General features: G+C 57.1%; 2 protein-coding genes across 11 annotated transcripts; both read right to left on the reverse strand.

Moving 5' to 3' along the window:
- Positions 1–1,509: 1,509 nt before the first annotated feature.
- On the reverse strand, positions 1,510–73,430 carry FMNL1 (formin like 1). 10 transcript variants are annotated; one of them, XM_073325667.1, is made up of 28 exons: positions 72,925–73,430; positions 51,041–51,124; positions 46,199–46,282; positions 44,011–44,084; positions 39,132–39,215; positions 37,192–37,332; positions 34,392–34,517; positions 33,842–33,950; positions 30,861–30,937; positions 30,285–30,378; positions 24,883–24,957; positions 23,296–23,406; positions 22,718–22,867; positions 22,057–22,158; positions 21,358–21,586; positions 20,523–20,825; positions 19,587–19,711; positions 18,918–19,120; positions 16,305–16,539; positions 15,357–15,425; positions 14,055–14,135; positions 8,509–8,638; positions 6,999–7,162; positions 6,297–6,398; positions 5,765–5,854; positions 5,238–5,361; positions 4,292–4,324; positions 1,510–3,558 (listed from the first exon to the last, which is right to left on the reverse strand). In XM_073325667.1, exons 1-28 carry the CDS (start codon positions 73,075–73,077, stop codon positions 3,455–3,457), a joined length of 3,456 nt encoding a protein of 1,151 aa, XP_073181768.1. In that variant the 5' UTR covers positions 73,078–73,430; the 3' UTR covers positions 1,510–3,454. The 10 variants fall into 10 exon arrangements, with proteins under 10 accessions (XP_073181768.1, XP_073181767.1, XP_073181775.1 ...); XM_073325666.1 differs by having other exon boundaries at positions 46,169–46,282; XM_073325670.1 differs by having other exon boundaries at positions 3,470–3,558; positions 4,227–4,324; positions 46,169–46,282.
- An 18,288-nt stretch (positions 73,431–91,718) lies between these two features.
- LOC140903986 (myosin light chain kinase, smooth muscle-like) lies at positions 91,719–119,656 on the reverse strand. Its single transcript, XM_073326064.1, has 11 exons — positions 119,548–119,656; positions 113,512–113,746; positions 110,904–111,000; positions 109,597–109,800; positions 108,677–108,894; positions 107,164–107,287; positions 106,933–107,085; positions 102,690–102,810; positions 102,279–102,375; positions 96,355–96,495; positions 91,719–95,840 (listed from the first exon to the last, which is right to left on the reverse strand). Exons 2-11 carry the CDS (start codon positions 113,525–113,527, stop codon positions 95,581–95,583), a joined length of 1,431 nt encoding a protein of 476 aa, XP_073182165.1. The 5' UTR covers positions 113,528–113,746; positions 119,548–119,656; the 3' UTR covers positions 91,719–95,580.
- Between the last annotated feature and the right edge of the window lie 20,453 nt (positions 119,657–140,109).

A 140,109-nucleotide genomic window follows, 5' to 3' on the forward strand; every position in this document is an offset into this window, starting at 1 on the left:
TAGAAGGAGATTAGTCTGTAAAAGGAAACTTACTGGAACTGGTGACGTTTTTGTCTGTATTCAGTTTTATTAGACATAGACTTGCGGGTTTTATTTTATTTTGCTTGGTAATTCACTTAAATCCTACTTTCTGTATTTGATAAAATCACTTTTTACTTACTAATTAACCCAGAGTATGTATTAATACTTGGGGGGGGGGGGAAACAGCTGTGCATATCTCTCTATCAGTTTTATAGAGGGTGAACAATTTATGAGTTTACCCTGTATAAACTGGGTAAAAAAGATTTATTTAGGGTTTGGACCTCATTGGGAGTTGGGCATCTGAGTGTTAAAGGCAGGAACACTTCTGTAAGCTGCTTTCAGTTAAGCCTGCAGCTGTTAGGGGACGTGGTTCAGACCTGGGTCTGGGTTTGCAGCAGGCTAGCAGCTCTGGCTCAAACCAGGCAGGGTGCTGGAGTCCTCAGGTGGCAGCTCCCAGGGGGTTTCTGTGATCCAACCCATCACACCCAGCATTTGCAGAATTCCAAGTGTCAAGCTGCATGAGCTAAGTGACCAGTTTCAGGACATACAGAACTTTGATGGGAGCAAACCCAATGGTGCGTGTCTGGTACTCTGGGTTCTGCTGTTGGCATCTGCATGGCTGCAGTGTTTGTAATATAGAACAGCAGGGGTGGAGCATAACTGCACAGCAGTGGAAGGTTATAATCACACCGAAGATGTGAAATTGGCACTGGCCTATAACGTGGCTGAATTGAAGAGAAGAGAACCAATGCACTAAGGATCAGGAGAGGAGCTGCCCTCGGGGTGAGGGCCCTATTGTTTGGGACACTTACAAATAGATTGGGCCAGCAGCGCACTGGACTGGCAGGAGCCCTGGTGTTGAATGCTGGCTCGGCTGGTGACCTGAGGCATGTCATGTCTCCCCTCCTTGCTTTTGGTTGTTTGGGGCAAGAATGCTCTGTGGAGATGTGGTGCCCAGCACCCCCTAAGCCCCTAGAGCAGCTGAGGAGGATGAACTGCTCCCAACATGCCAGCAGCTCCCCTCCAGCATGAAGGCCTCAGCTTCCAGTGGTAACTGCAGGACTCGTGTCCCCCAGGTAATGCTCAGCAGAGGCCAAGGAATGCTCTCAGCTCTGAGTGAGTGATGCTCTCCCTGAGCTACCCCAGACCTTTGCCTTAATCTCCATGCTCTGGAGTGTATCTTCTCCCTGCTGCTGTTTCACTCCCTGGAGAGACAAGGTGGGTGAGGCAGGATCATCTCTGCTGGACCAGCTGCGGGGGGTGACGAGATGTGTGAGTGTACACAGAGCTCTTGGCTGTAAGCTCAACTGCATCTCCCCCCCTTCCCCCCCAACCAGTTGGTCCACTGACTAGATGCTATTGCCTCTCTCTGCCCCCCCACCCCCACCCCACGGGACCAACCTCATGACCCCAGCCCTGCCTGCACCAAGGGAAGGCAGCGACATTTCACATGCTGGCTGAGGAGGCCTCACGGGAGCAGCCGGGAACTGTAGCCGTAGTGGGTTTATTACCAGATTAAACCAGGCCTCACAGCCAGGATATAAAAATAATGTATACAAAGGAGCAGTTCCTGTTTCTTAAAGGCATCATATAAGTTACACATTCATTTCCCCACCCCCCACCCCGCCTGCATTGTGATGAGCGTCTGGGAGTGAGACCAAGCAGCTGGCATTTTGCCTCTTAATTACAGCAGGAAGCAATCACAGCTCTGGCTTGCAAACATGGCTAGTCCTGCTCGAAAAGCCTGGCCTAGCAAGAGGATCCATGGCAGCTGCACGCCCTGAGTAGGGCCGAGAGAAGGGGGGCGAGCACCGTGGAACTCAGGGCTCGATCTCAGTGGGCTCCTCTACTCCAGCAAGCAGGGGGGGGCTGCATCATTCCACCAGCGCCTGGGGCTGAGGCATGAGTCCGGGGGCTAAAGGGGAGGGGATGGGGAGCCGCAGCCCACAGCCCTCGCTGCAGCTGGGAGCGTAGACACACGCTGTGCCTGTGGTTGCTGCAGCTGGCCAGAGCCACATCCCTGCTCTGCAGCCAGGAGGGCACAGCTGCATTACTGCAGCCCCCTGGCAATGGGGGCACCCGTGCAGCCTGGTGTGTGCTTAGGGCTTCGACAGACATCCCGGCCAGCCTTGCAGCCCAGAGCCAGCTGTTCTGATTGTCACTCATCTGCCTGTGAAAGGCTTAGCTGTACAATTAGAGGCTCCAGCCCTGCCCAGGGCTTAGGGGGCACTAGGTCTGAGCTGTGGCCCCAGCCCAGCCCGGGGGCGGGGGGGGGGGGTGCAGATGGCATGGGGAAAGGGTGACACCTTGTGGTGACATGAGGAATAGTGCTGCTTTACCCCTGTTGATTGTCATTGTTTGGAGCCTCCCTGGGGATGAGAGAGGGGCTGCTCCCATCCTGAGCCCAGGGAGGAACAGCGGCATCCCCTCCCTCCCCCATGCAGTGCAGCATAACAAGAAAGCCAAGGAAGACATTTAAAAGCCACCCTAAAATACTGTTCCCACGTTAGGTGACCAGAGAAGGGTGTGACTACTCGGGACACTTTTTCCAGGGGCCAGGAGGGAGTATAGGTGCCTATGTAAGACAAAGCCCCTCAGCTCAGGATGGCTGGTCACCCTATTCCCACCTGCCAGCCAAGAGGGTTGGTGCAACAGCCCCTCTCAGCCTAGCACTGCTCTGTAGGTCCCCCTTGCAGCCAGGCCGGGGCCAGGGAGGCGAGAGCCTGGGCGCTCTGTTCTCACTACAACAGAGATCAGGGCAAGGCAGTGCCAAGGCCGAGCGGGAGGCTGGGGTCAGGGTCAGCCCTAAAGCAGCACGAGAAGGCCAGTCAGGGCAGGGGAGGGGCAATCACAGTACAAGATGCAGCCCATGGACTGCAATCCCAAGCCAGACAGCATCTGCCAGACATTGGCAGGCAGGAAGGCAGGGCTAGAACAGACTGCGGGCAGACCGCACTCTTGGTGCACTGGGGGGCCCCCCATCAGTGGCTGTGGTCCAGCCCAGCATGTGGTGTTGCGTGAGGGAGAAGAGGGATAGGAATCGCTACTGGGGCCCTAACCCCCCTCTGGTCTCTCATGTGGAGCTCAAGCAGCTGCCACACACGTAACATTCCCCCTCCGCCCCGAGCCAATGACTTGGCCACTGGCTTTGCTGCCCAGGCAGCAGGGACATGGCCAGCGTGGGAGAGCCCTGTGCCAGACGTGCAGGGCTGGTTTGGGGGGAAGGGTGTGCATGGCACCAGCTGGCACTCGGAGCAGTTAAGCGGCTTGAAGCTGCGAGCAGGGATTCTCCCATCGGTGAGAGTCCTTGGTTCAGGCCTTGGTCCATGGTGGCCCAGTCCCTGTGGGTCACATCCACCTCCTCTCCCCGGGCGGGGCGGGGCGGTGCTGCAGGCTGGCCTCCTCCAGTCAGGGCATCACTGTAGGCGGGCGGTCACAGCGAGATGTCAGGGGTCACCTGGAGGGTCTGGCCCATGGGTCGTTTCTTGCCGCTGCACCGGCCGGTGTCGCCGCGTCTGTACGGCTGGTTCCGCAGACCTGTGCCCAGAGAAAACGGAGCCTGGTTGGAGCCTGACCAGCAAGGGGGAAACCAAGCAGCCCTTTGCACCTGCCCTGAGGCGATGAGAGCAACTCCCCTCACTGGTGCCCTTCACCCCCCGCAGATGCCACGTGCCACCCTGTGCTGGCTGCGGGGTGGGGTGGGAGGGGCCTTTCCCATCCAACCGGCGCTGAAGGGAAGTGGAACGCCAGGAGCCAGGGACAGGCTTCATGTTGCAACGCTCGCCAGACAGGCCAGCAGGAGAGGGCCAGCACCTCGCCGGGCCTCCCCGTTCTGTGCTGGCACCAAGGGAGGCCCGCCGCCTCCTGCACCAATTGCTGAGCCACCTGCCGTTTGTCTAGGCCTCTGCCACCCCCATATGGACCGGGCCCAACCCCCCTGAGCGTGAGCGCAAACAAAATCACGGCCCAAAGCAGACGCACGTGAGCCCCCGGCCTACCGCCTCCCTGGCTGTCGTGCTGCGCAGGGGACGGAGGCAGCCGAAAAGCGGCCTCCCGCCGGACACGCACCCAGCTCAGAGGGAAGAGGTGGAATTCCCGGCAGGTGCCTGCACAGGAATCTGCTCCCCCAGCCCAGCTCCTCCAACGCAGTCAGTAGCCCAGGCCTGGGCACCCCTCCAGAACCCGGCTCCCCAGGCAGGGGTTACCTAGAGCTACAGGGGACTCTCCTCATTGAAGCTGGCCTCGCAAAAGAGCCGGGACGAGCGCTTGCCTGTCCGGGCTGTGAAAGGAACCGTCTTCAGAGCTGAGCAGAGCGATCCGCCGAGAGGCAGCAGAAGGGGGGGAGAGAGAGAGAGCAGGAGAGAGCCGCAGAAGGAGGTGAGGCCAAGGATGTATGAGAGACAGACCGAGGTGCACGGGGAGAGCTCAGCCCTGCACAGCGGCCAGGAGTGCTCTAGAGGAATGTCGAGCCCCTGCGGGGTGGATGCCTTGAGCCTGCCCCCTCTCAGCTGCTGGGGAGGTCAGTTCAGCCCGAGGCCAGGGGACGGCTCGACTGTTGGCACAGCCCAGGGAGATTTGGAGGGCTAGAGATCCAGGGGCATTACGGAAAGGCAGCAGGGAGCCCCCAGGCTGAGCTGCAGCTGCCAGGCAGAGATGCTCTGTCCCGGCCCTGGCAGCTCTTTGCACACCCTAGTGCCTTACTGGCTCACAGCACCGACCCACTGCACGGCTGGGGACACCAAACCCCGGAGAGGTGCAGCTCGCCCCAAGCACGACAGTGCCAGAGCTGAGAACAGACCCCGGAAGCTCCCTGCTCCACCTATTGAACACACTCCTCTGGGCTGCGCAGCCCACTGGCCCACCCCTCCCCGAGCCCCAGGGGACGGGAGAGCTGCCAGCCAGGCCAGGGGATGGCAGGCGATGGTGCCTTGGGAAGCAAGGCCAGAGCACAGCCCTGTGATTGGCAGCAATGGTGTGTACCACATGGCAAGGCATGGGAAAGGGAGCAAGGGTTAGTGGTCATGTGACATGCAGAGCCCAAAGAAAACTCATCACAGAGCAATGGGCTCTTTCTGGTGCCACCTGGCCAGGACCCCGCTCTGCACCAGCTGCCCTGGCTTTGGCCCCCTGGCTAACGTATGGTGCGTTAGTTCCCATGGGCGTCAGTCTGAGCGTTCAGGAAGACCCTGCTGGTCTCTGGGTCTGTGCCCCCTTACCTGAAATGATGTCCTCAATGGCACCATCTCCTCCCTCGTAAATGAGGGGCTCCTTCACCATCTGCTTCTTCTTCAGCTCAGCAATCATGTCCATCTGCTGGCGCTTGGCCTTGTGGACAGGAGACTGTGGTAGCAACCGTGGAAAGGAGAGAAGTTAGTGCCCTCAGCCATCTGGCCCCTCACACACAGTGTCTCCTTCTTCGGTAGGAGGAGACCCCAAAGTGCTTTACAAACCAGATACAAGAAACACTTCACCCACCACAGAACTGCAGCCACCTCTGGGGTAGAGCAGGGCAGCTGTGTACCAGCAAACAGCAATGCTACACTCTGGGTTATGAGGAAGTGAAGAAGACTCCAACGGCCAGGGGAGGTTTGAGGGAGGCAGAATGTCGGAGCTGGCAAGAATCTGGCTCCGACACGCCACCTCTTGGGAAAGGCTCCTGAATGAGCACATGGGACAGGCGCTTGGTGTCACGGCTGTGGGACGAAGCGGGGCCCAGCTCTGGGAGCTACAGCTTGGCTCGTACCTTTGGCTCCGGCTTCCTGGGGGAATTGGACTCCACTTCTTTGGCAGCTGCTTCCTCTTTCCTCCATAGCTCGATGTCCTGCTCCACTTTCTTGGGAGGAGAACGGTGCGGGCTCTGGTTACACAGGTTGGGGCTCTACACCCACCGCCCGGGAAGCAGACCCACCCTGCCCCCTGGCTGCGAGGGATCGCAGCAGATGAGCTTGCAAAGCCTGGCTGGAATTGGCCCTGCAGGCAGGGCCCAAGGCCAGTCTTTGGGCAGACCCTGCTCGAGCCCCGCAGGGTTACACGGCACATGGCCTCTGAGTGCCACGGAGCTCTGTGCCCATCCCTCATGGATCCCAGATCCAGTCTGCCCAGCCAATACGCCCGGGGCCAGGGGGCCCCACAGGGTCCTTGCTGGCGTAGGTCAGTCCCAGCCAAGGCAGATTCTGAGGGCTGCTGCCATTCTCTTGCCATGGCACGACCAGAGCGTCACCCCACAGGCCGCAGGGCAGCGTGGCCTCTCCCCCCAGCTCCTGGGGCCCCTTTACCTTATAGGCCTTGACGAAGCGCACGAATATAGGGAAGAACATGGTGGGGGGGCTGGTCTTGGGGTTCTCCCCGAAGTACTCCACAGCTGACTCATAGGCCTCCTGCCGGCAGGGGGGACCCATTAGCGCAGCCACCCCCAGGTAGATTCCCTGCCGGGGTCCTGGAGACCCCGCTCCCAGGCTGGCGTCAGCTGGCTGGGGCCGAGGAGCCTTGCTCTGCCTGGGGGCGCCCCGCTGCGGTGGATGGCATTACGCAGGGCCGGCAGCACGTTCGCTCCCCCCACGGCTCCCCTTCCCAACAGCGCTGCCATTGGAAGCCTGCTCCAGAGGCAGAGCCCCCCAGCAACCCCACCTGGGCCCTCCCCCTGCACCACCAGCAGGCACCGGCCTTCCAACCAGGTCCCCTTCCAGGCCAAGAGCACCCCCAGCTCAGCCCCCGCACCAGAGCATCAGCCCGCTGCGCACCCCCCTAGGCCGTCTCAGTCCAGCCTCCTCGCCAGAGCATCAGCCCCAACCCTGGCCTGGGGTGACCCACCCCCTTAGGCAGTCTCAGCTCAGCCCCCCCAGTCTGGGGTGACCCACCTACCTGGGCAGTCTTGGCACAGCCCCCACTCCAGAGCATCAGCCCCACCCTGGTCTGGGGTGACCCGCCCCCCTAGGCTGTCTCGGCTCAGCCCCCCGAGTCTGGGGTGACCCACCTACCTGGGCAGTTTTGCTGTCAGTCTGCAGCTTCTCCATCACCTCTGTGTTGGCCTTGAGGAAGTCCTTGAGCACCTGGCTGTCGTCCTGCCGCATGAACTCCTTGCGGGTCAGCTCCATGCCCCGCTGCAGGGCCCTCATGTCCTGCAACACGCTGTCCAGGGACACTGGGCGGGCAGAGGAGAACGCAGCGTCAGTGGGGAGTGGCAGGGCTGCAGAGCCGGGCCGTCCTGTGCTCCTGGCCTGGCTCCTCTGACAGGCTTCACACAGCCCTGCCGGGACTGCGCCCTCCAGCTCCACGCCCCAGGGCTCGGGCCTGGCCCTGCCTGCGGGCACCCTGAGCTCCAGCCATGCTCGCTGTGACGATGTGACGCAGCAGGGAGGGGGGAGTGTTGACCTGGGAATGTGCCCTGGGGGTGGGAGACCTGAGAGCCTGTCACCTGAGCGGGGCGGGGGGGGGGGGATGGGGTGGGGGGAGGAGGTAACACCTCTGCCCAGGAATGTGAAGACAGGCTGCAGAGGGGAACCTGCTGGGGGGGGGGGGTTAGTTTTCAGTTTGGGGCTGGGTGGAGGAACACAGGGAACCCCAGGGCTGGGGTCTAAGCTCCCTGCTCCCCCAGAAGGACTTGACTGAGGGGTCCTGCTTGTACCCACAAGCTCTGTTTTGGACTGTGTTCCTGTTGTCCAATAAACCTTCTGTTTTACTGGCTGGCTGAGAGTCTCAGTGCACAGCTACAGACTACGGACCGAATGGCTCGGCAGCAGTTCTGCGGAAAAGGACCTAGGGGTGACAGTGGACGAGAAGCTGGATATGAGTCAGCAGTGTGCCCTTGTTGCCAAGAAGGCCAATGGCATTTTGGGATGTATAAGTAGGGGCATAGCGAGCAGATCGAGGGACGTGATCGTCCCCCTGTATTCGACACTGGTGAGGCCTCATCTGGAGTACTGTGTCCAGTTTTGGGCCTCACACTACAAGAAGGATGTGGATAAATTGGAGAGAGTCCAGCGAAGGGCAACAAAAATGATTAGGGGTCTGGAACACATGACTTATGAGGAGAGGCTGAGGGAGCTGGGATTGTTTAGCCTGCAGAAGAGAAGAATGAGGGGGGATTTGATAGCTGCTTTCAACTACCTGAGAGGTGGTTCCAGAGAGGATGGTTCTAGACTATTCTCAGTGGTGGAAGAGGACAGGACAAGGAGTAATGGTCTCAAGTTGCAGTGGGGGAGGTTTAGGTTGGATATTAGGAAAAACTTTTTCACTAGGAGGGTGGTGAAACACTGGAATGCGTTACCTAGGGAGGTGGTAGAATCTCCTTCCTTAGAGGTTTTTAAGGTCAGGCTTGACAAAGCCCTGGCTGGGATGATTTAATTGGAGATTGGTCCTGCTTTGAGCAGGGGGTTGGACTAGATGACCTCCTGAGATCCCTTCCAACCCTGATATTCTATGATTCTATGAATCCCAGGAAGAGGGGTGCAGGGCCTGAACTCCCCCACACTCCGTGACATTCGCTACCTGAGCCCGCCTTGTCCAGGAAGTGCAGCTCGGTGTGGAAGCCCGTCAGCTCCGGGTACTTCTCCATGATCACCCGCACAATGTAGTGCAGCAGAGTCTGCTTCCGGTCCGTTGACTTCATCTCCAGCAGCTGGGGGACGGCAGAGTCAGGTTGGGGCCATGCCCAGGTGTCCACCCCCAGAACCTGCACCCAGCCGCCAGCCTCCGCCCCCTGCCCCATACCCAGCCGCCAACTTCCGCCCCCTGCTGCCCCCATGTGCCCATACCCAGCCTCTGCCCCCTGCCCCATACCCAGCCACCGCCCCACCAGCACCCATACCCAGCGGTCACCATCGTCCCCCCTGCTATTCCCCCCCAGTGCCCATACCCAGCCACCACTGCCCTCCCCCTGCCATTCCCCCCAGCACACCTAACCAGCTGCCACTGTCTGCCCCCGCCACCCCCCAACACCCATACCTAGCCACCGCCATCCCCCCAGCACCCCTATCCAGCCACCACTGTCCTCCCCCTGCCATTCCCCCCCAGCACCCTCCTCCCCCTGCCATCTCCCTCCCCTCCCTGTCCCCAGCCACTTCTTCTCAGGGTAGATGCAGCTCTATATTCCACATAGGCGCGCGCACCAGCCAGAGCGTTTTCCTGGCAGCACCCAGAGGAGGTGGCGCTCACGCCGTGTGGCCACAGCCCCTCGCTTCCTTGCCACCCCGACCCTCCTTCGGTTCTTTCGTCCCCCTGTGGCTGGAGTCAGAGCTCTGGGTGGCTCTGAACCTCACAACTCCTCCTCCTCTGACGTGGCTGGTCCGGGAGCCCATCGCTAGCTAGTGCCTTTCATGCTAGCGTCAGCGTCAGTCGGTTGGCTGGGTTAAGTGTTCCCCGGCGATGCCCTCGCCAGGGTTCAAACACCGTCCGTTGGGGTGGGGGGGAAGACCCCCATCAACGCCCTCACAGGGTGCTTGCTCCGCTTAGGCGAGGCCCCCGTCCGAGAGCAGCCTTCGATTTGTAACGCGTTCACAAAACACACTCGGGTGGCTGGAGACCTCTGCCTAAAGCAGCACCGTGTCCAGAAGGCCACGAGGCCTGTTTCAGCACCGAGGCCTAGGGTCAGAGGGCACCCTCGGCCTCAGCGAGTGGTACCAGCCCATACTTTGGGACCAGGGCCTCTCCGGACTTGTAAGACAAATCGAGACCACTCCAGGTCTCGTGGACACTCATCTTCCTCCTCCAAGAAGAGCACGGCTACTGCTGGCATTCAGGATGGAGCAGGTGCTTCCAGTCACTGCCCGGTACCACACAGGGGCGAGCGAGACCCCATACCATCGACTTCGGTTCTGGCCCCGGCGCGTCTATTGAATCCGGTACCGATGTGGGTGACGGTTTCCATGCCAGCAGTGGATCAGGCGGCAGCGGATCTCCCCTGCCTTTCCCTCCTGAGCTCTTCCTTAGTCCAGGGTTTCGCTGGGGCTATGGAAGCCACAGCCTCGCTGTCCGGATGGCCTGCTGAAGCTCTGGGTCTGTCAGCACCGCACCCCGATGTGCCTTTGCCGCAGACTGTGCAAGTGAGGCTGGTGCTGGGCTTGGCACAAGGACCTCCTCGGCACCACTGGACGTCACGCCGGCAACGTTACCATGGCGGCACTCCCCAGCCTCGCCGACTTCAGTCACAATGGCCCGAGCTCTGCACTCCTGCAAGGATTCTAGGGGTTCCTTGGGGGTGCGCACCGGCGGTGCAAAGGCGCCACTACGGGTCACTACCCACAATGCCCCTTTGGGCAATCTTTCCCCCATGAAACAGCAGGACTACCCCAGACAGGGGCACAGGTCCCAGAGGCAGCAGCATCGGGTTCTGGGGTCGGCCAGGCGAGATGCCCTCCCCCAGCCTCCTTCGCCCAGCACAGGGGTCCAGTCTTGACTTTCATTCCCTGTCCCCTCCGTTCAGGGACAGGCTTGATTACCACCCACAGCTGGGTCCTAAGCACAGTCAGATCGGGCTATGCTCTCCAGTGCCTCTCCCCTACTCCTCTCCACCCTGGCTCCCTGTCCCGCGGGCTGCAGGCACCCCACCGGATGAGTGACAGCTGCTTCCTCAGCAGGTCCTCTCTCTACTAGCTTTGGGAGTGGTGGAGAAGGTTCCTCCAGAGCACTGGGGCCAAGGTTTCTATTCCTGGCACTTTCTGGTTCCCAATGCTCCGGACCTTCGGGACACTCATTTCCATGTGATGATTCTCCCGAGCCACAGAAGATTTCTCCGATTTGTCGTGGCAAATGGCCATTTGCAGTGTACAGTCTTTCCTTTCGGTCTGTGTTCTGCCCCTCCCCGGGTTTTTACCAAACTCCTGGTCTCAGGAAGAAGGGAATCTGTGTCTTCCCGCCCCTGGAATAACGGTTACTAAGGGGCAGGCCCAGAGAAGTTCTCTCTCATGTGCACATTACGCTGTGCTGACTTGACCGTCTGGGTCTCACCCCAACGCCTGGAAGTCAACATTGGGCCCCACTCAGAAAATGGAGTTCACTGCAGTCCTAATAGACTCTATGATTTAAGGGTGTTTTTGTCAACTGATGGTTTTCAGACGATTCTCTGCCTTTGTCTCGCTCTGCACTTCAACCTTCCACAACAGTTCGGAGGTGCCGAAGGCTCTTGGGCCACATGCCCGCATGCCCACAGGTGAGTCCATTTGCCGGGCTGCATGTTCGCCCTCTTAGAATCATAGAATATCAGGGTTGGAAGGGACCCCAGAAGGTCATCTAGTCCAACCCCCTGCTCTTCAAATATGGCTCAGGACCATTGACCGTCCAACCCTTCCCGCCCCTGGACAGGTTGGTCTGCCTCCCTCGCTGATCCTGGGGGATGCTCCAGGGGAACGTCAGGGTATTCCCTTCATCCGGCCCTTACCAATCTGGACTGTGGTCACCATCACCTTCCTGATGGACTGGGGACCACATCTGGTGTTTAGGGTCTGTGGTCGGAGCAGGAAGCGTCACTGTATATCTATGTGCCATCTACAATGCCTGTCACGCTTCTCTAGAGCGCATCGGGGCTCAGTGGCTTGCATGATCGCTGACAAGAGCGCCGCGATGTGTTATGTGAACAGGGAAAGGGGTGCCACGCAGTGGCAGTTCTACGCTGGGTTCTGCTTGCCCAGAGTCCAGAACCGTCTCGTGACCAGCTCAGCAGGAACTTTTCCCTGAGTCACGAGTGGTCCTGGGAGTCCAGTGTCCTGCGCGTCACTGTCACAGCTTGGGGCACCCCAATGATCGCCCTGCTTACCACATGGGACAACCATCCGTTCTTCTCCCTTCCACCTCAGCTGGCAAGCGGCTCTCCTGTATGCTTCTCCTGCGCTCCCGACCATCCCACAGGCCATCCCTTGTTCGGGCCTTACAGTTAGTTCATTGAAGGTGCATCCGGTGGCAATCTCAGTGTTTCATCTGCCAGTTCATGGAAGATTGGTGTTTTCCAGTATCGTGGTAGCAAGACTCTTAAAAGAAATCCTTCCTCTCACTGGTGCTGGAACCGGTTCCCTTGTGGGACCGTCACCTGGTCTTGGCAGCGCTGATACAACCCCCGTTTGAGGCTCTGGCAACTTCCCCCTTTTCTCTCGTGTCAAAAACCTGCGTTCCTGGTTGTGATGACATCTGCGTGGAGTCTGGGAGCTGCAGGCTTTGAAAGCAGAGCCTCCTTACTTGTAATTCTCTAGAGTGATGTTGAGGCCACCCCAAAATTTGCGTCTAAGGTGGTCTCTCAATTTCATCTGAACTAGGCGGTGTATTTACTGTGTTCTTTCCTAAGCCACATTCTTTCGTGGAGGAGCAGCGTCTCCACACATTAGATGTCAGACAACGTCTTGCCTTCTACCTGGACAGGGCTAAAACCTTTCCATGCTTTGCCTTCTCTCTGTGTCATAGGCAGACCGTGCGAAGGGACAGGCAGGCTCCATACAGTGGATAACTTCCTGCGTCAAAGCGGTGTAAGAAACAGCTTTGGCTAGGGGCGCTGGGACAATGTGCAAAGTGGGGGGCGCTGAGAGCCACTGATCCAAACTGCAAACCCTGCATGTGATGGAAACCACCTCAAGCCCAGGGGCATGGCAGCCCCCCCAGTTCCAGCACCTCTGGCTTCGGCTACACCCCCTCGAGGTCATTGTCCCCCTACACCCCTCGAGGGGTGCGAGCTCATTAGACAAAAGCACGTCAAAGCTTCCCTCTGTGGTTTACAGCCCATTAGGCCATTACCGTGGCACCCAGAGCAGATGCAGGCCTTGGTAAGGTGGCCCTGTAATCCCTGTGCAGGCAGATGCCGAGCTCGCCTCCCAGGTCCTGCTTGTGAATCACCACGTGGAATACATGGCTGCATCTCGGAGAAGAAGAAACAGTCACTCCCTGTATCTGTGGGTCGTCCAGGTGGGATGCAAACGTCTCTTCTACGACCCCCACTCTGGCCCCTCTGCACTGGAGCCGTATCTCAGGGGTGTTCGGTGTGAAGGAACAGAAAGGGATCGGGGTGCCCCATACAGCCAGGGATGGGGTTGGCCACGAGGTGGAAGCGCTGCCCCTATGGGTGCTGCTAGGGAAAACTCCCAGCCCTGGTGCACTGGGCGTTCACGTGCCAAAGTGAAATATATGGCTGATCGCATTTGGAAGAACCACAGTTACAGGGAGTAACCGTTTCCTGCCCTGCCACTGCCCCGTCCCGTGCCACCCCCACAGGGCCCACCCCCTGCCAACTCCCACCCTCATCCACACCCAGCCGCCACCGCCTGCCCCCTGCCAACCCCCCAGGGCCCACACCCAGCCACCGCCCGCCCCCTGCCAACCCCCCAGAGCCCACACCCAGCCACCACCACCCACCCCCTGCCAACCCCCCAGGGCCCACACCCAGCCACCGCCCGCCCCCTGCCAACCCCCCAGAGCACACACCCAGCCACCGCCCGCCCCCTGCCAACCCCCCAGAGCCCACACCCAGCCACCACCACCCACCCCCTGCCAACCTCCACCTGCATCCACATGCAGCCACCACTGTCCACCCTGCCAACCCCCCAGATCCCACATCCAGCCAATACCACACACCCCCTGCCACCCCCCAACACCCACACCCAGTCACCACTGCCCACCCCCTGCCAACCTCCCAGGGCCCACACCCAGCTGCCACTGCCCACCCCCTGCAAACCTCCTGCTCCCTTCAGTTCCCAGCTGTCACTGTCCACCTCCTGCTAGTGCCCCCGGTGCCCACACCCAGCCATCATCACCCCTCCCTGGCATGATCAGAGGAGACAGTGAGAGGACACTGTTTATGCCCTGGCAGTGAAAGCAGACTTTGCAGACCCTCTGATCTAGTGCTGGATTTCCTCACTGGGGGGCAGACCTGGCTGACAGAGTCAGGAGCCCCCAGATGCCAGCTCCTCACTCCCCCAGCATGAGACCCACAGAGTGAAACCTGCTGCTTGACCCTCCTCCCCCTTGTCCAGTCAAAGCAGGTGCTGCCTGGGGACTACTGGGGCTCCTGTCCCCAGAAATCTGTGGGCTGAGGGGGGCCCTCCTCCCCAACAACCTACCGCGTCGAGGCTCTGCAGCCGGAAGCCGTAGGCCGCTCCACGCTTGCTGCTGTTCATATAGTTCCCGAAGGCCAGGACGATCTGCAGAGAGATGGCTGCTAACGATCACCAGGCCGGGCCCTGCCAGGCGGGGCCCTGCCGGGCTGCAGAGACATGGCTGCTAACGATCACCAGGCCGGGCCCTGCCGGGCGGGGCCCTGCCGGGCTGCAGAGAGATGGCTGCTAACGATCACCAGGCCGGGCCCTGCCAGGCGGGGCCCTGCCGGGCTGCAGAGAGATGGCTGCTAACGATCACCAGGCCGGGCCCTGCCGGGCTGCAGAGAGATGGCTGCTAACGATCACCAGGCCAGGCCCTGCCGGGCGGGGCCCTGCCGGGCTGCAGAGAGATGGCTGCTAACGAACACCAGGCCGGGCCCTGCCGGGCAGGGCCCTGCCGGGCTGCAAAGAGATGGCTGCTAACGATCACCAGGCCGGGCCCTGCCGGGCGGGGCCCTGCCGGGCTGCAGAGAGATGGCTGCTAACGATCACCAGGCCGGGCCCTGCCGGGCGGGGCCCTGCCGGGCTGCAGAGAGATGGCTGCTAACGATCACCAGGCCGGGCCCTGCCGGGCGGGGCCCTGCCGGGCTGCAGAGAGATGGCTGCTAACGATCACCAGGCCGGGCCCTGCCGGGCGGGGCCCTGCCGGGCTGCAGAGAGATGGCTGCTAACGATCACCAGGCCGGGCCCTGCCGGGCGGGGCCCTGCCGGGCTGCAGAGAGATGGCTGCTAACGATCACCAGGCCGGGCCCTGCCGGGCGGGGCCCTGCCGGGCTGCAGAGAGATGGCTGCTAACGATCACCAGGCCAGGCCCTGCCGGGCGGGGCCCTGCCGGGCTGCAGAGAGATGGCTGCTAACGATCACCAGGCCGGGCCCTGCCGGGCCGGGCCCTGCCGGGCTGCAGCTCCCATGGGCAGCCAGGGCACAGGGTGCCGATCCCTGTTAGCCAGCCAGGTGGGGCATCCCCCTGGAGTGGGGAAGTGGCCTGGGCACGGGGCAGAAAGGCACTGAGACTGGCAATCACAGATACCCAGCCTGGCAGCTCAGGACACCAGCCAACTGGCTGCAGGGCTGCTTGGGGGAGTCTTCTCCCAAATAAGACACTGCACCCAGCCCCGCCTGGACTCTCCCCCGCAGCCTAGCCCAGCCCCTCCGACCCAGCCCGGCCTAGCCCAGCCAGCCCAGCCCAGGGCACAGGGACCCCCTCAGCCCTGCTGGGGCTGCTCTGGCCTTGCTCGGCACCCAGTCGGGCCCCAGGCCCCTCACCTCCAGGATGTTGCGGAGCTTGGTGGAGGACTTGAGGGACATGGAGGCTGCGATGATGGCATTGAGTTGCTGCAGACAGAGGGAGAGGCGGGTGAGATGGGCCAGCAAGGCAAAGCCTGAGTCCAAAGTGCCTGCAGAGACTGCCTTCTGCTCAGCACCAATCACCCCTCCCCCTGTCAGCACGAGGCCCCCCCGCTGGCCCCAGCCCATGCAAGAGTCTCCCCAGGCATCCCCACCAGGGAGCCCCCACAGTACCCAGAGCTGGGCTCCCACCCCAGCCGAGCCCTGCCCAAAACAAGGAACCCCACCCACCCGGAACACACCATGACACCGGTCCCAGCGCTTCCAGACAGCCAGCGACACTCAGGATGGGTTCTGGACCCGCTCATCCAAAGGCCCTGGCCCTTGGTCCTGACCTGCAGCCCCTGCCACCCCAGCCCTGGGCTGCCCCGGCTCGGCTGCCCCGGCCCTGGGCTCTCCCACCACGGCTCAGCTGAGGCACCACCGTCCTGGCGGGCTGCCCTCCTTGCTATCCCAGCCCCAGAGGCGAGCTGCCCATGCAGATGTCCCCCAGTGCACGTGGCAGTCTGATAGCTAATGAACTAGCTTGAGATGCACCAAGACTGTTCCCTGGGTCTCCTGACCTGACTGGGCAGATTAGAAGCCAGACTGCTGAAGAATAAATGCCCGTGATCCCCCAGCCCACCCCTCCCCTCCATCTCCCATCCCCCAGCCCACCCCTCCCCTCCCCACCCCTCCTCCTTCGGCCTTTCTTTGGAGGCCTGCGATGCTTCTCAGTGTCCGCAAGCCCCTGCTCGCCGATCTCATCGAGTCCCGGAGGAGGCCCAGGAGGGAGCATTCTGATGTCACTACCCCCCGGCCCCCGGCAGAGCCCCCGCCCGGGTCACTGCGGGTGCAGGCCAGGCGGCCGCCTGCTCTGGCCCATACCGGCATCAGGAGCTGGGCCGTGTCGCTGAAGTTGCCCAGGAAGGTCATGATGTTCATGCGGTCGGCGAGGCGAGGGATTTGGCTGAATTTGATCATGAAGATGTCCTCGTCCGACAGCTCCTCGAGCGGCCGTTGCTCCTTCTCGTACTTGCGGATCAGCGTCAGCTCATACTCGGTGGGCAGAAAGCGCTGCAGCAGCTCCAGGAAATCCAGGCTCAGGCTCTGCAAGTCGTATCTGGGGGAGGGAGGCAAAAAGAGGCCAGTGCAGCATCGCACACCCAGCTACAGCGTCCCTCGCTGGGAACAGAGCCTTAGCCGCTCATCTCCCCGCCCCATTCGGCCTGCAGCTCTGGATCCACTCTGCCACTCCCCTGAACAGCCACTCCCGCCAGGTGGTCCTCCCCACGCCCGGCTCGCTCTGAGCTCTCTGGGGCTGAGCTCCCCTCTGATCCTCGCCCACGCCCTGTCACTTGGCCCTTCTGTGACTCAGCCCAGCCTGCTCTCAGCCCTCTCCTCCCTGCCAGCTCTTCCCTTTTTTTTCCATTGACCAGAGTGCCTGATTCTCTCCATGCTTCAGTGTCCCCCCACCCCCCTCACCCTTGATGTCTCTGCTCCTCTCCCATCACATGGTCTGCCTTGTCAATCTTCAACCCTGGTTCACCCTCAAAATCCCCTTCCTGCTCTCGTGCAGCGGAGCATCTCTGGAAGTTCAGACCATGCTGACTTCCATTACAAGTTAATTCTCTTCTCCAGTTCTACCATTTCCCGAGCTACGTGGCTTTACTTTTCCAGCCACACTGAATCCCGTACCCACCGCAGACACGTGTTGCCAGCCTCAGCTCTCCCACCCCCTCTTCACAGAAATGTTACTGGCTTTCACAAAGAGATAACAGACAAGATCCAGTGTGACCTCCCCCTTCCATCCTCCCTCCCCTTCTTCCTGTCGCAGACTCTCTTCTGCTCTTCCTTTGCCATCCCAGTGACGCCATCCCGTCTCCTCCCCTCCCCTCAGGGACCTTTCCCTCCCAATACAAGGATGCCTTAGTCTTTCCATACGAAACCACCCATCCTTGACTCCCCTGCCTCTCCTCCTCTCCAGGCTCCTTGAACGCAGTGTCTGCAAAGGCTGTTTGCAGTTCTCCAATCCCATTGCAGGGAATTCACCAGCACAGTTACGAGTGCTACAATTACACAGGAAGTTTCCCCTGTCGACAAGCCCTTAGACCCGCTCCAGGCATCTCTCGCTCCTTGTACACCGTCAAATCAGCTCTCACCAAAGTCTAACGGCTTCTTCCCAGCCAAACGCCAGGGCTCCACTCCATCCTCTTCCTCCTCAACCTCTCAATACCGGCGACAGCTCCCTGCTTCCGATTCCATCCTCCCTCCGCTCTCATCCCGTCCACATTCTCCCATCCCTCTCCAGCTGTCCCTGCAGCGTCCCGTTCGTTGAGCCCCCCTGTCCTCTCTGTGGGCATCCCCTGCTCCTCACCCCTGGCCCCTGCTTCTCACTAGGCCCTCACCTCCAAGCCAGGCTTCCGATGCCAGCCTTAGCCAGAGATGCCCAGACCCGCCTAGCCAGGCTCCCCTCCCCACAGCCCTACACCTCAGCCTCCCGACATCAGCTCCTGGATGTCTGGCCAGCAACTTCAGCTCAGCTGAGCTTTGGGCCCCTCCAAGCCTCTCCCCTCCCCCGAGGTTCCACACCCCACCTCTGGCCATCACCTGGGCGTCTCCTCTCACAGGCCCTGGATCTAGACTAGAAGCGGGCAAACTACAGAACCACGGGCCACATCCGGCCCGCAGGACCCTCCTGCCTGGCCCCTGAGCTCCTGGCCTGGGAGGCTAGCCCCTGGCCCCTCCCCTGCTGTCCCCCCTCCCCTGCAGCCTCAGCTCGCCGTGCTGTGGGCACAATGCTCTGGGCTGCTGAGCAGCACAGTTGCAGAGCCGCAGCCTGACCAGTGCTCTGTGCTGCATGTAAGGGTGCAGGGAGCTGTGGGGGTTGGATAGAGGGCAGGGGAGTTCAGGGTGGTGGTCAGGGGGTGGGGGTGTGGATAGGGGTCAGGGCAGTCAGAGGGTGGGGAACAGGGGGGTTGGATGGGGGCAGGGGTCCCAGGGGGGCAGTCAGGAATGAGAAGGGGGGTTGGTTGGGGTGGCAGAAGGCAGTCGGGGGGGGGCCCAGGGGTGGTCAAGGGACAGGGAGCAGGGGGTGGTGGATGGGGCAGGAGTCCTGGGGGGGCTAACAGGGAACAAGGGGGTTGGATGGGGCAGGAGTCCCGGGGGGCCATCAGGAGACAGGGAACAAGGGGGTTGGATGGGGCAGGAGTCCCGGGGGAGCTATCAGGGGAAGAGAAGCAGGGGGGTCGGATAGGAGGCGGGGGCCGGGCCACCCCTGGCTGTTTGGGGAAACACAGCCTCCCCTAACCAGCCCTCCATACGATTTTGGAAACCCAATGTGGCCCTCAAGCCAAAAAGTTTGCCCAGCCCTGCTCTAGACCCTCCAGCCAGGCTGTGTCCAAGCCCTATGCTCCTTGCTCGCTCCCCTGTCTCCTGCCTCCGGCTGCAGCCAGCCTGGGCTCGGGCCTGTGCTTTGCACAGGTGGGGCAGGGCACTCACGTCTCGATGGCCTTGCAGATGCTGTCGATGCTGAGGCCGCCCTTGCGGAGCGTGATGGCCAGGTTCTTGGCTCGGTTGGACTCGATCAGCGTCACCTTGCTAGGGGCCTTTTGAACAGCCTTCACCTTCAGGGTGCTGATGTCTAAGCTGGGGCCCTGAGCCTTCGTCTTGAACTGCTCCTCAAAGTCATTCATGTCCAGTTCCTGTGGGGAGGGGAGCGGAGAGGCAGAATGAAGCAGGACAGAGATGCAGAGAGGGAGGGGGAGCACCAGCACAATGTGGGGGGGTGTGCAGGGGAGAGAGGGGGAGCCCGTTCCTCTAGGGCTGGGCCGGCTTCATACTGGTGATGTCCATGAAACTGTCCCAGCACTAGAGCCCCTCTCCAGGGTGCTGAAGAGCCTCCTCCAGCCACTTTCCCAGCAGGCTGGCAGGCAGGAGGCTCTTCCCTCTGCTTCCCGCACGCTGCTGCCCCATCTCACCTCCCTGGGCTGGGCTGTGCCAGGGCTGGGTGCTCCCGGGCTCAGGAGCCCACGCGGAGTCTCGCGACACCAGGCTGCCAGTCCGGCCTACAGGCCCCTCGGGCAGTCTCCACGCAGAAATGCCTCGGTCAGCACAGCTCAGAGCCTGCTCCGCCCCCCAGCCTATCCGCCCGGGACAAGGCAGCCTCACCTGCAGGACCTTCTCGTCGTTGAGCTCGTTGAAGACGGTCCCGTTGATCTGGGTGGGTTTCAGAGCCACCCAGTTGAAGATGGGCATTCTGAACTTGGTTTGAATTGGCTTCTTGATCTTGACGGCTAGCAGGGAGAAGGAGGGAGAGGAGTGGGCTGGAAAGCTTGGCATGAGCGCCCACAGAACCAACCTGTGGTGCCAGGACAGCCAGGACCTCACAGCTCCTCCAGCACCCTCACAAAGCTTGCACAAGGGTTTCCACGCCTCCAACAGAGCACGGCCCAGCTGGCCAGGGGCATTGTGGGCAATCTCCTTTCCCTGGCGCACGGCTTTGCCGCTGGAGGCAAGGCGGCAGATGGACCGATGTTCTGATCCATTTGGCAGAAGGCCAGGGACCAGGCTAAGCGGCCAGGACCCGAGCTGGAATGGCCACAGGTGCGATACTGAGTTAGACGGATCGATGGTCTGATACAGGCTGGCAGGGGGGTTTCACTGCTAGGTCAGGGGGACAGATCGGCCCCAGGTCATTTTCAGCTGAAGGCTGTTTGGTGTGAAGTGATGCATGTGATCAGTCTCCACAACACATCCAAACCCATTCCCCTGGCTGACTCAGCAGGGGTGAGGGCTGTCTGGACCAGGGGGACTGACCATCCCTTTTGTGATTAGGGTGACCAGATAGCAAGTGCGAAAAATCGGGATGGGGGAGGGGGGTAATAGGAGCCCATATAAAAAAAAGCCCCAAATATTGGGACTGTCCCTATAAAATGGGGACATCTGGTCACCCTATTTATGGTGTGAATGATGCTATGCCTAATCGGTGGATAACCAGGGGACCCGTCTTCCTAGGGCATCCCCGGCCCCTCTGCCCAGCGCTGTGCTCTGGCTCTCACCCTGCACACTCCATGGACACCATCATATCCCGGAAACTGGACTCACCTGAACTGGCTGCTGTGCTCGGGCCACTGACCTCTCCAGCTGGCATTCCCAGGGGTGGGGGGGGCGGGGGGGGAGGTGCCGGGCCACCCTCCACTGAGAGGGGAGGAGGTGGTGGGATTTCGACCCCAGGAAGGGGCGGGGCAGGCGGAGGGGGTGCAGAAGGTGGGGCTTGCTGCTGAGAAGGCAGGTTGACAGAGCCTGCGTCATCGGTGTGGGGCAGTGATGGGGGAGATGGAGGCGGAGGAATCGTCTGGGCAGCAGCAGGGGGCGGCAGTGGGGAGCAAATGGAAGGAGATGGGAAATCTGCAAAATAAGTAAGAGAAATGTCACCCATCCACCCTGCCAGCAAGGGAGAGACTAGGCTCAGCAAGACGCCGAGGCGTCTGTCCCCAGCCACTGACCTGCTGGGTGACCTCTGGCAAGTCACAGCCCCCTCTCTGTGCCTCAGTTTCCCCATTTGTACCATTGGTGTACGATGCTGACCCTCCCCTGCAAAATGCTTTCAGATCCTCAGCTGGGAGGTGTAGCCAGAGAGCGTATCTGAACAGATCCGTGCAGCCCCTGGCCTGGGGGCCCCGATCCCAGGCAGCGGCCCGTGTGCACCATGGGGCGAACACAGGCAGCCGGTGGGCAGCGGGGCCAGCACCAGCATGTGGAGATCCAGCTCCCTGCCGGCGAAGAGCCACCCTGGGGGCTCCGGGGCTTGCAGCCCCAGCCGGGACAGGCCGGAGGGGAGGAGCCCAGGGGTGGGCCACGGTAACCCAGAGCCTCACTCCCAATGCAGGGGTCCTCTTAACCCCTGCAGCCCCCCAGCTACGCTGCCCACTGACGGTACCTGTGCTGGTAGAGGCGGCAGCTTCTATAGGAACCGTGGGGACTGCTGTGGTTTCCATGACAACAGGGACAATCTCGATGGCAACGGCTCCCTCTGGCCCACGCAGGATCCGGACTAACCCCTTCTCCTCCAGCTCCTCCAGCTTCTGCTCCAAGGCCGAGGGCCGGGCGTCTGCCGGCCGCTGCTGCGGGGGGGGCTGGGCTTGGCCGCTGGAGTCGTTGAGCCGCTCCTGAGCGGACACACACAGCACCGCGGGCATCAGTGCCGTCCCCCCTCACAGGCGGAGGGACCCGATCCCCTCTGCCTCGCGCAGCAGCCAGCAGGGACCAGCCCGCCCGAGAGATCCAGCGGGGGTGGGGGGATCATCCACAAACAGAGAGAGGCACCACCATGCCCCCCCCGCCCCATCTCCGGCACTGGCAGCTGGGTGCCAGGAGCCCACCGACAGCAGGAGGGCCCCCGTCCCAGCCTCGCCGCCCTGGGAGAGGAGCCACTCGGGAAGGCTGACAGCAGCATCACCCCCCCACCATTGCGAGATCTCAGTGCGGGAACATCTCCCCACTGGAACGCCCCCCACGCTGCCCGTCTCCCTGCCCCCACCCCGCCCGACACCTCTCTCACTGCCCCCCTGCACCTCCCCACTTGGCCTCACCCTGCCCCAGCCGAGGTGCCCCGCCCTCCCCTCCCCGCTGGTCTCACCCGCAGCGTCTCTGCTTCACGGCGCGTCTGGCTCAGCTGTTTCTCCAGCTCCGCGATCTTGGCCATTGACTCGTTCTCCACATCTTGGAGCTTCTCTGTGAGCTGCAAGAGGAGCCAACGCTCAGCCAGTCCCCCACGAGGGGTGGGCCTGGGCACAGGCTCCCAGCATCCCGAGGGAGGAGGGGAACTGCAGGTCAGACAGCCCCGATGCCAGGAGACCACGCTGGGAGCCCCCTGCCCAAGAGAAAGGTCCCAGCGCCCCCCCTCCAGCTGCCAGGGGCTGGGAGAACTCCTGGGACCGCAAGCCCAGGACGTGGGAAGCCCCTGGGCTAGGCAGCGTGCCAGGGCACTCGCTGCCAGGGTCAAAGCTCCTGGTCCGATAGAGCCACAGGCGGCATGGAGGCCTTGTTCCCTAGCAACTCCCATTGGACGAAAACAGGAACAGCGGGGACCAAAGCAACCAGCCCTCCTGTCCCGGAGCTGGGCGGTACTAGGGGCCTGGAGGAGCAGCCCTGGAATCCCTCCCCGCTCTCAGGTCACAGAGACGCTGAGCACACGGCAGCGTTTTCCTGCCCATACGCAGATGGGCTCCTGCAGCCGCCCTTTGCAGGAACGGCTCCTCGCTCCCTGCCTGCCCTGGCTGGTGCCCCAGGGCCCTTACATGCCCCACTTGCTCCTGGAGGTCCTCCATGTGCTCCAGCACGGCATTCTTGGTCTCTGTGTCCTCCAGCAGGGCACCCACGTCAAAGATGTTATCCAGGTACGCCTGGATCTGCACCTGCAGCTTGTCGCTCTCCGTGTAACGCAGCCTCTGTCACAAGACAGCAAGGGTCCCCATTCAAAGCCAGGCCCAGGCCCAGGCGTCCTGAGTCTAACGTTCTCAGCTGAATGCACATCCACACACACCTCCTCTTCTGGGGTCTCCGCGCAGCCTCCAGAAACACCCTGCTCCTCCAGCCAACACAACTGGTCTGGAATGTGGCTCTGGGGAAGAGGGAGCCGGAGGAGCCCAGTCCTAGCCCAGCCCTTCTCTTTCCCAGCATTTCCAGGCTGCGTGGCCAATAGCCCAGGCTGGTGTGTCACACGTGGTGCGTGCGGACGAGGCCCATTAAAGGAGATGGCTGTAGACAGAGGATGTCCCTCCTTGAGAGGACAGTGGCTAACACCTCCAGTGATGGGGGCATACAGACCAGCCTCCTCTCTCCTCCCTCAGAACTCAGGGGGTCAGAGCAGCCTCACCTCCAGATACTCATCCAGCCCCAGGTGAGTGAACTCGTACTGCAGGAAGACGCGGAAGTTCATGTTCTCCACCGAGTGCACCACGATGTTGATAAACTGCATGCAGGCCACCTGCCGGGGAGCCCCAGGGTTAGCACCAGAGCCTCTCCTTCCACCAGGGCAAGCGGCGGGCGGGGGGTAGTGAGACACAAGCAGGGACACTATAGCCATCAGTGACCAGCACCAGAAGCAGCTGCCTGGCCTCCCAATCTTGTGACCTTGCCGCTCGAGGGTCTCGTGCTAGGCACATAAGCCAGCGTGAACAGTTCCAGCACGCATGAGATGGCGTCTCCCAGAGCTAGTGCCCTAGCGTGGCCGCGGAGTGCTTTAAGGAATTAGCAGAGAGGAGGCCCAAGGTCAAGCAAGTCAGCAGCAGAGAAGAGAACCCCAGCGTCCTGCCACCCACTCCAGAACACGGTCTCCCTTAATCAGAGCAGAAGAAATCATTGATCGTTTTTGTTTGGTGGCTAAACCCTAAATAAATAAATAAATAAATAACTCATTTTCTTTCAAACCGAAGTGGGATTTTTTTCGTTTTTTCCTCTCAATGAAACAAAATCCACCACCACAACAATGTCATTTGCACTGAATGCAACGTTCGGAACGCCGACTTGGGGGGAGGCATAGCTCAGGGGTTTAAGCATTGGCCTGCTAAATCCAGGGTTGTGAGTTCAATGCTTGAGGGGGCCATTTAGGGATCTGGGGCAAAAATTGGGGATTGGTCCTGCTTTGAGCAGGGGGTTGGACTAGATGACCTCCTGAGGTCCCTTCCAACCCTGATATTCTATGATTCTATGATTCTATGAAACAAAAGCGTCAACCCAGTTTGTTTAGACATTGGCTAAATAATCTTTTTTGCTTTCAGGGTTTTTTGTGGCTGAAACTATTCACTGTGTTCAGCCCAAATTCAGTGCCCGAAAAATTTTATGGTGGATTTACTATTTGCCAAAGAAGTGTCACCCAGCTGGACCCTTAACACAGCCACGCTTAGTGGGAGGAGAGGAGGCAAGCCCAGAACCAACACAGCTGCTGGACACAGGGAAAATCAAGCCTCGAAGACCCAGTCAGAGGGGCTAATGGCATTTGGCTAATGGCACCCCTGCTCGCTCCGAGAGACCCTCCAGACTTGCAATATATCAACTACTGCCCTCTAGTGGTCTGATGCCTGTGTACGCTAAAAGCCCTATTACTACTGACCCCAAATGGGATTCACCCGTAGTTCAGGTGGCAGAGGCCTGGGAGTGAGGTTACAGGTTCTTTCCTCAGCGCCGCGCATGTACGGTTTAACAGAGGGCTGAAGGCTGTGTGCGGAGCCCTGGATCCATCCCAGGGGCAGGGGGGCATGCCCACCTATGGTGACAGGCGGAAGGAAGGGGTGCTGCAAACAGCTCTTTCCTGCACTAAGCAGATGGAAAAACCAGCCAAGTCTTCACATCACACAAGCCCTGAACACTCAGGCAGCAGCAGCATGTTATGGATGGTCTGGGGGATGGGGCAGGCGACGGGGCTGCCCTCCCCCCCCCGTCACTCTCCTCCCCCAATGCTCACCATGAAGTCAATGTTACTGTCCTCATTTCGGAAATACTCCATCAGCTTCTCAAAGCGATTCTTCTCTCCGCAGACCTGTGGGCAGGAGCAGAGACCGCTCAGCGCAGGCGGGTTCTGTGCCACGGGCTGCTGCTGCTCCCTGCCAAGCAGAGAAGCCACCCAGCGAGGGAGCCGGGCCCAGACGGTGCCATCCTGCTGCCCTAGAGAGCAGTACGGTGTCTGCCCTGCAGCCAGCCACAGTCCAAAAGCTTTGCAGTGCCCAGAACACGTGTGAGCCTGGGCAGTGCACGGGTCTGCGAGTGTAGGTGCACGAATGAGTGTGCCAGAGCAGACACCCTGCTTCGCTGAGCTCGCCCCAGCGTAACCCCACCCCTCACCACAGCCTGTTCCAGCTCTGAGCCCTCGGCGTAAAACCCCTGCAGCCCGTCTTCTGTTCCAAGGCTTGTGGGACTGAGATTTTTGTGCACTCCTAGAAATGAAGCCAAAGGCAGCTGGGGGAGAAAGGGGGGTAGATTTCCCAGGGGATCTCCAGCTCCTCCTCCCTGCCACATTACTCTAGTAGGTCAAAGCCCCCCAAGGTAAGAGACCATGCAGCGCCCCGCACATGGGGCCCTGGTCTGTGACCAGGCTGCCAGGTGCTGCTGCAGTACAAATCCTCGATAACAACTCGGCCCAGGATGAAACTCCAAAAACTGGCATCGATCTGCCACTAACTGGCATCCATCAGCTGACCAGATGGCTCAATAAAGCCAATGCCTTGCTGCCCCATGGGACTCATAATGACAGCGACCCAGAGCAGGAGAGGGACTCTTGTACGTGGACATGGCCAGGGCACACCAGCAGGCGGCCACATGGCGATTGCTGGAATCCCAGCTGCAGAGGGATGGAAACCACGGAGGCATAAATGTTCAGTCCAGTGCAGCGACTCCTGGGAAGGGTCAGGCCAATGCAGTGCAGCGGGCAGCCCTTTCTGTGAGCCTGGTAGAGGCTGGGCCAGGCCCTGGGAAGACCCAGGATAGGGATACGAGGAGAGGTGGGCTGGGAGCTAGAGCCAGAGAGAACCGGAGGGTGCGTCTGAGTCCAGCAGCCTCCTTGGTTCACCATGGCCCTGCCCAGGCTCCTTCCCTACCAGGAGGGACGCTGCAGCTCAGAACAGGGCCCTGTGATGGTCAGGGCATTTGGGTCCAGCTCCAGCGCTAGGTCCTTTGCCCAACGTCAGGGCATGAGGACATGGGCAAGGTCTGGCCCTCAGAGAGACGGCCTTGTTCTGGGCAGGACTTCTCCAGTTAGCGATGCCTGCGCCATCCTACCCCTGTGCAGTGCAGGGGCAGTGCCCGGGCCACAGGACCTGGGCCAGAGCCAACCAACGAGGGGAGGGAATTGGGGGGTTGTGGACAATTAAATTCCTCCAGCTGCTCCCTGGCTCTCATTTCTCTACTGTTCCTTGCAGGGTGGGGGCTCTGCCATGGGGCTGTGAGCCCTCCATGGCCCATCGTGCAGTGCCAGCAGGGGCTTGGAGAACTCACTCAATACATTAATTAATACCGATTCCCCTCGGATAGCACCTTCCAGCCGAGGCTCGGCACTGGAGCCTCACGCCCCCTTTGAGGTGGGTTAGTTTCATTATTCCCATTATACAGATGGGGAAACAGAGGCATGGAGCTGGAATGGTCTGGCCCATGGTCACCCAGCATGCTAGCAGCAGAGCCAGGAATAGAACCCAGCCGTCCTGGCTCCAAGCACAGCCATGGCTGGGATGCAGGGATAGGAGAGAGACAGCACGGGTAGCTGCTGAAACAGACATGCTAGTGAACTGTAACCCGAGTCACGGAGCCAACAGAGCCCCCCGTGTCCGGCCCCCATGACTGCAGGCCATGCTCCGGCTCACTGGCCCATCACCAGCACAAGAGACCAGGTCCTCTGCCCTCCATTCATCGTTCAGCTGTCAGCCTGGGTTCCCGTCTCCCGCTCGCCTCCCACTAGCCTCAGCCCAGCTCCCTGCTGCTGCACCCGGGAATTCAATCCAGCCTGCAGCCCATGTCACCCAATCGGCCCCTTTGTTGGAGCCCCCTTGTAGGGTTACAGCAGTAACAGAGCGACAGCTGGGGCAGCTCATTGCCAGGCACCAGCAGCCCTGCCCGAGCATTGTATCGCTGACCGAATGCGGCCAGCACTTCGCACGCTGCCAGCGTGGAACAGCCACCACGCAGGGGCCCTCGGCACATTGGTTCTGTTCCACCAGGGGAGAAGGGGGAGCAGCAAAGGGCAACAGCAGGACACGGTGTGACGAAGTGGGACTGTTCTTAATGTTTCCTCTGAATATTGTGGGGGTGCCTCAGTTTCCCCTATGCAGTTCTTAAGTATCTAGGGGGTGGGGTAAGGTTGTATGATCATTGCAGAGCCCTAGAGGGCAGGTGTGTGCAGGGGTCTGGACACAGAGAATGGCCGACACCCTGTTTCCTGGCAACTGATGGCCTGGGCCCTTCCCCCCTGCAAGGTGAGAGCTAAAGGGTTGGAGAACAAAGGAATCAGGTGACCTCCTGGCCCGGAAAGGGACAAAGCCCAGAGGAGGAGGGGCTGGAGAGAGTTTCAGTTTGGGGCTGGTTGGAGACATGGAGTGAAGGGCGGACGTGGTTGTCTGGCTCACTGCCCCCCAAAATGGACCCAACTGAGGGGTCCTGTTCTCTGCACTGACAAGCTCTGGTTTAGACCATGTTTCTGTCATCTAATAAACCTTCTGTTTTACTGGCTGGCTGAGAGTCACGTCTGACTACGAAGTTGGGGTTCAGGACCCTCTGGCTTCCCCGGGAGCCCGCCTGGACGGACTCGCTGTGGGAAGCGCACGGAGGGGCAGAGGAGGCTAAATGCTCTGAGGTCAGACCCAGGAAGGTGGAAGCCGGGTGAGCTGTGTGTCCTGCAGACAGGCTGCTCACAGAGAGGACACTCCCCAGAGTCCTGCCTGGCTTCGTAGGGAGCAGTTCCCGAGTATCGCCCGGGGATGCCGTGACACACGGCCCCGGGGGCTGCTGGGCAGGACAGAGGGACACTGACAGCGCTATGCTGGGTGGCAGGGCTAGGCTGGGGACAGGGCTAGACTGGGGCAGCGTGGGGCTGCCAGGCAGGACATGGGGACACTGGCAGACTTCATGCAGGGTACCCAGGACTCTGGCACAGCCTCTGCCCATCGCTTGCCATCATTAGCAGCACCACACTCAGGAGCCCTTCCCTCAGTGCCCCGAGCTCTCTGGGCGGGGAGATGAGGGAGCTTTCCCCAGTGCTTGGCCTTCCCCCGAGAGGCAAATCTCCGCCACTGCGTGAAGTGCCCCCGTCCCATCCTGTGCTGCACCAGAACCTCCCTGAGGGAGCCCAACGGGAGACGCTGGCAGCACCCGGGCACTAGCCACGCCTGCAAGAACTTCACGGCTGGCAGCGCAGAACCCGCTCTGAGTGCCTGGCAGAGGAGCTGGGCATCCCCCTCTCCGGGGGCACGGGCCGTGGGGCCGTTGCAAAGGGACGTCAGACCCTTCCTTCAGAGCCGCGACACCAAGGGGTCAGAGGTGAGGGGATTTTACAAACCCCAACAGCAAGAGGGATGGTTTCAGGAGCCCAGAACGGGCAGGCTGTTCCCCAGGGACGGCAGGTGGGGGGGCGGCTAAATGTGAGTGGGACGGAAGGATTGTAGGCTGGCTCCAAGGTCATTTGGGGGAGATTTTCAGAAATGTTTAAGGGAGTTAGGAGTATGACTCCCATTGATAGCCAATGGGACTGTGCTCCTAGCTCTCCTAGGAACTTCTAAAAGACTTCCCCTTCCTGGCTGTATGGGGGCAGGGCAAGACTGGTCATGGGCAGAGATACCGCTTTCCAGGCAACGCCCTATGGTCAGAGCCAGGGTCGAGGATTAGGAGACCTGAGGTCCATTCCTGCCTCTGCCACTAACTCACCATGGAGCCTTGGGTGAGTCCTTTCCCCACTCTGTGCCTCAGTTTCCCCATATGTACCATGGTGGGTAACTGTGACCTCCCTCCATAGGATTTACAAGGGTCAATACATCAGCGTCTGGAAAACACCTTGAGATCGTTGGCAGAAGGGGCTAGGGAAGGGCGCCGGATTGTTCCTTGCTACCACTAAGGGCTGGCGCAGAGAGGAAGAGACGGGAAACCTTCGGTACGGCGTCCATCCGACACCCTGCGACACACCCGCATGCCAGCTGTCAGCCCTGGGCAGGGAGCCACGGAGGGCAGAGGTCACGTTCTGACCCCATTCTGAACACCCCCACCTGCAGACAAGCCGGAGCCAGTGCTGGGGGCTCCCAGGAGGCAGCAATGGCAGGAGGGTTGGTTCTTGCCCCAGCACTGGCAGCAGAGACATGCCCTGCCTCTGCCCATCCTGGCTAGAGCATGGGGTCCTGGCCCCCTGCTCTGTCTGCAGAGACACGCCAGCCCTGCCAGCCAGGGCATGCTGCGGAGGGGAGGGGAGGGGATGGAGGGAAGCGTGAGCCAAAACACACCGAGCTGGTGAGGGGCTGGCTGGCGTGCAGATGGCCGCTGGGCTCGGGGAAATGTCTGTGTATTCCGGGGACGGAGGACAGGCTCCAGGGAGCGGGGCTGTGAAGGAATGGGGGATTGCAGAGGGGAGAGGGTCCCGCCGCTCCAGCCCTGCGTCAGTGCCAAGGAGAGCCCCTCATGGACCCGGCCCACAAGGTGTGAGGCAGGGGCTCCTCAGAGAGAGACGTGCTCCATGATGCTCTCCCCAGCCAGAGACCTGTCCCTCAGAGAGACCCCACCTGGGCCCAACCCGATGCTCTGCTCAGTTCTGGCACAGGGCGGGCCGGCCACGCGCAGCACCCACGTCCTTACGCCGAGGGCACAACGTGGTCCTCGGACTGGAGGGGAGACGTAGCTCGGCCCCCCCACAGCAGCGACCAGGTTACCTATCTGACTGGCCAGAGCCCTAGAGGAGGGCCGTGGGGTGCAGCCCTGCGCAAGAGGCGGGGCGGGAGGTGACCGAGCAGGGCTCCCCCAGCTCCTGACACGCAGACACAGCAAGGCGGCACCGAGGGACCAGAACCAGGCTGCTCAGTCACGGAGCGTAAATTCCTGTGGCTGCCACGTTCCTTAGTACCTGGCGCGTCTCCTCTCCTCAGACCTGGCCCAGCTCAGCCCCCAGCAGGCAGCTGGGTACCAGATGGGGAAACTGAGGCCTGGGGAAGGGCAGGGATTTATCAGAGCTACACTGAGAGCTGCTGTCAGAACTGGGACTAGGAGGCAGGAGTTCCTGGCTCCCACCCCTAGGCCAGGCCCCACCCCCATTGCCCCCATCCTCTCCAGCAGGGGCTCTGAGATCCTCAGGGCCAGCCGGCTCCTGGGCCCCACCGGCTCTGACCCAGTCGCTGGGGGACCCACCTCTTTGAAGTTGTCAAAGGCAGCAAGGATGATGTCGTGCCCTCCTCGGACCAGGCACACGGCGGCCAGCAGCTCCAGGACGAGGGCTTTGGTCCTACAGGGAGAACACAGGGTCTGACTCCCTCTGGGGGCTGCCCCTTCTCTATGGCATCAGCCACAAGGTGCTTGTCTTCACTCACAAGCCCCCGCACAGCCTGTGCCCCCTCCCTATGGTCTCTAGTTCACTCCCAGGTCCGTCAGCCCCCTGCCAGCCTCCATTGCCCATATGTTAACCTCTCAAATGACGTGTCCCGTGCTGCCCTGCACGCTTGGGGGAGCTCCCCAAAACATCAGCAAAGCTGCCTCCTGACCCTCCTTAAATCCCTCCTTTGCCACCATGCCACAGCCAGGCCACCGCTGACCAGCCCTACCTCGCTGCTTCCTTGTGCTCCCCCATCTCTGTCTGCAGCTGCCGTCTCTTGTTTCTTACTTAGTCTGTCAACTCTCTGGGGCAGGGCCTGGCTTTTTGTTCTGTGTTTGTACAGCACCTGGCGCAGCAGGGACCCACAGCATGAGGAAGAGGGGCGGGGAGCATACCTGGGGTTTTTGTTGTTCAGACTCAAGGTGATCTCGTTGACACAGGCTGGATGGTTCATCACCAGGCTGAATCCAGACTAGGGGGAGAGGCAGGTGTTAGCAGGTTTCATAGAATCATAGAATATCAGGGTTGGAAGGGACCTCAGGAGGTCATCTAGTCCAACCCCCTGCTCAAAGCAGGACCAATCCTCAACTAAATCATCCCAGCCAGGGCTTTGTCAAGCCGGACCTTAAAAACCTCAAAGGAAGGAGATTCCACCACCTCCCTAGGGAACCCATTCCAGTGCGTCACCACCCTCCTAGTGAAATAGTGTTTCCTAATATCCAACCTAAACCTCCCCCACTGCAACTTGAGACCATTACTACTTGTTCTGTCATCTGCTACCACTGAGAATAGTCTAGAACCATCCTCTTTAGAACCACCTCTCAGGTAGTTCAAAGCAGCTATCAAATCCCCCCTCATTCTTCTCTTCCGCAGACTAAACATCCTCAGTTCCCTCAGCCTCTCCTCGTAAGTTGTGTGCCTCAGCCCCCTGACCATTTTTGTTCCCCTCCGCTGGACTCTCTCCAATTTATCCACATCCTTCTTGTAGTGTGGGGCCCAAAACTGGACGCAATACTCCAGATGTGGCCTCATCAGTGCCGAATAGAGGGGAATAATCACTTCTCTCGATCTGCTGGCAATGCTCCCACTAATGCAGCCCAATCCGCCATTAGCCTCCTTGGCAACAAGGGCACACTGGTGACACATATCCGGCTTCTCGTCCACTGTCACCCCTAGGTCCTTTTCTGCAGAACTGCTGCCTAGCCATTCGGTCCCTAGTCTGTAGCGGTGCATGGGATTCTTCCGTCCTAAGTGCAGGACTCTGCACTTGTCCTTGTTGAACCTCATCAGATTTCTTTTGGCCCAATCCTCTAATTTTTTTAGGTCCCTCTGTATCCTATCCCTACCTGCCAGCATATCTACCTCTCCTCGCAGTTTAGTGTCATCTGCAAACTTGGGGCGGATCCCACGCCTCACCCTTCCCCCACACACACTCTGAAATGCTTGTGTGTCTTTAAGGCAGAGACCACCTGGGCAAGACCAGAGGGGCACGGATTGCAGGCCCATCGCGCCCAAGGTGCTGGCAAGCACCTGCCAGCTGCTCTGCCCCCTCTGCCGGCCCCCACAGGACCCGACACACCAAGCTGAGCCAGGCCAGTTACAAGGACCACACTGAGGAGCAGCTGATGCCATGGTGATGCCATGATGGCAGCTGATGCCATGATGGCACTCAGAGCCCCCTCCCCTGCCGAGGAGAGACCGCAGCACTTAGGGGTCTCTCTCGTGGACCAGGCCCCCAGGCTCAGAGCCACAGAGAGTCCAGGCTTCCAGGCAGCACATCAGGAGGGGCTGCAGGGATGGCAGCTGGGGGCAAGAGGGAGAACCCAACCGGAGGTGAGGGGAGAAAGGGGAAAAGGAAGGAAGGGGGAAGAATCATAGAATCATAGAATATCAGGGTTGGAAGGGACCCCTGAAGGTCATCTAGTCCAACCCCCTGCTCGAAGCAGGACCAATTCCCAGTTAAATCATCCCAGCCAGGGCTTTGTCAAGCCTGACCTTAAAAACCTCTAAGGAAGGTTCCCACCTCCCTAGGTAACGCATTCCAGTGTTTCACCACCCTCTTAGTGAAAAAGTTTTTCCTAATATCCAATCTAAACCTCCCCCACTGCAACTTGAGACCATCACTCCTCGTTCTGTCATCTGCTACCATTGAGAACAGTCTAGAGCCATCCTCTTTGGAACCCCCTTTCAGGTAGTTGAAAGCAGCTATCAAATCCCCCCTCATTCTTCTCTTCTGCAGGCTAAACAATCCCAGCTCCCTCAGCCTCTCCTCATAAATCATGTGTTCTAGACCCCTAATCATTTTTGTTGCCCTTCGCTGGACTCTCTCCAATTTATCCACATCCTTCTTGTAGTGTGGGGCCCAAAACTGGACACAGTACTCCAGATGAGGCCTCACCAATGTCGAATAGAGGGGAACGATCACGTCCCTTGATCTGCTGGCTATGCCCCTACTTATACATCCCAAAATGCCATTGGCCTTCTTGGCAACAAGGGCACACTGCTGACTCATATCCAGCTTCTCGTCCACTGTCACCCCTAGGTCCTTTTCCGCAGAACTGCTGCCTAGCCATTCGGTCCCTAGTCTGTAGCGGTGCATTGGATTCTTCCATCCTAAGAAGAGGAGGAAGGGGGGATGCTGGAGAAAGGGATGCAGGGGAGAGCAGGAAGGTGGCAACTCAGTCACATTCAGGTTTCAGGCCCCACGTGGTGGGACTGACCCTCTGGTCAGCACAGCCCACCCAGGAACGCCTCCGGGGTGCCAGGTGGAACCCGCACTCGCCCCCACCCTGTGTGCCTGGGCTGGAGATGAATCAAACAGTTCACTGCCCGAGGGGCAGGCGAGAGGTCCCCAGTACCATCTGGGCTTCGGGGACTGTCTCCTGCTGGGACCCCGCAGATTAAATGGTGGGGGCTGCTGGCACTGTGCCTCTGGGGTCCCTCCATTTTCACGGGCGGCTGGTGGAGTCCGGGCCACCGCTGGGCGGGGTGATTTCCCTGAGACCGTCCCGGAGGGGCAGCACTTGGTAACAGCAGGGGACAGCGAGGCTCCCTGGGGTGGCTCACAGCTAAGTGGGGCCGAAACTCAGCAGGGAGATCACAACGCCAGACACGTCTCTCCCCGCCTGGCTGCTGGGAAGGGCGAGGGGCTCCCTGTCCCAGAGTGGGGGGGCTCTGCTCTGCAGTGCCTGGACAGGGAGCTCCAGCCCGAGGGTTACCATGGTCCCTGCACAGCAGCACAGAGCAGGACCCAAGCCCCCCTCTCTGCCCAGGAGTCTCCCACCCCACCGGGAACTGCCTTGCTGGCGAGCGTGCTGGCCGGGGACCAGCACCTGGCCCCCCGCAGGGCTGCGCTCGGGCCGCGGCCTTGCCCCACCTGGTAGTTCATGATGGCGCGCAGACACATGATGCAGACGTGGACGTCGTCCTTCTGGCCGATGATGCGCGAGTTCCGCAGAGCCTTCCTGCTGGGCGCCGGGTTGAGTCTGGGCCAAAGGGAGAGAGCGGGTGACGCCAGGGAAGGGCTCGGCGGGCAGCACAGTCACAGAAAGCACCGGCTGGGGGCCTGGCTGGCTCAGACTGGGAACGGGGTCCCCTCTGACCCGTCCACAGTCTGCAGCCCAGACACCCCCCCACAGGCCGTCCTGGCAGAGAGGCCAGCGACTGAGTGGGCTGGGCTCTGCCTCGCGCCAGGACAGGACTGAGGCCCTGCGGTGGGTCGAGCGGGGCAGTTGCTGAACCTGCTGCGGGAAATCAGGAGAGGACCCTTGTCCCAGGGCTGTCAGTCCGGTGCCTTTCACCAACACTACGGGGGCTTATGGCCTGGAATGACCTGGCATTGCGGCTGGGGGAGAGCAAAGGGCACCAGCCCGGCCCAGTCTGCACCCTAGTGCACTGGTGATCTCAGATGGCTGCGGGAGGCTCACCGGGGCGCATAGGAGTTCATAGGTGGCCTGGGTTTACTCTCCTGATCGCTCCAAGGGGTGCTGGAGGGGACGCTTGGGTGGACTTGTTGAAAGAATGTGTGGATCTGCTGGTTCAAGTGGCAGCACCTGAAGGAGGATTACGGCCTGCAGGACAGGAGGGAGAAACAGTCCTTGATGGGGAGGTGCCCTCCTTGGAGGCACGTGGCGGAGTGGAATGGCGGGGGCTTGGCGACCTCTCTGGGGCACAGGCAGATGGCCAGGAGGCCTCAGCGTCCAGCAACGGAGCAAGGCCAGGTTGTGCACTAAGCACCACGCTCTTCTTACAGGTGGCTAGAGGGCCCAGGGCCTGGATCTTCCTTGGCTTTACCACCAGGCCCTGCTCATCACACCTCTGATCTTTGCATGCAGTGAACTTCCTTTGCCTTTCCATGCTCACATTTCTAAATATCCAGTCCCTAAAGAGGGTCCCTGCCCTGTCCATGTCACTGCACTGGCAGCTGCTCCCTCGCGTCCCAACCCCTCAGAGCGGATGGCACACATTGACACCCCCACAGCCTGCAAGGGCGCAGTCTCCAGGGGCACATGTGTGGGCTTTAAGCCAGTAATTCTGGGCTGGGTTCCTGAGCAGTCACTGCAGGTAGCAGCCGGGTGAGCTGGGAACTCAGTATGTCCCTATTGATTCTTAAGGGGTATTTCTGCTCTGGAAATCAGCTGGCACAGTGCCTGGGGTGCCATGGCTATCATCTCTCTGGCTCCATGCCCAGCGTGCTGTGGTTAGGTGATTTCCTAGCTGCCAGCCTTGCAAACACACCCCGGGGAGTGGGGGGGACGACACTCCAGGCTCTTTCCTCCTTGCACATCACCATCAGCAGCCAAGGCTCTGCAGGCCAAAGCAGACACCACCTGCGCAGCCCTAGAACTACCCAAAGGAGCGATTCTATGCATGCACAAAAGGCTCCTCCCCCGGCTAAACAGGTCCCGCAGCGCTAATGGGGTCAGACTCCGGCCGTCCCCTGCCACCCGTGGCTGGGCTGGCCCCACAGGGCCAATGGGATCAGACTCCAGCTTACTCCCCCTGTGGCTAGGCTGGCCTCACAGGACCAGTGGGGTCAGACTCCAGCTCCCACCCCCACCCCCTGACTGGGCTGGCCCCACGGGGATAACAGGAGTAAACACCTGTATCCCTGAGTCAGTAGGTCTGACTGCACACAAAGGGAGCGTGAAGCGGCACCGTAGGACGACCTCACACACGACGAGAAACAGAACTGGGAAGTGAGCCAGAGCCTGACCCCAAGCACCAGGAACCCTGGGGCAGACGGCAGAGCCAAATCTCCACCATCCCCAAGAGCGAGCCCTGGTTACCTACCGTGAGACACGGCCCGAGGGAAGCGTGCAAAAGAAGCCTGTGGTTAGAATGTAGGAGGGGAACGGACATGCACAGAGCCGCATGAGGTGAGCGGGCTTTGAACTAGAACCGTCTCCCATCAATATGGATCAGAACCAGCCAGATTCAGCCTGGGTGTGGGTGGGTCCAGCTCCACAACGTCCACTTTTAACATTTCACCTTGTTTTCAGATCCACAAGATTTTACCCTATTGTCCTTTTAGGCCTCACAACCTATCCTGTGCTAGCATCCTGATGGGGAAACCGAGGCACAGGAGGGGACAGGACTTGTCCCAGGTCACATGGTGAGTCAGGAGCAGAGTCGGGATGTTTTAGTGGTCAGGGCACTAGGTTCAATTCCCTGCTCTGCTACAGACCTACTGTGTGACCCTGGGCAAATCGTTTAGTCTCTCTGTGCCTGAGCTGGGTGAAATGGGGACAATGGCACTTCCCTACCACCTGGGGGTGCTGAGGAGAAATACATAAGAAGAGGCCAGTGGTAACAGATAAGTAGTTATGATAATTTCTCAGGGACAGAACCTGGATTCCTGGCGCTGGGTCCCTGCATTAGACAGTCCGTGCTTCCTGGGGCCGCGGGAGTGGGGTGTAATTCAGGTACAGATGTTCTCTGAGTCACCAAGCTCCATGTTTATCAGTTTAGGGGGCAGTTGTTAGAGACCTCCCAGATTATCATTTACCCACACTTGGCCTTCTGGCCAACATCAGGTCACTGCAGTTTCTGGTGGTCCTCTAGCGGCTACAGCCCTGACCCCGCTGCGCAAGCATCACTCAGCCACAGCCAATACACTCAGAACTCAAGGAGCAGTGCTGGACATTTATTTCTTGGTGGTGGTGGGTCTTCTTAAATTTATTTTTATTTTAATTGTGAAAAATTTCAACCGGCTCCATTATTCAGGGCTCTAACCCTTCCCTGACACTCACCAAGCCATTAGCCTCAGTAACATCCTGCAGCATGGAGTGCCACGAGTTAAATATATGGTATGCAAAAAAGGAAACGTGGTGGGGAGAGGGGCGGGTTCCTCAGACCAGCAACTCCAGGCTGTACTGACTCCAGATGGGCAGCGTGTCAGCACCAGAGCAACTGAGACAAAGCTGTGTGTGTCGAGATTCATAAGAGGCCAAGTGCAGTGGTGCCCCGGGCGCTCCCACAAGGGGAGCTGATGTTCTGGTGTGTGTGTGGATGTAATTCTTCCCCACTGGGAGCTGGGCACCTCCCTCCCGGCCCAGGGCAGAATCAGGCCCACGAGCTGTGCTAACGTTGGGACGGGAGAGGACTCTCTTCAGCCTGTTTGCTTGGCCAGAAGAACCCCGACCGGATGGCTGCCTACTTGCAATGGCCTCTCCTCCAGCATCTCTGAGGAGGGCGGGGGTGTCCCATGCTGGCTGCGTGTGTTACCTGATAGTCAGGTGCCTCGTTTTGGAGGAGCCCTGTGTGGGGGACGAGGAGCTGCTCTTGCTGAGGTCCTCCATGGATCTGTCCGGGGACTTGCCCTTGTCAGAGCCCGGGCTCCCGTTATCTGCGCTCTCCATATTGTACCTGGAGCCACACACGTGAAGACAGACGTGTGAGTCAGCAGAATGTAGTGAGGCCTCATATGAGGCCGCAGGATCCCGGCCAGTGGCGGGGAAGGGCAGACCCAGCGACAGAGCCCGGTGAGAGGAGGTCCCCCGGCACAGATACCTCACGGCTCCTCGGCAGAGGCCCCACACTCGAGCCCAGGGGCGGCATGAGACTGCCCAGCCCAGCCCAGCTCTCGCTCCTCTGGGGCTGCAGAGACTGGCCCACACCAGCTCGCTCCCCCCGCCAGCCTCCAGCCCCCTCAGCCCGACGCTACCACTCAGCCAGCCAGAGCCACACGTAGCCGCACTCGCCCAGGGCAGAACTGCTGCCTCCAGAGCCCTGCATGGCCCCGCAAACGCCCCCGGGGACCAGCAGTGCCACGGCCGGCGGTTACGCGCAGGGGCGGCCCAAGGCAGCAGGTTGAGGGAGTGGAGACGGACGGGCTTTTAGGGAGATCTCTGCAAGCTGCAGAAATTTCAGCACCCAGGACAGGGACGGAGAAGGGGATGGGGGAGGGGAACCGCTCCTACATATGGGGCGACATTTGTTAAGGGGCCGGGGGTTTCAGAGATTTTAAGGCCAGATAGGGTCATCTAAGCCTGTCCTCCCGCACAGCACAGGCCCCAGACCCGCCCGCAGGGGTGCCACCCGGCCCAGAACGTCTGAGCTAGAGCAAGTTTCTCAGCCTTTGCCAGCTGGCGACCCTGTCTCTGGAGCCAAAATCCGTGCAGCCCCCTCAGCATGGGCGAGAGAACCGTCCCAGTGCCCCCATGCTCAGCCAACCCTGCCTCTCGGCTGGGGGTTAGACTAGATGGCCCCTAACCCTGCGGGTCTGGGAGCTCTGCATGTTCCCAGAGGCTGGCACGACGCACTTGGCCCTGAAGGCTCGGGGCGCGTGAGGGGAGGGGGACGAGACTTTTCTTGAGATGGTGACTCTCAGGTGACTGGCCACCCCCGATGGCCTCTCATGCCACCCATGGCGAAATGCCAGGCTTGAGCAGAGCTGTCAGGAGATGGCCAGTCTTGATCTAAACACTCCCAGGGATGGAGAATTTACCCTGTTCCACTAGTCGGAGTTTGTCCGGCTTCAGCTCCCAGCCCTTGGGTCTCGTTCTGCCAGGCTGCTCAATCCCAGACCCCTCTGCTCTCAGAAACCTGCTCCTGGTCACACGGGGCCGAGGGAGCCCCGCTCCCACAACCCGCTGGCCTCCCATGGAGAGCTGGGGCCCCAGCCCTCATGTCGTAGGGGGCAGGCTTGTGTGGCCCCTCCCCTCCCACGACCAGTCCAGGACAGGCTCTGTTGCACTAGGGGCTGGCACTCCTTGCATGACACCCGGGCCCTGGTGCCAGAGGGCACAGACTGGTGCACTCGTGGAAGGCTCCTATGGCAGAGACGTGGGCTGCCCCAGCCTGTGGCTCTTGGCCCTGCCATCCCGGGAGGCTGCTTTCAGAGACTCCTTCCCAACGAGCCACAAAGAAAGCAAAGGGACCGCCTCCCCCCGGCTCATGGGCTGCTAGCGAGGGATGCAGAGGGCAGTCTAGAGAAGTCAATCTGTGGCCGAAGTCCAGAGCCAGACCCTGTAGACGCAGGAGCAGGGCTCCGATGAAGCATGGTGCTCAGGCAGGTCTCCCGCGTTAGGCCTGAAGTCACAGGCACGACTCGTGCTTACAGCTCGGTGGGGGTCTGAAGCAGGGCCGACGCTTGGGGAGGAAATGGCACCCGGCCCATCGCCCTCCCCTCCCCAGCAGGAGCAAAGGGCTCAGCAGCAACTTACGTGACGGCACACTGGGCGAAGGCGAGGTATTCCAGCAGCACGTCCAGCCCCTTGTTCTCCTCGTTCAGGAACTCCTGCACCCAGCTGGGGGAGAGGAGGTGCGTTAGCCAGGGAGATCAGGCAGGGACAGCCCAGCTGCACCGCCATCCTCAAGCCCATTTCTCTTTTCTTCCTTTTACTTCCTTTCTAGAGCATCTCTCCCCAGCTGCAGGCTGGTGCTCTCTCCCCACAGCCCTCCCCTCGGGCCGGAGCGACCCAGCCCTGTGGCTACCCCTGCTCAGACTGAACCCAGCTGTGACGGGTCTGACGAAGCAGGACTGTTCTTAATGTTTCCTCTGAATATTGTGGGGGTGCCTCAGTTTCCCCTAGGCAGTTCTTAAGTATCTAGGTGGTGGGTGTGACGATGTGACTCAGCAGGGAGGGGGGAGTGTTGACCTGGGAATGTGCCCTGGGGATGGGAGACCTGAGAGCCTGTCGCCTGAGCCAGGAGGGGGAGGGGGAGGTAACACCTCTGCCCAGGAATGTGGACGGAGACTGCAGGAGGGAACCTGCTGGGTGGGTTTAGTTTTCAGTTTGGGGCTGGGTGGAGGAACGCAGGGAACCCCAGGGCTGGGGTCTAAGCTCCCTGCTCCCCCAGAAGGACGTGACTGAGGGGTCCTGGTTGTACCCACAAGCTCGGTTGTGGACTGTGTTCCTGTTGTCCAATAAACCTTCTGTTTTACTGGCTGGCTGAGAGTCTCAGTGGATCCCAGGAAGAGGGGTGCAGGGCCTGGACTCCCCCACACTCCGTGACAGTGGGATATGGGTGTATGATCATTGCAGAGCCCTAGAGGGCAGGTGTGTGCAGGGGTCTGGACACAGAGAATGGCCGACACCCTGTTTCCTGGCAACTGATGGCCTGGGCCCTTCCCCCCTGCGAGGTGAGAGCTAAAGGGTTGGAGAACAAAGGAATCAGGTGACCTCCTGGCCCGGGGAAAGGGACAAAGCCCAGAGGAGGAGGGGCTGGAGGGAATGGCAGTTTGGGTCTGGCTGGGGACATGGCGTGAAGGGCAGATGTGGTTGTCTGGTTCACTGCCCCACAAAATGGACCCAGCTGAGGGGTCCTGTTCTCTGCATTGACAAGCTCTGGTTTAGACCATGTTCCTGTCATCTAATAAACCTTCTGTTTTACTGGCTGGCTGAAAGTCACGTCTGATTGCAAAGTTGGGGGGCAGGACCCTCTGGCTTCCCCAGGAGCCCGCCTGGGCGGACTCGCTGTGGGAAGCGCACAGAGGGGCAGAGGATGCTGAATGCTCCGAGGTCAGACCCAGGAAGGTGGAATTTGTGTGAGCTGTGTGTCCTGAAGACTCCCCAGAGTCCTGCCTGGCTTCGTAGGGAGCAGTTCCCGAGCATCGCCCGGGGACTCCGTGACAACTGGTGTCAGAGGTGCGATGTACTGCACCCCATGGATGGCGCTTCCTGCAGTAAGCGACGGGGGAGCAGTAAAATGAAGGGGGATTGACGAGGACCAGGCGTGCTGAAGGCTCGGAGAGGAGCGGTTTCGGGGGGCGGTTAACCCCTGGGAGTGTGTGACCAGCGAGAAGGACTGTGCAGTAATGGGGTCCCCTGGGGACTGTGGTGGGCCGTCTCAGGGGCGGAGGAGCCTGCGGCTTGGCCCTGGGAGAGAGAAGGACTTTTGCAGTAACAGGGTTCCCCTGGGGATTGCAGCGAGCAGTCCAAGGGGTGGAGGAGTCTGCAGCTCGACCCTGGCAAAGAGGTGGTGACCTCGAGAAGGGCTGGCACACTAGGGGTTCTCCCTGGAAACCGTGGGGAGCTGAGAGCACACAGGCCTGTGAGTCCACAACAACTTGGGAAGAGCGGAGTGATGGCCTGTCACCGTCTCCTTAAGAAGGACATTGTAACCCTGTGCAGAAAGAGAGGGTTGAGCATTGGAAAGTTCACCAAAGCACAGTTAATCATGCAGCTGGAGGAGGATGACCGCTCTAAGAAACAGATTCCTGACCCCAAATGGGGCTATAGCAGGATCTGGGAGCAGCTGGAGCGGGAGCCAGGCATCGCCAAGACTCCTGTCCCTGACCAGACAGGGGTCTTCACGATCGGGTTCCCCATCGGGGGATTGGAGATGGACGGGATTGGAGCTGAGTCCGAGAGAGCCAGAGGACCGTGAGAGACAGCGAGAGCCCGAGAAAGAGCTGCAGAAGCAGCAGCAGCATGAACTGGCGGTGGGGGAGCGGAGAGGCCTAGGGGACCTCCCCGGGGTGAGTGGGGATAGACCCCGGGGGGCCAGTTCCGCAGGGAACCTCAAGACTAAATTGCTGCCCCTGGTTAAAGGGGGGGGATGTGGATGCCACGTCACTGCCTTTGAGCAGGCTGGAGATCTGAACCAGGGGGACCCTGCGGAAAAGCCCCGGTGTCTAGCTCCCTTGCTGGGTCCCAAGGCCACAGACTCCGTCAGCCAGATGGGTGGGGAGGTGGACAGGCTCCCACTCCTGACCCCAACCTATATGTCTGTGTGGAGTTTCCTGGGCTCAGGCCCCTCGGACCCCCAGTGGGAGCGGAAGGTGATAGTCAATGGGGAGACATTCCTGGGGTGGCGAGATCCTGGGACAGAGAGAACTGGTGTCAGGCCCCGGCTGGTGCAGCCTCACCAGATGCTGAGGGGCTGTGTGAGCTGGATGAGGGTCCTAGGGGTGAAGCCCCTCGCCCTGCCTACGGCCCAGATCCCTGTGCAGACCCAGGAGGGGTGGGGATGGCTAGTTGTTGGGGTTCTCCAGGATATCAGCTGTGAGAACCTGTTGTGGGGTGACTGTGTCTCTTTGGAACAGGATCCAGGCCCTGCTCCTGTAACAGCCAAGGGTTTGAATTTGAATCCAGGGAATCACGTCTGATTGCAAAGTTGGGGTGCAGGACCCTCTGGCTTCCCCAGGAGCCTGCCTGGGCAGACTCGCTGGGGGAAGCGCACGGAGGGGCAGAGGAGGCTGAATGCTCCAAGGTCAGACCCAGGAAGGTGGAAGCCGGGTGAGCTGTGTGTCCTGCAGTCAGGCTGCTCACAGAAAGGAGACTTCCCCAGAGTCCTGCCTGGCTTCGTAGGGAGCAGTTCCCGAGTATCGCCCGGGGACTCCGTGACAATGGGGAGCACAGGGGCAGCCAGTGGGAGGGGCAGAGTGGGCTGGAAGCATGTTGGCTCTGCTCCTCTCACACACGGGCCACAGCCCTGGAATTAAGTAATCTGCTCCCTTCCTAGAGCTGTGGGGAAGGGCAAGGCTGCGTCCCCCCCATCCCAGCTCTCTCCCCACTAGTCTAGGCCGCCCACACTCAGGGCGGACAGCAGAGTTAGGACGCAGCCCTCTGAGGGTATGGGTGGTGTCGAGTCAGCCTGGTCCGGCCTGGCTGGATGCATGGGCAGGCTTCACAGGAGCAGAGAGGTTCACTTTCCATCAGGACCTTGCTGTGTGGCTGCATCCCCCAAGGGCAGCCAGCAGTCCCTCTTCTTGATTCCCCCACTGCATGGCTATTCACAGGTTCCCTGCTCCAGGGGGAGCCTTTTACTCTTTTCCTGAGAGCTCAAGTCCCTCCGCCTGGCCCCCAAAATCTCAGAGCTCTCCCCAGACTGAGCCATAGGTCAGGCATGCCATCACTGCCACCCCATCTCGCAGGTGGGGGATGGCAGCTCGGAGACATGCGGGGACTCGCCCAGGGCCAGCAGGGGGTCTGTGGCAAGGCTGGAAATTGCCCCCAGGTCACCTGAGTCTCAGAACCCAATGCCTGAACCCCCAGACCTGCCTTCCTGCTCTCCATGCAACCCCGCCGCTTGTCTCCTGTTCGGCTGCCGTCACCCCCAGCCCATCTACCACAGGACCCGCCCACAGATGCCTCCAACTGCCTCCATTGCTTTGAGACATGACTGGCTTTGGGCCAGGCCCCAGATGGCACCGGACAGCCCCAGCCCCACGATCAGGGAGGGGCACTGCCCATCTGCTTTTGCCCCATGCTCAGACAACAGTTCCAGATCAGTGCTGGGTCCCATTTGCCAGAGCACTACCCAGTGGGTTTGCCCCACAGCACGGGGGTAGATTTAGCAGTAGACATACTCCAGGTCACCCTGGCAGCGCAGACACTGGGCTGGCCAGGCCTCACTGCCCATTCCCACCCAGCCTGAGTCTGATCCTGAGAGCCCATCACACGCTGCACTCCAGGTAACTTCAGAGAGGCTTCTGCACGAAGCCTGGGGCCACAGACGTGCCAGTGTGGACACAAGAACAAAGGGATATAAACTGCCCATCAACAAGGTTAGGTTTGAAATTAGGCAAAGCTTTCTAACCCTCAGAGGAGTGAAGTTCCCATCTCCACCCAGACTTGCACCTGTTCTGGATCTTCCATGATCCGGATGGGGCTGGGAGACAGCCAGGGGCCCACAAAAGCCTCACCACCACAGTCATGAGATTTTCGCAGTGGGATGGTAGCACTGAGGCAAACTCAGTGGGGGCCATCCCTAGTTCCCCACAGGGCTCACCCCCACAGACACGGCACGACCAGTTATGACATCTGAAAGCCAAGCTGAGGAGCAGCAGCAGCTGGAGCATGGCAGGAACCCACCCTTGCCGGGTCGTGAACCAGGGACCTTTGTACTCAAAAACCAGCCGCTCTGCTGCTGCAGCCAAAGCAGACCTCCGGCTAGCATTGGTAGCAGCTCCTGCTTCTTGCCTCCTTGCAGGCCTGCAGCGATTAGCAGCCAAGAGTGCAACACCCCTTGTCTGCTAAAACACAGACCTGCAGCCCCAAAGCACAAGCCCTATCGCGAGTTGAGCCACATGCAGGCTGGGAGCGGCCACTAGAGGGAGACAGTCATCTGCACTAACCCTGGGCATCAGATTCTCACCGGATATAGTTGGTCCTCAGCGAGATCTCCAGCTCTCGGAGCACCTGTGTGGACTCCTGCACTCGCCTCTTAAACTGCGTTTCAAAAAGCAAAGGGGAGTTAGACAGATCTGCCACATCACTGGCCAGGTCGCAGCCTCATTTCTCTTTTACCACCTGTGTTAACTCCAAATAACCTCTAGAGCAGCAATTCCCAAACATTACTGGTCCATGTACCACCCTCTGAGAACAGATGCTTGCCTTCCCTCATAGATTCATAGATTCATAGATATTTAGGTCAGAAGGGACCATTATGATCATCTAGTCTGACCTCCTGCACAATGCAGGCCACAGAATTTCACCCACCACTCCTAAAAAAGACCTCACACCTATATCTGTGCTATTGAAGTCCTCAAATTGTAGTTTGAAGACCTCAAGGAGCAGAGAATCCTCCAGCAAGTGACCCGTGCCCCATGCTACAGAGGAAGGCGAAAAACCTCCAGGGCCTTCCAATCTACCCTGGAGGAAAATTCCTTCCCGACCCCAAATATGGCGATCAGCTAAACCCTGATGCCAGCATCCCCTTTTTGTGCACAGTTATTTTAGGCCTTAACAGACTTAAGTATTTACAGTCAAAGTGAAATAAGTTTCAAATTTGGCTGGTGGAGATCTGCCTGGGGGAATCTAGAAGAGAAGGCCTTTTGGCTGGGGGTGCCTGGTGGGGAGGGCTACAGGACGTTAGGTTTAGAGGGGGTTGGAAATTTTTTGACTAAATGGTTTTTCATCAGAAAATGCCAATCTGTTTCGCAGGAACGTCCCAGCTTCAACTAAACTTTTGTAAGGAAGGTTCCTCGGGCCCAGGATGGAATTTCGAGTCAAAATGAGAGAGCGACGCAGCCTCAGTCCAGAACAGCCTGACTCAGAACAAGCCCTGGGACCTGGGGCTGTCACATCCCAGGGGAGTACCCTGACCCCAGGCTACCGGCTATTCTGGAATGATGGGGGATGGCAAGGGGGAGGTGTCTCTCTGAGGTTTTTCCACACAAAAAAACTACAAAAAGTCGCAGTTTCATCCCGAGGCAGAATGGGGAAGTTCTTGAAATCAGGAAAAGTTTTGTGAGCTGGGAATCCTGTTTCCCACCGGCTCTAATGAGGTTAGACTGTGGGGAGGGGCGCTGCTAGTGCGTGAGGGAGTGGGCGTGTAAAAGGCCAGAGAGTGCTCAGAAGGGAGGCATAGGGAGCTGAGCTGAGGGGGCCTCAACTGGCAGCAGGCAGCTCCAGCTCCAATTCACCTCGTTCCAGGGCTCCCTTCCCATTTCCTCTGAGCCAGGCAGCTCTCCCAGCCCCGACCCCTCTGGAGCATGGGGGGAGGGATAGCTCAGTGGTTTGAGCATTGGCCTGCTAAACCCAGGGTTGTGAGTTCAATCCTTGAAGGGGCCATTTAGGGATTGGGGCAAAAATTGGGGATTGGCCCTGCTTTGAGCAGGGGGTTGGACTAGATGACCTCCTGAGGTCCCTTCCAACCCTGATACTCTATGAAAAACCAACCAACAAATCTTTCCCGTGGGTCTCTCTCTGCCCCGGTCCCTGGACTAAATGCCTTCCTCGCAGCCAAGGGATTCCGCAGCCCCTCTCCTAAGGGCTGTGCTGTGACTCAAGCCAGCTTCCCCAGCCCGCCAGTATCCAGCTGCCAGCCCCGCTCCAGGGAGCCTCCTTTGCTCCCCCATTTGTTCCCTCTGGTTCTGGGGCCCCCACCGATCCTTGGGGGCTATGCTGTGACTCGGGCAGGCTCCCCAGCCCCCAGTCTCTCCTCTGGGTCCCAGCCCCAGGACCCTCTCTCCTGGGCTGCTGCTGCCCTGTAATTCTGCTCTCCCTCTCCTCCCGGGAGCCAGCCAGCCAGCCAGCCAGAAGGAGGTAGCCACCTGACCCGACCCCCAGGTAGTCTGCTGCACCCTGCAATACCTGTGTCCTTGAAGGGCTCATGGCATGGAAAGGGGTTGTCTGGTCCAGGCTCTCCTCCCCCTTACAGAGGACAGACCACCCTCTACAGTGCACTACTTCCGACAGCTCCTGTGCCCCTGGGGGTGCACTACCCCATTTCGGGGACCTCGGCTCTCGACTGCGGTACAAAAGCTAAGGGGCGGCAAAGGAGAGAGGAGAATAAAAGGGGAGGATAATACCGCCATGGCAATCAGCCAATCGGAGGTCACCTTTCTGCTGACTCCGCCCGTGTCCAAGTAGCTCTTCAGTTTCTGGATGTACGCAGAGGGGGGGTTCTTGACCTGGAACCGCTCCTGCGAGGATGGGGGAGAAGGGAGACATTCAGGCCCAGCTTCCTCAGACGATGGAGGAGGACACACAGCCCCGAGCACCGATGCAGCGTGTGCACAAGTGCACCCGCAAGCGAGCGGGACGCTGAGGAGACTGCAGGGGTCTGAGATGTGCGTGAGAAACGGCTGAATAGGGCCAGGGAGAGAGACTCGCTCTTTGGAAGCGACCTGCTGCCCAGGTCGTCTGCCCCCGGGAACTAGCCAGACGGGGAATTAGTGGCTTTACACAGACAGGACGTTTGCCAGGATCCAGCAGGATTTCCATGCTGAGTGGGAGCAAGTGAGCCCGCCTGGCTCAGAACTCACAGCCAGCCCTCTTCTTTAGGGCACCAAGCTGCCATAGGCCAACAAGCCACTCTCAGACACCTGTCATCACGTAGTGCTGTGGCTGCATGGGGGCGGGGGACTCACAGGGACCCTCCCCAGCTCGGAAGCTACGCCAGTGAAGACAGAACACAGACGCTGCCTGTGATAACCCTGCAGTCCCCTGCCCCAGACCACACCACCGCGCTCTCTAGTCAGGTCTCCAGTCTCACCACCTCCAACCGCCAGTCCTGCCCAGCCAAGGATGAGCAGTGCCCGGAGCTGGATGCTCTGTAAACCTCACAGGCCACATCTGTTATAGTACGCCGCACCTTCCTATCCCCTCCAACCCAGGCTCTCAAAGCTCTTTACATGCACTCGTCCATAAAGCTGCACAAGCCCTGACCACGAATTAGGTGAATATTATCCCTATTTTACAAAGTAGAGAAATTAAAGGACTTGCCCAAGGATAAGTTTGTGGCAGAGGTGGGATTAGAACCCAGATCTCCTGATGTCCAGTCCTGTGCATAACCACAGACCATGCTTCCTCATCCCATGATATAGCACCAGGCCTGCCTCCCTCCCTCACATGGCCCAGCACTGGGCCTTCCTCGTCCCCAGGGCACAGCGCTGGGCCTGCCTCCCCCCCTGCAGGGCACAGCACGAGGCCTGCCTCCCTCCCCCGGCAGGGCACAGCGCTGGGCCTGCCTTCCTTCCCCCCACTCCCCCGGGGCAAAGCGCTGGACCTGCCTTCCCTCCCCCGGCAGGGCACAGCGCTGGGCCTGCTTCCTGCCCCACAGTATACTATTGTGCAAGAGGGATTGTTACCTGACACCAGCCGGTGAGCAGTGTGCCCATCAATCAATTGCTATCTAGTGTCACTACAGATACTGGGCACACAGATGTTAACTCATTTTAAGAGCTACTTGTCCTAGGTCTGGTCTACACGGAAAACGTACATGGGCCTAGCTCCATCTCTGGGGGCGTGACAAACCCACACTGCTGAGAGATATCACTGTGCCGACCTAACCCCCGGAGCAGACAGCACTAGGTCCACAGAGGAGTTCTTCCACTGACCTAGCTACCGCTGCTCGGGGAGGTGGATTAGCTACAGTCAGGCCATGTCGACACCACAAAATTACATCGACCTAACTTACATCGGCATCCAGCCACTGCAGTTATTAAATTGCTTGTGCGTGCACGCTTGGCTCCTTGTGTTGGCGGTGCACAACCTCACCAGTCGCACGGGTACCGTCACTGGGGGGCATCGTGGGACGGCTCCTGAAAGTCAGCACCTTTCCATATAAGCATCAGAGTCTGCACTGACACTGTCCACCTACGTACAGTGGCCGTGACTCTCCACCGCTCGGGGAAGTGGCATTGCTAAACCAGCGTAGAGAGGCACTTACGTCAGCAGGACCCACAGTTAAACGAAGACACTTCCATGGCTAGGTTGATGCAAGGCAACTTACGTCAACCTAACCACGTGGCTAGGCAGCAGTCCTGCAGAAAAGGAGCTGGGGATTACACTGGACGAGAAGCTGGATATGAGTCAGCAGTGTGCCCTTGTTGCCAAGAAGGCCAATGGCATATTGGGCTGCATTAGTAGGAGTATTGCCAGCAGATCGAGGGAAGTGATTATTCCCCTCTATTCGGCACTGGTGAGGCCACATCTGGAGTACTGTGTCCAGTTTTGGTCCCCCCACTACAGAAGGGATGTGGACAAATTGGAGAGAGTCCAGCGGAGGGCAATGAAAATGATCAGGGGCCTGGGGCACATGACTTACGAGGAGAGGCTGGGGGAACTGGGTTTGTTTAGTCTGCAGAAGAGAAGAGTGAGGGGGGATTTGATAGCTGCTTTCAACTCTCTGAAGGGGGGTTCCAAAGAGGATGGAGCTCGGCTGTTCTCAGGTGTGGCAGATGACAGAGTGAGGAGTAATGGTCTCAAGTTGCAGTGCGGGAGGTCTAGGATTACCTAGGGAGGTGGTGGAATCTCCTTCCTTAGAGCTTTTTAAGGCCCGGCTTGACAAAGCCACAGCTAGGATGATTTAGTTGGGGTTGGTTGGACTAGATACCTCCTGAGGACTCCTTCCAACCCCAGTCTTCTATGATTCTGTGTAGACCAGGCCTGACAGCAGAGCCCCTCCCATCACTGTCTCCACTGCAGCTATACCACTGTAGCAGTCTGAGTGTGGACGCACCCTTCATAACAGAAACATATAGTTCTCTAATGATGATCCTTCTATGGGGCTTGAACTGGGACCACTGGATTTAAAAGCTTGAGCCACACTTTGCTGGCCTGGGTTAGGCATTGAGATCCCCTTTCATCCAAGTGCCTCAGGACTTCTCCTTCCTGGTAGATCGATGGGGTAACTGAGGCAAAGGGAAGGGAAGTGACTGCAGCAGAGCAGAACAGTTCTGGGGACAGAGGCTGGCACACAGAGGTTTGATAATGGGCTCTTCAATCCAGCAGAGGAAGATGTAACACGATCCAATGGCTGGAAGTTGAAGCCAGACAAATTTAGACTGGAAAGGTGTAAATTTTTAACCGCGAGGGTAACTAATCATTGGAACAACTTCGCAAGGTGGATTCTCTAACCCTGACAATTGTTAAATCAAGATAGGACGTTTTTCTAAAAGACCTGCCCTGGGGATCACTGTGGGGCAGGTGTCTGGCCTCTGCTATCCAGGGGATCAGACTGGATGGTCCCTTCCGGCCTTGGGATGTAGGAATGCACGAGCCCCCTCTGAGATGCTGGACTCCTGGCACCCTTGCAGGGCTTCACTGATGGGTGGGAGATAGAGACAGAATCAGGGCCCTGAGGCTCTGGCCATGGAACAAGCCAAGAAGAGCCTCCTCTGCGCATTATCCCCAGTCAGCACGTGATGACTCCTGCCCTGCACCATCTCCTCAGGGAGCACATGGCCCAGCAAGCTCTGGTCAGACTCAGGCCCCCGGACCACAGGCAGGCGAATGGGGTGATGACACCCATTGCCTTTGCACAGCCCTGGGACCCCTGAACAGAGCTCTGGGCTAGGGCCAGGGATGACTGTGCTGGGTGAGCCCCGAGGTGAACAGCCCATGGCCTCCATTTATCTAGAGCGCAGGGACAGCATGATTAGCAGGGCACTGAGCCCCAAACCTGCAGGGACTGCCCGAAGGTAGACAGGGAGGTCAGTCTCCATGGCCCACCCAGCCTACAGCCTCTCCGCTGGCCGGTCTTCAGCCATGAATAGGGCTTTGTCATGCCTTCCATGGCCCCCAGGAGCAGGAGCCAAATTAACTGCCCATCAGGAGAAACAAGGCAGCCCTGGGGCAGCAATGCCCAGTGGTCACTGCCAACCTGAGTGAGCCTGGGGCCTCGCTGCTCACAAGCTCAGCATCCCGCCCCCATCCCCAAACCTGAGGGTTTCGCTCAACACAGACCCCCCCAAAGCAAAATCTGGAGTCACCAGAGCCCCTGAGCTAAGAAGCAAGTGCAGAGGCTGACTGGTTAAAATATCCAGTCACTAGCAAAAACTACCAGCCCCTCCCCCAGGGAAGCAGTCGCTCCAGTGAGATGCATCAATTACAGGGTTTTCTGAGGCATTTGATCTTTCACCGGTTTCTAATAATACTCAGCACTTACACGGCGTTTGCATCCTCAAAGCGCTTGGCAGGCATTAAGGGCCCCATCCGGCAGGCCTCGGAAGCACTGGGCCTTGCTCCCCCCAACCCCTCTGAACTGGATAAGAACTAGTGCACACACATGCCCAGTCCCTGCTCCCTCCCGAAGGCCTCTCAGCACCAACGCACAGCGAGGGGATCGACCCCCAGCTTTCTTTGCAGATCACCAGGAAAAGGCTACTTGAGCCTGGGTGGAAGCCCAGCTAACGGCCTCTGGCAGAAAGCCCATCCCTGCAGCGGAATGAATCTTTCTGCTGATAAGGAACTGACTGGCTGGGTGCAGAGATGACAGACGGGGAGAGAAATGACTCATCGAGGAACCGCTGGGATTCCTCCTTGGCTTCAGAGGATTCAACCCATCAGATTCCTCTCAAGGCACCTCCAATGACTGCGACTGCTGGCAGGGGAGCCAGCCCCAGACCGTCCCAGCTGGGAGCAGAGGCTGCCAGCCTAGCACCTCCCCTGACATCTGGAACATCTGTGGGCTGAAGCAATGAGCGTGACTTCTCCTGCTCTGGCCCCACTATCGTGAGTCATGCTGCGAAGCGGCAGACTGAACGCCCGTGATCAGGTACCAACCTGAGCAACACAGGAAGTGTCTGGGTGTGAGTTTCCTGCTGTGAGTGTTGTGTAGCAGTGGGTAACGGATGGAGCTGAATCTCTGGCAGCAGGTGCTAGGGTGGCCATGGGGGGTGGCGCATGGGTGCCCGCAGCTCCTGGAGACTTCCCTGGATTAGGCACCTCAGTCTCACCTGGTCACAGATCAGCTCCCACTTCTTCTCGCTGTCGTACTGGCTGAGCAGTTTCATCTTGTCGGGCGGCAGGTTCATGGAATCCTGCAGGGGAGACAGACAGGATGAGACAGGAGTGGGCGCTGGGCGAGGTACATCCCAGCTGCCAGGACCATGAGGGAAGCAGATGAAGGAGGAGAGCCCCTGTGTGGGGAGGGCTGAGTCCTATCCATCTGTGTGTCTAGGCCCAACCTGGACGAGGCAGGGTCCCTCGCATCCCAGGTATCTGGGTGATGTCACCCCATCTTCCTCCAGTGCCCTGTACCCAAGGGGCTGAGCTCAGGTCTCCACCTCCTACCAGCATTGCATCCCCACCACCCCACCCCACCCTTCCACCTCCAAGGACAGAGCCCCTGAGTTCCAGCTCCAAGTCAGGAAGTGGTTGGGTTGCTCCATCACCAACCAGAGCTGCCTGGCCTGGTCAGGTCTCAGAGAGACAGACTCCCAGCCCAGCATGGCCACTGCCAGCTGGACCCCGGCACAGACACAGACAGTCTGTCCTGGACAGGTGGAGATCTCCGACATCCACTCTAGTGTCTGGCTGCAGAACGAGAAGCTTCAGCCTATAGTGTCCTGAGGACTTCCCCCTCCAGTGCTCCTCACCACCAACCCAGGAGTCGGCCCATGCCCTCTCGGGATTTGCACTGTGCACGGCGCCGGGGGGGCAGGGGGGAGAACCAGGCCAGAACCCCAGGCGCTCGCTCAGTGCTGGGGCGCGGCCTGTGTAGGACACAAGGATCAATAAAGCCAAGTCGAGTTTCAGTGCAATGATTTAAGCTCCCCATCACCCGTCTCAACAAGCTCAGACTCCCTCTGACAGCATGTTTTAACCGGGGGTCTCTGGACGCTTTACAATCAGCTACTCAAGCCTCACAGCTTGGCCCTGCCTGATGGGTCAGTAACGTTAGCTCCCATTTTATAGAACGGGGAAACTGAGGCACTGATGGGGGATGTGATTTGCCCAAGTCCGCACAGTGAGTGACTGAGTGGGTTGTAGAACCCAGGAGTCCTGGCTCCCAGCCCCCAGCTGCAGCCAGTGAACATTGCCCCTTGCCATCTGAAAGGCTGCATTAAGGGCGGTTAACGCTCTCCCTCCGAGAGACTATATGAGAGCCGTGTGCAGCCGCGTGATGGGTCTCAGCCCATGAAATCGGTGTCTGTTTAGAGGCATTAGCTCAGCGGCAGGATGTTGTGTGCTGCAGTGTTCCCAGCACTGATGTTGCTCAACCCAGCTCCTTCCTGCTTCCCCATCCCGTGGCAGTCGGTTAGGGCCCAATCTGGAGAGACGGGGAGCCAGCGAGGGCCCTGGGCAGCTCGGCATGTCCCAGGATTGGGCCCCTCGTGTGGTAATTGGGCACAAACGGTTGGCTTCTCCAGAGGCTGCCCCCGCCTCGCGCGTGAGGGAACAGGACATGACCTCACTTCCCCTTTCCAAACAGGTAGCACGCGGGACTTCACTTCTCCTTATGCTCGGCTGTGCTGGGGGAGGGCTCGGGCCTGACCAAGTAACATTATGTGCAGCTCGCTCCCTGAGTGTTGGTGCCGGGAACCCAGCGAGGAAGCCACCAGGCCAAAGTCCTGCTCCCTTCCAGCACAGGGCCCATTGAGCTACAACTCCCAGCAGTCCATGCTCCACCCTGGCGTCCACGATGGAGCCCGAGCACACAGACCTGCCTGCCCTGGGGCTTCTGGGGCTCCCCGGGCAGCCTGCCAGGACTCAGGGCGGCAATGGGGTTGCAGCCATGAAAGGAGCCCCGAGGGGCACTAAAAGAGGACGGGGGCCACAGATCCTGCTCAAGAGATGAAGCCCACAGTTCCCCACAGACATTTAATGCAGGGTGTGGGTTATTTTCCTGGTTCTAAAGCAAATCATCACTTTTCCCCACAAACAGCAAGGAGACAGGAGCTAAGGCCCCAGGGAGGGGCAGCTGTCAGGAAAAGCGCCATTGCCCAACGAAGGCAGGAACAATGGCACATGGGGCTCCGGGGATGCACCTCCATCATGCGATGAGCTGGCGGGTTTTTATGTAAACCAGCGCCCTCTACCGGATGGACTGAGAACTGCTCCCCTGAGGGTCATAGACCCTACACTGCCAACAGGGGTTCTCCTTTAGCCCAAGGGCTCAGGGCTTGTGCTTTGCGAGCAGGAGGATCTGAGTTCTAGCCCCACCGCTGCCATGACTCTGAGTGGTGACAGTGACAGCTGTGAAGTGCCTGTAGATTTCTCACCGTGCTCAAAGTGGAGGGCAGCCAATGCTCATGGCATTTCACACAATATAGTTTAAGTCATCAGGCTACCAGGCTGCAAAGCCTGGGCAACATGGACAGAACATCCTAGGAGCCCAGCTAATGAGAAATGAGAGGAAACACACTCCCAGAGGGATTTGGGATTAAAACCAAAACTGCTCAAGAACAAAGCGAAAGAGACTCAGCTCACTTGAGAGGAGTGCATCCAGGAGGAGACCTGCCAAGCCACTCATGAAGCGGAAATCTCACCACCCGCTAACTGCACTTCAGTGCCCTTTGTGGTGCATTCGGGATGAATGAGGCTGCCAGAGACAGTGTGTGCGACTCAGAGGAGATGAGATTCTGCCGAGGACACGGAGCCACCTCAGGAGAGGGCTCAGGGATTCTCCAGCAGTGGGGAAACCTGCGGCAGAAAGGCATCCCAGGGTTTGGGGAGAGCCTTGCTCCAGGCACAGCTGGGTTTAGCCAGGTCCCACTGGATCCAGCTCACTCCCCTCCACACTCATCCCATCCGTGCTGGCTCATTCGGTCCCTTTGCTTTGGAAACACGAGGGTGAGCATCTGGCGGGGTCTCTCCTCCCTCCCTCACGCAGCCACGCAGAGCCGAGCTGAGCAGAGCAGGCTGCGAGGCTAGAAATAGAAATAGCCTCGCTGAGACAATCAACAGCCCCGGCGCTCACTGCCTAGGTGACCAAACAGGATTGTGCTGCTGTTGAGAGCAGCCGGCTGAGAGCCCACATTGCACCTGCACTGGGCGCTCTCCTAAGGAATGGGTCCCATCCCCACGGCGCCCACCAGCCAGAGGGGATGCGGGTTATGCTGCACGGTGCCACCTGGTACCCAGGAAGCAGTGGACACAAGGACGAGTGCGGCATGTCAGGCGGTCCGCTAACTAACAGCACAGGGCACTCCGGGCAGGCAGGGCTGCCTTCAGCTCCCTGAGCGTCACACACAACCGCCCCCACCTACCCGCAGCGTTTAACGGCCCAGTCGCTCACGGACAACGTGGCGTTTCCCAGCATGGACCAGCCCTGGCAGGATGATCTTGGGGCTAAAGCACAGGGCTGGGAGCCAGAACTCCTGTCTCCAACCAGTCACTTCCCCTGCCCATCTGTAAAGCGGAGATACCCTGATGGGAGAGATTTACGCATCACAGTCCTGGCTGTGGAGCCTGGCACGGGAGGGGCTGGCAAGGGGTGGGGCTTTCGCTCCAGCAGAGAGAGAGCAATGCCACCCGCCAATCATAGCCCCTCTTTGGGTAATGTCATTGACCAAGGAGAGCTGCTGGGTGCCACCATCCAGGGGTGGCTAACGCAGTTGGGCAGACCCCTGCCGTTTCACCAGTCCAGGAAAGGCAGGTCAACGGGACTTGAAACCAACGTGAGGGCCCCATGGACACGGGGCAGCTCTGAACCTGGGCACTTGGTTCCTGTCCCAAGAGAGCCACCTTCCTAATTGTCCTAATGCCTTTTAGGGCAGGTTCCTGCCCTGGCTTAGTGACCAGCCCCTCCTCCCCCACTCTGCTGGGGCTAGGATCCCTAACTCCCAACCGTTCAGGGAGTCCCACTTGGCCTCCTCTCCCATTTCCAATACATCTGGGGGCTCCATTAAGGATCCAGGAGCCCAGCTGGGCTCGCAGGTCGGCATGCTCCCAGCCTGAGCACTAGCCCACAGAACGTAGAGCTGCCGTCCCTCGTAGGGATGTACTAGAAATACTCCGGGGCTTTGTTCATCACAATTGCTGTGGGCAGCTTGCTCGCTGTGCTTCATGTAGCCTCCAAAGCGCAACTGTTAATAAACTGGAGCCTGCCCACCCACTTGGCTCGCCCTAGGGAAAGCAGCCATCTGTGCTCCCACAGCTCCCAGCTGAGCTGCCAGCTCCCCACTGGCCTCTGGCCCAGACTTGGCTGCCTGGGCTGCTGCTGGACGTGAAGCCCTCAGCAAGCGAGATGCTGCACTGGCATCGCCTAGACCTGAAAGTCACCAGCCCATCGCCTCAGGAGCGGAGGAGCACATGCTGCCTAAGGCCCCCCCCACCCCGAGCCTCCAGATCAGACCCTGCTTTGATTCCTCCCTGGTCTGGAGCTGCCATCCTGCAGGGAGCCGTCAGCACATCTGCGCGCTCTCAGGTGGGCTCAGGGCACCCAGCTGTGCACCCCGCCCATGCCAGCACACCATTACTTCCTCCCCTGGGAACAGAGGGCAGCACTTGGGCACAGCACCATGCTCTGGGTGTCCCTGCCCAGGTATGTGGAGCGATAACCGGGCCGGGGGAGCTGAGAATGAGGCAAAGCTTCCTCAAGCAGAGGGCAGTAAACCGACTGAATGCTCCATGCCTGCCAGCCCCCTCATCAGATCTCAACAGCTGTGTGGGCATCGCCCCGGTCAGCACTTGGAAGGGTGTTCCCCAGGTGGGGCTGGCACTGCTGGGGGGCGTCTTCTGGATGAGACATTGCACCAAGGCTTCGACCACTTGTGATCATTCAAAATCCCACAGCACCCTACAAGAGGAGGGTCAAGTTAACCCTGATGTCCGGGCCAAGTGCCAGTCTGGTTGATTACTTCCTGCCTCCCTAGCTCTTTCCAGCAATTTCAGTTGCATAAGGAATCCTTCTCCACTTCCTGTCCTAAATGAATGCACTATAAGGTGGGTAGAAAGCTGCCTAGATTGTCGGGCTCAACGGGTAGTGATCAATGGCTCCATGTCTAGTTGGCAGCCGGTATCAAGTGGAGTGCCCCAAGGGTCGGTCCTGGGGCCGGTTTTGTTCAATATCTTCATAAATGATCTGGAGGATGGTGTGGATTGCACCCTCAGCAAATTTGCGGATGATACTAAACTGGGAGGAGTGGTAGATACACTGGAGGGGAGGGATAGGATACAGAAGGACCTAGACAAATTGGAGGATTGGGCCAAAAGAAATCTGATGAGGTTCAATAAGGATAAGTGCAGGGTCCTGCACTTAGGATGGAAGAATCCAATGCACAGCTACAGACTAGGGACCAAATGGCTAGGCAGCAGTTCTGCGGAAAAGGACCTAGGGGTGACAGTGGACGAGAAGCTGGATATGAGTCAGCAGTGTGCCCTTGTTGCCAAGAAGGCCAATGGCAGTTTGGGATGTATAAGTAGGGGCATAGCGAGCAGATCGAGGACGTGATCGTTCCCCTCTATTCGACATTGGTGAGGCCTCATCTGGAGTACTGTGTCCAGTTTTGGGCCCCACACTACAAGAAGGATGTGGATAAATTGGAGAGAGTCCAGCGAAGGGCAACAAAAATGATTAGGGGTCTGGAACACATGAGTTATGAGGAGAGGCTGAGGGAACTGGGATTGTTTAGCCTGCAGAAGAGAAGAATGAGGGGGGATTTGATAGCTGCTTTCAACTACCTGAAAGGGGGTTCCAGAGAGGATGGCTCTAGACTGTTCTCAATGGTAGCAGATGACAGAACGAGGAGTAATGGTCTCAGGTTGCAGTGGGGGAGGTTTAGATTGGATATTAGGAAAAACTTTTTCACTAAGAGGGTGGTGAAACACTGGAATGCGTTACCTAGGGAGGTGGTAGAATCTCCTTCCTTAGAGGTTTTTAAGGTCATGCTTGACAAAGCCCTGGCTGGGATGATTTAACTGGGAATTGGTCCTGCTTCGAGCAGGGGGTTGGACTAGATGACCTTCTGGGGTCCCTTCCAACCCTGATATTCTATGATTCTATGATTCTAAACTAACGTGTTGCATTGTTTTGCGCTATTAAGCAGCTGCCCATTCCACTCCAGAGGTGGCTGCATTTCAGTGCTGGGTGAAGCAATTCCTCCCTCCACATGGCACAGTGCGTTGGGATAAAAGGAGCTCTATAAATGTAGGTCAGTATTATTACTACAAACAAGGAGCTGCAACAGAGGCAATTGCCTACATAGGAGTTTTTAAACTCCAGTGAATTGACTGCCAATTAACACCTTTGTACATGCTGTCTGGACAGTCGATAGCGCCGGGACCCAAGCCTTAGTGGCTTACCCCAGCCTAGGGGTCCAGACTCCCAGGTGCCCCTTGAGTCTTTGTGCCGCATGGTCCCTACTGTTACCAGTGAACACAGTAGGGCCCCATCTCAACTGGGTGCTCTGGGGACCACTGCAATACAAATATAAGAGCGTAAGACTTGCCACATGGGGTCAGACCAATTGTCCATCTAGCTCAGTATCCTGTCCCTGACAGTGACCAGTGCCAGAGCTTCAAGGGGGACTGTACAGAACAGGGCAATTCTGGAGTGATCCACCCCTGTCTTCTACTCCCAGTTTCTGGCAGCTGGAGGTTTAGAGTCACCCCAAGCACGGGGTTGCATCCCTGCCCATCCTGGCTAATAGCCATCGATGGACCTATCCTCCATGAACTTGTCTAATTCTTTTTTAAACCCAGTTATACTTTTGGCTTATACAACATCCCCTGGCAATGAGTTCCACAGGTTAGTTGTATACTGTGTGAAAAAGTACTTCTTCTTGTTGCCAGTTAACCAGTGCAATCCCCAGCTATACCGATTCCACAAATGGGCCATTGTGCACCACTTTTCCTGTTTAGAGGGACATTGGTGACCCAGCAGGGAGAGGCTGATGTAATGGCCTGAGCAGAGGAGTGAGAGCCAGCAGCTCCTACCATGTCTCTTTCCCATATGTGTGCTCAATACTGTTTGCAGCCAGGACTGGACTAAATCATCGGGCTTATGACCCCGTGGCTAGGACCCCAGGATCTCAGCTGTCATTTGAAAACATTACATTTCCAGCCTTTGCAGATGTAAAGAAAAAGCTTGAAAAACGTGACCGGAATGTGACTGCCTGAGTCTGCAGAGAGCCTAAAACAACATCTCCAAAAAGCTCAGACTTCCCCAATGATCTTAACTCTGACCCCTGCTGCCACTCCTCAGACAGGCAGGGCCATGGGGTGGCGGGGGGGTGGCAGGGGGCCTCCAGTGGGCTGTGCCACCAAAGCACCAGATCCCACCCCCAGGAGCTCTGCCCCAAATCCAGGCTCCAGTGCCCGAGGAGCTCTGTGCTGATCCGATTGGCATGCAGTCACCTGAGGTCCCGCAGAGCAGGGCTGTGGAGCAGGCAGCTGCCTCCCCAGGGAAACCTGGCCTATATTTGGCAACGACAGCGGGTCCCTTGCGCTTCAGTCGGCAGCCTGAGACATGAAGGCAGCAGGCTCCCCTGCTCCCGCCTGGCACAGGAATCGATGCTCGTTGGGCTGGCAACACTGCTCCACTTGGGGGACACAGGGCAAGGTTTGCGCGGGACGCTGGCCCTATTCCACAGCAGTGCCAGAGAGGCACCAGCCCGTGCTGGGCTGGGATTCCTGGGGACACCGACCTAAGCCATCTGGCTCCTTCCCGGCTGCGTTCCCTCAGCTGCTGTGTGGGCTGCAGATAACGAGGCAACTGGGCTCCGATCTCAGCCCAGGCTTCCCCGGCAGCCCCACCCCAACACACGCACCTCGCTGTGCCAGGCAGGGGGCTGCCACCTTACTTCTCTCTGCCCTGTCCCAGGCACCCATGGCCTCACATAAATAAGGATCAGAATGCTCTGCACTGCTTTAGCACTCTCATCCACTGATCTCTGGTCATGAGCATCATTAGCCCATTTTACAGACGGGGAAACCAAGGCCCAGAGAGAGGCCATGACTTGCCCCAGATCACGCAGTGAGTGGCGGAGCTGGGAACCCAGGAGTCCTGATGCCCACTGCAGGGCCCTGTGTGTCCTACAGAGAGTGGTTCAGACACGTTTTGAAACCTCAGGAAACAGGGCACCGCTGGGGGTGGCTGAAGACTCGGGCTCAGACTCTAGTCTGAGCTGGACCAGAGGACCCTCTCCAATCGGGTTACGCCAGCGCCTTTAGCCCAGAGGGGGTCCTGCCTGGCCAAGGGCAAAAGTCATTGACCCAGCCCAGAGAAACTGTTCCAGAGGGAAGGCAGGGTAGGGTGGGAGCCAGAAGGGCAACCTTGGACATGCTGGCATTTGTATGCCAGCAGCACCCAGAGCTCCACCAAGATCAGGGCCCCATGATGCCAGGCATGGAACAGACACATGGGTACAGCTACGCAGCCAGCAAGAGCCCGCAACAGCGGGCCTCCGAGCCCAGGCTGAGACAGGCTCTGGCTGATGGGCTCAGAACAGCTGTGCAGACAGCGCCTTGAAGCCGTGACCTGGGCTGGAGCTCAGGCTCTGAAGCCCCACACCCCACGCCCCACCCCACAGGCTTTGGAGCCCGAGCTGTACCATCCATACGGCAATTTTCAGGGTGGCAGCACGAGCCCAGGGGCATCGAGACAGGCCCAGGGGCTGCTGTGCAAAGGCACCCAGAGAGACAGGCCCTGCCCCAAGGAGCTCACAGCCTGAACAGACAAGAGCTGAGAGGGGAAACTGAGGTGCAGAGGGGGAAGGGAGTCAGCCACTGTCACCCAGCAAGTCAGGATGGTGCTGGGAGCCGAACCCAAGTCTCTGAGTCCCAAGGCGGTGCCCCAGTCAGTAGACTGCACTCGCTCTCCCACGCTGGTGGCAGGATGGGGGGTGAGGCTCCAGGGTTGTCACCCAGGCAGATCGAGGGATGATGTGGAGACAAAGCAGCAGCAGCCCCTGGGGGGGTGGGGGGTGGGGATGCAGCCAGGGGCTGCCTTGGCCCAGCCAAGCCAGCTGGCAAGTATGCTAATCCCACCTGACCGCTCAGTGATGAGAACAGATGAGAGAGAGCGAAACGAAGTATAACATGAGCCAGGGTCTGCCCACATGCCCAGGGCACACCCCAAGGGCACCCAGAGACAGGTACATGCCCAGGGGCGCCCAGAGACAGGCACACGCTTGGGGCACACACCCACAGGGGCGCCCAGAGACAGGCACATGCCCGGGGCACACCCACAGAGGCACCCAGAGACAGGCACATGCCCGGGGCACACCCCAGGGGCACCCAGAGATGGGCACATGCCCGGGGCACACCCCAGGGGCACCCAGAGACGGGCACATGCCCGGGGCACACCCCAGGGGCACCCAGAGACGGGCACATGCCCGGGGGCACCCAGAAACGGGCACACGCTTGGAGCACACGCAGAGGCCCCATCACACGGAAGCCACCCATGGGCGGACACACAGCAGGCAAGCGGGAGGGCAGCCACAGCTACAGCTCAACACCAGCCCTTTCCCAGAGGCAGCCGCGCTGTTTCCTGTCACCACCTCCCGCCAGCACAGCCTGGCCTGGCAGCAGCACCCAGGGCCTGTCTGGGAGCAGCTGGGCGGTGGCTGCGGCTCGTGGGGGGTCCCCCTCCCTCCCGCTTCCCAGTGCCCCTGAGGCCGGCCAGGCAGCGAGGGGCAGGAAGCAGCCGCCCTGCTGCTCCCCTGGCTGCCATCACGGGTGGCTTCAGCGAGTTGTGGCACGAGAAGCAGAGCGAGAAAATGCCGGGCCCTCCCTGTGGGTTCGGTTTCCCGTCGAGAAACACGTGCTCCTGGCACCTTGGGGAGAGGGGGAACTCCCAGGGCAGGGGCCTCAGCCTGCTCTTGGGCGAGGACAGGGGGTAGAATGCAGGAGCACCCTAGGGTGCCAGGAGCTGGTCGTGGGCGGGAGTAGTGGGGCATGGAGAGGACTGCGGCCAGAGTCCAGCTCATGCTGATGGAGGGGCCAGTACAGCAGCAGCCCCAGGGGAGACTCCTCATGGGGGAGTCCCCAGAACCCCCCACTCTGGGGATGCTCATGGGTCCCCACCCCAGCCCCCCATGCTGCCCTTTGGAGACACTGGACTCCGAGGGCCCTGTTGGGCGCCAGCCGCGATCATGCCCCCAAGCTATGCAGAGGGGCCTCCGACCCCTCCCCCCCCGCACCCCGGGCAGGTTCAACAAGCCCCACAGGTTCGGCACCTGCTCCTGTGGCCCCCCCAGCCCCGACGCTCCCCTGGCTTGTTTACAAACTGGGCCCGGTAACATGCCCATGAGCTCCTCCACCCTCCTCCACACCTGCGCCTGTGCCCCTGGGGCTGGTCAGTATCCAGCCGTATGGGCCCTGTGCATAGGGACTGCGTGGCCAAACGAGCTCCAGGGGCCTCCTTCCCCCGAGGTGCCGTACTGCACGGTGCCGCTGGCTCTGCGCCCACCCTCCACGTGCTGTTGGGCTCTGCCTGCTGCTGCCATGGCCACGCCGGACACCGGGCAGCGCAGCCGCTGCCTGCATTCTTGATGGCCCAAGGTTCGGCTCTTCCCCAAGGAAGGGAGCGGATTATTCAGCAGATGCAACCACCTGGGCTCCGGGCCCCTTGCAGAGCAGGAGGGATGAAGACGAGCCTCTGGCCCCCGAATCGGGGGGGGGGGGGGCTTTACACTCCCCCACAAGCCGCCAACCCTCCTGATACAGTGCCAAGGAGGCACCTGGCAGGGACCATGCTGCTGCCATGGTGCCAGGCGGAGTATCAGAGGGGAAAAAAGGACTCGCTCCGACTCCCAACCAGGGCTGGGATGAGGCACTTGCTACCCGCGTGGGGGCTGCCCAGCGAGGAGGGAAAGCAGCTGGCCAACTATCAGAGCTGAAGGGTTCAGCTGACGGAGGCTGGTGACTGGGTTCCATAAACCCTCCTAGCTGGCCCAGTGCCCGTGGCACTGAGACACGGCTAATGCTGGCCAGCACTACGCTGGCTTCCACCCGCTATTGCAGTCCTGAGCTTCTCAGAGCCCAGAGCGACCTTCCCGGGAAGCTGGGGCCAGTGGCACCATGCTGTTGGCATGCAGCCATCTCTGCACTGGGCACTGATGAGAGACCCCCACTTATTTCAGGGGTGACTGGATTGGAGTCCTGGCCCCAGGGGCAGAGACTCAAGTGCTCGGATCAGCCCCACAGGTGCTGGGCCACAGGAACCGGGGGCATAAGGCCATGGGCAATGAAGGGTTATGGCCTTGAAATGCAGGTGCCCCTGGCCTGGGCCTGCTTGGCCCCAGGCGGGGATTATGGTTCTAGCTGCTGAGAGGGGAAAGAAGCAGAGCTGGATCCAGGGCACCTGGAGCAGACTTGGCTGAGCACTAGGCGTGTCCTGTGTGGATGGCCGCCTTCATTCCCTTCCCCCGGGGCTGGGGAAGTGGGAGCTGAGGGTTGGGCCCGGCTGACGAACTGACGGCTTCAATACATTGTCCCACAACCAGACGAACCAGATCCACTCTGGAGACTCTGCGCCCCAGCACGGCAGGGACCAGCAAGGAGACAGGCCTAACTGGCTAATCACTGGGGGTTATTCATCCACCTAGGCTAATCACTGCTGGCTTCTGCCATCTGTGCCATATTAACCCTCCCTGACCCGATGCCCCACCCAGGGCACCACGGCTTATTTCTGGAGCCCAGAAGTCAATGCTGCCTCTGGGGAGAACAGTTGTCAAAGCACTTCCATTTATACAATGCCTTTCCCTGCAAACGGAGCACATCCCCTAGCACTGAAATGCAGCCACTGCTGAGGGCTGAGCATGGCAGCTGTTTAACATCCCAGCGTGGGGCAGGGTGGCTGATCCCCAGCTTTGCGGGAGCATTGGGAGGCTATGCCGTGGTACAGCTCTGAACAGCACACGGTGCTCAGAGCGGAGTGACTGCAAATTCCACCGCGGAGGCAGGGGGATGAACTGGGGGCCTGGGATGGTGCAGGTAGAAGTGATGGGGGATGAAGTTAAAAGGGACAGTTTAGGCTGAGCCATGAGATGCATGGCGCTGTATAGACCCAGAGGTCTCCTGGGCTGGGCCCTGCATCAGGAGCCAGGGTCACTGCTGCCAAGTGGGAGTGGCAGGTGCGTCCAGGGAACGTCACCCAGGATATCCAGGGATCGGAGCCTCACGCTGGGAGGCAGAGGGAGCTGGGGCCTGGGAGAGAGCTCCTGCAGGGGAAGCCCCAGGAATCGCCACGTGGGGGAAGAGAGCTGAGGCGGAGGGTTCTGTCTGGTGGAGCCTCCATTGCTCGGGACGTTTAAAACTAGCACATTACAAGAGGGACCACTCCTGCTTGGGGGGCAGGGGGGGTGTCTCCATGAGCCAATAGGCCTTCTCCATCTCAAGCTTTTAGAATGGCATCACTCCACCCAGCATGTGGGGCAGACCCACAAAAACTCAGGGGCTGGTCCTGAGGTGACCCTGACGATCAGTGCAGGGGCAGACACGTGCGGTGGGAGGGGGCTCTGCCCTGGGAAGTGAGGGACAGGGCAGCCTCGCAGAGTCCATCTCCCGAGGTTCGGGGGAAGGAGCGGCTCAGCTGGAGCCAGTCCGAGCACAAGCAGGAAAGACGCGTCTCACACTGAGCAAGAGATGCACGAACCGCACCCAGATCTGGTGTGGGAATAATCACCAGCCCAGCTTGTGTCTGAAAGGCAGGAGCCTCGCGTTGCCCCTCACTACTAGCATCACCATCAGAAGCTCTCAAATCCCTGCCCATGGTCAGCTCTCACACTCACCCGGATGGAGGGAGATTGTCCCCATGGCACAGAGAGGAGACCCAGGCCCAGAGAGGAGCAGTGACGGGCCCACGGTCACACAGAGGATGGTAGAAAGGAACAGAACCCAGGAGTCCTGGCCCCAGGTCAGCGGAGTACGGCCGGAGCAATGGTTCACACTCCTCCCTGAAGTAGGCTGAAGGTTTGCCACTGCCAGGTTTGCCACTGCTCCAGTTGTCTCTCGACCGGCTCCAGGATCAGACAGGAACCTGTCCTGTTCACCCCACCCTGCTGGACCCCTGCTCTCAGGCATCCTGCACCCAGGCCCCAACAGATCCACTTGCAACGGCCCCACGGAGACAAGCCACCGGGGAGCGATTGCTGCACTCCCCAGCATGGCGGCTGCCTCTGCAGTAGGCGACAGCAATGGTGGGGAGACAGACCCCTGGAGCCCACCTAGACCTTTACCGGACCACTCAGAATACATGGCAGGTGCAAGAGTCAGATCTTCCCTCCCATGCAAGCTATGGTGGCACCATGGCCTAGTGGGTAAGGCCCTGGATTGGGCATCAGGAGGCCTGGGTTCTATTCCAGAGTTGGACACTGAGCTGCTGGGTGACCTTGGGCACATCGCGGGGCCTGAGGGGCCACAGGTCGCCTGTGTCTTCAGTGTCAGCACAATGGGCCCTGATCTCACTGGGGGCCTCTAGTGTTACTGGAATAGAAACGCCCCCCTCAGCCCTGCTGGGGCAGGATACCCCGACCTGCCCAGGGGAATGGGGGAGGCAGAAACAGACTCCAATTCCCTGCCCAAGTTTGGAATTTGTTCAGCACATTTTCCCCCAAGAAAGAATAAAGTGCATCTACCCCCCTGCAGCAACTGGCCGAGCCACTCCCAAGGCCCCCATGCCTTCACGGCGCTCAGCTGGGTCGGGGGGCAGCAGGGCTGGGCCCGCAAGGAAAGCCAGGGCTTAGCTGAGCAGCCTCTGGCCCCAAACCCACTGACCCCATCTGAGGAGCAGGGCCAGTCGCCTTGCCCCAGGCTCAGGGTTGACAGGAGCCTCACCTGGCAGCAGGGCCCGGCTTGCCTCCTGCCCAGGGTCTCTGGTGGTGCTTAACCTGGCCTCAGGGCCGGCTCCTCACTGCAACACCTACTGGCTCCAGCTCAGTGAGTTGTTCAGATCAGGTAGGTCCAGAGCTGCCCCCACTTCGTGGGAACGTCACGCAGAGCCAGGCAGCCCCTGCCCTGGCCCGGGCTGACCAGCACAGGCTTCCAAAAGCCAAGGCCACTGACTCTGCTCCCTGGGTCAGGTCTCCATCCCTTACGAGGTGAGGCTCCGGGGGCCGGAAGCGAGCAGGTCCCCAGGCTTGGAGCATTCCCCCCTCCCACCCGCAGCACCAGCTATGGGGTCTGCTCGGCCCTCCCGGGACCCTGATGCCAGGAGAGAACCCGCCGCTCGCGCTCCACGGCTGACGCAAGGAGCTGCTAAGACGCTGGAGGCTGCTTAGCTTGTTGCTGTGACAGAGCAGGCGCCTGCTGCTCCCACCTCTATTTTAAGAGCAAGCAGCAGCTTCTCTCTGCACATGGAGTCACTGTGGTTGCTCAGCCACCCTCGGTCCCAGCCTCTCACACCCCCTCCCACACCCCCCGCGGCTCCAGGTCCGCGCTCCCTCCGCTACCTCACAGGCCCAGGTGCAGCGCCCGCCCAGGCAGCCGGCAGAGAGCCCACGGGTCAGGGCGGGGCCGCACGGCCAGACGGGGCAGGCAGTCGTGCGGAGGAGGCAGGGACGGTGACTGGGGACAAGATTCATTGCCAGTCCAGGTGCTGGGGAGTATGACCAGGGAAGGGCTGCCAAGCAGCAGGAGCTCCTTCCACCCCAACCCACTCCAGTGCAGGATTGTACAGAGGGGCAGATGGGTCTAACCTGTTCAGTAACTTCTGGGCTTGGTAGGAGGGGGAGTCCGCAGCGCTCAGCCCCAGCATGGGTCAAGCTGCTCAGCTGCAGAGGAGCCTTATAAAAGAATGGCAGGAATGGGTCACTGCCTGGGCTGGAGAAGAGAATCATTGCGTGTGCTGCCAGAAGGGATCGTTGTGCTCATTGGGTCTGGCCTCCTGTATAACACAGGCCAGAGAACCTCACCCAGCCCAGACCTTCTGGTTGAGCCAGAGCGGGGCCGTGAGAAAGACACACCCAATGATGTAAAGGCTCCAGGCCACAGAACCCTACGTCAGTTGTTCTAATGGTTATAAATTGTGCCTTGTTTCTAATCTGAGTTTCTCTAGTTTCAGCTCCACACCGCTGGATCTCGTTATGCTTTTGTCTGCTAGATTAAAGTGCCCTCTGCTATCAGAAATCTCCCCACATAGGGACTTGCAGACCATAATTATGTCACCTCTCAACCTTAACTAAATACACTGAGCTTCTTCAGTTTCTCTCCCTAAAGCTGGGCTGCAGGTCTCTTCTCAGCAATTTGTCAACATCCCTTTTGAAGGGTGGACACCAGCCCTGGACACAGCAGCCAGGAACAGTCTCACCAATGCCATACCAATGCACCTTCACCTCCCTCCTTCCACATGCACAGATTGCATTCGCTCCCTTAGGCCTGGTCTGCACCTGGAAGGGCTTGCTGTGTTCCTAGTGGAGACACAGTTTATGCTGATCCCTGAAAGAATAAGCCACCCTTGGAGAAGGACTTTTTGCCCTGTCTTGTGAGTGTGATCTATGTTCTTTGTTCCGAGGGGTCTGACCTTCCAACTACCTGCATGAAGACACACATTGTGCATGTGAGGCCATCCTACCCAGTTATCCAGATCACTCTGTAGGAATGACCTGTTCCCATCATTGTTTACCACTTGCTCAGCGTGTCTCATCTGCAGACTTTACCAGCAATGCTTATAGTTTGTTCCAGATCCTTAATACAGACAGTGACTAGCAATGGGCCAAGCACAGATCCCTGTGGGAGCTTACTGGAAACACCCCTGCTGGATGACGATTCCCCATTAACAAGTCCTTTTTCAGATCTATCAGTTGGCCAGCTTTTAATCCATTCAACATGTGTGGCACCGATTTTGTGCAGTGCTATTTTTTAAATTAGATTGTGGCCAGAGTCTTCAAGAGAGCTTCCTCCGGGCCAGATTTTCCAAAGTGCTCAGCTCCCATTTTAAGCACCAGAGTAAGAGCCAGTTTTTCAGAAGAGCAGAGCACAGTGGGCTCAGAGCTCGGTGGAGAATCTGGTCCCAGTTGTGGGTGCTGAGCACTTGGAAACTGAGAACTGGAGCCCAGCTGGTCCACTGGTTGGACTGGTGTGGTGAGCGTAGGAGGCCAGGCAAGATGGACCAATGATAAGATCCAGTGGGGGCCACGGCTGCTCCAACGCGGCAGGCTACAGGAGTGCAGCAGGAGCCAGAGAGGCTGGCCAAATGGATGTGCTCTGATTCACTGAAGCAAACCCACTGTTCACGAACACTGCGCAGGCCTGGTGTAGACAGCCCAGTGAGCTCACAGAGCTGGTTGTTGCTTTCCCTGGTAACGGGGTTGGAATTCCCTGGGGCTTTAGAGAAGCCCAAATCGCTTCCCTACCTCATGACCCCACCTGGATTCTGCTGGTCGCTTTTAGATCTGAGGAGGAGAAAGAAAAACCTGCCTGGGTGAAGAAAGGGAGTTTGTAGAACCTGCATCGGGGGAGGTTCACCTGCCCTGCCCTGGAACCGCAGCTCCCACTGTTGTTATCCCCAGCTGGCAACACCCCCCCCAGTTCCCATCTTCTGAGCCCCCTCCCGGCCTGCGCATAAGCCCCACAGCCAAATTCGGAACAGAGCTGTTGCGAGGGAGGGGTCATGAGGCCTCGCCAGCCCAGCTGAAAATTCATTCTGCTATTTTTGGCCGGGCCTGCCTTCAGCCCCTGCTCACATTCCCCTCCCCGCATCTTTGGCCTCAATTCCCAGCTCCATCTTCCATTCCGGACCTCTCCCCCCCTCTCGGTGCCAGCGGAGAAGCACCTGGGCTTGCAGGCTTGTGGGCACCGGGGAATTCTCACAAACTGCCCCTGGAAAAGCTGCACCAGTGGGAATCCCTCCCAAGCCTGGACCGAGGGCACGTCCAGGCGGAGAAGCTGACGGGTAATGCTGCAGCAGAGTACCTCTGGGTGGATGCTCTTCTCCAAAGGAAAAGCGATTTTATTCCAGATTAGACTGACTTTATTCTGTTCCCATGGGGAAGTTCTAGAGGAACAGCTATTCCGCTAGAGCAATTCCAGTGTAACTCGCCATGGAGAAAAGGCTTTAATAATCAAGGATAAAAAGCATTGACTACAGCCAGGAATCCTGACCTGCAATCCCCCTGCAATTCCAGCCCTGGGCTGTCCCCCGTCCCCCAGCTCTGCCAGTGCCCCGCAATTCCAACCCCCAGCCCCCTGCTATCCCACCCCCAGCTCTGCCAGAGTACCTCATTCCTGACTTACAGGCTCATCCTCTGCTAGCCCAGTCCTCAGCCCCTTACCACAGTTCAGCCTGCCCCTCGGCCATCTCCTGCAGGACCTCTGTAACTGCCAGGCCTGGCTTCTCCTGAGCCCAGGTTTCCATTCCTGCTGTACTGTGTGACTGTGTCCTCATCCCTTGCTGTGTTTCTGTGACGTGACTGTTCTGTGGGGATAGGCCGTTGCTCATCCCCTGTCCTGGAGGGCCAGAGTTCTGCCTTTTGGCTGGTCCCTACCATTTGACCTGTCCAGCTTGGGTAGCCCTCTGAGAAATGACAACTCCTGCTGGCACATCTTACAGGGTGACTGCCAAGGGGCAGTCCCCAGCAGGGGACTTTACAACACAGAGAGATCTCCAGGATAGACAGGGATGGCAGAGCTTTGTCCTAAGTGATGTCCGATGGCATGAGAAGGATTCAGAAACCCACCCACTGGTAACCTCAGTCCTGTTGCAGTCCTGGTCTCTGGGGGTGAAAGGCTAATGCATTAGGCCACATGCTTGACCCACACTGCAAATCTCTCTCTGTAGAAAGACCTAGCTGGTTCTAGTCCAAGGGAACTTGCATGGGGCTGCAGTGCCATCCCAGCTGCCTCCCAAGCCCAGCCCAGCCAAGCCCCAACATTTCCACTTTGCTGGTGCAGCTACAGCTGCCAGGAGCTGCCAGAGAGCATGGGATGGTATGCACATGAATTGCACCCACAACGCAACGCAGATACCAGCAACCAACCACTCTTGTGAATAAACTTTGAACTAACCAGCATGCAGGCTCCTGCTGAGGGTAATGTTTTACCCACCAACTTGCCATTACAGAGAAGCGTTTAGAGAGGGCTGTGAAAGTTCACAAGCAGATTTAGAAGGATTGGGACCTAGATAAATGCCAGGCTCCAATTCCTGCATGCCTAGCAAAAACCACCCCCCATGCTCAGAGCAGGCTCTGGCATGGGGGAGTCCACGGGAAGGAGGAAGAGAGATTGGGACATCAGCAATGTTTCACAAGAGTCAGAGTTCCCAAGTTACTGCAAGCAGGCACCCTGCTGTGAACTCCCTCTTGCAGAGCTAGGCATAGGGTCCTGGAGGTCCGGATGGGACTAAGACACGCTGTTCTAATAATGCTACTTTGCTCTTCTCATCACCTTTCAGCCCAGGATCATAAACGGCTTTGCATGCATTCTATCAGCTTCACAATGTCCCCATCTTCCCAATGGAGAAACAGAGGCCCATGGCCACCCAGCCAGGGAGTAACAGAACCCAGAAATCCTGACTCCCAGTCCCCTGCTGTAACCCGCAGACCATGCTCAGCCTTCAGCGCTGGGAGCAACACATCCTGGGAGCACACTGTAGATATAATCGTCATCTTACCCTCATATAGCCCCTGCCCCAAGCGGCATGTAACCTATAAACATAGAACCACAGAAATTCAACCACCCCTGCAATGGAAGGCAAATTTTGAACAAAGAACCCAGGCCCAACCCCCCCCCGCCTTCCCCTCAACCCGCAACTGCATAGAACCCATGTATCTATGGCACATACAAGGACGAAAGGGTCGGTGGACGTTGCTGATGGTAGAGCCGGTGTTCCAGGCAAGGCAGGAATTCCAGGCCTGGTACTGATTACTAAGCCACCCACTCCTGCAATTGGTGTAAAAGACGGCAAAGTCTTGAAAAGAATGCATCAGCCTTGACCTGAGCTTTCCCAACCAGCAGCAGAGTGAAACCAACATGATCCTTGTCAGTTTAAGGACTGCCAGGTGCTAAACAGCAGTAGTGAAAACTGACCAGAGTCTTGTCAATTGTGCTGGGCTCAACACTAGGAACATCCCATGGGGCACTGCCTGGGTGGTACCAGAGTCTCATGTGCAATCTTTGCTGTGTGTCTGTAACAGCCAGAAACTTTGTATTTTTACAGCAAAAGCTGCAGGAACTGAGAGCCGAGCCTCCTTCTCTTGCCAGGGGCAGCAAGGAAGTGGCTCTTTCCAGGCTTACAGAGGGCAGTAAACTCAAGCTGCCCACGTTCTACTGGTCCCTCTGAACTGCATGGCTAACCCCTTCCCCCAGCCTTTGGGAGGTGCACAGACATGGCTTTGTTAAAAGTCAGATCAAAACAAGACCCCCGCCAGGGGCCTTCCTAGGCTGTAGCTCAAGCAGGAGTTCTAGGCTCCTGGGGCAAGATTCCCTGGCTGGCCTGCACAGGGGGTCAGACTAGATGATCATCATGGTCCCATCTGGTCTCAAAATCCATGACACTGTGAAGAGACTATTAAGGGAAATACTCACAGAGCAAAGCTCCTGTTGTGTGTAGGCTCTGATTAACTGACAGGAAATAAAGGGTCATGCAAGGGAAGCGCCCAGGAGCTCAGGACTGGACCATCCAATTCACTGTGTATATGGAGGGCACCAAGGATGATATGAAGTCATTTGGGCTAGTTTCGCTAGTCTTCGCCTGGAGCTCAAAGCATTGTACAAAAATCACTGAATGAAGTCGCACAGCCCTGCTGGGAGGAAGCTTATCCCCATGCTACAGATAGGGAAACTGAGGCTCAAGAAGGGAAAAGGACTTGCCCAAGGCCACGCAGCAAGCCAGTGGCAGAGGCAGGAATAGAACCCAGTTAACCTCGTTACCTGTGATCTCACCACAAGACCACGCATCCTTTAAAAAAAAACAACAACCCATGATGGAGGAGATTGTGAGAAACGCCAAGGGGACGTGAAGGTACTGAAGGACTTGGCAGAATGACAGGAGGGGAAAGGACCAGTTTAGGGAACGTGTAAAGCACCTGTCACCAGAGTGTCTGCGGTAGGTGCTGTGGAGGGATTACACAGTAGAAGCCCCACCACTTCAATGTGTGTCTAACACGGCTTGGTCCCAGCAACTGTACAGGCAAGACCAAGAGTGCGAGGAGCTGAAATCCCATTTCCAAAAGAGACTCAGGCACTCAGGAGCTTAGTCTCCCTTATGCACTTTCTGAAAACGGTGCCCCAAGCCTTGTTACAACTTGATCAAGTGCAGCATGCAGCGGCAAACAGATGGACGCTGAACTTGGGAGAGCCCCTGAGACATGAGTTAGGACTCGCCCCAGGAGTGAAGGAATCAGGAGCAGCAAGCTCCCCAAATGGGATAAAAGGGGAAAAATGCAATTCACAATATGGTTTAAGTACGGCCTCTTAACTTAAACCAGGAGTGGAACCCAATGTGCAGCTCTGTGCCCAGTTTTCATCACCTCGTCCTGAGGTGGAGAAGAGGCTGAAAAAGGCCTAGAAGAAGGAGAGCAAAGCTGGTGACAAGGATGAAAGGGGGGGGAGGTGTCTCTAAAACAAGGAATTTCAAAATCAAATATTGTTTAGCATGGAAACCAGTAGCATTAAAGAGGGTTTGACCGAGGTGTTGAAGATTTCAAAGAGCTCTAGTGACTGTGAAAGCTGGACTGTTCCCTTCTGTTTGTGCTTGTCCCATAACTGGATGGGGGGTGGGGGGAGGGGGGAGAAGCCACTCAATTAAATTAGAGGGCAACAAATTGAAGCAGCATATAAACAACTTGAGGAATTCCTTGCTGCAGGAGGGCAGAATGTCAAGTCTGAGACTAGATTTAAAACAAGGATGGACTCCAAATACCAAAGACGCACTGCCATGCAACTTAAGGACACAAACTGATGGCTGCAGAGGTCAGGAAGGAACGGTTCACCTCCTCTGGTGTGCAGCACTGCACAGGGGGCTGAGTGCATTACACCCACACACACTTTCATTGGAATATCAGGCATTGGCTGCTGCCAAAGGCAGGATCACGGACTAGTTGGACCAATGATGCAATCTGACAAACGACAGTTTCCAAAACATCTAAAATTCTAGGCCGTGCCAGGAGTGGGCCAAGCACTAAATCTCTGGGTTAGAATTTAACCCCTTCCCCCCAGGTCTGTCTCCCAACAATCCCAAAGATCAAGGCATTGAATCAAATTACACATCAAAGGGGGAGGGAAGTGATGTGTCAGAACTTCATTGCTCCTGCCTGGGGGGTTCCCCTGGCCAACGCCCGTCCATTTTAAATTGACATTGTGAACCATCCATTCTCTCTTTTTTGAAAGCAGAGAGAAATCTGCTTCCGTTTGCAAGGCACCGGCCCAGCTAGCCAGGCAGCCGAGGTAAGGTCATGTAACCAGAACGCAGGAGGGAGAAGTTATGGTGCCTGTGGAGCTCAGGGCGGGCGTGTGACCGGGTGGCCATGCAGTGGGGTGCCCCCAGAGGTGCCTGATGTCAGCCGGGTTTTCCAGTGCTCTTACACACCCGCCCACAGCAAAATTTCTCCAGGAGGCCTGATATTTCCTCCCCGAGGGAGAGAGGCCAAGAAGCTTCACCCACTAGCTTCAAGGAAGGAGTGGAAGGTCTTGGTGACCTTCTCTCTGGACACCAGACCATCCTGCTTGGCTTGAAATGGGGGCTGGGCTGGCCAGTCCTGTGTGTGGCCCCACCACCCCAGTGACTTGGACACCATGGGGCCTGCCGCTTTGAGGCCCTCCCTGCTCCAATGGGCAAGTCCAGAAAGTTGTCTTACAGGCCAGCCAGAGGGGGAAGGTTACAGGTCCCCCTGGGTGCGATGCACCCTCAGACATCCTCTGGCCATTAAATAATAGAGGCTGTCACTGCACATTGTTCCCCACAGGGACCCACAGGGAATGCAGGTGGGCGGGCGGGCCTGGGGGCACAGTGACTTACCAGCACATGGGTGAATCTTTCCTCCAGCTCCCCAGCGCTGGGCATGGGCTGCTTCGGCGCTGCAGGCTGCTTGGCTGGCAGAGCTGTCGCTGGTGGCGGGGTCTTAGTCTCCTTCGCCGGAGCCTGGTCCATGCTACCGGCCGCGTTGCCCATCCTGCTGCTCCTGCCCAGCCCAGAAAGCTGCTTCCAGGCTCCCAAATCCAGATTGGAAAAGAGGAAGGGGCCAAAAAGGAGGAAACTTTCCTCCCAACGCGCGAGGGGTCGGGCGACAGCGGGGCCAGCTCCGAGCCCCCGCCGGCACCCAAGGGGGGCTGTCCCAGGAGCTCCCCGCACTCCCAGCCGCCCCCGCGGATCAGCAGCGGGCGCCAGGCGCGGCTGCTCCCCTGCGGGGCTCCATCTCCACGCGGGCGGGTCTCAGCGGCTCCCAGGGGGTCGCCTCGGCGCGGCGCGGCGCGGCTCGGCTCAGCTCGGCGCGGCGATTGCAGCAGGCGCTGGCTGGGGCTGGGGCTGGGGCTGGGGCTGGGGGAGGAAGTCAGGGAGCAGCTGCAGGGGCTGCGGTTCCGCGGTGCGCGCTGGGCAGGAAGCGAAGCTGCAGCCGGGCTCGTGTTTCGCTGTCTCTGTTTGTAACTTCGGGTGCCTCTGGCCCCGGGCTGCAGCCCCTGCCCGGCAACGGCCCCTCCCCGGCCGGCCCCACGGCCAAGGGCGCTAGGGAGAGCCGGGGGCCGGCGGCTCCGCCCGCTCCCCCAAGGCAGGAGCCATGGCCCGGGGAGGCAGGGCCCAGGCACCTGCCGGGAGCAGAGCGCAGAGCCGCGGGAGCGGGAGGGCTCCAGGGTCCCAAAGCCCCCAGCTCCGCGGCCCAGATCCGCCACTCAGCCGGGCTGGAGCCGGGAGGGACCGGGTCGGGCCGCTGCTTCTTCAGGGGGAGCCTGGCCCGGCTCTGCCCCGCGCCGGGCGGGCCCCTTCCAAAGCTGAGCGAGCCCCCGCAGCCCCTTGTGCCCTGAGCTGAGACCAACCTCACGCCCCCCCCCGCAGCCCCTTGTGCCCTGAGCTGAGACCAACCTCACGCCCCCCCCCGCAGCCCCTTGTGCCCTGAGCTGAGACCAACCTCACGCCCCCCCCGCAGCCCCTTGTGCCCTGAGCTGAGACCAACCTCACGCCCCCCCCGCAGCCCCTTGTGCCCTGAGCTGAGACCAACCTCACGCCCCCCCCCCGCAGCCCCTTGTGCCCTGAGCTGAGACCAACCTCACGCCCCCCCCGCAGCCCCTTGTGCCCTGAGCTGAGACCAACCTCACGCCCCCCCCGCAGCCCCTTGTGCCCTGAGCTGAGACCAACCTCACGCCCCCCCCGCAGCCCCTTGTGCCCTGAGCTGAGACCAACCTCACGCCCCCCCCCGCAGCCCCTTGTGCCCTGAGCTGAGACCAACCTCACGCCCCCCCCCCGCAGCCCCTTGTGCCCTGAGCTGAGACCAACCTCACGCCCCCCCCCCGCAGCCCCTTGTGCCCTGAGCTGAGACCAACCTCACGCCCCCCCCCGCAGCCCCTTGTGCCCTGAGCTGAGACCAACCTCACGCCCCCCCCCGCAGCCCCTTGTGCCCTGAGCTGAGACCAACCTCACGCCCCCCCCCGCAGCCCCTTGTGCCCTGAGCTGAGACCAACCTCACGCCCCCCCCGCAGCCCCTTGTGCCCTGAGCTGAGACCAACCTCACGCCCCCCCCCGCAGCCCCTTGTGCCCTGAGCTGAGACCAACCTCACGCCCCCCCCGCAGCCCCTTGTGCCCTGAGCTGAGACCAACCTCACGCCCCCCCCCGACAGCCCCTTGTGCCCTGAGCTGAGACCAACCTCACGCCCCCCCCCGACAGCCCCTTGTGCCCTGAGCTGAGACCAACCTCACGCCCCCCCCGACAGCCCCTTGTGCCCTGAGCTGAGACCAACCTCACGCCTCCCCCCCGCAGCCCCTTGTGCCCTGAGCTGAGACCAACCTCACGCCTCCCCCCCGCAGCCCCTTGTGCCCTGAGCTGAGACCAACCTCACGCCCCCCCCCGCAGCCCCTTGTGCCCTGAGCTGAGACCAACCTCACGCCCCCCCCCGCAGCCCCTTGTGCCCTGAGCTGAGACCAACCTCACGCCCCCCCCCGCAGCCCCTTGTGCCCTGAGCTGAGACCAACCTCCTGCTCCCCCCCAGCAGCCCCCTGTTGCTTGTGCTGGATTAGGGCTCCCCCGGGCCTGGGGCTCTGCTCTGGGCTGGGCCGGTGACTGGCTCTGGGCAGGGGGAGCTAATGCAAGGGGCTACTTCCAGGTGCTTCCCTTGGTCACTGTGAATTGCAGCCTAGGCCCCTGAATTGTCAGCTCCCGGCCTAGGGTGCCCTGGGATCCTCGCTCCTTTTCACTTTCACTTCCCACGGGCCAACTCTCCTTCGCCCCCGGATGCCTCCAGGAAAAGGGGGAAAGAGAGGGACGGCTCAGTGAGGCAGGATTCTGGCCCAGAGACGTGTCCGCTTTGGGTAGCCAGGCTCCTGGGGCGCTGGCTCGCAGACAGTGTCTCTGTAGATGAAAATGAAGCAGGCGCAGGTAGTGTCCACCCACTGACCCTGTGGCCTGCCTGGCATCTCCTGCCTTAACCAGCGCCCTGTCCTGCCTCCGCCTGCAGGCCCTGCCTCGTTCTCCACCCTCCTTCGACTCCTCCGGCTAGTGAGGCAGGGATCCTGCAGAGAGCTGGGACCAGTGTGGCACTTGCCTGGACAAACCTTATTGAATTACGTGTCTGTATGGTTGTGGGCCGGGGATTGTAGGTCATTTCATGGGGGGGGGGGGACCACAGCCCCCTAGGACCTGAGTCGGGGGTGGGGCTGGCACAGTCACTCAGGAGAGGTGCCATACCCTGGAGCGACTCTCCCATCTCCTGGGTCAGACTGGATTCTCCAGAGACCAGGGCTGGCGTTAGGGGGTCACAAGCAGGGCAACTGACGGGGCCACCATGCCACAGGGGGCCCTGTGAAGCTAAGTTACATCATATCTACAGAGTCACTGGGATAAATGTAATGCAAGTACGACAGTCATTTCATCTCTAAAAGAGGAAATAAATCACACTAAAGCAGAGATTTCCAAACATTCAGGGCGTGAACGGTGACACCAGGCAACTCGGGCTTCAGCAGGTTGGGGGCCCACTCCTTAGTTTCCACCCCTGGACTCCAGTGAGTCTCACACTGGCCCTGCCAGAGACCAGCAGACAAAGAAAGGACTTTTGGATAAATATCCTTCTTCCTGATCCAGCAAACGGACAGGACCTTCTGTCTTAGGGGCCCCCAATCCTTCCTTGGACAGGCTGGAAGGATTTTGGCCTATGAGGCCCCACAAGACTGATGGGTGCTGGTTCTGAGCTGGGGCTGTTATGAACTTGTAACCCCAGAAAACCCCCTTGGTGGGGTCTAAAGGACTGACTCCTGCCAGAGCTTATGGGTGGGGTGCTCCTGGTGAGCTTATTAGCATGCGTGCAGGTTCTTTTATTGTTTTTAATCTGTTTTCTCTGTAATGCTCTTACCTTAAGAATAAATGGGCTTGCTTAGAAAGGGCTGGGTGGTAACTCCACCATTTACTGGGGCAACTCCACCATTTACTGCCTCTGAGGAGAAAAGTAAAACCAACCAGCTTGGGCAGCCCAGCCATGTAGGCAGGGAGCTGGGCAGTCTGGAAATACCCCAGTCGGGAGGGAGAGATACCGGTCTTTGCCCGAGAGAGCTGGTGGGGAAGCAGCTGGGGATTTTACCGTGGCTGCCATGAGGGGGAATCGGGGTGCATTGCCCTGAACTGTAAAAAGAGTCTCATTCACTCCTCCCCTGAGCGCCGTCACTCCAGTGCCCTGAACGAGGGAGGATCCTGTGCAAAACAGGACTGCAACACAGGGTCGACGTCAGGGCAGCTGGTCCAGTGGTTATGGTGCTAGCCTGGGGCTAGGAGATGGGCATTCCAGTCCCTGCTCTGCCCGGGGAATCTTGGGCAAGTCCTTGTCTCTCTGTCCCCCGCCCGTAAGGTGGTGCTGCTTGGGAAGTACCATCTCCCAGGGGTGCAGAAAGGATGAATGTGGGAGGGAGCCAGAGAGGTACCTAAGGGCTAGGGTAAGGGGCACCCTAAGTCCTGGCATTTCCTGACATTTGAGTGCTTGCCTTTGCCATTTAAAGAACATTCTTTTATTAAACATTTTTGTATTTAATCCAGTAGGTTTTCTTTTAAAAAAGACAAATGTAAAATCAAATGGGGATATATGCAACTCCCTCCCGCCCATCATACAGCAGCAGGGTTTGAACCCGAACCTTCAGCACTGCTCAAGCTTCCAACAGGAAACAGCTGTTACCCTGGGGATGGGTTGCTAGGGCCATTGGCTAGCTCTGGGGGTAACCTAGTATCTCTTTTCTCTCTCCTTCCCTCCCTCACCTTGGGGGAGCTCCTGCCCCGTGTGGTGCCCCCAGAGGGGAATGGGACACTGAAGCCGTGTGCTGGGTCCAGTCAGCAAGGGCCCCCCTGCTTGGCTATCTTCCCCACCCCCGGGAGAGGCTGGCTGCTCCAGTGTAGTGCGGCTGGGGCAGGAGGGTCCAGCCTCTTTGAATGTTCATGTTCACTTGTCATTTGGGCTGCTGCCAACATTGTGCTGAAAATGCAAGTGCTGGAAGGGGGGTGATGATTTCCAAAGTCAGCATCTCTGCAAGCCCAGAGCAGAATTTCAGGGGAGAAAGAAAAGACACTTTGCAGACCCCAGGGCTTTCTCCCTCCTTGATTTCAAAGGTTTGCTGCAAACAGCAGAGGCATGAGAGTGTCGCAGGCGAAGACTGCAGGAATCTCTTATCATGGAAAATGTTATTCGACTTATTATGGGTCGCTCCCAGCTGCCGTATAATTACAGACGTAGTTGTAACCAGTCGAGATCGGGTTCCCATTGTGCCCAGTGCGATACAGAGAGACAGGCCCTGCCTCAAAAAGCTTACAGTCCAAACAGACAAGACAAAGAGTGGGAAGGGAAGTGACTTGCCCAAGGTCACCCAGCACAGCAGGGTCTCCTGTAGCCCGGGCTCATGCCCAGCGCCCTAGCGCAGGAGCAAGCTGATGGAGCAATTCCTTTCACCCCAGTGCTAGAGGCCTGTGCTTTGAAGCCGAAGGTCCAGCTAGGTCTGTTCTGGCTGACGGAGCGGGGCTGGGCTGGGGTGTGTTAAATGCACAGCACTGCACCCAGGCTAGCTGCTTGGCCCCAGAGGCGGCGTGGTCTGCTGGGCTGTACAGTCTCCCGGGGGGCACCAGCTAGGGCAGCTTCGGGTTCGAGCGCCACAGGCTGCCGAGCAGAGGCCAGGGGATGTGTGAGCTAAGGGAAGCTCTCTCCAGCCGAGCCCAGAGGGCGAGAAGCCAGCAAGGCCATTTCTTGCATCCTCTCTGGGCTCATGGACCAATCCATCTTTCCATCTCACGCAGCTGCCCCGCACGTGGCCCGTCTACCCTGCCGTGCGGCCAGAGATGGGTTCTGAACCTGGCCGCGATCCCAAGTGAAGGAGCAGGGAATGTTTTATTTCATCCCCCCACCGACATTTACAGGCTATTAGCCTCCTTCACCTGACCGTCATTTCCAGGCAGTGCTGTGCAGCCTGGCGGCTGGGAGCACCCAGAACCTCTGCCGGAGGGGAGCAGGGAAAGGGAGAGCTCAGCTGCAGGGAGGGAGGGGAGCGTCTGTCTGCTAGTGGGTCGAGCAGGGGACTGGGAGGCAGGACTCCTGGGTTCTATTCCTGGCTTCCCCACCATTGTGCTGTGGGACTGAGCAAGTCATTTCACCTGGGTGCGCAGCGGTATCTCCATTTGTAAGTGCAGGCTGACGGTTGCTCCCCGTGCCCCAGGGAGGGCGAATGGATGTTTGCAACAGTTCCACGACCCCCGTCGGAAAGTTATTATAGCGGCCGGCGGCAAAAGTGCGTCCCCCGGCCTCGAGCAGGGGTCACGACCCCGAAGAGGAGCACAAACAGGGGCTTGCAACCTACATTCCCTGTAAGCTGCACCCCTGCCCCAGCCCAGCCCCGCCAGAGCTTCTGGGGAGAGAAGCCCCTTCCTCGGCCGGCCCAGGCCTGCTGGAGCAGCCACTGGGGACAGGCGCCTCTCACCGGCCCCAAGCTGCTGCCGCAAGAGAGGGCTGGGAGGAGTCCTCTCTTCCCACTGCAGTCCTGGGGCAGCCCGGCCCCACCCCAGAGCCCACCCACCCTACACCCCAACCCTCTGCCCCAGGCCTGAGCCCCCTCCCGCACGCCGAACCCCTCATCCCCTGCCCCACCCCAGAGCCCACCCACCCTGCACCCCAACCCTCTGCCCCAGGCCTGAGCCCCCTCCCGCACCCTGAACCCGTCATCCCCCGCCCCACCCCAGAGCCCACCCACCCTGCACCCCAACCCTCTGCCCCAGGCCTGAGCCCCCTCCCGCACCCCGAACCCGTCATCCCCCGCCCCACCCCAGAGCCCACCCACCCTGCACCCCAACCCTCTGCCCCAGGCCTGAGCCCCCTCCCGCACCCCGAACCTGTCATCCCCCGCCCCACCCCAGAGCCCACCCACTCTGCACCCCAACCCTCTGCCCCAGGCCTGAGCCCCCTCCCGCACCCCAAACCCGTCATCCCTGGCCCCACCCCAGAGCCCACCCACCCTGCACCCCAACCCTCTGCCCCAGGCCTGAGCCCCCTCCCGCACCCCGAACCTCTTGTTCCCATCCCCCCCACATGAATTTTGTTATGTGCACCGATACGAAGGTGGGGCGTCACACATCACCTCCACCTTGGTGCACATAACAAAATTCATTCCACACACGGGTGGGAAAAATTAGAGGGCCACTGGTTGTAACTACACATCCCTTCCTCCACTGCTGAATGGTTGCAGGGTCCTGGGGAGTGGCAATGGAAAAGCCCCTCCAGGCTGGCAGGCACAGCGCCCCAACTCAGGGGTCTCAAACTCAAATGACCACGAGGGCCACATGAGGACTAGTACATTGGCCCAAGGGACACATCACTGACCCCCCTGCCCCTGCCCCGCCCCCACTCCACCCTTCCATGAGGCCCCGCCCCACCCCACCTCCTCCCAGCCCTTCCCCGAAATCCCCACCCCAACTCTGCCCCCTCCTTGCCCCCAGGGGGTGCAGGAGGGGTGCAGGGTGCGGCAGGGGGCTCAGGGCAGGGGGTTGAGGTGTAGGAGGGGAGTGGGGTGCTGCAGGGAGTTGGGGTGCAGGAGGGGTGCGGCAGGGGGCTCAGGGCAGGGGGTCGGGGTGCGGGGTGCAATAGGGGGCTCAGGGCAGGGGGGCAGGGTGTGGCAGGGGGTTGGGGTGCAGGAGGGGTGCGGGGTGCGGCAGGGGGCTCAGGGCAGGGGGTTGAGGTGTAGGAGGGGAGTGGGGTGCTGCAGGGAGTTGGGGTGCAGGAGGGGTGCGGCAGGGGGCTCAGGGCAGGGGGTCGGGGTCGGGGTGCAGGGTGCAATAGGGGGCTCAGGGCAGGGGGGCAGGGTGTGGCAGGGAGTTGGGGTGCAGGAGGGGTGCAGGGTGCGGCAGGGGGCTCAGGGCAGGGGGTCGGGGTGCGGGGTGCGGCAGGGGGCTCGGGGCAGGGTGTGGCAGGGAGTTGGGGTGCAGGAGGGTTCGGGGGGCGAGCTCCGGCCTGGTGCGCACCGGGGGCAGGGCAGACTCCCCGCCTGCCTGCCCTGCCCCCGCGTCGCTCCGGGAAGCGGCCGGGACCTGTGGGGGGGCAGGGGGTCTGTGTGTTGCCCTGGCCACGCCTCCAGGCACTGCTCCCCGCAGCTCCCATTGGCTGGGAATGGGGAACCGCGGCCAATGGGAGCTTCGGGGGCGGTGCCTGGAGGAGCGGCCGGCGCAACACACAGACCCCTGGCTCCCCCCCCAGGTCCCGGCCGCTTCCCGGAGCAGCGCGGGGGCAGGGCAGGCAGGCAGGGAGCCTGCCCTGCCCCCGGTGCGCACGGGCTGGCCGGAGCCGCTCGAGGTAAATGCTGGGGGGCCGCGGGGAGCTGGCCGGCCGCAGAAAATAACCCCGCGGCTGCGTGTTTGAGACCCCTGGTCTACCTCCTCCTGCCTGCCCTGAGGGTCTCCAGCTCGGCAAGAGGAGCCTGTTTCCCCAGTCGCTCTCCAAGACGGCCGGTGGTCCGTGCCACGAGCCCCGTGACTTGGAGGGGGAAGCTGAGACACAGGGAGGGCTGGTGACTGACTCACGGTCACACAGCAGGCGAGGGCCAGGACTAGACCCCAGGTCTCTGCAATCCCGCTCCCGGCCTTGTGCACTGCCCACGAGCCCACACTGCGCCCTCCCGGCAGCTGCAGTTCCGGTCCCATGCGGCCTTTGAGCCTGGCACTGGTGTAATTTTACTCCCAGCTTATTACTGAGGACACTGAAGCAATTACTGTCAGTGATGAGGCTGCAGCACTGGCGCCCCCTGGAGGAGCTGAGGCACCACAAGAGCAGGGTACAAGTGTCATGAACATGGAAGGACTCTGGACAATCAGCCCCTAGGGGCCAGGGTTGGCAAGTCAAAAGCAGCCATTGCTTTTGGGAGTCTTGGTTTTTGGCTGCCCAGCTTGAGGCCCCAGGAGCCGGTTCAACCCGGAACTCAAGCAGAAGGCTTAGGCCTCTGGCCTAGCGTTTCTGGGGGCCAGTTTGTCACCCAGGGGAGCTAAGACTTGTTATTGCTACAGTAAGAGAATCAGCATGACTGTAAGCTTCTTGGGGAAGGGCATCTTTTGGTTCTATGTTTGGCCCCAGGCATCTGGGGCCACAATTGGAGCCAGGCACCAGGAGATAGATACTCTTTAATCATCATCATCATAGCTCAAAACCCCCTTTAACAAACAAACAACCCCCTTTCAGCCTCTTTTTATCCATCATCAAAAAGCCGGAAAGGGCACAAGTCCGGTGTGTTTAAACTCTAGCTCGGCGTGGTGTATGGCCCCACCCCAGCGTTCGCAGGAGCTGCCCTCTTGCCTTTCAGGATTCAGGCCCATCATTAATCAAGGGTAATTTGTAAAGCCCTCGTTGCACTCCCCTCCCCTCTCTGCCCTACATTGCTGTCCTTCCATCCCCAATCACAAGTTTTTCTAGGGCACCATTCCCCGAGGCACCCCTGGAGTAGGAGATCTAGGATTCAGCTTTTGGCTGATGCAGTGATACAGGAAACTCTTGTGCATGGGACCAAGGAGAATTCAGGACCTGCAAGGGGCTCTAGTGAGGACTTTGGGGTGTCCGGAGAGAGCCCCATTCTCTCTGGCACCAAAACACCACGAGCCTGGTTCTGGTAGCAGCGTGGGTGTCTCATGCTACCAGCTCAGCCTGGGACGCACTTGCACTGTTGCAGAGGGTGGCAAAGAGTGCAGGGCAATGGCGAGGCAGGCCCCAGATTTGGGTGAGGGAATCGCTAAGTGCCCTGTGTTATTTTCAGTGGAGGAGGACGCTGCTTTCTCCACGATAAAGGCAGGATTTGCTCTGCTGAGTCAGGAGTACAGAGGTGGACTTCTTTTGGGCTCGCACTTTGCCAGACTGAGGGCAATGCACCAGGAGGCCAAGTGCCAGGCCTAGTTTACATCGAATGGGGCACATTGCAGCCGCTCAGAGGCTTAGTGAAGCCAATATAACCGGGGTGGCCAAACTGCGGCTTGCAAGTCACAGGTGGCTCTTGTACAGGTAAAGTGCAGCTTGCGGAGTCCCCCCGTCCGCATTTTCCACCTACCATATCGGGGTGGTGGGAGCTCGGGGCTTCAGCCCTGCGGGAAGCACCTGCTGGGGCTTAGGCTTCAGCAGGACGAGGGCTGAAGCCCTGAGCCCCGGCAGCCATGCCCCACAGGGCTGAAGCCCCAAGCCCCAGCAAATGCGCCCGGCTCTCAAACTTCTGAAGACTGTCGTATGCAGCTGGGAGGGTCAGTAACTTTGGCCACCCTGCAATATAAAGCTTTGGAAGGGACAGAAACCCTCCTGCTCCAGGGCTCAAGCTGACCACTAGGGAGCAGGGTCAGGAAGCTCCCATAACTGCTGGAGGTGGGGTTCTTGCCCCTTCCTCTGAAGCAGCTGGTGCTGGCAGCTCGCAGAGGGAGGACTCAGGACCCCTGTTCAGACCCAGCCTGGCCATGCCCGTGTAAAGTGCTTGGACAAGCAGGGTCAGATTCTGATAGGGTGACCAGATAGCAAGTGTGAAAAATTGGGACGGGGTGGGGGGTAATAGGCCTCTATATAAGAAAAAGCTCCAAATATCGGGACTGTCCCTATAAAATCGGGGCATCTGGTCACCCTAGATTCTGATCTCGCTTACCCGGGTGTTAATCTGCAGTCTCTCCATTGAGTGACTCTGTACTGACAGCCGTGTGAATGAGCTCAGCGCCTGGCACTGTTTGCCCTGCGGTGGGAGAGAAAAGCCACACCTCCCACGCTGCAGCCCTCTGCCCCCAAGCTCCTTCCACGCCCCCTTCCTTCCCACCCTGCACACACCGGGCAGAGCCAGGGTGCCCCCGGTGCTGGGACCGTGCAGGCCAGAGCCCCGGCGAGCGGACACTGTGGTGAGGTCTTGCTGCCCCCTGCTGGGCCTGGGAATCGGGTACATCTAAGCAAGCCCCGAAGACAGCTCCAGCCGGCTCTGGTTGTAATACAAGGGGCTGGTCTGCTCAGCGGGTCTGGGCTGCCTGCAAGAGGTGAACAGCGGTGGCAGAGCCTTTCCAGAGGCAGTCGTGCCCCTTAGCAGAGTGCGGGCAGGGGAACTCTGGGAACAAGCCTGGGCCCTCCTTGCTTTGGGCACAGCAGCGTGCGTGGCTCTGAAGGGGGGGCATCCGGGGGAGTGACAACACACCAGCTCCAAGTCCACATTCATTAACGCAGTGTTAAGGGTGCCTGGTGGGTGCCCTCCCCAGACCATCAAGTTCGGCAAAACTCAAACATCCAAACCAGGAACTCGAGTGAAGGTAAACGCCTACAAACCCTCAGCTCTGCCCCCCCTGGAGCCGGCAATAGCTTTTGGGCAGCCTCCGCTCATGGCACTCATGGGGTTGGGTGTCGCTGTGCTGAGCGGTGGAGGAGCAGTTTGGCAGAACGGCGATTGTGAAATGAGACAATGTGGCAGGGCAATGCCCAGGTGAGGGGTGCCCCTCTCCCTGACCCTGTGTGTGTGATCATAGGAAAGAGGGGAGCCTGAGCCTCAGGAGAGCCAGCTTGCCCCTGTCCAGAGCTGCGCTGTGTGGGGCAGGTCAGCAGGGGGGCACAGGGATTTTCTTGCCATGGGGCTTGTCAGCAGTGTGGTGGGAGAAGCGTGAGGTCTGAGGGGTTAACGGAGGGCAAGCGGCAGTACAATGTTAGTGGCCATGGTGTGCGGGGGGGGGGGGGGGCTGTAGGTAGCCCCTGTCCAGTACAAAGACAGCGGGAGTATGTGTGGGTCACAGTGGAGCAGATCTCAAAGCAGGCGGGGGGCTTGGGATACCAGGGCGTCAGAGGCAGGAGCAAACTGGAGATTGGAACCACAAGTCAGACACCAGGAGGCAGCCAGGTCAGGCTACCCAGAGATCAGAGCAGGAGCAGGGTCAATCCCAGCTGCAAGGACGTCTTCTTGGTCCTGTGCTGGGTTTATAGAGACGCTGCGAACCAGTCGGGCCCCCCAGCATCCTGCCAATCAGGCTCCAGGAGTGGAGTGCTCCCTCACGGTTTAGCTTCTGCTCTAGCGGCTGTGGCAGGCTGGGTGGCAGGCTGGAGCTGACTGGTACTTAAGCACCCTGTGGCCTATGGTTCAAGACCTGTGGGTCCTGGCAGGAGCAGCAAAAGCTTCTTAAAAGGGGGGAAAGAGGCTACCAGCAATCAAACTGTGACCCTACATCACCCCTGCCCTTGTACTGCCTTCATGGCAGGTAAAAGGTGGTGGGGCCGTGGCTGCCTGTTCTGGCTCCTCGCATGCGGGCTGCCTGGTTTGGCCAGAGGCTTCATCCTAAATCTGATCATTGCCAAAATTGTCCACTAAACCAAGAAGCGTCCCAAGGAAGCAAGGGGAGTTTCCGTTGAGCTGAAGAGTGGCTGAGTATTTTCTTCCCCAGCTTGCAGGGAGGGGAGGATGAGAGGGGTCAGTGACCTGGGACAAGTCTGCTAACTTCCTCTTCCTCGAATGTGCTTGTCTTGCTCTTCTCCCTTCTAATAAAGACACCGAGGGTGGAGGGGGTAGACCTGCTTCGCTGAGAGAATGGCTTTGAATCATTTTCCTTTGCTCCTTCCCATCTTCACCATGGCAGACAGGCGGGATGGGCCCAGAGCAGGACCTCAGATCCGAACAGCTTGCACTTTGGCACAGCTGAATCGGTGTTCAAAGTGCCTAGGCCTGCTCTGTTTGAGAGGACAGCTTCTGTCCTGCGGACAAAGGGAGGGGATTGCCCTGGACACGTAATTCTCCTGCCTGTGTTTGTGTGTGGAAAGTTTGGAAGTAAGGAACAGGCAGGGCTCTTCGGCTTCAGGTTTTGGTGATTTTTTTTTAATTGTAAATTTCCCAGGTTTTACAAAAGCTATTATTCCGGGGTGGGCGGGGGGGGGGCAATTTTCACCCAAATTGTGGCCCCCGGAAATACATGAAAATACTGATTGCTGAGGAAATCCAATGCATTCCATTAGGTGGCGGTGTGTATGTTAATAAATTAGTCTGTCAGGGATTTCCCTAGACTCCTCCCTTGAATTCCCCCCTGCAGTTACATGCAGTGTTGCCAATTTAGTTGTTGGTTGGAAATTTGAATTGAAATTGAAACATTAATCCACACTTTGAAACATTAATCCACACTTAGCTACAGACTAGGGACCGAATGGCTCGGCAGCAGTTCTGCGGAAAAGGACCTAGGGGTGACAGTGGACGAGAAGCTGGATATGAGTCAGCAGTGTGCCCTTGTTGCCAAGAAGGCCAATGGCATTTTGGGATGTATAAGTAGGGGCATAGCGAGCAGATCGAGGGACGTGATCGTTCCCCTCTATTCGACATTGGTGAGGCCTCATCTGGAGTACTGTGTCCAGTTTTGGGCCCCACACTTCAAGAAGGATGTGGATAAATTGGAGAGAGTCCAGCGAAGGGCAACAAAAATGATTAGGGGACTGGAACACATGAGTTATGAGGAGAGGCTGAGGGAGCTGGGATTGTTTAGCCTGCAGAAGAGAAGAATGAGGGGGGATTTGATAGCTGCTTTCAACTACCTGAAAGGGGGTTCCAAAGAGGATGGCTCTAGACTGTTCTCAATGGTAGCAGATGACAGAACGAGGAGTAATGGTCTCAAGTTGCAGTGGGGGAGGTTTAGATTGGATATTAGGAAAAACTTTTTCACTAAGAGGGTGGTGAAACACTGGAATGCATTACCTAGGGAGGTGGTAGAATCTCCTTCCTTAGAGGTTTTTAAGGTCAGGCTTGACAAAGCCCTGGCTGGGATGATTTAACTGGGAATTGGTCCTGCTTCGAGCAGGGGGTTGGACTAGATGACCTTCTGGGGTCCCTTCCAACCCTGATATTCTATGATTCTATGATTCTATGAAAGCGGATACAGTGTATGAGAAAATACTTCTACCTGAGAAAGCAGAATGGGTTTGAAAAGTGTGAACAAAGTGTGAAAGTGTGAACAAAGACTGGCTTCCTCACACAGCTGTTATTTATGACAATGTCGGCACACTTGTTTTGGCTATATTGGCCTACCTAATAATTTCAAATTATGATTTGTAAGCAAGGTCTGAATCAGCTCTCCCGTGACAGCCAGTGATGAGCCAGTGAAGGGTGGAAAGGCTTCAGGACCAGACCGTATTTACATGAACACACCTACTCTGCCTAGGTATCAGCAGACAGAGCTCTGCTGCCCAAGTGATCAATTTTGGCTGGTGTTGGGTTACAAATCCAAGTTTGGGGGTTGGACTAGATGACCTTCTGGGGTCCCTTCCAACCCTGATATTCTATGATTCTAAATCCCTGTAGCATTCAATGTGGGGGTCATGAACTGTTGTTCTCCTGATTGCAGGAGTAAAGGGCAGCAGACCTGGGCTTAGCCTGGGCTTAGCCTGACTGAATGAGGGGGTCTCCCTCCATGCTTAATTTGTGCCAGGGCTTGCCAGGGCTGAACCCCGTCACCTCTAGGCTTGGCCGTTCAGAGCCCTGGGACCTCTGAGCTTGTCACGTCAGTTATGAAAGTAACAAACTTGCCTGAGCCCCGGCGCCTCTTTCCTTACAGATTAAGCCCTGGTCACCCGCAACTGAACTGCACTTGCTAAGCAAGAGGTTTGGATGCCAGATCCGAGTGAAGCGAGAGAGGATGGGGACAGGTGGTTTGCTTGGTGGGGTGGACTCTGCCTAAGAGTCACAGGCACTAGTTGACCTGCCCCTCTCTCCTGTTTAGAGAGAGAGCGGATTAGGCTCCATAGAGAGTCTTTTGGTTTAAGTGACCCCTCGAGCTGAAATCCCTGAGAATCAGGTCTACGTGCTCAGGCCTGCGGCAGGACAGTGTGTCTGTGGAAGAGACGGCCCAGCCTGCACCAGCAGCGAGCTTGCCCCACTGAGAGGTGGTGGAACCATGAGAGACCAACTCGCAGATGTCACAGTGGCAGGAGAAAGTGACAGTGCAGGGCCATGGGGGATGGAGTGGTAGAGTGAACGGTGGCACAACAAACCTGGGCCAGAGCATTGGACCATGTTTTAGTGGCTTTGCTAGATTTGTGACTGGGAAATTTATATAAATATGTGTTTCCCAGTAGGCCAAGATTTTAAAAATGTATTATTTGCCAAGGTCGTTATCTCACATCATCGCTATCTCAAGAGGTCATTATCTTGGAGTTTTTGTACTAAACTTTTTTATGATTATAAATATTTTTATGTGAGAACGGCCATATTGGGTCTTATCAATGGTCCGTCTATCCCAGTATCCTGTCTTCCGACAGTGACTATTCCAGATGCTTCAGAGGGAATGAACAGAACAGAGAATCATCAATTGATCCATCTCCTGTCACCCATTCCCAGCTTCTGGCAAACAGAAGCTAGGGACACTCAGAGCATTGTGTTGCATCCTGGGCCATCCTGGCTAATAGCCGTTGATGGACCTATGCTCCGTGAAGTTATCTAGTTCTTTTTTTTGAACCCTGTTATAATTTTGGCCTTCACAACTTCCCTGGCAAAAAGTTCCATGGGTGACTGTGTGTTGTGTGAAGAAATACTTCCTTTTGTTTGTTTTAAACTTGCTGCCTATTAATTTCATTGGGTGACCCCTGGTTCTTGTGTTAAGTGAAGGGGTAAATAACACTTCCTTATTCATTTTCTCCACACCAGTCACGATTTTATAAGCCTCTATCATATCCCCCCTTACTCGTCTCTTTTCCCAGCTGAAAAGTCCCAGTCTTTTTAATCTCTCCTTCTATGGAATCTGTTCCATACCGCTAATAATTTTTGTTGCCCTTCTCTGTACCATTTCCAATATATCTTTTTTTGAGATGGGGTGACCAGAACTGCACACAGTATTCAAGCTAAGCCAATTCAAGCTAAGCTGATCAGCTAAGCCAATACTGGCAACCTATATGAAAAGGCTGTAAAACACCACGCCTCTGGACTGCATCAACATGCAGAAAGCCTTATAAGCTAGTCACTGTCAAAGCCAATTTTAGAAGAAAGTAATGAGGCTGTTAAGAAAGCTGGAGACACAACTCAGTTTATGTGAACCAACATGGCTGTTGCATTATACTTTCTATTTAAGCAAGAGATACCACACACTGCAAACTGGAGGCCAATGTTAAGTGGAAGTTGGACACTGGTTTTGAACAAGACTGGCAAATGCTCGCTATCTTTCTGAAAAAACTCAGCTGACTCTAGAGAAGCATGTGCTGCAAGAGTGAAAGACTCCACAGTTGGAAAAGTGAAGAACTCTCTCACCATATTCAAAATATGTGCAAATGTGGCTGGTGAAGCACCAATGCAATGCAAACAGGCATCAAGTATTAAGTCATTGTGTATGCTATCTTGATGTCCGTGGTAGGCCAGTAGATGCATTCTAGATGTTTAGGTTATAGAAGACACATCAGCTGCATCTGTGACATCTTAGAAGAGTTAAATGCTTGTCAAATGGACCCCAAACAGATGGCTGCTTGTGCATTTCATAGATTCATAGATTCATAGATATTTAGGTCAGAAGGGACCATTATGATCATCTAGTCCGACCTCCTGCACAATGCAGGCCACAGAATTTCACCCACCACTCCTAAAAAAGACCTCACACCTATATCTGTGCTATTGAAGTCCTCAAATTGTAGTTTGAAGACCTCAAGGAGCAGAGAATCCTCCAGCAAGTGACCCGTGCCCCATGCTACAGAGGAAGGCGAAAAACCTCCAGGGCCTTCCAATCTGCCCTGGAGGAAAATTCCTTCCCGACCCCAAATATGGCGATCAGCTAAACCCTGAGCATATGGGCAAGATTCATCAGCCAGATACTACAGAAAATTCTTTCCCGGGTAACTTGGATCTTACCCCATCTAAAAACCCATCACAGGCCATTGGGCCTATTTACCGTGAATATTTAATTACCAAAACCATGTTATCCCATCATACCATCTCCTCCATAAACTTATCGAGTTTAATCTTAAAGCAAGATAGATCTTTTGCCCCCACTACTTCCCTCGGAAGGCTATTCCAAAACTTCACTCCTCTGATGGTTAGAAACCTTCGTCTAATTTCTAAATCTAAATTATAGCATTTGATGGAGCTATAAACTTCTCTGGAAGACATAGTGGAGTACAAGCTTTGCTCAGAGAACAGTGTAACCCTAATCTCTCCTATACACACTGCAGAAGCCATCTACTCCAGCTAGCACCAGTACAAGCTGCAGAATCTTCAAAAGACATTTAAAAAGCCACACATTGAATGGCTTTTTATACTCTTTTTTTTTTTCAGCAAGAGTCCAAAAGGACTGAACGACTTGGAAACAAATAGAAGATACACTGGTATTGAAGTTCAAATTAGTCCAACCTGGGAAAACCTGCTACCTTTCTCATGAGCGATTCTTGGCTGTTGTCTTAAAATTACTGCAACCGTTATTACTGGCTTTGGAAAGTATCCACCAAGATGGGACGGATCTAAGTAGTGAGCCTGGTGGATTACGTTTGTTACTAAGTTCAGAGAAGACTATCGCCCTTCTCTCTCTTGTAAGTCTACTGTTGAAACCACTTGGGTCATTAAACAATGTCATCCAGGCATCTGTTACAACAGTGGTAGATCTTTGTCCAGCAATAGAAGCTGCATTTGAATCAATCAGAGAGATCCATTGAAAATGGACTGGAAGAAGCAAAGACTTCAGTCTAGAAGTTGACTAATGAAGGTCCTTAAGTGAAGAGGGTAAGAAGTGGTTGTTAAGCCAGCTGAAAAAGTACACAGACTTGATTCTTACAAATCTACAACAGCGATTTCTGGATTCTACTCAGCCTCCATGTAGCTTGTACAGATGCCTGTCTTATAAAACACTGACAGTTGAGTGGAGTGAGGCACTCACTCCCAGCAATGGGGCTGCCATGTGCTCAGGACAGAATAGAGAATTTTGAATACAGAGTGGAATATCAGATGATGAACGAATGAAGATTTAACTTCAGCTTCTTTATCATCGCTCGTGGTTCGACACAATTTTTGTGCTATGTTTCCTGGGATGAAAGAAGTAGGTATACCTCTCTTGCTACTCCCAGTCACAACAGCTACATTTGAGCATTCTTCTTCCTCATTGAATAGGATTTTGTGTGCTGAAAGAAGTCACCTTCTGTCTGATCATGAGCATATCATGAAGGACTGGAAGTGACAGACACACAAGAAGACACCAAAGAGTTGTGCAAAATTATAAGAAACCAAGAAGGATGTAGTTGTCGTGCTTCGTAATAGGCTTGAGTAGCCAACTTTAATTTTTGTGATGATTTTAAAACATGAGTTAAATCTAATAAAATGATTGTGAAACATTTTTCAGTTTTTACTATGGTGCCATACATCCCACCTTCATCCTCGCGGTCTCATCCGTCATTGGCCCTCATCCCCCCCTGAATATTCCAACACCTCCCCTAATTTCAATTCCTGGGGAAAACACTGCTCTGTGTAACTGTGAAGTGGTCCGCTAAAGTAAGGCCGGGTAGTGGAAGACACGCATGTATGTGTACATCAATAGTCAAGGTCTCAAATAAGGTGTGTGGAGCTCCCCAGACCCGGCTCCCTGCTCCAGAAGGAGAGCTGGTGGCTCAGGAACCCAGGCAGATCTGGTTACCAAGCTGCCATCTCTCATTCCAGAGGTGGGAGCTGGGTCTGGACGCCAGGGGGATCTCCCTGGAAGGGGAGATGGTGGCTCAGGAACTTGAGCAGACCACAGATGGACCCTCCCCCAAGACCCAGCTCCTCACTCTGGAAGGAGAGGTGGCAGCCCCCAGGAAACTGAGCTGCCAGGTCTCCTGCCGGAGTCGGCCCAGAGGAGGCAGCATGAGGAGATGGCGCCCTCGCTTTCTCCATCTCTTCCACTTCTGAGCCCACTCCAGGAGGAGAGACGGTGGCTCAATGAGCTGGGCCCTCCAGGTTACTGAGCCGCTTGCTCCTCCAGTGGGAGGGAGCCTTGCCTGGGTGTTAGCACCCTAACACCACCAGCCCATCAGCCATCCAAGCCCCCTCCTCTGGGCTAGGCCAGCCCTGTCATGAAGAAACGCACACCAGTCCCTTTGAATCGTTGCCCTGTAATATCCCTGACACTGGCTACTCTCAGAAATCCCAGCTCCTCAGCTCCCAAAGGAGCAGTGGGCCCCAGTTGACCAGCTTTACCTTAAACTCCCCCCCCGCTCCCCGCCACTCCTACGTCACACACAGCACGTCTAAGAAAACGAAAGGTGGTGTATTTATTTAAGAAAGAACGGAGAGTTAACTAGAAACAAGGAGGTGTGGTGGAAACAAATGGTTATGATACAAAACAAAATGCACTCCCACTTTTTGTGCCAAGGTCATTAATAAAAATGTTAAATAAGGTTGGTCCCAAGACTGATTCCTGAGTAACTCCACTAGTAACCTCCCTCCAGCCTGACTGTTCACCTTTCAGTAGGACCCACTGTAGTCTCCCCTTTAATCAGTTTCTTATCCACCTTTCAGTTCTCATATTAATCCCCATCGTCTCCAATTTAATTAATTGCCCATGTGGAACTGTATCAAACGCCTTCCTGAAATGAAGGTAGATTAGTTCTACTGTGTTTCCTTTGTCTAAAAAATCGATTATTGTCTCAAAGAAGGAGAGCCGGTTGGTCTATCAAGATCTACCTTTTGTAAAACCCTCTTTTATTTTATCCCAATTACCGTTTACCTCTATGGCCTTAACAATTTTCTCTTTCAAAATTTGTTCCAAGACCTTGTGTACAATTCAGGTCAAACTAACAAGCCTGTAATCTCGTGGATCACTTTTTTCCTTTCCCTTTCTTAAAAATAGGAACTATATTAGCAATTCTCCAGTCATAGGGTACAACCCCCAAGTTTACAGATTCATTAAAAATCATACAATCTCAGAGTTGGAAGGGCCCTCAGGAGGTATCTAGTCCAACCCCCTGCTCAAAGCAGAACCAATCCCCACTTTTTGCCCCAGATCCCTAAATGGCACCCTCAAGAATTGAACTCACAACCCTGGGTTTAGTAAGCTAATGGTCAAACCACTGAGCTATCCCTCCTTGCTATTGGGCTTGCAATTCCATGTGCCAGGTCTGTTAGTTAATATTTTTGGTTGGAGATTATCTGGGTCACCCAAATTTAGTCCCATTAAGCTGTTTGAGTTTGACTTCCACCTCCCATGTGGTAATTTCTACTGCCATGTTCTCGTTTCCTTACCAAACCTGCCGCTAATCCTCAGCTCCTCATTACCCTTATTAAAAACGGAGGCAAAGTATGTGTTGAGGTATTGGGCCAGGCCTAGATTATCTTTAATCTCACTGTTTAGCAGCCCCACGTTTTCTTTCCTTGAGTTCTTTTTATTTACATGGCAAAAGAACATTTTACTGTTGGCTTTAATTCCCTTTGCAAGGCCCAGCTCTTCTTGGCTTTTGGCCTTTCTCATTTTTCCCTGCGCTTTCTGACAGCCAAGGGGTAGCTTTCCTTGCTGATCCCGCCCATCTTCTGTTGAGACGGATAAATACCCTGCAAGCTGTATGTGTTGTAGTGAGCGTGGCAAATTGGAGATGAGTGAGTTGTTTGCAAAGACCAGGGGAGCGTCTGCTAAGAAGCCTGGGTCACAGCTGCCACCTCTCTAGCTGGGGCAGGGAGCCGGGGCAGAAGCTCTTGTACTTTTTTCGATTTGTTACTCTGTTTTTTCTGTTCTCCCATCCCCCAAGGTCAACCCTGAAATGTAGCCAGCAAACTGTGACGCTAATTTTTGCATCAATTTTCACCCCTTTTTTTTAAATGGTAATAAACACTGAGACATTCCTGAGAAAAACCAAAACTAATGGGCCATGTGAACAGCCCATAGAGCCCTTGGGGTGTAAAGTTAATAGATCCCAAGGCCAGAAGGAACCACGGTGACCATCCAGTCTGACCCCCTGTATAACAGAGGCTGGAGCCCTGCCCCGAAATAACCTCGAGAGCAGATCTGCTAGAAAAAACATCCAGGCTCGATTTTAAAAATTGTCAGGGATGGCAAATCCACCACAATGCTTGGGAAACTGCTCCAGTGGTCTATGACTCTGTTAAATATTTACATCTTATTTCCTGTTTGAATTTCTCAAGCTTCAGCTTCTAGCCACTGGATCGTGTTACACTTTTTCTCCTAGACTAAAGAGCCCATTATTAAATCTCTGTTCCCCACGCAGGTACTTATAGACTGGGATCAAGTTACCCCCAAATCTTCTCTTCATTAAACTGAACTGGAAATCCGGGGGGGGGGGCGCTGCAGTGAGGGTCAGTGGCGGGGCGTGTGTGGTTCATGAATCCCATAGAACAGCCTGTAGCTCCCTGCTTCAGACACAGGCAGGCTGCTGGTTGCAAGGGCTGTTTGAAAGGAGCCCTGGCCCAGACATATTGTTCTTGCTCTGTTTCTGTCTTTATTGCTGGGGCAGGCCTTGCTGGCTGGTTATGATTTCCTGGGCAGCGGGCGAGCACTCCCCTTCCCCCCGCTATGAATGGTGTGACAGGCGGGGTGCTGGAACAAGCTGGACTTGACGTGTTGGCCGTAGTCTCACGATGTGGGCCAGGGTGACGAGGGTTTGTCATCTGATGGGGCCAATAATTGCTGATGCCAGCGGCACTGCCAGCTCCTACAAGCATGTGACACACGGAGCGTGTCCCCGCCTTAGCTGCAGCAGGGTAGCGGTCGCGTTTTCTGCACTGAGCACTGACCCAGGCTGTTGCCTCCTGAGACAAGCATCAGAGAGGGGCAGAGGGCAGGGGACTGACTCAGAGCTGAAGGGGAAATGAGGCAAAGGGGCATGGAACCAACGGGCCCTGATTTCCACAGAGCTGGCCGAGGATCTGGCCCGTCACTGTGATGGGGGGATGGGGGGGGGCGGACACTGTCTTTTAATCAGCAGCTCAGCCTGAGAGATCCAGCCAGGGAGAGAATATTTGCCCCTTCCCCCGCACTCTGAGACAGAACTGGGGGAAGACGCATCCCCTGAGGCCCACCCCAAAGGGTGTGAGGAGGCTGAGAAAGGGCCAGGAGGGGGTGCTCTACTCTTCAAAGGGAAGGACACCCTTGTAGGACAGACAGCGAGAGGGAGAAACGCCCCCTCCCCCCCAGAGATGGCAGTAAGAGAGCAGTGGGGGGCAAACATTCCCTAAGGGCACCATCTGCCTCTCAGCACAGGAGGCTGAGGGAGGGGGATGCCTACTGCTGAGACCCCCAGCCAGAGCTGTGCGCTGTGAGAGGGGACAATGATCCCGCAGCCCCCCCCCCCCCGCCTGCTGGGGCCAAGAGCAATGCGCTGCAGGGAGAGCGGGGGACGGAGTGATTCTTCTCTCCCGTCGCCCCTCACTCCTGCCTGAGACGCTCACAGCAGGGAGTTGCCCTGGCAGAGGCTTGTGAGCTGTTGCACCAGCAGCATCCCAGAACCCAGCCAGCATCACTCCCCCAACCCCCGCCTGCTGGAGCTGTGGGGGTCCTGGGCTCCGGGTGTGGGTGGCAGGGGCCTGGAGCCCACCCTGGGACTCAGACTGCCAAAGGAGACAGAGCCCTCCCTAGGCAGGCAGCACCAGCCCCCCACCCGCTGCCTCCCCCGCTCCTGCTCCCCAGGGCACCGTGTGGGGCTGAGGGCGGGGACGGGGTGTCCTCCAGAGGCAGCTCAGCCCTGGGGGTGTCCACGCTGCAGCTGGGAGTTCCCAGCCTGGCAGAGAGGAAGTGGAAGCAGAGAGGCTGGTCTAGGCACTTCAGGCTCGATCCTGCCGTCCTCACAGGCCAGACTTCCTGCACACTGAAATGGATTGACTGGGGATTTGCCTGTTTGGGGACTGCAGGATTGGGCCCTTCTTGTCCGCTCTGTGGCTGCCTGCCATGTCCTGGCCCAGTGGGAAGCAGAGCGCAGCAAGGTTCACTCCCGGAGCCCAACAATGCAGTTAAAAGGAACGAGGGATGAGGGAAAGAGCCAGACTGGAAGCAGAGCACCTCCTGTAAGCCATGCCGCCAATGCCAGGCAGAGAGCCCATGACCTGCGGCACTCACGGCTGGTCAGTTCCAGGGCCCTCCTCTGCATTTGGTGTCTGCGTGTTGCTGCCTCTCTGTACAGTCAGCCTGGCACTGCATTCTGTCTCCCCTAGGGCACTGGGGGCCCTGCACACGTAGTGCCCCGTGTCCTCCACCGAGAGCCTCGCAATGGCAAGGGAGCAGCTTCCATTCTCCTCCTCCTCTATGCGGAGCCGGGGAGATTCCTGGATAGGGGCATTGTTCCAGAGCCACGTCACCTCCGGGTGGGGAAAACCTGCCAGGGAAGAAGGCCACAGTGATGGGTCAAAGGTCCACCAGGCTACCCAGAATTTTGGGACATTTTATTTGACCCTACTGGGTCTCCCAAGTTGGGTGTCACATCACAGCCTCTCAGGTCCCTAATCACCCTGCACGCAGTGCCGCACTGCTGTGTCCTCTACCAGGGACACACACATTCAGCAGCATGGCGCCTAACACCATGCCAGGTGTTAGTCCAGTACAAGATAACCACCTAGTGCATCAACGCCCCCTTTCCTAGAGTACCAAGGTATCCCAAGAAAGTCTCATCCAAGCAGCAATGCTGCTTAGCTTGTGAGAGTTCAAAGCACACAGCTGTGCAGCCCCCATTCGTGCACAAGGCTCCCCCTGTTGCACAAGAGTGATTTAGGCCCTGCAGAGCCTGTCCTTGAGGGTGAGCACCCTGCCAGGGGACATGCTCCAAGGTCATTCCAAGGACTTCAGTCATTGAGGGGGTGGGAATAGCCTTGCAGGCTTTCATAGGAAGTTACCTTCAACGTGACACTGGAGGCAGGTACTGCTGCCTTCCGTTGCTACTTGGTCCTTCAGCGGCTCCAAGAAGCTGGGCCCCTGCTCCATCTGCTGTGGCAGGAAGGTGAAGATCTGATCCTCTTCCTGGCTGTGGCCCAGCTCTGGGGACCGGGGACGGTGGTGGGGCGAAGCGACATGTTAATAGGCGAAGATTCATATGCAGAGCAGATGGCTGCAAAAATCTGAGTCTATTGATTATAAAACTAGAACGATCCAAAAATGAACATGGCCCACACGGATCAAAGAGTTCACGGACTGACAAACTGATAGGTCTAACGGGCAGAAGGGACCATGGTGATCAGCGCAATCTTATGGTGGCCTGTGTTATACAGGAGATCAGACTAGCTGAATTAATCCCCGTTTGAACTAGAGCAAATCAACAAAACATCCAGTCTTGTTTAAAAATCTCCAGCGATGGAGAATCCGCCACGACCCTGGGCAAGTTGTTCCAATGGTTAATTACCCTCACTGTTAATAATGTACATCTTATTTCCAGCCTGAATTTGGCCAGTTTCAACTTCCAGCCATTGGCTCTTGTCATAGCTTTGTCTGCTCGACTGAAGAGCCAGTTACCAAATATTTGTTCCCATGCAGGTACTTATAGGCTGCGATCAAGTCACCCCGTAACCTTCTCTTTGTTAAAACAGGTTGAGCTCCTTAAGTCTATCACTACAAGGCATGTTTTATCAATATCCTTCCTGAATTGTTGACACCAGAACTGGACACCCTATCAGCTCAACAAGCCAGTCAATTGATCAGTCAAATAATGTCAATTGACTGCCTATTATTTGACCATGGCCAAATATTACAGCAAGAATGCCCTGATGTAGGTAATGGCCTATCTTTTTTCATTGCATCATGGTGCTCTCTGTTGGCAAGTCTACTTAAAATGTCTTGACCACACACTTCAATACATGCTATTGCCCCTTTTTGGGAAAAAGCCGAACTAATTGAAAGTTGAGCATCTTGACTGGCTGGAATCTTCTAGAGCAGACACCCTAGGCCTATCTTTATTTGTATACCAGGCCATCAGTGTACATGGTGGTTTACAAAGCACATTAAATATGGAAAAAGACATGGTCCCTGCCTCGAAGAGTCTACAGTCTACCCTGACTAGACAAACACGTAGAACTCAACTCCCAAGGGAGTGGGGGAGGGAGAAGAGGGGTCACAGTCACTAACCCTCCTCCCCCAACATAAAGAGAACAGATGCACAGCCATTAAGTAGCTTGAAGAGTCTGTTATAGCAGGGGGTTGGACTAGATGACCTCCTGAGGTCCCTTCCAACCCTGATATTCTAGGATTCTAGTTGCTCTGGGTGTTTTATTTCTGTTTAATTTCATTCCTCTTTTGTAACTACAGCTGGTAATTATTTTCCTTTTTAAAGCTTCATTTCATTGTTTCACATTTTTCAGAGTTAAAAATCTTGGTTTTTGTAATTAGGTCCAAGTATCTGAGGGCAAGTCTGCATGACCGCACTACCCTGGCACACCTGCGCCACTGTCGTGCACCTGGTGAAGACGCGCTCTCCCGTCGGCTACTCCACCTCCAGGAGAGGCGGATGCTATGTGGGCAGGAGAGCGTCTCCCGCCAACATGTGGACACCGCTTTAAGTCGATGTAACTTACGTTGCTCAGGGGGGTGTCGTTTTCACACCCCTGAGTGACGCAAGTTACATCGACTTAAGCAGCAGTGGAGACCAGCCCTAAGTCTCACCGATTGGAGGCCACAAATTCTTACTTTATTTTGTTACTGTTCTAATAATTAGCGTTTTAAAATATTTTACCATTTTTGAGACTATTTGACCAATTAGTCAAACATCTAACCCTAACATCTTCCAGCAGCGGTTGTACTAAATGCAATTGAACAGGGCATAGTCACCAAGCGGGTATATTTCTCCTGGGGTCCCACAGGGATTAGTTCTTGGCCATACACTATTTAATATTTGTATCAATGTCCTAGAAGATAAAATCCTCACCGATAAAGTTTGCAAGTCACACAAAGATTGGAGGAATGGTAAATAAGGAAGAGGACAGGTCACTGAGAGCGAGATCAACAACATGCATTTCATATAGCTAGATGAACACAGGACAGGGGACTGTATCCTGGGAAGGAGGGACTCTGAGAAGACTCAGAGGTCATAGTGAATAATCAGCTGAACATGGGCTCCCAGTGCGACGCTACGGCCAAAAGGGCAAATGCCATCCTGGGAAACATGAACAAGGTTATATTACCTTTGTATTTGGCACTGGTGTGATGCCACAGGTGTGTCCAGCTCTGGTGTCCCCAGTTCCAGAAGGATGTTGGTAAATTGGAGCGGGTTCAGAGAAGAACCATGAAAATGAATAAAGGATTAGAACACCTGCCTTACAGTGAGAGACTGGAGGAGCCCCATCTAGGCCATGAGGGAGATTCGCACACCCAAGCCATTCTTTTTAGGTGAAAAATCTAAGGAACTGTCTCAGACTGAGGTGTAAACAGGAAATTTTGGAACAAATGGATAAATTAGACAGTAATAAGTCACCAGGCCCAGATGGTGTCACCCAAGGGTTCTGAAGGAACTCAGATGTGAAACTGCAGCACTAGTAAGTGTTGTATGTGTCCTATTGCTTAACTCAGCCTCTGTACCAGATGACAAGAGGATAGCTAATGTGATGCCAATTTTTAACAAAGGCTCCAGAGGTGATCCTGGTAGTTACAGGATGGTAAGCCTGACTTCAGTACCAGGAAAATTGGCTGAAACTATACTAAAGAACAGAATTATCAGACAGGTGATGAACACGATATGTTGGGGAAGAGGCAATCATGCCTCACCAGTCTCTTAGAATTCTTTGAGGGGGTCAACAAGCACGTGGACCAGGGTGATCCAGTGGATATAGTATACCTGGACTTTCAGAAAGCCTTTGACAAAGTCTCTCACCGAAGACTTAAGCAGTCATGGGATAAGAAGGAAGATCTTCTCATGGATCAGTAATGGTTAAAAGATAGAAAACAAAGGGCAGGAATAAATTTCACAGTGGAGACATAAATAGCGGGGTCCCCCGCAGTGTTCCCTCTAATTTTTTACATCCTTGTGCGGAATGAATTTTGTTATGTGCACCAATATGGAGGTGATGTGTGGCGGGGGTGGGGGCCAAGGGGTTTGGAGTGTGAGAGGGGACTCAGGGCTGGGGCAGAGGGCTCTGGCTGGGAGTGAGGGCTCCGCGCTGGGGCCAGGGATGAGGGGTTTGGGGTGCAGGCTGCCCTGGGGCTGCAGCGGGGAGAGAGGACTGCCCCCCAGCTCTCTCTTGCTGCAGCAGCCCAGGGCTGGGGGAGAGGTGTGTTTCCAGCCCAGGCCCTGTGGCTGCGCACCTGTGTGGCCCTTGATAGCCTGTTGTGTGGCCGCATGGCCACGCAGCTTAGAGGGATCTTAGGTCCCTTAGGGATCTGTACTGGGACCAGTGCTGTTCAACCTAGTCATAAATGATCTGGAAAAGGGGGTGAGGTGGCAACATTTGCCGATGATCCTAAACTGCTCAAAAAAGTTAAGTTCAAAGCAGATTGCGAAGCGTTACAAAAGGATCTCACAAAACTGGGTGAGTGGGCAAGAAAATAGGAGATGAAATTTAATGTTGATAAATGCAAAGTAATGCACATTGGAAAACATAATCCCAACTCTACATATAAAATGATGGGGGCTAAATTAGCTGTTACCACTCAAAGAGATCTTGGAGTCTTTATGGAGAGCTCTCTGAAAACATCTGCTCAATGTGCAGCGGCAGTCAAAAAAGCGAACAGGATGTTAAGAACCATTAGGAAAGGGACAGCTGAGAAGACAGAAAATATCATAATGCCACAATATACATTCATGGTCCTCCCATCTCAAAAGAGATATTAGAATTGGTAAAAAACAGAGAGGGCCACCAAAATGATTAGGGGCCATAAATAGCTTCCATATGAGGAGAGATTAATAAGACTAGGATTTTTCAGCTTGGAAAAGAGACGACTAAGCGGGGCGGAATATAATAGAGGTCTATAAAATCATGACTGTTGTGGAGAAATTAATGGGGAAGTGTTATTTACCCCTTCACAGAACACAAGAACCAGGGGTCACCAATGAAGTTAACAGGCAGCAGGTTTAAAAACAAACATAAGGAAATATTTCTTCACACAACGGACAGTCAGTCAACCTGGGGAACTCATTGGCAGGGGATTTTGTGAAGGCTAAAAGTATAACTGGGTTCAAAAAAGAACAAGATAAGTTCATGGAGGACAGGTCCATCAATGGCTATTAGCCAAGACAGTCAGGGATGCAACCCCATGCTCCGGGTGTCCCTAGGCCTCCGACTGCCAGATGCTGGGACTGGAGGACAGGGGATGGATCACTCAGTGAATTTCCCTATTCTGTTCATTCCCTCTAAAGCATCTGGCACTGATCACTATCAGAGACCAGATACCGGGCTAGATGGACCACGGGTCTGACCCAGTGTGGCCGTTCTTAAGTTCTTATTTACCTTATCAAAGAGAAGATTAAGGGGTGACTTGATGACAGCATGCAGGTACCTACCTGAGGAGGAGATTTCTAATCGGAGAGGGCTCTTCAACCTAGCAGACAAAGTGCTAACAAGATCCAATGGCTGGAAGATGAAGCTGGACACACGCACAGCAGAAATAAGGCACGCATTGCTAACAGTGAAGGTAATTAACCCCTGAAACAACCGTACCGAGGGCTGTGATGGATTCTCCATCACTGCAAGTTTTTAATTAAGATTCGATACCTTTTCTGAAAGATCTGCAATGGCAACTAGTGGACTCTAAGCGGGAATCAATTCAAGGAAGTCCTATGCTGTGTCATGCAGGGGGGCTCACTGGATGATCACAGGGGTCCCTTCTGGTCTTAAAACAAAAAAACCTATGAATCCATGAAAAAACTCAGGCAAGATGGCAGTGAAGTCAATGGGTCAAGGAAAAATCATTTTGAACAACTAGCCAGCCCCACAACATCTCCTTCCCTTGAGGGCATCTGCCTTAGCTTGCCAAGATGGACCTCCGTCCTAGAGTTCTTCCATGCTGCTCAACAAACTAGATATCTAACAAGTGACAGATAGCCCAAATGCTGCTAAAATGCCTTCTCCCAGCTCTAGCTAGCAACAGACTGAGGGATGTCCATACACTGAGGTTAGATTACTGTAGTTCTCTATGTACCAGGAGGAAATGCAGCCATGCAAGACCTCCAGCTGGTTCTGCAGACACCAGCTCACCAGTTAAGTGGCATATGTTTAACAAAGCCCATCACTCCAGGACTCATTGTCAACAGCCTGATCCTCCAAGCCTGCAGTAGATGGGCTTGGACTGCTCCAGAGACGACCTCTCTCCATGATGAGGCTCCACCAGGATGGTGATGTTCCCCAGGCACAACGGGATTGTTAACACAGTGGGCGTTGGGAGGACACATCATCCAGAGCTTTCCCACAATTAATTTAAACCCAGACTGGTCGGCCTGCCTGTGGCCAGAGAACCATGGGGGAACTAAGCCTCTTCTGTCTCTCAGCACCGAGCTGCCATTTCACAAGGGTGAATGTGGGAACAACGAAGCCAGGAGTGGAGCGGGAGTCAGCTGGGTGGGGAAATCGGGGGATCGCAGCAGGTGGGCTCTGAGGCAGAGGCTGGCATGGTGGGTGCGGGGGGACAGCCTGGGGGCTGGAGGAGATGGTGGGTGGGCAGGCGAGGCTGCTGGTCGCGTGGAGGTGGGAGCCGTGGTTGGGTGAGCTGGTAGATGTCACAGGGAGGGCAGGGCTAACTGAGTCAAAGAGCCCCGGGGCGCAGACAAGGAGCCTATGCCAGTTGTGTGTGTGGGGGGTGTGTGTGTGTGTGATTAACACATTCTGACAGGCTGGGCCATTACCTCCCTTCTCCTGGGCACTGGGGGTGGTCACCGGGTCATCCAGCTTGTGGGCCAGCCGGGACATTCTCCGCAGGGCCAGCACGGCGTTGCCTGTTTTCTAGAGAGGAAAGAAGCAGTGAAGGTTCCTAGAGGAAAAATCCCAGCTGGCTGGGAACGAGCGACCACTCCCCTACCCCCTCAGGTCCCGAGCACAGGCTGGCCAGTGCCGAAGGGCAGGAGACCTCTCTGCCCCCAGAGGACAGCGGCATGGGCATCCCCGGCTCCACGGCAGAGGGGAGCTCTCTCCTGAAGCCCCTTTCCCAACCAGGCCATTGCACGGCCCCCCGCAGAGCGCGGGCCACACGCTGTCCAGCAGGCAGAGTGCAGCCCCAACGCCAGCAGAGACGGCATCAAAACTGGCACCAAGCGCACCTGCCACTTCTGGCGGGCCAGGAATCGCCTCATCCTCTCCCTGGACAGAACCTTCCTGTCGCTCTGCTCAGTCTTCCGCAGCCAGGGGTGCACGAGGGCCTGGTCGCTGGGCAGCCGGCAACTGGGGGCGACAACATTGAGGGAGATGGGCAGTGATCTCCGCATTGGGCTCCAGGCTCTGTGGCCTGGCAGGAGGTCAAGTCAGTGACAGCTCAGCCCTCACAGGCCCCATTGCCTGGGCTCCAATCCTGGGAAGCAGGATGCTCTGGTCTTGGTGTGAGCTGAGGGGGCCAAAGAGCAAGGGGGTGGCAATGCCTCTTTGGCTCCTGCTCCCACAGGCATGCTGCCCTCCCCAGAGGCTCCATGGGCACGGGGCCCTATGTGCCTTCTGGGATTTCCATTTATCCCAGTGTTGCCAACTCTTGATGTTCTGCAGTGACCACGGTACATGGCCATTGCAGAGCCCATTTGGAGATGCCAGGAGAAACTCTAGCCTCTCACAAAGCTCAGCCGTACCAGAAGCCAGCAGAGTTTGTCCCCTCCACTCGCTGCCCCACAAGGAGGGTGGGGAGGGGAGCAAAGAGCCAGCAGCTCAGTAAGCCCCCACACCACTGGGAGCAATGGGGACAGGATGGTGCCTCTGCTGCTCTCTCTTGCCCCCAGCACCTGCCTGGATAGTGGGTGTCACGGAGTGTGGGGGAGTCCAGGCCCTGCCCCCCTCTTCCTGGGATCCACTGAGACTCTCAGCCAGCCAGTAAAACAGAAGGTTTATTGGACAACAGGAACACAGTCCAAAACAGAGCTTGTGGGCACACCCAGGACCCCTCAGTCAAGTCCTTCTGGGGGAGCAGGCAGCTTAGACCCCAGCCCTGGGGTTCCCTGCGTTCCTCCACCCAGCCCCAAACTGCAAACTAACACCCCCCTCCCCAGTAGGGTCTCTCCTGCAGCCTGTCTTCACATTCCTGGGCAGAGGTGTTACCTCCCCCTCCCGGCTCAGGTGACAGGCTCTCAGGACTCCCACCCCCAGGGCACATTCCCAGGTCAACACTCCCCTCTCCCTGCTGCATCACGTCGTCACAGTGATAGAGCAGGGTTAGGAGCTCCTGGAGCTGCCCCCCAGGTCCTGGAAAGGGGGTGAAGAACAGGAGGAGCAGCAGAGGTGATGCTGGGGGATGGGGGGAGGAAAGAATAATTAAAAATTGAAGTGAATTATATTTAGCTATTGGGACAATTATGAGATTTTATTAAAAGCTAAAAAATTTATGGCAATTGCTAGATAATGCATATAGGTATTGTGACAAAGCTCTGTCCTTGTCTCCGTGGGTCCTGCGTTTCCTGGCGGATTTCACTGTGACCCTCCACATAGCCCTTCTCTCTCTAGAGGCAAGGGTCACAGCTTACTGAGCCATTTTCATCATAAGCCAGCAAAGGAGATGAGGAGATGAGGAGAAGCTACCCTCCCTTGCACAGTCTCTGTTGTCTCCCAGTCTCAGTGATTAATCAGGGGCAAAGCGGGGAGCCTGGGCCCGCCCCCTACTCCAGGACCCTAATAGTATCAGTAGCTGATTTTTTAGAAACAGGATGCTTATAATTCCCTGGGCCACTTCCCCACAGCAGCCCCCACTTCCTCAAGATCCACTTCACCCTGGTCTCCTTCCTTGTGCCTGATATGGTTTGTGTTTGCTCAGTCTCTCCAGCAGCACGACTTCCTGCTACAGCTCCTGACACATGCACCCACCTGACTAACTGGGAGGCTTTTAACTAGTTTCAGCCAGCCCCTGATTGGCTTCAGGTGTCCCAATCAACCTAGCTGTCCTCCCTGCCTTTTGGAAAGATCTTAATTGGCCCCAAGTGTCTTAATTGACCTGGAACAGCTGCCATTTGCTTAACCTGGTAACAGGGATTTGTTTAGCCTGTGGCTAATATATCTATCTCCCACTACTTTACTATAGCCATCAGGCCTTGCCCCATCACAGAATGTAGGTGTTACCAAAAGTATACAAAGAGAAGAAGGGTTTAAAGTTATTTTTGAAATACTTTGATTCTGACTGAACTGATTATTTTAAAAACTAATATTTGGGGGGTTATAAATATAGTCACTGCACTGACATACAGAAAACTCAGAGGTGCTTGGGGTTGTAAAGATATTCTTGCATGGAGAGCTCTGGGCCACTCACATAAACCTTGATTGAAAAATACTAGGAGACTGTGATACGGATAGAGAGCACTTTGTAGTTTCTCGGGTGTTTGCAACATCCTTTCTGGGGAGTGTGCGTCTCTCAGTTATCAAAGCCTAAGTCTCACCAAGTTCACTCTAAGTCCAGCCTGCTCAAAACTGTGTTCCCACTATTCAAAGTTGGTTTGCAGGGCCTCCCAATCTTCTGCACATATCACTAAGTCATCAGCAAATAGCAAATTCCAAGGCTCCCTTCATATAGTCTCACTTATCACATCCAAGACAATGGCAAACAAAACAGGGCTCAGCGCTGAGCCCTGGTGCAGGCCAGCATTTTCTAGAAATTCTCTACAGGAGTCCCATTTGGTTTTGGCTGTGGTAGTCATGCCATTGCATGTAGCCTGGACAAGACAAACACATCCTTCCAGCACACTGCTCTGACACTAACTCAACCAAACTAATTCTCTCGGGACATGACTGTACACCTTCCCCAAGTCCACAAAGACCATCTCTTTTCTCTGAACTTCTCCATAAGGATTCATAGACCATACAGAGCATCAGTTGTACTCCTTCCCAGTGGAAATCCACACTGACCTTTCCAAATTTCAACTCTTCCACAGAGATGCTTTTCAATATTCTTCTCCCATATTTTCATAGCATATGACATCAGCTTCATTGGGCAATAATTAGCATACAGTATAATATCTCCTCTATGTTTAAAACTGGGCACCGCAAAGATTTTATGCCATTCATTTGGCATTTTGTCTTTCTTAAGAATATAATTGAACAGACTTGTAAAATATGTTCTGCCTTCCCTTCCCCATGACTTCAGCGCATCCACCCGTATTTCACCTGGCCCAGGTGCACTCTCATTTTCTCAAGTGCCTCTACAATCTCTTCCTCCTGCTTGCAGTCTATCACGCCCCGGTTTGGCTCACATGTTCTTAGTTCCTTCAGTTCTCCTCATTCATCACTCTTTCAAAACAGTCACTCTGGACTTCAGCGATTGATTCACCATTCGTTTGCAATGTACCCCGCTCATTTTAACAGGAGAAAACTCGTTCACATTCCCCTTTGATTTCTCTCTTGCCTTAGAGAGTTAGTAGGTGGTCTTTTCTCCCTCATATCCTCCTAGTCAGTTACCCAGCTTGTCATTTGTAGCCATTAACAGCAGCATTACAATGATATTGAAATAAGTCTCGTCACTTAGGACTAACCCAAATAAAACAAAGACTTAACCATTTTGTATCAGCTCCATTCTAATTCTCCTTGAGCATATCTGAACCCTCCAGATTACAGCACGTCTCCATCTGAGTGCACACACACACACACACACGAGTAGAGGGGAGTTAAAGTCAAGACAGACTAAAACTCATGGCTTGATTATGTTTTTTAAATCATGATTGGTGGGGCCAGTCTCAGGATTTTTAAGGATCTGACTCATGGTCTTTGATGTCTCGAGGTTGCCAATGCTGTTATCAGGCACACATTCGCACAACCTGTGGAATTCTTTGCCGGCAGATGTTGTGAAGGCCAAGACTATAACAGGATTCAAAAAAGAACTAGACAAGTTCATGGAGGATCGGTCCATCAGTGGCTATTAGCCAGGCTGGGCAGGGATGGTGTCCCTAGCCTCTGCTTGCCAGGAGCTGGGAATGGGCGACAGGGGATGGATCACTTGATGATTCCCTGTTCTGTTCATTCCCGCTGGGGCCACTGTCAGAAGACAGGGTACTGGGCTAGAGGGACCATTGGTCTGACCCAGTATAGCCGTTCTTATGTTTTTATCCAGCGTCACCCATTCTCCCAGGCATTGGCAAACCCCCTGGGCTCCTATCCCCACCCCCAGGGAGGCCTGTCTCCCCATGGAAGGTGTCCCTCCCAACCACCTACTCAGGGCTGGAGGAGGAGGTATGTGTGTTGGGAAGGGCCAACCTCACAGTCCGCAGCCACAGCTCTGCACCTGGTGCCGCTCCACCCCACCCCCTTGGAGTGCTCTTTCTGCCCCCCTCCCCGAACACTCTGGGTAGTACCGCTTCTCCCTCCCCGCAACATCAGCAGCTCTACCGGCTGTCTTTCTGCAGTAGCTCGCTGATGAAGTCCTTGGCCTCCTGGGAGATCTCCGAGAAGGTCTCCTCATCAAACTCCCACTGGGCAGCCGTGATGTTGTGCAGCGTCTCCATGTCACTGTTCCCCTGGAAGGGGGAGTCCCCACTCAGCCTGGGGAGCAAGAGAAGAGGCTGTTACTCGCTCAGCCGGGACCTCTGCCCCAAAGGCTGTTAATGGGCAGCAACGTACAGGATGTAGCAGATCACGCCGATGCTCCACATGTCCGTGGTGAATCCCACTGGCTCAAAGGCGATCACTTCCGGGGCCATGAACTCCGGGGTGCCGTGCATCACCTTCACGGGGCTCTTTGGATCTGAAGGGGCAAGATAAGAGCAGTCCAGCATCCCCATCCCTGCAGACCGTGCTTCCCCCAGCCACAGCAAGGGATCAGCACAGCCTCCCGTGTCCATGTCTCCGGGATCCCCCATTGCAATGTGCTGCCGCAGCGATTACCCACACGCGCAGGGTAGCAGCACCGAGAGCCCAGAACTGATACTGGAGCCCATTGTGCAAGGTGCTGCACAGTAGGAGACAGGCCCTGCCCAAAGAGCTGACAGCCTGGATCCACAAAGGGCAGAAGGGGAAACAGCGGTACAGGGAGACTCGCCCAGGGTCACCTGGGATAGAGAGCTGGTCTACTCCAGCTCATACAGCTCTGAAGGGCCAGCCTGACACCAAAGTCAGGTGCATTGACTGACCATGCCCGGGGAGCTGGTGTGCTGGGGAAGAAGGGACTGCAGACTAGCAGGGACTGTCCCTTGTCTCAGCCCAGCAGGAGCTGGGGAGCTGGTTTTGTGCTCTCCAGTGCCAAGGTGCATGGGCAGAACCCAGATATTTGCATCCCAGGTGGCATGTAACTGAAATGGAGCTGGAGCTGAATTTGCAATAAAGATGGGGAATCTACTTGGCAGGTTGACAGCACCTTGCTTCTGTGGGTCTCCAGTGCTCTGCAGTCAGTCAGAAACAAAGCCCCCCAACTCCCCTGCAAGGGCCACGTCACTACCCTCACGTTACAGACAGGGAGACAAAGCACAGAGGGGCTGTGACATGCCAGCAGTAGAGCTGGGAATAGACCCTGGTCCCCTGAGCACCAGCCCACTGCCCTGCCCAGTGTCTTAGCTCTACAAAAGTGGGCAGGAAATATTGCAGGAAAGTCCCTGTAGCTCCAAACGCCCCAACACCAGCCTTTCTGGGGGTTTCAGCTTCCAGCCAGAGCCAGGGAGGTGCATTGCAAAGACACAGCCACAGAAGCAAGCCGAGGCTCAAGGCATCCTGAAGAGACCGGCGGATTGGGCGAGCCCTCGCCATAGCTGGGGGGGCAATCTGCCGGGACGCCGGGCACTGGCAGCTCCGACTGACTTCAGCGCCCCCAAGAGCCAGGCCCCAGGAGCGTTGTGGGGACTCCCCAGTGTGGAAAGTTTGGTTGCAGTTTTGGGCAAAGGGTCAGGCTGGTTATTTCCTGGGACCCCTCTGCCCACCCCTATTCCAGACACATGGGGAAGTCCCCACTTGTTGGCCCGGATTCAGCAAGGTTTGAAACACAAGCTCTGCTGAAGAGGGACGGACTCAGGAACATACTTCAGGTTAAGCACGTGCAGCAGCACTTTGCTGAATCGGGGCCTCTCCCCCTGTGGAGGCAGCGTTCGCTCCGGGACAGGGAGATCCCAGGACAGGGCTCCCCAGCCGGGCCCTTCTGGCTCACCCAGTCTCCGTGCCAGGCCAAAGTCGATGATTTTGACCCAGTGGCTGCTTGTGTTGACACAGACGATGTTCTCGGGTTTGAGGTCCAGGTGGACGATGCTCTGGCGATGGACGTACTGGATCCCCTCCAGGATCTGCCTCATGTACTGAATGCTGGTGGGCTCCGTGTGCTCGAAGTCGTCATCCACAATCCTCTCAAAGAGCTCCCCGCCCGCGACGCTGCCGGGAGCAGAGGGGGAGTCTGTCCTAGGAATTCACTCCGAGGGACGGCTTTATCTTGTGCCCAAGGCAGTGCCGGCCCAGACCCCACTGCCCAGGGACCTGGCTCAGGCACTAAACTCAACTAACAAGTACATGGAGAAGCCGCTTGGACACAAGGAGCAGGGAGCAAAGACACCCAACCAAGTCAAATCTGGAAATCTGTGCAAACAGCCCTCCCCCACCCTGAACCCTCTCTTCCCGGTAGGGGATGGAGGCTGGAGCCCTGGGCACTGGCCCATCTGGAAATCCCATAGTTTGCAGTCCCTTCTTGACGGTAAAGTCTCCGGTGGGAAGAGGCCAGGGCAGGGGTTCTGTAGAGGCTAGATTTGCACCACCCATGCTGCAGCCGCCTGAACTCCTAATGCCAGAAAGCGGGGTGGGGGGCTCAGCCGACGCTGCCCACTTCAGGGCTCAGCCTCCCATTCAACTTCGATTGACCGTCTGCAAGCCCCCACGGGCACACGCACCAGAATACATGGAGCCCAGGGCAGCAGGGACGGAGCCTGCGGAGGTGGGCTGTCTGCTATCCCCTTCGAGGTGCAGCCTGAACACCTGTGCACAGAGCAGTCCCCTTCGCCCCCCACCCCCACGCCGTGTCCCTGGCGGCGAGCGAGACCCCCGCTCCCACCGCCCTGTACCTGCCCAGCACGCCCCGCTCACTATTCCATCACCATCACCAGCTCCGCCCGGCTCTGGAAGGCCGCAAGGCACTGCACCAGCCTGGGGTGATGCAGCAGGTTCATCAGCTCCACCTCCCCGCAGGCTGCCTCCCGCTCCTTGGGCGTCCGCGTCCGGAAGTATTTCCCTGCCCAGATCTTCCCAGTGGCCTTCTCCTGCAGCTTGTAAACCATCCCGAACTTCCCACTGGGAGAGACGAGAAGGAGGGACTGTCTCCTGCTTCCCGCCCAGCAAGGCAGCTTGCACTTCCGTGCCTGGCCTGCTGGGGCAGCAGCTTGCAGTGGGAATGGGGAGCTCCAGGCCAGCTCCTAGGTGTATCCCAGCAGCACCCAGATTTGAACTAGACAGCTGGGGATCCCCAGAGAGAACTGGACAGAACAGACCATAGCTAGTAAAGCTGGCAGACAGCGACAATGAAAGTCGATTGTCAGCTCTTTGGGGCAAGGACTGTCTTTTCGTTCAGTGTCTGTACAGCGCCTGGCACGCCAGGGGCCTGGGCCAGGACTGGATCTCCTAGGTGCTATGGCAGTGGTCCCCAAACTGTGGGATGCGCCCCCCCCAAGGGGCGAGTGGAGTAATATTCTGGGGGTGCAGCGGGGCCCGGGCTAGCCCCAATGGGGGGCAGGGAGGAAGTGTCACCCAGCTCTGCCTCCAGCCCAGCTCCAGTCCTGTGCCCAGCTGTGGCCCCGGTTGTATGCTGCATATGCCTAAGGACGGCCCTGTGGCCAATCACGACAAAGCAAGGAGATACAGGAAAACGGGGCCCGAGGCCAGGAGCTTCAGCTATCCCATCCGTTCATACAGCTAGAAAACCCTGGTCATTTACATCGACACCTTCCTGTCCCCCAGCCAGCTCGGCCCATCACCGTGGCCTCTGAGCACCTGCATGGCTTTACAGATTAGCTGCATTAATACTCAGAGGTCTGGTTGTGCCGCATGCCGCAGACACAGTGAGGACTGCCTCTGCCCAGAGAGTTTGTAATGTGAATGGCCAAGGGGTGGAAGGGAAAACAGCGAGGCAGAGAAGGGAAGCGACTTGCCTGAGGTCACCCAGCAGGTCAAGGACAGGACCTGGAAGAGAACTCAGGTCTCCTGTTGCCCAGCCCTGCAGCCTCTCCATTACACTCTGCCATAAACACACACAGAACCAGAACAGGGAGGGCCCCCTTCCCTGCCCTCCCCGAGACATTTCTGCTGCGCAAGCCAGAGCCACAGGGCATCTCTGGGGACAAGACTGTCCCGGCACTGCAGAGTCCGGTTGTTGCAGATGAACCCCACCATCGACTTACGCCCCAAGTTTCTCGAGCTGGGTGTAGAGGTCCGAAGCCTTCTCCATGGTGTTTACTGTAACGGTGTGGTATTCAAAAGCCTCCTTGCTTCTCCCACCTGCAGGGAGAGAGACAGGGCTGAGTGGTGACAAGCAGCTGAGTGACACATTAGCAAGGATCCCAGCCTGATACGAGGGAAGGGCAGACAGAAGACTCCTGTGTGTGTCTCTTTCTGTCCTCCGCTATCCTCTTATCCTCGCTCTCTCTCAGCTTTTCTCCTGGTCCCGAGACCAGCCACGCCTGGCAGCACCAGCAGGATGGGAGGAGACGGCCCATCCAGCTTTGTCCTGCTTGAGCAGGACTAATGCAGGAAAAGGGACCTGCAGATATTGTCTCAGACTGGGGAAGGGAGCCATGGTCCAGAGCAACAGCTGCCATGCTAGCCCAGAGCATCTGTCTCAGGCTGACCTGCTGCTTTGGACTCCGAAAACTTCTGTATTTCTCCCAACTTTTCTCTTCTCCCCCTTTGCCTTCCTGCTTTTGACAAGACAAAGTAACCACCAATCACAGAGATCCACTCGCAATTCAGTAGCGGAACTAGCCCTTTCCTTCCCAGGGCTGTCTGGAAGCATAAGAGGCTCTGTCCAATATCCTCTTTCTGGAGCAGGGTGTGACGAAGTGGAAATGTTCTGTTATATTTTTATGATTCCTAGGTGTGCCTCAGTTTCCCCTCTGTACTTTGCTACCCAGTGGCGGTGAAAGGGTAAAAAGCTGCCCTTGGCACAGCAGGCAACATGGGGGCGGGGTGTCAGGTGACTGCCTGGGTGGGATGAATGGGTCGTTAATGGCCTGGCTGAAATGGACCCATATCAGTGGAGGGTCCACAAAGATCATGGAAGCCCCACAACTGAGAAATTGACACTTATCCCGGGGAATCTCCGGCAGGTGGAGCACGGGAACTCAACAAGGGCGTGCAGGAGCTGGACAATGGACCGAAAGGTGTTGGGTGGCTGGAATCCCTGGGGGGGAGGGATCGCTCAGTGGTTTGAGCATTGGCCTGCTAAACCCAGGGCTGCGAGTTCAATCCTTGAGGGGGCCATTTGGGATCTGGGGCAAAATTGGGGATTGGTCCTGCTTTGAGCAGGGGGTTGGACTAGATACCTCCTGAGGTCCCTTCCAACCCTGATATTCTATGATTCTAATACAGGTGAGCTCTTGGGAGAAACGTGGCAGGTCTCAGCTGGGACTGACACAGAGAGACCCAGAGGGGATCCCAGGCAGCTTGGCTGCGTGCAGCACCCGGACTCATCTTATCCTTTGCTGCTCTGTGCTGACCCCAGGACTTCCCAGTGCTGCGTCCAGCTGACTGACAAACCCTGCTCTGTTCTGAAAAGGCTGCCAGGCCTCACTGCAAATACTTGCCGAGGGGCTTTGGTCCCTGAAGAGTGTAAACATCTGTAACCAGGAGGCTGTCTCACTCACTGGGCAGAGGCTCAGCCTTGGAGGTGTGGCCTTAGGGAAGAGCGGGACCCCTTGGGTGACCGGCACACTGAAGGGGCTCCTCCAAAGGACGGTTTAAAGCTGGGGAGGAGCTCAGATCCTTCTGGATCTGGGACAGAGGAACTTGGTGGAGTTTGGATTAAATTGGTTTTGCAGAACCATTCGATTTCAACCTCAAATGCTTTAGGTTTTGTTCCTCTCTCTCTCCCCCTCCCCCCAACCTACCATATCTAGACCTGGGCAGGAAGCGTTTGGTGTGTTTGCCATGGGACTAAGCAGGCCAAGGTCTCTGTACTCAAACCAAAGCCCAACCCATGTTTAACTATTTGGTGTTGTGCAGTGGACGTGGTCATGTTAACACCTTTGACTCTCTGGGACCAATTATTCCATCCAAATGAACCCAACAGAGACTAGGTTGGGTTTGTGTTGGGCAGGGTCTAAATCCTGGGTCACAAGCACATGGAGGCTGGGACCATGTCTGTGCAGTCCGTACAGCTCCTAGCACAAACCGGGTCCCTAGGCACTGCGGCAACGTGAGAAACAGGGTGGGACGGAGCTGGAGTGGAGTGAGAGGATGAGGGTGACCATGGAGACAGGGGAGATCCAGGGACAGGAGGAGTTGGGGGCAGGGAGACAAGAAACCTTATCGGCGCCATGGGAGAGGGAGGGCAGGGAGCCAGCACTGCTCACTGGTAGTCACAGGCCCTGCACCCCCCACAATTTGGGGCAATTCTCTGTTAGTTCAGTAGGGCCCGAGATGTTTGGTTCCCACTGGCTCAGCATGGCCATGGCGTGCTCCATCGCGACAGCTCTGCCATTCCCATCACCCACAGATTTGTTACGTTCAAACCAGAGTTGATTTAGTTCCACTCCTGTTACACTTTGCAAAATAAACTCTAAACACTGGGCTCAGGTGCCCCTGGCTGGGCAGAGCCCCCCCGATCTGGGTCTGGCTTGGCCTGCCCATTGGGCAAATAGCTAACGACCTCCCCTTGTCAAAGGCGTCATAGCTGCTTGAAGGGTTTGTAAGTTCATTTCCCCAATGGCAGTCGTGGTGGCTGCCCCAGGCAGTGGCAGGGACAGGGTGGGAGGGACTGAAAGGTGTCAGCCCTCTCATTCAGCACCTTACCTTCTCCTTGGGACATCCTAACCACTCCTGGCTGGGGGCGCTGAGCCCGTAGGTGCTGGCAGCTCAGACCTGGCACTGGTTCTCCCCTCAGGACTCCAGACAGCTCTGCCCCTGCTAGGGGGCAAGTCCTGCTCAGCGTGTGTCACTCCCACGTCCTGACCCACTGGGCTTCCACCAGGTACTCTGGACCGCGCTCCCTGTCGTAACACGGGCTGGCCCAGGGCAGGCTGAGCAACTGGACAGACAGTAAAAAGAAAAGGAGTACTTGTGGCACCTTAGAGACTAACCAATTTGTTTGAGCATAAGTGGGGATGCAGAGGGCTTCCCGGCTGGTGGCTTGGACTGCCTGAAACCCACAGGGGAAGGAAGGAGGATGTTACTGGAATGGGACAGGAAGACTGGGCCCAAGCAGAACATGGAGGGATCCAGGCTCTGGTACCTCCCACTCATCCCCACCCAGGAGGCCAGGGTCCCAGGTATGTGGGGCTCTCTCGTCCACCCTCTGCAGCCTGGCAGGTGGCAAGGAGCCACGACGTGAAATACATACACTAGGGGGGCTGGCTGTCATATCACTGTCCCTTCTGAGAGGGGACCCCTGCGAGAGGGACACACACAGCCCGGCTCCCTGCCACCCAGCACCTTGAGCCATCCCCTGCAAAGCGACCCACTCTGATCCGGCAGCACCTCACACCCACACTGCACAGGGGAGTGATGGCACCAAGTGCCGGGCTGCAGAGAATCAGCTTTCTGGGGAGCAGAACTCCCTGAGAACAGCCTGACCACCTCCCTCGGCCCCTAGGCAGGCACTTCAGGCTCCAGGGCCCCTGCCAGCTGGGTCCAGTTGCCCAGAGTGCCCTGTGGGGCTACCTGCTGTAACCAGGGTGTCACCTGGAACCCAGCCTCGGCCCTTTCCAGGGTAAAGTGTGTGAGCGGGACCCTTATGGGAAATCTGCGAGGAGCCACTCCCTGCTTGTCCGGGCAGAACAGGACAGCCAGCCACAGGAGCACAGTGCCCCCGACTGTGCGAGCAGCCTGCCATTTGGTTAGCACTTGCTCCGCTCGCTGCATGGCACCAGCAGGGCCCTGCGCCCGTCTCTGCTCCTTTACAAGGTACAAAGACGGCTGGGAAATTCGTTTAAACTCTCTTCCCCTCGCCCATTAGAAATTCAGGTCTTGTCTGCCCCGGAAGATCCTATGGGCAACTGGAGAACTGGCAGGACCATGACATTTCAGATACCAAAGATGTGACACCTGTTTTGAGATAAGAAGCAATTTTAAGAACACCTATTTCTCCCCAACCTCTTTGAGCTCATCATCAGAAGCAAACTCCCCACAGACCAGGACACACCAACTCAAGCACCGCCAGACCCGGCCAGAACAAGGGAGGCCAAACCTGCAGCCATATCTCCACAGCTACAATGATCAGCCCCCTCCCCTCCCCACACACCCCTTTCATAATCCACGGGTCCTACACATGCCTATCACACGTGTGACGTACCTCATCCAGCGCACTAAATGCCCCAATGACAACTGTGTGGGTGAAACCAGACAAGCACGACGCTCTGGAATGAACTCACACAGGAAAACAATAAAAAACGAAAACACCCTGTCACCTGTGGGTGGGCACTTTTCACAAAGCGATCACTCATCCTCAGAGGAAACCTGCGCAACACTCACTGCTAGACACTGAAAACCCTGGACTGAACAGAGACACTGCATGACAAACACTCCTGGTTCAGAATCACCGGCCCTTCCAACTAAGGACGAAGGGAACTTCCAGGCCCCACCTCAGAGCCTCCAAAGAGTCCTCTGCCAGCGCCATATTGCTCAGGTATTTAAAAAGAAAAGAAAAGCAGCAGCAGAATAGCAAAAACTCTAGCAAAAGCTAGACTCCTTCCAGGCCTCCCTGCACCAGAGAGAAGCCAGCAAGGGCCATCCCCTTTCTAGAGGCCAACATTAATCCACTCCCCAGACCAATGCAGCAGCCTCACAATCAATGAGAAGGTCTCTTCTCCAGGCCAGCCCAGGACAGGTGGAGCTCAGGAAGAGCCGCCATAAGCCTGGCACCCGCCCACAACAGCGAGGCCGATGTGATGGTGCTCACTCCCCGTCCTGTCCAAACGGCATTTGGCAGCCAGAGCTGGCTGCATGCGTGTCCCGGTGCTGCCTGTCTCTGTGGTGTCCAGCGGGGAGCTGGAGTCACTGGTGATCAGTCAGAAACGGAGAAGAACAAGGGGGGGGGGCGCTCAGTGCCAGGGCATCCACATCAGCCACTGGCACTGATGCAACTGGCAGTGGGCCCCCTTCCTGGCAGAACGGGCACGGACAGCAACTGGGCTCCTCTCAGCTCGAGAGCTGGTTCACCTGCTGAGATCCATTGGCTGCTGACTCGCATCCTAGGGGGGCCTCCTGGACCGTCAAGAGCCCTGTAAGAGCCTGGCTTGCCCTGAGGGCAGAGAGCCTGGGGCTGAGCCCCACCCAGGGGGAATCAGGCACTGCCCCATAAAGGGCAGAAGGTGGCTGCAGTAAAGTGGGAGGGCCAGGCCTAAGTGGTGACAAAGTCTGGCTGGGAAAAGCCCCAAGCAGGGTTAGTGTGGAAATCCCTCCAAGCAGGGAGGCTGGGAGAGAGCCCGACTAAGCAGGGAAGAGAGAGAGAGACCACGAGGGGAAGGTGGGAGCTTAGGCTGTAGGGAGGCAGCCCAAGAAGCCTCAAGGTTGGAAATGGCCCAGGCCAAAGTACAACCCAGGCCAAGGAGCAGACTGGGCTCTGGCCCAGAACCCAGCGCAGAAGGTGGGGCTGGGTTCCCTTGCTGGCTCCAGGCAAGTGGGGGTACAAGTCCAGTGCAGAGATTATTGGGCCCAGTGGGGGTGCTGCAGGCTGAGGGAGGGGCCCAGAGAACATGGAAGGATTTTCTTTGTGTTCAAGGCATTTAGGAACTTCTAGTTTGTAGAGCCGTGACCCAGGAGTGGGTGGACTTAAGAGGGTAACGCCCAGCCCAAGACCCAAGTTACTGGGAGAGATACTGCCACAGTGCCGGAGCCCGTCGGCAGGGGGCGCTAGACGAGCCGCGAGAGCTGTTATGCCAAATCGGCCAATGCGGGGCTGCCAAGCGGTGAGTGAACTGGTTCACACGCCCCCACGGGGCCAGAGAGTGGGGTGCAGTCCTGTCAAGCGCCCGGGGCCTCGGAAGCTTGCGAGATCCACCCCCAGGCCAGGGTGCAAGGCAGGGAGCGGCTCCTCGCAGATTTCCCATCAGGGCCCCGCTCCATCCCAGTCCACCCTCCCCTCAGCACGGAGGCAGCCCTTCATTGCTGCTGCTCTGGGGGATAGACTCCGGCCCATAACACACTGAACAACATGCACAGCGAGCAGCCGGCGTAAAGACCCCACGTGCCGTGCTCTGGACACTGCACTGTCCCACTAGAGCCAAGAGTTTGGTAGGAAGAGGCCGAGGTGAGATACCAGCGATGGGGGTTACCATGGCAGCCCAGTCGTCCTTGTTAAAGGAAATACCTCAATTGTGCCCCTGAGGCCTAAGCACCAACCCCCCCAGCAGTACCCCGGCTGGGTCGTCGATGGGGACTAAGCCCAGGACCGTGACCCTCTGTGCTGCTTGATCGAAGGGAGCTCTGCGGGCTCATGACCCTCTTTGTTTCTCCCCACCGGAGGGGACGAGAGCCGGGCTGCCTTGGCTCGGGGTGCACGGGGGAGCAGGGCAATTTGCAGGAGAGCGGCTGGTCACGCCCAGCAGGGACTCCACAGTGCAGATCCCACGCTGTGGCCATTCTGTCTGGATCCAACCACCACCAGCTGCTGGACCTGTCCAATCTGGCTCCAAACTCTGTGCCTGGCTCCAAACTCCCAGCTCTGATCCCCCCCGCACTCCATAGGGCCCTGCCCCACACATGCCAGAGCAGAGCAGAGTAGCTGCTGGTACTGGGGAAATCAGAACGCAGCTCACCTGTCTCCTCTCTCACCCAGGAGGCAGCAATGGGTGGGGTTCTCCCAATGTAGTGCACCTGCCCCGCCCTCCCCCCACGTGGGGGCCAGCAGTCTCAGGCGATCACCTGGAGCAAGCCATGGTGGTGTCTGTTAGCCCCACTCAAGCTCCCTCCGCTACAGCAAGGTCCCTGCACTCGGGGGGAGTGGGGAGCTTCTCCAAAAGCTGGCTGGGGATGATGGGTTTGGGGTGCAGGAAGGGACTCCGGGATAGGGGGTGGGGCCAAGAGGTTCAGAGTGTGCAAGGGGGCTCCAGGCTGGAACAGGGAGTTGGGGTGCAGGAGGGGGTAGGGACTCTGGGCTGGGGGTGTGGGCTCCGGGGTGGGGCCAGGGATGAGGGGTTTGGGGTGCTGGAGGGGCTCAGGAATAGGGCAGGAGGTGCAGGCTCCAGGAGGGACTTTGGGTGTGGGAGGGGGCTCAGGGCTGTGGGAGGGGGCTGGAGCGTGGGAGGTGCGGGCTCTGGGCAGTGCTGACCTCCCTCTGGCTCCTAGGTGGAGGCTCCGTGCGCTGCCCCTGCCCCCGCAGCTCCCATTGGCTGCGGTTCCTGGCCAATGGGCACTGTGGAGCCAGCACGCAGGGCGGGGGCAGCATGCAGAGCCCTTGGGGCTGCCCCCGAGCTGGAGGGACATGCTGTCCGCTTCCCAGGAGCCACGTGGAGCAGGGCAGGGAGCCCGCCTGCACCACACCAGCTGGACTTCTAAGCTGTGCTGTCTGGAGCCACCAGGGTCCCTTTTCGACCAGCTCGAAAACCAGACACCTGGCAACCCTACTGTGCCCCCCACCTCCCTAGGAAGGTGCACCCCACAGTTTGGGGACCACTGCGGCAAGGATACTGACCTCCCCCCTGTAAAGCACTTTGGGATCTGTGGATGAAGCACTCTGTGCAAGAGGGAGCAAACGGGGGCCTGACCCTCTTTGGGCAGCCCTCCCACTGGCTTGCAGGATTGAACTCCAGGATAGAGCACAAACCTCCCAGGCGGTCAAGGGAGTGAGCAGGCCCTTTGTTACCCGGGGCATCTGATCCGGAAGCAGACTGGGTGCCCAGCAGTTCGTCTGAGCGCTGAGAAGGAAGGGCTCTCCTTTGGCTTCTGTATTAGGGAGCAGCTAGCTCTCCTCAGCGGCTGTCAGAACCAGGTGAGGAGCGAGTCTTGGACTAGCGGATTCAAAGACAAGGGGCCCGAACCTCCGCTGACCCCTGCCCTGTGCAACCAGTCAGAGCAGCATGGGGACACTTTGCACTGGTCAGGGAGAGGGCAGGGAACAGAGGGTACGGTCGTGCGACTGGAGTGTGGGTGGGCGCACTGACGCTAGCTTTAATCTACATAGTGCGGTAAGGAGCATGGTGACGACGGGGGGCACAGGCTATCCACCCCAGTCCAAGCTTGCCAGGTAGCCTGGGTACGTACTCTGTTGGCTCACCTAGGCGGGGGTCTGTGCCACCCCCCTTCACCGCTATTGTTACCTCTGCTCGCTCAATTACAGCTCGCCCAGGCGTGCCCAGAGCAGCAGGCCCTGGGGTGCCTGGTCCACACAGGTCCTGCGGGCAGCATTAGCTCTGCCTGCCACCCCTCAGGCCCATGCTCACCCTGGCAGCGGGGTGCAAGAAGAGCAGGGCTCTTTGTACCCACAACAAAGGACAGCGCCCAGGAATGGGAGCAGCTCCTGATAAGGCTCCTCGCCGGCTGAGGTGCCCGCTGAGAACTTGGGCTGGGATTCCTTCTCGCCGCTGGAGCAGGTGCCTCACCCAGAGCCCGGGCCCCAGAGCAGAGAGAAGGCACCCAGCCCCGTCCAGCCCCGGCACGCTTGGGGAACGCGGCTTGCTCCCCAACGGAAAGGCAGCAAGGAGACAACAGGGCCTAGCAGCTGAAGCAATGGGCAGGCGCAGGGCAGGGCTGAGGTTCCTCTCAGCTGTGCCGCTGACTTGCTCTGTGAGCCTGGGGGGTGCCAGGAGCTCTCTGTGCCTCCCCCCCACTACGAGACCCCGAATGGGGAGCCCAACGCATTCTCGCCCCTCCCTGCTGTCAAGTGCCACCGACCTGCTGCTGAGTCTGCGTGCTGGGGAGGTCGCTGGCTCCAGGCAGGGAAAACAGCGCCTGCCTCTGCTATGCCACTACCAAGCCGCACGGGAACAATGGCTTAATTAGCCCCCAGCGACCTGGCTAAGCAGCCTCCCTCCCCTTTGTGCAGCTGGCATCCCAGCAGCCACACCCAGGGGAGGGAGCAGGGGCTAGCGGATAAAGCCCAGGCCTGGAAATCAGGGCAGCTGAGTGCTGCTATCCAGCTGTGTCACTGATTAACTGCGTGACCTTGGGAGAGTCACACCCCATCCCTGAGCCTCAGCTTCCCCCTCTACACAACAAAGCTCTGCTATGCACCCGCCAGAGCTGGGGCCTCAGTGTCTCTAATTCCCACAGACCTCCCCTGCTGGGCAGGGCTGCAGGAGAGGTGCGTATTCCCCTGGCCAGTAGGCTGGCCTGGGACATGAATAATGGGATACGAACCTTTCCTCTCTCCAGGCCTGGTCCAAGGAGCCACCTCCTAAGTGACGGATTGAAATCACAGCAGCTGTCCACAGGCCCAGCAAGTGTGACTTTCCTGGGGGCACATTGTGCCTGAGATTATCACTACTGTGTGTATCATGGCTGGTCCCGGAGGCTGCCTGGCTGTGGCCGGGAGACTGTGACTTTAAGGGCTGAGGTTCCTGGGCAGGGGCTGCAGAAGTCCATGTTGTTCTGTGCACTCAGCTGGGACTGCTCACAGACTAGAGCTCCTGCAGTACGGAGGGTGGGATTCATAAGTGGGACTTGGGCACCTGCTGCCTAGTGGGACCCACAGCCCCCTGTGCAATGCCTAGGGAGAGACGGGCACCTTGGAATGGGAGTGGCAGAAGCCTGGCCCATGGGAAATGGTTAGACCCTGCCCCCTCCCCCTCAGCCTGGGTCCAAGGGAGGCACCAGTCTCCACTTGCGATTCCCAGCCATGAACCTTCTGCATTGGGCATCTGCACCTCAGCCCCTTTCCAAGCAACCAGGTCAATATTCCCCCCTCTACCTGCTGTGGAGAAGGGATTGGCACTTGTGTCTCCCCCCGCCCCCGAGCGAGCGTCCTGCCCCGTGGGCTCTGGGGGATTGTGGGACAGGGCTCTCCCCTGCTAGGGCTGTCCCATGGGGTATGAATAATTAGTCATTGGGCCAGAGAGCTAACTGAAGTGACACTAGCCCAGCGGTTAGGCCCTCACCTAGGAGGCTGGAGACCCAAGGTCCCATCCCTTTGCTCGCAGGAAAATTTAATTATTGATACCCGGAGGAACAGCTTGGGCGAGGGGGCAGCCCCAGTGTACCAGAAGTCTAGGGGGACTGTTAGGATATAGATATTCAGGCCTGTCGGTAAAGGCCTGTACTCTAAGAATTTAGGTCTATTCTTATCACTTGCCTAGTTGTAGAGGTCTAAAAGAAAGAATCAAAATCACTGTCTGCCGGTGTAAGGGCCTTCTCTCACTGTGACAGTCTGAGGCCCTGTTCTTAGGCTCAGGCCTTTGGCTAAGTAACAGAGGCAGCCATAAGCTGGGAAGCGACCGGTCACCTCCTCACATTCCAACCCAGTCACATTGAAAGAAGGTGCTATTGGGCTGTTAGGATACAATCCTGTCCTGATAATGCCTATCGCCTCCAGAGAAAGGGAAGTGCCTAGAAAATGTAAAAGGAAACTTAGTTTGAGAGCATCCTGTCTGGCAAGAACTCACTTATCAATAGCTGGGATGTGAAATCCTCACTTCTGTGTTGTTTTGTCATTATAGTTCCCACTTTGCTATTGTTGGTCTGTATAATCTCTGTCTGGTTCTGTGATTGTTCCTGTCTGCTGTATAGTTAATTTTGCTGGGTGTAAACTAATTAAGGTGGTGGGATAGAATTGGTTACATAATCATGTTACAATATGTTAGGATTGGTTAGTTAAATTTCAGGAAAATGATTGGTTAAGGTATAGCTAAGCAGAACTCAAGTTTTACTATATAGTCTGCAGTCAGTCAGGAAGTGAGTGAGTGGGTGGGTGGGTGTGTGTGTGTGGGGGGGAAATGGGAATGGGGAAATGGGAACAGGGAATGGGGCTGGGGAAATTGGAATCATGTTTGGCTAAGGGCAGGAATGGGAACAGGGACACAGGTGTAAGGCTCTGTGGTGTCAGAGCTGGGAAGGGGGACACTAAGGAAGGAAACTGGAATCATGCTTGCTGGAAGTTCACCCCAATAAACATCAAATTGTTTGCACCTTTGGACTTTGGGTATTGTTGCTCTCTGTTCATGTGAGAAGGACCAGGGAAGTAAGTGGGTGAAGGAATAAGCCCCCTAAAAGGGACCTGCCCCAGGGTACCCAGAAGTCCAGTGGTGTGGGCTGCAAGATGGGAGACAAGTTCAAAGCCCGTCTCCACATCAGCCCGAGGGGGGACTGAACCCAGGTCTTCTGTATCTGAGGCAAATGCCCTAATCACTGGGTTAAGGGTCATAAACGGGGGGGGGGGGGCACTGCCTCCTCTGGCTATTTGGGATGGGTTTAGACATACTCTGAACACACCTATTGCCTCAGGTCACAAAGTCAAGGCAGCCGGGCAGGGAAGGCCCCGGGGGCCTGAGCGTCCGTCAGGGCTGCGTGGCCGTGTCGGGACGTAGGGGCTGAACGCATGACCACTCACCGGAACCAAAGTACTTGGAGACTTTAATGGCAGAAAACTAGGTGCCTCCAGGGTTTGGGGCAGCTGACTGGGGGTTTGTGAATCCCCCCGAGTGATCACTGAACACCAGAGAGAGCTCACCTGAGACCCCGGGTGTGCCCAGACAGAGCAAGAGACAGGACCTGCCCCAAGGAGCTCCCCGTCTGATCAGACAGGGCAGCCGCAGGGTGGGAGAGAGGGGGTGTTGTTCTCCCCGTGTTACAGGTGGGGATCAGAGACAATGGGGCAGGTTCTGCATTGCCCATGCGCCGTCATTCCCACTAGAGCAGAACATGCCTGACCCAGAACGGGGACGGTTTTCCCTGGCCTTGGGGACCACACCTGGGTAGGGCAGTGACGACCTGGGTGTCTGGCACTGCGGGGCCTTAGCCACAGGGCCAGCCACCCTCCAGTGGACAGGAAGCACCGTGCCGGGAGCAGGGCTGGCTGGAGCAGACTGAAAGCCCACAGCAGCACGGATTCCTGACGCTCCCGGTGCTGTTTACACAGAGGGGCAGGAGAGAATCAGGGCTCCAGCAGGAGAGTGAATTTGTGGGGGGGGGGGTGGAGGGTGAGAAAACCTGGATTTGTGCTGGAAATCACTTTAGATAAGCTATTACCAGCAGGACAGTGGGGTGGGAATAGGTATTGTTTCATATTCTCTGTGTATATATAAAGCCTGCTGCAGTTTCCACGATATGCATCTGAGGAAGTGAGCTGTAGCTCACGAAAGCTTATGCTCTAATAAATTGGTTAGTCTCTAAGGTGCCACAAGTCCTCCTTTTCTTTTTAGGGCTCAGTGGGTTACTTCCTTCCCCACCCCGCCCCCCTCCTCCCCAATGGTGCTCCAGGACTCTGCAGCAGCTTCAGATCAGTGAGTGACAAAATGGAGCGTGTTGCTGAATCCCAGAGGAGAATGACTGAAGCTCGGCACAGCCTCCTCTTCCGTCAACCCCACTGCACACCCCGTTCCCTGCAGGCTGCCCTCGGAGCCTTGTGCTCCCTGTGCACCGCGTAGTGAACACGCACAGCCGAGGGGGGAAGCTGCTGGCAGTTGGGGAGGAGACAGGTGGGAGCTTTGACACCTGGACGGGGATTTGGGGGCTGCTGCTTTGGCCTTTGTCTCCACTGCAGCGTTTAACTTGGGAACTAGCAGCAGGGCGCTAGGAACACGCCAGCTGGTGGGTCCCCTTGGGGCCCAGCCTCCCATGGCTTCAGGCCACCAGCGCCAATGCCCTGGTGGGTCTCTGCGGCGGGCAAGGCTCCTGCTGCCCTTCCCTCCCCACCCTCGGGCACATCGCCTGCTCTGGGTAGTTGGCTTCTGCCTGATGGATTCACAGAGCCACGCGTACTGCGTGGGGGCCACTTACAGCCCCATGGCCGCCAACGAGCCTGGGACGGTTGTGTAAGAACTCTGTGAAATAAGAAATTAGAGGCGAATATTGCTCTGCCCTGGGGTGCCAGTGGAGCGCTGGAGTAAGAGCCCGGAGGATGCAGAGCTGAGCCCCCAGGGGCTCCCTGGGTAGGGCTGGTTGGGGCAGGGCAGGGGTGCAGCAGAAGCAGATCCTCTCCCCTCCCCCTGTCCCGGAGCGGGTGTTAGGGCTTATTGCAGCCTCCTGGACGCAACCAGAATTTTGCTAAGGAGGGGACCCAGGTTACCTGCCTGGCTGCCCAAATTTGAGTGGTGATGTGACCCCATGTACCAGGTCGTGACCCCACTCACTGGAATTTGGCCTGGCCATCCATCCATCATCCAGTCAGGGGGGCCACCAAGGGACCTGGGCTCCCTGCCCCCCCTTGCGCCCCTGTCTGCAGCAGGAGCTGAGGCAGCCTGGGGACATGTGGGGAGGGGCCCAGCGCTCAGCCCACCTAACACAGCAGCAGATTGTGCCCTTCGCGCTGCCCCTCAGGCAGACGCTCACAGCCAGACCCAGCTAGGGAGCGGCAGGGCAGTGGGAGCCCATTGCAGCAAAGACACCCAGAGATCCCCCCTTGGGGCACCGCCCCTCGCTTTGCTCGCTCCTCTTGCAGCCTCCCCCCCCCCAGCTGCCTCCAGTGCTAGCTGCCTGGCCCTGGGTGCAGAACGCTGCTGCTTTGCTTTGTCCTGTGGCTGGCTCCCACTGGCTGTGCATACCCATAAGAGTGTCACAGAGAGCGCCCCGCCAGGCTGGCTGCCACCCCCCATATCACCCACCTCGCTTGCCTCCACCTCGTTGTGCCAGAATCCCCTCAGCCCTCTGCTCACATAGCCCCAGTCTCCCCACAGCTGGTTCGAGAGCCAGCTTCTCTGCAGCTCCTGCATATAGATGGGCCAGAACAGACCAGTGCAATCATCCAGTCTGACCCCCTGAACCACAGTCACTCCTATGGGGCAGCCTCCCTCTGTGTCCTGACCCCACTGAGTCCCCCGTCACAGCTGGCTCCTCTGGAAGCTGTTCTTTCTCGCTCTGGCTCATTGCAGGGGGCGGATTACTCGTGTATTCTCTCCCCATGCAGTGAGCTAAATCCCCGGGAGCTGCCAGCTGGGGGCTCCAGAAGTCCCATCTGGAGGACACAGCAGCTCTTGCTAACCAGGGATGGCGCAAGGCAAGTGGGTGGAGAGAAAGGGGGCAGGGGAGATGAGGCAGAGAGCTGTCCAGGTTAAAGTGGTGTGGTGTAACCTGGGGGTCACTCCATTCCCTTAGTGCACAGATGGTCTTAGGATCCGTCATGTCCAGCCTGCTGCCCTCATCAGCATCAATGTGAAAGGGACCAGGTCTTCAGGGACTCACCTGCCCCGAGGAGAGAGGTCTGGTGCAGGCCGCTCTGTCTCCTCCCTAGCTCCATCCTGCTGCTGCCCAGCCCGCACGGAGGGTCTCTCTAGGGACCCCCCAGGGCGGGAAGGGAGGAGCTCATTTCAGCCTGGCAGCTCAGGGTGCGCCCCAGCCTCCTCCACCCCCTCAGCTTTATCCCAGCTCCCAGGGTTCAGGGAGCTCTCCAGGGCAGGAAATGCGGGCGTTGAACCGGCAGCTGGCATGTGGCCAGAGCAGGCCCTGGCAGGTTAAGCCAGCAGTGGGAGGAATAGGGAGTTGGACCTATTATGAGGGCTAACCACTGGGTGTCTCTGTATTTATGGCCAAGGCTTCCCTCACAGCTCTGTAGTCGGGGAGCAGTTCTGGACCCCTGTTTCTGCAGCCGCTGCTGCCCAGCCTCCCACGTGGGCCCAGCCTCCCGGGGCGGGAAGCTTTTCCCTGCAGGGGTGGCAGCTCCTTCCAAGTGCTGAGGGACCAGTTCAGGGGTTGGGAGTGTGATGATGTGACTCAGCAGGGAGGGGGGAGTGTTGACCTGGGAATGTGCCCTGGGGGTGGGAGACCTGAGAGCCTGTCACCTGAGCCAGGAGGGGGAGGGGGAGGTGACACCTCTGCCCAGGAATGTGAAGACAGGCTGCAGGAGGGGGCCTGCTGGGGGGGTTTAGTTTCAGTTTGGGGCTGGGTGGAGGAACGCAGGGAACCCCAGGGCTGGGGTCTAAGCTCCCTGCTCCCCCAGAAGGACTTGACTGAGGGGTCCTGGTTGTACCCACAAGCTCTGTTTTGGACTGTGTTCCTGGTGTCCAATAAACCTTCCGTTTTACTGGCTGGCTGAGAGTCTCAGTGAATCCCAGGAAGAGGGGTGCAGGGCCTGAACTCCCCCACACTCCGTGACAGGGAGCACTTAGGGTTTAAAGTGCACTAATGCCCAAAGGGCGGTGGTGATGGGTGTCTGGGGCGGGGGCATTGTAGTTATTCCAGCTCAGCACCTTCCAGCGCAGGAGGGAGCCGCACGTAGTGGTTAGGCCAAGGGCCAGGGCGCCTGGGTTCTATTCCTGTCTCCGCTCTCCTGCTCACTCTGGGCCCTTGGGCCAGTGCCTGTCCACGGGCGGGTGGGGGCAGCTTCATTAGAACCATAGGTTTCAGAGTAGCAGCCGTGTTAGTCTGTATTCGCAAAAAGAAAAGGAGTACTTGTGGCACCTTAGAGACTAACTAATTTATTTGAGCATAAGCTTTCGTGAGCTATGCATCCGATGCAGTGAGCTGTAGCTCACGAAAGCCTATGCTCAAATAAATTGGTTAGTCTCTAAGGTGCCACAAGTCCTCCTTTTCTTTATGCAAGGTAACCTATTTCCCCTTGTTTTTTCCTACCCCCCCTGCCCCCCCCCCCGACGTTCTTGTTAAACCCTGGATTTGTGCTGGAAATTGCCCACCTTGATTATCATACACATTGTAAGAAGAGTGGTCACTTTAGATAAGCTATCACCAGCAGGAGAGTGGGGTGGGAGGAGGTATTTTTTCATGCTTTGTGTGTATATAAAAAGATCTTCTACACTTTCCACGGTATGCATCCGATGAAGTGAGCTGTAGCTCACGAAAGCTTATGCTCAAATAAATGTGTTAGTCTCTAAGGTGCCACAAGTCCTCCTTTTCTTATTAGAACCATAGAATATCAGGGTGGGCAGGGACCTCAGGAGGTATCTAGTCCAACCCCCTGCTCAAAGCAGGACCAACACCAACTAAATCATCCCAGCCAGGGCTTTGTCAAGCCAGGCCTGAAAAACCAGTTGGGACCAGCGGCTCCCAGCACACAGGCGATGACAGGCCTGTCTTTACCTGGGACCGCCTGGGCGTTCTCAGCCCAAGTCCCCCCATTTTTAGAGCTGGTCCCCTAAGGGCTTCAAACCAGCAACCTCAGGCAGTGCCTGGCCAACTCCCTGGCAGGCACGCTGGGGCCTGGGCAGCAGAACCGCACCACAGCTGCCATGGCTCTGCCTGGGAAAGAGCGAGCGAGTCCGGGGCAGATTGGCCAGGCTTTGCCATGCGCCTCCAAGCAAACAAAGACACTGCCCTGCCCCTGCCCCTTGCGTGGGACAGAGAAGCCACTCGAAGGGAGCAAGGTGGGGTGCTGCAGCCAGATCAAAGGGAGCCAGAGATGCCCAAGCCCACAGAGGGGGGTCAGCTCTGGGGAAGGGTTTTCAATGGCATCTTTGGACACCCCAGCATGGGCGCTGAGCAGCAGTTCCCAGAACCCACCCTGTGTCTGAGGCGGCCCGTGGACACCCACAAGGGGGCCCCGGGCAGGGTGGAAGGGGGACCGCCAAGGAGGGAAGGACGTCTGAGGACGCCCATGCCCCCCTCGGTACCCTCATTCCCCCCCCCAACCCCCTGGTCCACGGGAAGCCCAGGACGGAGAGGGGCTACCCTGCCTCCCTCTCTGCATTGGGGCTGAAAGGCCGGGGCCCGTCTTGCCTCTCCTCCCCCGCCACCCTCCACCCACCCGGACTCCCACCCCACGCTCTGCGCAGGGAGGGCGGACGGTATCTGATCATCTTCGAACCTCCGACTTTCGTTCTTGATTAATGAAAACATTCTTGGCAAATGCTTTCGCTTTGATCCAGTGCCCTGCTGTCATCACTGAGAGGGAGGCTTTGCCAGTGCCCAGCAGTGAGCAGGGCTGGCCAAACCCGCACATCCAGGTCACGTGAGCCAGGTGAGGGTCGTGACCAGAGCGGTCCATGGGGCTGGCGCTGCGGAGACAGGCCCTGCCCGAGGAGTGCAGTCTGAGCAGGCAACAGGCGGGAGGAGCATCCTTCTCGGGAAGAGCTGGGTCATGGTCACACAGTGGGAGGAGACCCCAGCTCTCCTGGCTCCCAGCCCCATGCCCTACCCCTGGGCCGCACTGGCAACAAGTGTGTTGGCTCTCCCAGGACCCTAATACTTCTCTGGCTTCCCCACGCCCAGCAGACCCTACCCCCCAGCCACCAGAGCCAATGCCCCCCGCTCCATCTCCCCCCAGTGGCTAAGCTGGGGCGGGAGGGGGCGCCGAGGAAGGCAGCTCAGAACCGTTGTTCCATGGAAGACGGAGCGGGAGGGTTTCAATTAAATAAATTCTTTCACGGAACGGCTCTGCTCCCTGGGGGATTTAGATTTTTCGGTTGAAAAAACAAGTGTCAAAACCCCAGAAGGTTTCGGCGTGGGGCTGATTTTGCTTGTGAGCCAGGGGGAGCTGTGGCTTGGGAGCCTCATTCTCCCTTACGGGCCAGGTCCCCACTGGCTTTCGGCCCCCCACCCCGCAGCATCATGGGTAAAGGCTACGGTTTTCTCATGACGGTTACAGAAACCATGAATCTGCCTGAAGCCCGTGAAATCATGGCACGGCAGGCAACACACGCAGCACCGCTCAGAGGCAGCCCGTCCGCCCCGGGCAGGAACCGCACCCAGCCCCACGGAACAGGAGGCAATGCTGCAGGGTGAGGGGGCGAGGGGTGGACTCGCTCTCCAACCCTGAGATCGTTGTTTCCTCCCCCCCTCTGCTGTGAATTTCACGCCACAGCACAGCCTTCCTCCCGGGAGACGGAGTCTGACCAGGGAGCTCCGCCGCGAGGCACCCGAACTACAGCTCCCAGGAGGCCCTGCAGCAGCCTCTCACAGTGAAATAGTCGGACTGGGGATTTTTTTCACCAATTAACCAACATTTCCTGTGGAACATGTCAGTGAAAATGATTTTCTTAAAAAAAGTGTTGACATTTTTCCGTGGAAAACCCCCTCATGTTGTGCCCAGCTCCAGCAGCCACCTGGGTCCTGCAGAGCAGTGAGAATCCCTCCCCAGCCTCTCGCCCCCGGGCCACAGGCCTCAGTGCCCCAGCTTCCTAGCGGGGGACCTGTGAGGAGGCCTCTCTGGGGGGTGAGCAAAGCTCTCCTGCTGCCCTGCACCCCAGGGCCCTTCCAGCTGAGGGGCAGGGTCCCACTGAGGTTGTTTATTGTAGAACAGGCTTTGCATGTATAAAGTCTCTGGCGACGTCCCCAGCGGCTGGTGTGATGGCAGGGTGTTTACAGGATAAATAAGGTCACACTTTCTACTACGGTTCCATCTCTAAAGAGTCAATACATGATCCATGGATGTTTTAATCAACGGTTAGAGAATCCAGCTGCTCTGGGATGTTTAGAACCAGGGCTTATCACCAGCTCTAATGCCCCTTCTAGCAACATGCACATGGGAGAGCAGCACCCCCCACCCCCCCTCCCCCGGCGGCAGGGCAGCCAGGAATTAAACCAGGGACCTGAATTAGGACGACATGAGTTCAAGCACATAGCTGAGGCTGTATCAGCCTCTCTTCCCCTGCAGCTCAGCACTGTCTGAATGGGACCCTGTAACACATTAACAAGCGGGTTACACCTCTACCCCATGCAACTCGTGTTCTGCAATGGGCTTATGACAGCTCTGGATCATGTATTACCCTTTCAACACTGCTTTAAATGGAACCATATGACAAAGTGGGACCATAGAGAAATATGTAGTCACCTGGAAACCAGGGGCCAGACTCCCACGTGCTCAGCACCCCACATTCCCCTGCACCGAGCTCCTTGGTGTCTCTGGCACGCCCAGGTTAGCTCTGGATTAAAGGCAGAACAAGGGTTTTATTAAATCTCATTGTTTCACTCCTGCCATTTTCTGTGTGTTCTCTCCAGCTCTCATCTCGTGTCGTATGCTAAACCTGCAGGCTCGCTGGGGCAGGGACTAGCTCGTTTATTACACGTGTCTAGCGTGTAATAGCGCCTCGCACAACGGGGCCCTGAGCCTTGCTTGGGACGGCTGTAAGTAATAAGGACCCAGGTCCCATATACACAGAGCCTGATTTGCCTCTCCCTTTGCACCGACGTAAGTCCCCAGCGTCAGCAGGGGTGTAACGCTGGTGAGAGAAGAATGCCAGTGTGAACTCCCCGTGCTTGTGATTGCTGCCTGGCAGCGCTCTGCTCTCCGCTGACGGCAGTAGCTCCATGCCCCGGAGCAGCAAAGCACTTAGCATGTGCCTAAGTCCCTTGAGAGGCTGAAGTGCCGAACTGGACCCTGGGATCCCAAGGTGATGGCACTCGGGAATGCCACAGACAGACAGATCAGAGGGACTCACACCACACATAAGGGTCCCCCTGCCTGGCACCAATTTTGTCTGCAACCCCCATGTCTTTTGGCAGGAAATGAAAACTGGCTGCAGCACCCAAGGGGCAGCCGTTCATCCCGCTGCTGAGCTCAGGGTGCCCCACACACCGTGCGGTCCTGACTCAGAGCATGGCAGCACCACCTACTGCCCAGAGTGCCCTGGGGTTTCCTGGCCTCCCAACCAAGCCAAAGGCTCATTAGCTTGGTCACAGCCTGGGATGGTTTGGCTTGAGCCTGAGGAGCTAGTTCAGGGGTGGGCAAACCATGGCCCACGGGCTGAATCCGGCCCATGAGCCATTGTAAGCCACCCAGCGAGCTCCCACTGGGAAGTGGGGTCCAGGGCTTGCCCTGCTCCGGCGCTCCAGCTGAGGCGCAGGATCAGGGGACCGCACCATGCGGCTCCCGGAAGCCAGAGCATGGCCCCGCTCCAGCTCCTACAGGCTCCCCCCCTCCGGCACTCCAAAGGGACCTGCAGGGGCGGTGCCTGCGGACAGGGCAGTGTGCAGAGCTGCCTGGCCATACCTCTGCTTAGGAGCCGGAGGAGGGACATGTCACTGCTTCCAGGAGCTCTCCCCACAGCCCAACCCCCTGCCCCAGCCCTGATCCCCCTACCACCCTCCAATCCCCTTGATCCCAGCCCAGAGCACCGTCCTGCACCCCAAATCTCTCATCCCCAGCCCCACCCGAGAGCCCGCACCCCCAGCCGGAGCCTGCACCCCTGCCCCAGCCCTGATCCCCCTCCAGCCCTCCGAATCTCTCGGTCCCAGCCCAGAGCACCCTCCTACACCTCAAACTCCTCATTCCCAGCCCCACTCCAGAGCTCGCCCTGCAGCCGGAGTCCTCACCCGCTCTCCACACCCCCACCCCAGCCTGGAGCCCCCTCCTGCACCCTGAACTCCTCATTTATATCCCTGCCCTGGAGCCTGCACCCCCAACCAGAGCCCTCACCCCCTCCTGCACCCCAACCCCAATTTGTGAGCATTCACAGCCCGCCATACAATTTCTATTCCCAGATGTGGCCCACCCCTGAGCTAGTTCCTGGTTCCCTCTCCAAGCTCCTGAGGGGAGGAGTGAGAGCCTGCCCCAGGGGTGGATGTTGCAGAAGGGCAGGGAACGGGCACATCTGTATGGAGAGGCTACAGCAAAGGATGCGGTGACAGCTGCAACCCCAAGGCGACCAGCTTCAAGTGAACTTCCCCATGTGACTGCCTTGCATCCCAAAAACTCCTCCAGACCTATTGGGTGGGAGCCGGTATCTGGCTAGGGGCCACCCCACACAGGCTTTGTCCCCCAAGGAGCTGGTCCCCATCCCAGTCATGCCAGGTGGCAGGGAAGAGCACTCAATTTTTGGGTTACCACTTGGGGCAAGGGCTCCCGATGCAGCTCCGGAGTGCAGGCCATCCAGTGTACAGGGCTCGCAGCCCAGGTGCTCAGCTCCCCTGGCAACCATACGCCCCACAAGGGCGAAGCCTCTGCCCCCTTCTCCAGGGTGATAGCTGGGATGGGGAAGGGTGCATCAGCCCTGCCACACCCCGTGCACACACACAGCCCATGCAGCACTGTCCCAGCTGCACAGAGGTAAATCGATGCAGTGTGGGGCCGGATTGGACAATGGGTAAGTGCTCTACACTGCACCTTGAGATAGGAGCTGGTGCAGCTCCCTGCTGGATGGCAATGCTGTGGGGCAAAAATGGACAAAGAGGGGCGAATCGCACTGCAAAACTGCACCCTCTTGGGGGCTCTCATTGCACCCTGCAGCAGGATGAGACAAGGCCCAGGGATATTTGGCAGGAATCTCAGGGGAGCGTCTCCTGGCACTGAGCTCTACTAGTCCCCAAGGGGGTGAGAGCCCCATGACTCAGAGTGATTGGGCAAGGCCCTGGGGAACACGCTGGAGAAGGATGGTCTGGGGCATGGACTCTTGTGCCCTTTCCCCAGGCACCAGATGTCTGGACTGAGCCTGGCCCCCTGTACATCGGTCAGCAGAGCTAGCCCAGCGTGGAGAGCGGTGTTAGCTGATCTATGGGAGTGTGCGGGGAGCTGCCAGGGCACTGCCCAGGCCCCCAGCCTAGCTTCTGGCAGAGTCAGCCACAGACATGGCCTTGCCCTGCACCCCTCTGCCCACTCACGGCACCCCCCAGCCCCTGCTCTGTTCCTGGAGGCTCTTTCAAAGCTACAGCAGACAGGTGCAGATCTTGGCGATGAGGCGGCTTCGCTTGTGCCAAGGCATGTTCTTCTGCCATCCCTGACCCCGGGGCAGCGGGGAGCACCATCGCTAGCAGCGAGACTCCCAGGGGGCATGGTGGAAGCCCTGTCATCCCAGTCCTGGTAGGCAGAGGTGAAACCCGTGTGGGGCTATGCCCACGGTGGTATGGCCTTGCGTTTGCCCAGCCTGGGGATGGGCTCAGTGTGCCATGGGCGAGTCAGGTCTGGAGGACGCACCGTAGCAAAGTCTTGCATGGAGAAGCGGTGAGGTGGGAATGCACGGCTTAGAAGGCCTGTTCCAGCACCTGGCCCAAGGACAACGCAGCCCTCCCTTGTGAGCTGGGCTGGCCAAGGGGGCTGCTTTAAAGGCTGCTTGTTGCAATAATGGCCTACTCAACCAACGTCAGCATTAAATCCCTGGCAAGAGCAGAGCCCACCACAGAACTAAGGCTGCTCTTTGGCTTTTTCCCTGCAGCCTGCTCCGCACGGCCTGGGATGGACACATCAGATTCATGTGATGCTCCATTTGCTGCAGTCTAGTTAGCACAGTGTGGAATTCGGGCCAGCCCCACCAAGCTGCTAGTGTGTGACACACAGAGCAGGGACTGCAGTGACAGCTGCTATCCTGGCAGACGTACTGGGGATTGGCCAGGGACCTCCAGAGCTAATGTTCCCCAGCTCGGGCTGCAACAGATTCACATCTTCTGTGGGTTGGGCACAGAGGGGACCTGGGGACCCACCAACGGGTTACACAAAGACAGATAAGTAAAACCAAGAGGAGGGTCCGTAATGCAGTGGAAACAAGAATAATGAACAATCACAGAAGAAGCTGGCGTCAGGACAGTGCAATGTTGCAGAGGCAGGCTCCAGGAATCACCTGCCAGCTGAAAGCTGGAATCTGCCCCAGCTGCTGGAACGTAAGTGTTACTAGAACTGGATTCATTTAACAGCAGACACATTTAACTGTCCATCAGCTCAGAAAGGACTTTGCTCCACAGGCCTCCAGGCAGAGCAGAGCTGCCATCTCAAGCAAACTCATCAAGGATTCAGTTCGTCTCTGCTGCTTTATTGCCTTGCTGTTCTAATTGTGGATCCCACGTGCTCCAGCAGCAAGGACCGACTGCCCCCAGGTTGCCTGCACTAGACACAGGACACTCTGCTCTACTGCTCGAGCTGCAGAGAGTACCGACTGATTTCTATCCTCTTAGACCAGGTCCTAGTGGAGGACAAAGACCTGGAGCCAGCCAGTGTGGGGGTCAGCTCGGGGTAGGCCCGCATTTGGATGGACGACTTCCAAGGAACACTTCGGGGCTCAGGAAGTGTTGTGTAGCAGGCGGGGGTCTTTCCTTTGAACTCTTATTGAACCAGTGCCCCAGCATTGTGACACTGAGCTCCCGCAGCAGTCCCACTCATTACAGATCCCAGGGCACTTTTCACAGGGCACCCTCATCATTCCATTCTGCCCCCTAAATTCCCTTTGCAGGTCCAGGTGTGCATAGAACTCTTCAGCTTCCTACCTGCCACTCTTTTGTGGCATGGCTGTGTGCTCTTAAACAGCTGCTGTGCTCCACCCCAGAGGGGGTGCATTTCAGTGCTTGGTAAGCCACTCCTGTGCAGCATTGTTGTGTGGCTGTTAAACATTTGGTGCACCCCCTCACCTAGCAGTGGCTCCATTTCAGCGATGGTGAAGCAGAATGTAAAGGAGACAAGGTGCTGTATAAATGCTGGGTATTAAATGTAAGTTCCCTGAAAATAGCCCAGCCCCATTCTCCACTGTCCTTTTCCAGGGAAAGACAAATGGTCTTGAAGCTGTTACTGTCTGACGCAGTCCCGGGGGGAGAGACGGGGAGCCTGCAGCTACCGAGGTCAGGGCCAATTTCAAGTCCAGTGGCTGACCACGGCCCTGCTCTCTATCCAGAGGAGGAATAGGGATGCACACTTGTGATGGATAGAATTGGCCACCAGATGTCACTGTTGTCCTGATGCTAAAACTGATCTCAAAGGGCATTTGGATACGCTGGTTCCAGAGAGCCCCGTGGAAATGCAAAGCTAGCTCTGCCCTGGGCACAGAGGGCAGCTCCAGGGTTTTAGTCTTGCTCTCCCATGATAATAAAACTCTGCATTTCTGTAGGACTTTCATCAGAGGATCTCAAAGTGCTCTACACACTTATTTACACTCCCCAGCCCCACTGTAAAACAGGTGCCATTACCCCCCTCGTTTAACAGATGGGGAAACTGAGGCACATACAGGGGACGTGACCTGCCACAGTTACACTATGAGTCAAGGCGGGCTGGGAACAGAAGCCAGGCACCCTGACTGCACAGCAGGAAGCAATGAATCCCACACTGCTCACCCAAGAGTCCAGGCTTCCAGTTCCCTGCTCGAATCCCTAGACTATACTCACATCTGAGTTTTGGGACCAGAACCCAGCAGTCCTGACTCCCAGCCACTGCTCTAACCACTGGACCACTTTGCCTATAAGTTACAACTGGGGAAGCAATTTTCCCAGCCATAGGACTCTTGCATGGAGAAGTTTGTGGTCCACACTCCTTTTACACCTTTCCCATGGGGACAAAGCCATGGCATCCCCATGGCATGAGGGCTCCATCACTTGGTTATGACAATGTGACTCAGAGCCCTCCAGACATTTCAGGTCATTCTCAGGCCCGGAAGTCCTGAGATGTTGGATGATCACAGCAAAAGAGCCCAGGTGGCTACTTGTAGAACTCGGTTCCCCAGGTACTTCCAGGGGGCAATACAGGCAGCTCCAAATCTTCCATGGGACCATCACTAGCCCTCTGGGGATACTTAGTTATTGTAATAAATCCCTGGTGACGGGGAACCTCACAGCCTCCACTGCCACTCAGAATGTCCTGGAGACAGCTCCTCCAGCTTCACAAGCCTGAGGCCCCCACGGCTAGATCTGAAGGGGACTCTTCCTCAGCTGACAGCAGTATAGCCTGGGACCACAGCCGAGCAGTTCTGATTCCAGCCTCCTCAATGACAGTGGTGACACACTACTCTCCCCTATTATTATAACGTTGCATGATATTATTATCACATTCATAGATTTTAAGAGCAATAAAGATCATTATGGTCCTCTAGTCCGACCCCCTGCATAGGGATTCCTGCGTCAGGCCCAGAATTTCTGGATGGGCTGGAACGTAAGTATTAAGAAAAGATCCAGTCTTGCTCTGAAGACAACAAGGGATGGAGAATCTGCCACATCACAGGTAAGTTTCCCCAGTGGCTAATTACCCTCACTTCAGAATTGTGCCTTATTTCAGCTTCCAGCCACCGTTTCGCCACTGTCCCCTCTGCTCTCAGAAACCCTCTCCCAGGGTTGGGCACTCACAGATGGCTGCACTGGGGTGCACTGACCCTTGAAGGAAAAGTGGAATTGGGAGGATGGGGTCCCAGTTACCCTGTTCCAAAGAGACTCACCTGAATGAAGACCCTGGGGACCACAGGGGCAGAGGTGGGAAAAGAAGAAATGGTCCAAGGGCCAGACTTGGGTCTGGTCTATACTCAAAAGTTAGGTTGACCTAGCTGCAGCTGGTGTAGTTAAGCCAAGCTAACCCCCAGCATGGATGTGGCTGGGTCAATGGAAGAATTCTTCTGTTGACCTGGTGCTGTCACTCGGGGAGGTAGATTCCCGACCCACATCCATGGGAAGCTCCCTGTCACTGCTGCCTGAGGGTGCTACAGAGGCTGCAGAGCTGGACCTGTGTTGCTGTAGCATGGGAGCAGAGCCTTGGGGAGAAGAGGTGACTGTTTCTTTCCAAACCCAGGGCCCTGTACTGTGTCGTGGAGGGTGGGACGAGGCTCCACTCTCTCTGAATCACTCAAAGAGAAAAACTTTGGCAGGAAAACCGCACAGAAAGCTCCTGTTCTTGCTTCGGGGGGCGGGAGGGGGGCGAGTTGCGGGGTCTGTTTGCTAGTGGACCTTCGATCCTGGGAGGGAAAGGGGTGACCTGGAGTCCCCCTGCCAGGGTATGGATGGAACCCTTGCCCCCAGAACACACTAGGTGGAAGGACTTTTGCTCCCAAGGGTTTGTGTTTGTGGGGATTTTATTTTGAAAGACTTTTGTGGCCAGCCCCGGTGGGGATGGACCAGTGAGATGTAAAGGGCCTGCTGAGGGGGAACGAGTGTCTCAGGGCAGCAAGCCCACCACAGCCATCACCAACTCAGCCCTTCAGCGTCTCTTGGGCTAATGGAAGAGATTGAACTTTTCACGTTTTTCTCTGTGAGGCAGGTTTTCCAGACCCGGAGTCACCTCGTAGCTCCCTTTGGAACCCTTCCCACATGGACGTCCATTTTGAAGTGTGAGCACCAGAACTGACCACAGGATCCAGGAATGGCCTCACCAGAGCTGCCGTAACAACAACCCCTCCTTCTCCCCTGCTCGGTTAGCCACACGTCGCATCAGGAGCTCATGTTTGGTTGGTTTCCCTATGACCCCAAAGTAGGGTGATCAGACAGCAAGTGTGAAAAATAGGGACAGGGAGTGGGGGGTAATAGGAGCCTATATAAGATAGAGCCCCAAATATCGGGACTGTCCCTATAAAATCGGGACATCTGGTCACTCTACCCCAAAGTCCTTTTGTGAGTGATTACTTTCCAAAATAGAGCCCCCATCCTCTATGTGGACCTACATTCTTTGTCTCTAGCTGGACATTGATAAACTGGGGAAGGTTCAGAGAAGAGCCATGAGAATGGATTAAAGGATTAGAAAACCTGCCTTATAGTGACAGACTTGAGGAGACCAATTAATTTAGTTTAACAAAGAGAAAATTAAGGGATGACTTGATCATGGTTTATAGGTACCTATGGAAGGGAATAGCACTTGATATGGGCGCTTCAGTCTAGCAGACAAAGGTCTAACATGATCCAGTGGCTGGAAGTTAATGCTCAACAAATCCAGACTGGAAATTGAAATAATTTTTTTAACAGTGAGGTAATTAACCTTTGGAACAACTTCCCAAGGGGCATAGAGGATTCTCCATCACTGGCCAGTTTTGAATCAAGACTGGAGGTTTTTCCTGCTCTAGGGATTATTTTAGGGAAGGTTTGCGGCCTGGGTTATGAAGGAGCTCAGACTAGACGATCATAATGGTCTCGGAATCTCTGAATCTAGGAATGACCTTCTATTTAACTGTATTGAAACACAGGTTATTCAGGTGAGCCCAGCTTACCATGTGACCTTTACATAACTGACCAGTCTCTATCTTTATTTACCACTCCACCTATCTTCGTGTCGTTTACAAATTTTACCAGCAATGATTTGATATTTTCTTCCAAATCCTTGAGAAAGATACTGTGGCCATGAACAGATCCCTGTGGGGCCTACTAGAAACCGTATCTATGGGATGACAATTCCTCATTGACAATTACTTTTTGAGATCCATCAGGTAGCCAGCTTTTCATCCAGCTAATATGGGCTGCATTAATGCTGCACAGTGCTCATGTTTACATCAGAATGCCTTGCAGGACTTATCACTTACAGGCAGGGGCGCCATTTCAGATTTTCAGGGTGGGATTCCAGGGGCTACTTAGGCACTTGAAAACTCTAGGGTTTTTTGGCAGGTAACTTAGCAATTAGCAGACAGGAGCATGTCTCTAATTCCTATATAAAAGAAAGAAAATTCAATAAATATTAGACCCACTCAGTTCTAATACTAACATGTTCTGACACCTTGTGGCAAGTCACTTAAGCAATACTGGTTAGGTTTAAAATTGTAATGTATATTCTTACTTTGTTACTAAGTCTGCAGAGAGAGCAACCCCTTCAGGACTCCTGGGTTCTATCTCAGCTCTGGGAGGGAAGTGGGATCTTGTGGGTTACAGTGTGGGGCAGATACATCTGGGTTCTATATAAGAACATCAGAATGGCCATACTGGATAAGACCAAGACAGGCCAGTATCCTGTCTTTCAACAGTAGCCAATGCCAGGTGTTTCAGAGGGAATGAACCACACAGGCAAGTGATTCAATCCCTGTCGCCCACTCCCAGCTTCTAGCAAACAAAGACTAGGGACATGCAGAACATGGTTTTGCATCCCTGCCCATACGGCTAATAGCCATTGATGGACCTATCCTCCATGAACTTATCTAATTCCTTTTGGAACCCTTTTATAGTTTTGGCCTTCACAGCATCCCCGCAATGAGTTCCACAGGTTGACTGTGAAGAAAAACTTTATTTTGTTTGTTTTAAATCTGCTGCTTATTAATTTCATTGGGTGACACCTAGTTCTTGTGTTATGTGAAGGAGTAAATAACATTTTCTTATTCAATTTTTCCACACCATTCATGATTTTATAGACCTCTATCATATCCCCCCTTAGTCATCTCTTTTCCAAGCTGAAAAATTCAAGTCTTTTTAATCTCTCCTCATATGAAACCTGTCCCATACCCCTAGTCATTTCTGTTGCTCTTCTCTCTATCTTTTCCAAACCCCAACATATGTTTTTTGTGATGGGGTGACCAAATCTGCACGCAGTATTCAATATGTGGACATGCCATGGATATTTTCTGTCTTATATCTATCTCTAGCCTAATGATTCCCAATATTCTGTTTGCTTTTTTGATTGCCACTGCACACTGAGCAGATGTTTTCAGCAACCACTATCCAGAATGACTCCAAGATCTCTTTCTTGATGGGTAACAGCTAATTTAGACCCCATCATTTTATATGTATACTTGGGTTTATATTTTCCAACGTGCATTACTTTGCATTTATCAACACTGAATTTCATCTGCCATTTTGTTGCCCAGTCACCCAGTTTTGTGAGATCCTTTTGTAGCTCTTCGCCGTCTGCCTGGGACTTCACTATCTTGAGTAGTTTTGTATCATCTGCAAATTTTGCCACCTCACTGTTCACCCCTTTTTCCAGCTCATTTATGAATATGTTGAATAGGACTGGGCCCAGTACAGACCCTTGGGGGACACCACCATTTACCTCTCTCCATTCTCACCATTTTTTCCTATCTTTTAACTGGAGTGTCCCTGCCTCGGCTTATAAACAAACTCCCTGCCCCAAAGGGGGAAGCTGGGAGCAGCGCAGAACACATCACATATCACACTCAAGCTGTGTTGCCGTTAAGAGCTCTATCTGGGGCTAGGGTGTGCGCCGTGAGCAGACCTCAGGTACGAAACTCGGGTGGACCTAGAGCCCCCCTCCCCCCCATGCCCCATCTAAATGGCATCCCTGCTTACAGGAAGTCTAAGTAAATTATGTCAACACAGTTAACTCTAACCACCAACCTTAAAATCTCATCAAAAAATCTCTGTCAAGTTTGTTTGACACACCTATTTTCCATTATACCATGCTGACTGGCGTTAATTATGCTGCCATCCTTCAATTTTTTACTGATTGCATTCAGTATAAGCCTTTCCATGATTTTACCGGGAATCAAGGTCAAGCTAACTGGTCTACAGTTACCACTTGCTCGAAATATTGGCACAATATTAGTTTTATTCCCCAGCTCTCTATAACTTTCCCAGTACTTCAGTATTTGTTAAACAACATTAACAGCTCAGTGAGTTCCTTGGCCAATTCTTCTAAAACTCCTGGGTGCAAGTTTTATCTGGTCCCACAGATTTTAAATGTTTAACTTTAGTAGTTGCTGTTTAACATCATGCCTACTTGCTGTGGGAATAGGAAGAATTTCATAATCAGTGAAGCATGTGAATACATCATCTAGCTTCTTTCCAAATACCCAACAGCAATATTTGTTCAAC

This window comes from Lepidochelys kempii, chromosome 27 (genome assembly GCF_965140265.1).
Source record: "Lepidochelys kempii isolate rLepKem1 chromosome 27, rLepKem1.hap2, whole genome shotgun sequence".
Lineage (NCBI taxonomy): Eukaryota > Metazoa > Chordata > Testudines > Cheloniidae > Lepidochelys > Lepidochelys kempii.

What these genes read in the sequence shown, in the direction of transcription:
- FMNL1 (XM_073325666.1), bottom strand. Translation starts at nt 73,077, where the DNA reads ATGGGCAACGCGGCCGGTAGCATGGACCAGGCTCCGGCGAAGGAGACT. An exon ending in CTGACAGCAAAACTGCCCAG is followed by an intron (nt 6,399 to 6,998) that starts GTAGGTGGGTCA and finishes CCCTGCCGGCAG; the next exon opens with GAGGCCTATGAGTCAGCTGT. An exon ending in CATTGAGGACATCATTTCAG is followed by an intron (nt 4,325 to 5,237) that starts GTAAGGGGGCAC and finishes CGCTCTGCTCAG; the next exon opens with CTCTGAAGACGGTTCCTTTC.
- LOC140903986 (XM_073326064.1), bottom strand. An exon ending in CAGTGCCCAGGAGAAGGGAG is followed by an intron (nt 96,496 to 102,278) that starts GTAATGGCCCAG and finishes CCCGGTCCCCAG; the next exon opens with AGCTGGGCCACAGCCAGGAA. An exon ending in CCTCCAGTGTCACGTTGAAG is followed by an intron (nt 95,841 to 96,354) that starts GTAACTTCCTAT and finishes CTTCCCTGGCAG; the next exon opens with GTTTTCCCCACCCGGAGGTG.